Source organism: Ylistrum balloti, unplaced genomic scaffold, assembly GCF_031769215.1.
Source record: "Ylistrum balloti isolate Yb309-2 unplaced genomic scaffold, AGI_CSIRO_Ybal_v1 Utg369776, whole genome shotgun sequence".
In the NCBI taxonomy this organism is placed as follows: domain Eukaryota; kingdom Metazoa; phylum Mollusca; class Bivalvia; order Pectinida; family Pectinidae; genus Ylistrum; species Ylistrum balloti.
The window spans coordinates 71,576-202,500 of record NW_026781967.1 but is presented as its reverse complement, the minus strand read 5'-3'; the positions used below and the strand labels follow the sequence as shown (position 1 = coordinate 202,500).

Here is a 130,925-nt window from a genome sequence, read left to right as displayed (position 1 = left end):
CAAGTGGTAATTTGAATGAGCTATAAACATAACATTTTTGTACCCCCGGATCGAAAGATCGGAACATATTTTTTGAGCTGTTTGGTTGTCTGTTGTCAACTTGAACCTTGTCCGTTACAATTGCACTGTAAGAGATGGGGCTGTTATATTTGGCATGTGTGTTTCTTGTGACAAGACCTTTCTGGTGGTACCAAACTGTTTGACCACGTGGTTTTATCGTTGTTGCACCTGGGGCCTAGTGTTTCATAAACATGTGTAATTTTTCTCTCTTATATACTCTTTCGGAGCACCTGTTCTTATTCTCCTAATACTTTTTATGTCTCATTTGTTTAAGTGATGTTTATCTTCAATTTTGAGTTTACCTCAAATTAGAAATTTATTAAAATCATGAATTTTGGTTTTCTAAATATTTTGCCAACATAATTAATTTCAAAACGTCATTAAACATATATATATATATATATATTTATAACCCGAAGTTGTAAGTCTGATTGATTAGGATCCTTAACCACTCGTAAAGTTGATTTTCTAGTGTACCAAGAATGTGATAAATTTTGAAAAAAAATTACACATAAGTAGTATTCCCTCAGTAGGGTGTACTACGTTCAAACTTGGTATAAAATTTAAAGGAAGGTGTGACCCGCGGGGTTGTCATGTTTTTCCATCCATCAAATTGAGGTAAATTCTCATTATGCAAACACAATTTGATCACGTGACAGCGATGATCACGACGTAGGGTATAAAACGTGGCTGTGGTATTGACTATCACGCCAGTCCAAAGGGAACTTAATCTCGGTAGAAGGGGTATGTACATGTTGACACTATGGCTTAAAATGTTCATGATCTCATCCTATTTTCCTTGAATGTTTTCGAGGATCAGTTTGATTGGTATTTTTTTCTTGTTCATGTTTGTCCAGGCATAAAAATTCATATCAAAATTAGCTTTTTTGTTGATATGTAAGTATTCTCAATTCGTTTTCTTAAGAATTGTTTTTCATCGAATTTTCGAATTTGAAATTGAAACTAGTTCGAATGAAAATTCAAAAAAATAATTGCTGTTATTCACATCGATTTAAAAACGTTGAAAAAATATACTTGTAGGAAACAGAAAGAGTTCGTGAAAAAAAGTAGAAAAAAAATCTATATAGCAATAGTGAGATAAAATTGCCCCACAAGGCTTGATAATGTTTTTGTCAGCTCGTCTTATGGTATAACCATTTAATGAAGCGGATACTATAGAAGATGCAATTATAATACTTGATATAATAACCTTGTTTTTTACTTTCAGACACTTTAATTAATATCCCAATTAAAACATAAACAGCGTAAATATGGCGGGCTGATTATACTACGGGCATTTTTTTTAAAATCCAGTGTTAAGTGATTGTATGTTCATTTACTTTTGTCCTTTAATATTTCGCAATATGATCGCCAATTTTGAAGGTATCACGGCATACGCGAGTTAGACATATTCTGGGTTAACGAGTGTCAATACCATTCATAATCATATGTACTCGACGTTTTAATCAAATTATTAGATATAACGAAATTCCGAAATTTAATGAAATATGGGGCAAGTACACCTCCCCATTGAACTTTTCTTTCTTCTGTCGCCTCTAAGGTTTCAACATTTCGGTCCTTAGCATCACTGTCGAGTCCTAGAAGTAGGAGACAGCTGTATGATGTGGCATCACTGTCGAGTCCTAGAAGTAGGAGACAGCTGTATGATGTAGCCTCACTGTCGAGTCCTAGAAGTAGGAGACAGCTGTATGATGTGGCATCACTGTCGAGTCCTAGAAGTAGGAGACAGCTGTATGATGTGGCATCACTGTCGAGTCCTAGAAGTAGGAGACAGCTGTATGATGTGGCATCACTGTCGAGTCCTAGAAGTAGGAGACAGCTGTATGATGTAACATCACTGTCGAGTCCTAGAAGTAGGAGACAGCTGTATGATGTGGCATCACTGTCGAGTCCTAGAAGTAGGAGACAGCTGTATGATGTGGCATCACTGTCGAGTCCTAGAAGTAGGAGACAGCTGTATGATGTGGCATCACTGTCGAGTCCTAGAAGTAGGAGACAGCTGTATGATGTGGCATCACTGTCGAGTCCTAGAAGTAGGAGACAGCTGTAAGATGTGGCATCACTGTCGAGTCCTAGAAGTAGGAGACAGCTGTATGATGTGGCATCACTGTCGAGTCCTAGAAGTAGGAGACAGCTGTATGATGTAACATCACTGTCGAGTCCTAGAAGTAGGAGACAGCTGTATGATGTGGCATCACTGTCGAGTCCTAGAAGTAGGAGACAGCTGTATGATGTGGCATCACTGTCGAGTCCTAGAAGTAGGAGACAGCTGTATGATGTGGCATCACTGTCGAGTCCTAGAAGTAGGAGACAGCTGTATGATGTGGCATCACTGTCGAGTCCTAGAAGTAGGAGACAGCTGTATGATGCAGTTAAATTTATTGTTTAACTCTACTGTATCTTATCTTAAATTTGTTTAGAAAGGTGTAATTCTCTTGTGTCTCTTTGTACAATTTTTAAGAATAGTTAAATAGAAACTGATTTTACTGACACACAATGAAATGTTGAACACGTCACAACTGTAGAAAGTCTACATGCTGAGGAGATTTCTTGAGACTGTTTCTTGCTCCTTTACAGATTGACTTTTTGAGGATATCTTTATTGTATGATGTTATACGACGGATGTGTATCGAAGTCGACATAAAAAGAACGCGTTTATACAATTCGACATAACGGGAATGTTTTTTTACACAAGTCAACATGTTTTTGTGCATGTCAACACAGCGAGAATGCCGTTTTAGCCTGTGGTTATCTAATGATAAAGTAAGATAAAATTGCCACACAAAGCTTGATCATGTTTACTAACATTGCTAGAATTTTTTCATAGGTCGACATAATGAGTATATTTTCAGGTCGATAAAGCAATGAAGTTTCTTGGAACACTCGTCGTCAGCGTGTGCTTAGCAGCCACTATCTGCGGGCAGACTTTGAATGACCCAACAGCCACCGTGACCAATGCCGCCAACAATGCATTAACAAATGCTGCCGCAACCCAGTCGTCATGGAATATCCCTTCCGGTGTTTCAACTACTAGTTCATTTTGGAATGCTCCAGGGGCATCCACACAATTTGGCAACAATGGATTTTTTCAGAACCCACAAATAGGCAATCAACTTGGCACTCAACTTGGCACTCAACTTGGCACTCCACTTGGCACTCAATTCAACAGTCAACCATTTGCTACTTCCTTTGGAAATCCGGTTCCAGCAACTACATTATTAAGCAGCGCTGTTCCCCCTGTCGGATTCAACGGGTTTCCCCAAGTGTCAACAACCGGGGTTCAACAATTTGGAAATGGCTTGGGTACAAACACGTTTTCCAACATGGGAAGTGCCGGGTTATCCAGCGCCTTTAACAACGTACCTGTGTTTGGTAATTCTGCCGTAGCTCCGATGGCTCCTACTGCTTCACTACTGTCATTTAACAATGTAGGAACAGGAATGACCTCTGCTTCACTTTTAAACAACCCCCTTTATTCATCACCAATGTTCGAATCCGATGTTTCGTCTTTTCCATACCGTAAGTCTTCAGAATAACAGGTGTCTATACATGTAGGGGCATAGTTCTGTATTGTTACTTTCTTTAAAGAATAAAGTTGGCACCTCGATATTTAATGTGATCTCCATGTATAGCTTTCCAATTTTGTTTATATATTTTTGTCTTTTTTGTTGTTGATGTTTCTCATTTGTTTGATCGATTTTGAGTGAGATGTTTATATATCAGAATTATTGCTTTTTGTTCATTATCACGACCTATAATTGACACTCACATTAAAATCATGTCTTTTCACGGGTTACGATTTCCGTAGTATGTCGAGGATACATATGCCTCAATAAATCTACTTTTCAACATTACGTGAACATATGAATAGTTTTAAGGATATCTACGAAATCAACCAAATTAGAATCATCACAAATATTAATGATTCTACAGAATTTTTCTATTTCTTGTTGCAGCCGACTATAGTATGTCACCTGTCAGCCAAGTACCGGTCAATCTTTATAGTTCACCATCTCAGTCAGCAATGTTTGGATTGAATGCCCCTAACTTGGTCTATGATAGTGGTGCTATGGGTGCAATGCCGTCAAGTGGTAAAGCCTTCTGCATTCCCATTCGTGAGTATCTAAATTTAGTCATGTGTTGAATATTCATAATGTGAAGGTTAATGTCCAGTGTATCCCCTGTCCTACCATCTTTTCACAATACAACTTTTTTATGGTATGTTTTGGCATGTACTGTTTATGGTATGTTTTGGTAAGCCTTAATGTTACATGGTGTATTTGTATTGACTTTGCAGCAAATTTTGTTAATAGGAGAATGCCACGAAAGATAGACGGGTGTTCTGAGATTTTCTTCTCATAACATTATGTAGCGACGAGGGATTCCCTTGCCGCAGCAATTCTATGACGTCACATCAAAATAATTAAATTAGATTAAAATAATAAAACATAAGTATACAGCCAGAAGGATATCAGTTCTAGGGATTATTTTTTAAAAGCATTGCCACTTTTACATTTTGTTCTTGTGTTGTGACTTAAGTCGATTTTGTCCCTGTTGACGCCGTGGTAGATTTTGTCCCTGTTGACGCCGTAGTAAATTTTATTTTCTGGTTGACGCCGTGGTAGATTTTGTCCCTGTTGACGCCGTGGTAGATTTTGTCCCTGTTGACGCCGTGGTAGATTTTGTCCCTGTTGACGCCGTGGTAGATTTTGTCCCTGTTGACGCCGTGATAGATTTTGTCCCTGTTGACGCCGTGGTAGATTTTGTCCCTGTTGACGCCGTGGTAGATTTTGTCCCTGTTGACGCCGTGGTAGATTTTGTCCCTGTTGACGCCGTAGTAAATTTTATTTTCTGGTTGACGCCGTGGTAGATTTTGACCATGTTGACGCCGTAGTAAATTTTATTTTCTGGTTGACGCCGTGGTAGATTTTGACCATGTTGACGCCGTAGTAAATTTTATTTTCTGGTTGACGCCGTGGTAGATTTTGTCCCTGTTGACGCCGTGATAGATTTTGTCCCTGTTGACGCCGTGGTAGATTTTGTCCCTGTTGACGCCGTGATAGATTTTGTCCCTGTTGACGCCGTGGTAGATTTTGTCTATGGGTTGAGGTTATGGTACATTCTGTTCCAAAGTTGCCTTTGTGGTAGATTTTGTCCGGTAATTAACCGAATTTATTGGTAGATTTTACTTTCAGAAATTTTAAATAATATTTCTTGCTCTTTTTCTTCTTTAAACAGTAATTTTCACATTGTAATTTTCTGTGTCCCTCACAACAAAACTTGTCAAATTGTCATAAACTTTATATTTCACCTTTGTGTGACATATATCACATGTTGATATCGATAATAAATCATAATTATTGATTGTTTTAAATTTTGAAATGTAAATACTTATTATTATCACTGTTATCTGCTCTCTTCACCATTGAAAAAATGCAGTTTATATAACAAGTCATTTTTCTGAATTTTGAACTTTTCCACAGCGGACGGGGTTTACGGCGGAATATAAACTACTGGTACGTATAAACAAGATTAGGAAACAAAACAGAAAACGAAACAAAAATCATCGAATCTTTTTATTGCACGATTTTTTTTTCATTCAAGGAAACAAGACGATTTGGACTCGTTTATTGTTGACAAATTTTGTAAAAACACGGAAAGGAAAAACAGCAACACCTTTCAGTATGAATTTAGAGTTAGATACAGTAAAGTTAAAAACTGAATTAAGCTGCAATATTAAGATATTGGCATCAGTACTTCGTAACTTTCTAGACGAGTTTTCTACCCGAGATTCGTGTCAAATATCATCCATTACTTTATCTTATCTCAAACCCAGGAACCATACACATCAGACATGGACAAATATCACATATGTTTCGTATTTTTGCACATGTTTTTTTTTTCATATCACTGACATACAGAAAGGCTAAACACTCCATATTATATATATTTCACAAATAATGCATAGAAATGATGTTTATACTTACAGAACGCACGCTCCACCTGTTGGATTTACCTATGAACCTGTTGGATTGACCTTTGAAGCTGTTCTGGACCCCGAGATTATTTTCCTTACTTTATCGTTGCTCCCGTTGTTGGGATCGTGTCAGTCTGTTCATAAAATTTTCTAATCTTGATGTTGTTGGTTTTTTCAAGTTGTTTGTTGTTGTTGATAATGACCTCATGATACCTTCAGTTAAGCTATCATTTACTGTAAAATTAATTTTCGTGAATTTAAAACAAAATTTTTCATGGACGCTTGATTAAGTATATAAATATGCCATTAAAAAGGCTATTTATACTTATTCCATCATTTCGTAGACATACGAATTTATAGATCTAGAGTACCCAAAATATCAACGGAATTAAACAAAATCACGAAAATTAAATAATGTCACAGTATTTAATTAAATTCGAGTACTTGCCATACTTAACGTCATAATTGATTGCATCCTTATTGATGTTGAAATAGCACTTGCCAAAAGACCGATTGTCAGCCATTGTGATTTACATAGATGTGCTATCAATAGACAATGCACATTTAGGGACCGTGGGGAACCTTTGTATGGAATTTGGAGAAAATATGAACAAAAGAAAGATTTACACGGATGCTCCTGATAATGTACAAGGCGAATAAGGTCAAATGTTCCGGAAGAGTAAGCGACGACACCCGACATGTAAGACACGTTTTCAAATGAGAACAAGGTAAACGTTAGCGGCACGGCCAGGTGTACTAACGAACATAAAACACGTCCACCTGCATATCGCAGTTTTTGAGAATATTTCCTTGATAACAAACTTTAATATTTAAAATAACAAGAGGTCCAAGGGCCTTAACGGTCTTCTGGGTCACAACACTTTTTGTAACATGTCATAGAAACGATTTTGTGAATAAGTAATATGACTTCAACTTGATTGTACACATTATACAAATGTAAATTGTGTATACATTAACTGCTGTCCCATCTTAGGCTTCTAACCAAGTTTGAATAAAAAGAAATTACAGTAAAGATTGGAATGTTCCTAAAGAAAATCGTCCATCAAGTAAAGTTAGAACATCTTTGTAATTTCAGTCAATTTAACCCACTTTTGGAACCTCACATCAGCCCGTGGGAGTCAGTTAAGGTCAATGTGGATGGCATCAAACCGCCATTTTTGACCCCGCCAAACAGCCTCTGGGGGTCAGCCGAGGTCAATATGTGCATCTCATTAAACTGTCATCTTAAACTAATAATTCTAACCAGGTCTGAAACGATTTCCAATAGAAAATATACAAATAATGTTCAAAATTGTGATTTTCTTATATAAACTGCCCTGGAGGAAATGCGAGATTCTGGAGTCATGAAATTTACAATTTTGGTAAGGCATCTGAAGGCCTTTCCATCCACGAAGAGTTCTTGATTCTACCATAACTGGGATTTCAGTCAATTTGGCCCATTTTTTGTCAGGCCTAACACCCTTGAGGCCTGAAGGGTCATCTGACTATAAATACCTATATATGATAGAGACAAAATAGGCCTAAAATAACTAGCTCAACTACACTTCAGCTTAAATAGCAATCATTGGTTGGTTCATGCAAATGCCATTACTCCGGCCATATTGCTTGTTGAAAAATGGTACATGCACAATATCAAGACCTTTGGCCCTTTGGCTGTTTACCCGTAACATTCCCTTGTGGGTCAAGTTAATTCATTTTAACAAACTTCATCCCTTCATCCCAGCATGCTAACGGCCTAATACCAGTAATATGGACCTTTTGGTTATTGAGAAGATGTTGTTTATGATTTTGACATATTTGACACCTGTTGCTTTTAAAGTAGGTCAAGATCATTCATATTCAATAACCTCTTATCCCTAAGTAAGCCACAGGCGTAATATCAGCACCCTGAGCCATTTGGTTATTGAGGTGTCGTTTAAACATTTTAACACGTTTGACCCCGTGACTTGGAAAGTGGGCCAAGGACATTTATATTAACAAACTTCGTAGCACTTCATCCAAATATGCTACAGGCCCAATATTAGCACCCTGTACCTTAAGTTATTGAGAAGTCATCGAAATATATAAACACATTTGACACAGGTGACCTTGAAGAGGTCAAGGTCATTAATATTAACAAACTTGATAGCCCTTCATTTAGGCATGCTACAGGCCTAATATAATCATCCTTGGCCTTTTGGTTATTGAAAAGTAGTCATTGAAACATTTTAACATATTTGACCTCTGTGACCTTGAAAGCGGGTCAAGGTCATTTATGTTGACAAACTTGGTAGCCCTTCATCCTTTGCATACCTTAGGCCTAATATCAGCTCATTATGCCTTTTGGTTATTGAGAAGAAGTCATTGAAACATTTGAACATACATGTATTTGACCCAAGGTCATTCATTTTAAGAAACTTGGTAGCCCTTTATCCCCTCATACTATAGGCCCGACATAACCATATTTGGCCTATTGGTTTTGAGAAGGAGTCATTTAAATGGAAAGCTTATGCATGGCGATAGGGGATGGCAGACATCACATGGCTCCAAGATGAAGGATGAAACACAATGGATGAAACATGATGGCTATAAAATAGGAAAATGAAAAAGATAATTATAAAATAAGGGATTGTTAGAACCAACACAAAACGTTTGAAGTTTGAGAATGATCCATAAAAATGCAGTATAAAATTATTGTAATGTTTGATCTGTGCTAAAGATATACAATTGACCAGGTACCTAGGGGAAACCTGTTTGAAATTTAGGAAATAATAAACAATGATTATTGTGTTCGTACAGGGGGAAATTGGACTTCAAACCAAGACGAAAGGCAATTTGAACAGCCACAATATGATGATAACCAAATATCAACTAAACAAAGACTTGAATAAGTATGTGAAATGAAATTATAAGTGTCTTATGTAAACCTTGGCCAATCCAAGTAATGTCAGTGAAAGCGCCAAGCACAATACATTAAATAATGTGACATTGCTTAAATGGATTGACCATGGTTTATATGGTGGGTGTCGTTGGTGAAGCAGAAAATACTTACTCTTCCTGAACACCTGGTCTTATTCACCTTGTACTTTTTCAGGAATATACTGTAGATGTTTCTTTTGTACATTATTTGCCCTACTTTCATTATATTTGTGTTTGGTTTGACTGAAGACTTATGTTAGTACACTAGATTTGTTTTTTGTTTTTTGTTTTGCAGGATATAAAAACTAACAACAAGTTGTCTATATGGGTTATGCAGTTATCTTTATTGTTGTAAAATTATTTAAAACTAAGATATCATTAATGATATCATTGCACAATAAAACATTCGGTCCAGCTATCTATCAGGTAAGATCCATATGTAAGACAGTATAAAAAAATAAATTTAATTAAAATCAATAAATCTAAAGACAAAAACAATTCATACCATTAAAATTCACTCTTTTCAATGTATCATTGAAAAAAAATTAAATTTTAAAATATTTCTTGATGTTGGTAAAGATAAAAAAGAAATATACACCTGCCCAATTAAGAACTGGTAGTTGTTGGAACTGGTACCCTATCACACTAAAATCATTGCTCTAAAACTAGACTTTTGTGTCTATCCTTGTGCAGTGGTCCAGTCATTAAACTCCTCAAATATTGGAATAACAGTTCACATCAATGATACTAACATATATGAATGTATTATTCTTATATCCCCAACAGTCTTCAATATTTGGTTACATCAAATATAAAAGGAAATTCTCTTATGGTGTTACAGTGTTCTACCTCCTGTAACATTAAACATCAGTACAAGCACTGCATTTTTTTCAATTTGAAAAAAATTTGACATTGTATTTACAAACACCGTCGTTTTTTGTAAAAATATTGTTCACCTTTCTTTTCAAGCTTTTGTGAAAAATAAATTTCTAAACCCAGAAAATCCAGATCTCTAACTCATCAAGATTACTGTTTACACCTGTAAACAAAACTATACTAATGTTTACTAAGCAATTAGAGAGTCTAATTTAAATCTATCATCTCAATCATTTCATTTATCATCTATATATAAGATATTAATGCCCTTATTCCAATCCTAGAATCTGATCAGGTGTGGAACATGATGTTATGATACTATAGGGTAAGTGTGAACCAGAATCTGATCAGGTGTAGAACATCATGTTATGATACTATAGGGTAAGTGTGAACCAGAATCTGATCAGGTGTAGAACATGATGTTATGATACTACAGGGTAAGTGTGAACCAGAATCTGATCAGGTGTAGAACACAATGTTATGATACTACAGGGTAAGTGTGAACCAGAATCTGATCAGGTGTAGAACACGATGTTATGATACTATAGGGTAAGTGTGAACCAGAATCTGATCAGGTGTAGAACACTATGTTATGATACTATAGGGTAAGTGTGAATCTAATGAGGACATTGACTTAGTTCTGGATCAAGAGAAAAACAAGAGGGCCCAAGGGGCCTTCACGGTCACCTGAGGAATATATGTCAATAATCTGGGGATTTTAAAATGTTTCAAAAATGTAACAACACTTGTGCAGGACCATGTATAAAAACATCTGTACCAAGTTTGAACATGACCCACCCAATGGTTCTTGAGAGGAAGTCCATAATGTCTTAGCCAAACAGAGGCCAGGATGGCCATCTTGGATTTTGATTCGCCCCAAAAAATTAAAACACTTGCCAGGACCTTGTGTAGAACATTCGTATCAAGTTTCCCCTTTTCCCCCCTCCTGGGGCCCCTATTGGGGCCACGCCCTTTTTTCTTCACAAACTTGAAGCGGCTTCCCAAGCAGATGCTTTGTGCCAAGTTTGGTCAATATCCATCAACTGGTTCTTGAGAAGTAGTCATTTAATGAAGGTTTTTTTCATATGGCCCCTTTTACACCCCTTATGGGCCCCAAAGGGGACATTATCACTTTTTTCAACATAATTTCATATGTCCTTCACTAAGGGATACTGTCTACCAAATTTGGTTGAAATCGGTCAAAGTTGACTTTTAGACCCTTTTGAGCGTCCCCTATTGGGGCCGTTTTTGACCCGATTTTTTTTTTCATTCGCAAACTTTGTAGACCTTGCCATTAGGACCCTAAATATCAAATATAAATTTAATCTGACTGTCGGTTCATGAGAAGAAGATTTTTAAAGATTTACCTAATTTTATCCCCTTTTTCCCCTATTGGTGCCACGCCCTTTTTCTTCGCAAACTTGAAGCGGCTTCCAATGGGGATGCTTTGTGCCAAGTTTGGTCAAAATCCATTCAGTGGTTCTTGAGAAGAAGTGGAATATGTGAAAAGTTAACAACACACGACGCACGGCACACAACGACAGACAAATCATGATGGCAATAGGTCACCATGAGCGTTCTGCTCAGGCGACCTAATAAAAGATAAACAAACCCCATTTTTAGTCAACAAATTCTTCTTGTTGCATTGGCAACAGATACTACATGAAAACCCTAACTATGATCATCTTACATGATAAGGCATTATAAGGTTAAGCAAAGATTAACAGGTTCAGAGGTTAATATGACCTAAGGTCACCCTCGACATAAATACCTCTTCCTGCTTCTGGCAAGATCATTGTCAGCTGGCATTACTTGGGTTTTTTTAAATACGAAATACAAATTAAAGAGTTTTCATCATTGTTAACTTTGAAACAAAAGTTTAGCTTGAAATAGATAACTTATAAGTAAAGAGCTTGGACAATAACAGGCACCAAATAAGGAACATCTCAGGAATGTCAACAAAGGAATGGCTACCTAGGAAACCCCACAGAGACCAACAAAGGAATGGCTACCTAGGAAACCCCACAGAGACCAACAAAGGGATGGCTACCTCGGAAACCCCACAGAGACCAACAAAGGAATGGCTACCTAGGAAACCCCACAGAGACCAACAAAGGAATGGCTACCTAGGAAACCCCACAGAGACCAACAAAGGAATGGCTACCTAGGAAACCCCACAGAGACCAACAAAGGAATGGCTACCTAGGAAACCTCACAGAGACCAACAAAGGAATGGCTACCTAGGAAACCCCACAGAGACCAACAAAGGAATGGCTACCTAGGAAACCCCACAGAGACCAACAAAGGACCAACAAAGGAATGGCTATCTGGGAAACCCCACAGAGACCAACAAAGAAATGGCTACCTAGGAAACCCCACAGAGATCAACATAGGAATGGCTACCTAGGAAGCCCCACAACGACCAACAAAGGAATGGCTATTTAGGAAAGCCCACAGAGACCAACAAAGGAATGGCTACCTAGGAAACCCCACAGAGACCAACAAAGGAATGGCTATCTAGGAAACCCCACAGAGACCAACAAAGGAATGGCTACCTAGAAAACACCCACAAAAAAATGACAACCGAGGAAACCCCACAGAGACCAACTATGTAAGATCACAGTCTGGTAGGTACATTGTACACACACTGTGTTCCCACAGCTCAATCTGCCGACTATCCTCTTCTGTCCAGTTATGGGTCACCAGGTCATAGGTCTGAATTGTAAGTGCCTTCCTCATATAATCTCCATTGATCCAGCCACCAATCACATATAGGCGGCCTTCAAACATAGAGTAAGTTGCATACAGACGAGGATTGGGTACAACACCTATCGTCTCCCAACGATTCTCGTTTTCAATGAAGCGGTCAATATTTGCTGCCATGCGTCGCTGCTGATTGGTCAGATCTTCATACCACCCACCAATCACGTATATTTGACCATGATATAAAAAAAGTGTGTGATCAGCTCGTGGCATCAACATCGGAGGCAGAATTGTCCACACGTCAGACTTGGTGTCATACTTGTAGAAGTCAGAGAAGGTGTCTTCATCGATGTCTTGCAGTCCTCCGGAGACATAAACATTATCCCCAATGGTTATTCCAGCATGCTGGGATCGATTTTTTGGCATCGACGACATGGGAGTCCAGATGTTCTCCTCAGGATCAAACACCTCACAAGGGGCTGCAGCTTCCGCAAGTGGATTGCTTGCTGAAGGGTCACCACCAATTGCATAAAGTTTTCCTCTGGCTTCAGCTAGAAAAAACCGACAACGTTCTGTCCTCATTGGAGCAATGGAACTCCAGCTTTGTGTTGCAGGATCATATTTAAAACCATAATTATGGATTATTTCCTGCATGTTGTCATTGAAACAGCCACCGACAACATAGAGATTGTTCTTCATAACAACATGACCAAAGTTACACTGCTGAACATGGGGTATTTGTGTAAGGGTCTTCCATGTTCGTGAACCTACTATACAATATCTCAAGTCATTGGTCATACCACTTCTCGGACTAAATCCACCCACACATACAACAGCTTTCTTGTAGCCTCTTGTGTTTAGTAAACCTGAGTTTTGTAGGCATGAAACTTCATTGGCACATTCCCTAGAAAAAGCATGTTTCAAAGGTGTACTTAACTCCACCAGCTTCTCAAAGGTTTCATTTTGAGAGAGTCTGTCAATTTCCTTATTAGTAACATTCTCCCAATGAACACCGTTAAGGACAGGACTAACCTGGTTTAATCGTATGTCGGGTTGATGATAAACCCAGGTCAACACTGCCGAAAGTAAATCACCCTCTGAGCAATCTATTGGGTAGTTACAAAACAACACATTTTGTAAAAGAGATGCAGGAAATTGGAAAAACTCTGATGAACACGAGAGAGCTGAGAAGTTTCTACAAATGAATTTGAGTATGTGAATTTTGAGTTCTGTCAAAGAAAACAGATCGGCCCAGTTGGCCATGTTGGCACAGTTTTCTATACTGAGGTGGTCCTTTAGAAAATTGGAGCAGGCTTTGAGCACTGGTAACATCTGGATATGATTGGCTGATAGCAGGATGTCTTCAATGTTATCTAATTAAAACAGAGAGGAAAAAAGAACATGTGTTTAAAAATGGAAATTGAAAAGTAACAAAATCAACTGCATATATGAATATAAAATTGTTAATTTATATTTACAAATCTTATGTACCTATTTTGTTTTTGTACTATATCAACAGAAAACTTGTCTGTGGGAGTTTATTCCCCTTTACACATTCTCTTTGAAAAGGACAAGAAGAAATATTGAATACCAAAGTTCAGCAGGATCTTGGAAGTGTAGGCAAAGTCTATCAGATTGTGAATTCCTGTAGCAGTCACACCATTTAACTGTATCTCCATCTGTTGACATTCTTTCAAACCATCTGTGAACATCGCCCTGGGGAAGAGTAACAAAGAACAATTATATACAATGTAAACATAATATTACAGGAGATTATCTGACAATACAAGTTTGTTTTATCAGTACTTATCTTCTGAAATACAACCACCCTATATACCATTTATAATTAGATATATTGATAAATTGAATCTGATACCAATTACATCTTCTGTAGTAGGTGTTTCATACTCACTATCCTCAATACTCCAGGGGTTACAATCACTCTCGCTCTCTGCACCCCTGACACCATCCTCAATACTCCAGGGGTTACAATCACTCTCGCTCTCTGCACCCCTGACACCATCCTCAATACTCCAGGGGTTACAATCACTCTCGCTCTCTGCACCCCTGACACCATCCTCAATACTCCAGGGGTTACAATCACTTTCGCTCTCTGTACCCCTGACACCATCCTCAATACTCCAGGGGTTACAATCACTTTCGCTCTCTGTACCCCTGGAAACATCCTCAATACTCCAAGGGTTACAATCACTCTCGCTCTCTGTACCCCTGGAAACATCCTCAATACTCCAAGGGTTACAATCACTCTCGCTCTCTGTACCCCTGGAAACATCCTCAATACTCCAAGGGTTACAATCACTCTCGCTCTCTGTACCCCTGGAAACATCCTCAATACTCCAAGGGTTACAATCACTCTCGCTCTCTGTACCCCTGGAAACATCCTCAATACTCCAGGGGTTACAATCACTCTCGCTCTCTGTACCCCTGGAAACATCCTCAATACTCCAGGGGTTACAATCACTCTCGCTCTCTGCACCCCTGACACCATCCTCAATACTCCAAGGGTTACAATCACTCTCGCTCTCTGCACCCCTGACACCATCCTCAATACTCCAGGGGTTACAATCACTCTCGCTCTCTGTACCCCTGGAAACATCCTCAATACTCCAGGGGTTACAATCACTCTCGCTCTCTGTACCCCTGGAAACATCCTCAATACTCCAGGGGTTACAATCACTCTCGCTCTCTGTACCCCTGGAAACATCCTCAATACTCCAGGGGTTACAATCACTCTCGCTCTCTGCACCCCTGACACCATCCTCAATACTCCAAGGGTTACAATCACTCTCGCTCTCTGCACCCCTGACACCATCCTCAATACTCCAGGGGTTACAATCACTCTCGCTCTCTGCACCCCTGACACCATCCTCAATACTCCAGGGGTTACAATCACTCTCGCTCTCTGCACCCCTGACACCATCCTCAATACTCCAGGGGTTACAATCACTCTCGCTCTCTGCACCCCTGACACCATCCTCAATACTCCAGGGGTTACAATCACTTTCACTCTCTGTGCCCCAGGAACAATCCTCGATACTCCAGGGATTACAATCACTTTCGCTCTCTGTACCCCTGGAAACATCCTCAATACTCCAAGGGTTACAATCACTTTCACTCTTTGCACCCCTGGAACATGTCCTAGATAATCCAGGGGTTACAATCACTTTCGCTCTCTGTACCCCTAGAACCATCTTTGATACTCCAGGGTTAACGATCATTTTCGCTCTCTGCACCCCTGGAACCATCCTCGATACTCCAGGGGTTACAATCACTTTCGCTCTCTGTATCCCTGGAACCATCATCGATACTCCAGGGGTTACAATCACTTTCGCTCTCTGTACCCCTGGAACCATCCCTGATACTCCAGGGGTTACAATCACTTTCGCTCTCTGTACCCCTGGAACATGTCCTCGATACTCCATTGGTTACAATCACTGTTGCTCTCTGTACCCCTGGAACCATCCTTGATACTCCACGGGTTACAATCACTTTCGCTCTCTGTACCCCTGGAACCATCCTTGATACTCCAGGGTTTACAATCACTTTCGCTCTCTTCACCCCTGGAACATATCCTCGATACTCCAGGGGTTACAATCACGTTCGCTCTCTGTACCCCTGGAAACATCCTCAATACTCCAAGGGTTACAATCACTTTCACTCTTTGCACCCCTGGAACATGTCCTAGATAATCCAGGGGTTACAATCACTTTCGCTCTCTGCACCCCTGGAACCATCTTTGATACTCCAGGGTTAACGATCATTTTCGCTCTCTGCACCCCTGGAACCATCCTCGATACTCCAGGGGTTACAATCACTTTCGCTCTCTGTATCCCTGGAACCATCATCGATACTCCAGGGATTACAATCACTTTCGCTCTCTGTACCCCTGGAACCATCCCTGATACTCCAGGGGTTACAATCACTTTCGCTCTCTGTACCCCTGGAACATGTCCTCGATACTCCATTGGTTACAATCACTTTTGCTCTCTGTACCCCTGGAACCATCCTTGACACTCCAGGGGTTACAATCACTTTTGCTCTCTGTACCCCTGGAACCATCCTTGATACTCCAGGGGTTACAATCACGTTCACACTCTGCACCCCTGGAACATGTCCTCGATACTCCAGGGGTTACAATCACTTTCGCTCTCTGCACCCCTGGAACCATCCTTGATACTCCAGGGTTTACGATCACTTTCGCTCTCTTCACCCCTGGAACATATCCTCGATACTCCAGGGGTTACAATCACTTTCACACTCTGCACCCCTGGAACATGTCCTCGATACTCCAGGGGTTACAATCACTTTCGCTCTCTGCACCCCTGGAACCATCCTTGATACTCCAGGGGTTACAATCACTTTCGCTCTCTGCACCCCTGGACCATCTCCTCGATACTCCAGGGGTTACAATCACGTTCGCTCTCGGCACCCCTGGAACCATCCTCGATACTCCAGGGGTTACAATCACTTTCACTCTCTGCACCCCTGGAACCATCCTCGATACTCCAGGGGTTACAATCACTTTCACTCTCTGCACCCCTGGAACCATCCTCGATATTCCAGGGGTTACAATCACTTTTACTCTCTGCACCTCTGGAACCATCCTCGATACTCCAGGGGTTACAATCACTTTCGCTCTCTGTACCCCTGGAACCATCCTCGATACTCCAGGGGTTACAATCACTTTCGCTCTCTGCACCCCTGGAACCATCCTCAATCCTCCAGGGGTTACAATCACTTTTTGCTCTCGGCACCCCTGGAACCATCCTCGATACTCCAGGGGTTACAATCATTTTCACTCTCTGCACCCCTGGAACCATCCTCGATACTCCAGGGGTTACAATCACTTTCACTCTCTGCACCCCTGGAACCATCCTCGATACTCCAGGGGTTACAATCACTTTCACTCTCTGCACCCCTGGAACCATCCACGATATTCCAGGGGTTACAATCACTTTTACTCTCTGCACCTCTGGAACCATCCTCAATCCTCCAGGGGTTACAATCACTTTTACTCTCTGCACCCCTGGAACCATCCTCGATACTCCAGGGGTTACAATCACTTTCGCTCTCTGTACCCCTGGAACAATCCTCGATACTCCAGGGGTTACAATCACTTTCGCTCTCTGCACCCCTGGAACCATCCTCAATCCTCCTGGGGTTACAATCACTTTTTGCTCTCGGCACCCCTGGAACCATCCTCGATACTCCAGGGGTTACAATCATTTTCACTCTCTGCACCCCTGGAACCATCCTCGATACTCCAGGGGTTACAATCACTTTCACTCTCTGCATCCCTGGAACCATCCTCGATACTCCAGGGGTTACAATCACTTTCACTCTCTGCACCCCTGGAACCATCCTCGATATTCCAGGGGTTACAATCACTTTTACTCTCTGCACCTCTGGAACCATCCTCAATCCTCCAGGGGTTACAATCACTTTTACTCTCTGCACCCCTGGAACCATCCTCGATACTCCAGGGATTACAATCATTTTCGCTCTCTGCACCCCTGGAACCATCCTCGATACTCCAGGGATTACAATCATTTTCGCTCTCTGCACCCCTGAGATATGTTATAGCAAAATTAAAAGTTCCATTTGTGACAACATGTGGACAAGATGAAGACTCGACAATCTTGAATTTGCATAACAGTATATTGTAATGGCTGTGAAGTTGGATGTCATTCCTTTGTAATCTTCAAAAGGAGAGTATCAGCCTGTAATTGGTCAGGTATTTTCTTCTGAAACCAATCAAACTACTTTGCTTGTGCCATGACATGTTCCAGGTGGTGTAGAGAGCAAAAGTGATTCTAACTCCTGGAGTATTAAGGATGCAAGTTCATCTGACTCAAGTTCTCACTCCCCACACACATTATTCCCATCTTTTTAACAGTGATATACAAATACATGATAAAGCTATAACTTAAACAATATTTCAGGATTAATTTCCTAATTTGTTTAATTTATCACAGGATAACTACAACTGAACATGGGTAAACTGAATGTTTAAGAAACCATCTGAAACAAAGGGACACAATTACCAACTATCACAGTCACAGAGGTGTACTGTGAATAGTTGATATATTTCTGAACAGTATTTATGGGATTTGGATGTTATTCCAAGTCCCTATGGACCAGAAGAGGATCAATATGGATAATTAGAAATTTTACTAAAATATTCATATGTAAAAAATACTATCCAAATTATAACTGTCTTAATAATACCGAAAATATTGGCAACATGATGCCAACACAACTCTGTGCGCAGGAAATTTCTGGTTCTGAGCAGTCAAGATGACATCGAAAAGTTGTTGTTTGTCTCGAAGATGCTTGAGTCCGGCCAGGACACTGTCACCATGGTCAGTTGCCTCAAATTTCACTTGATCAGGCATGCTGTGACCCAAAGTATCTTGTAGTACCATTTCCTCTCTCTCCGTCAGTCACAACTATTCACCTGACAAAGAAAGAGAAATGAATACAGATTGACCAATAAAAACATATCATCACCACATTACAAAAATCAAAGATTAGCAATATTCTTGGTTTACAGCTGTCGTCTGCTTCTGCAGTCAACAATCTGTCTGGGGTTTGACTCCTGGACCGGACATGAAAAGGTAAGGGGTCACCTTCCCGACCACATGGGTTTTCCCCCGGGTACTTCAGTTTTCTCCTGCAGCAAGACCCCTCATGTGCTTACATCCGGGCCAACAAAAATGATGAGTATAAGTTAAAATAACTTGTTTCACAAATGTTGTAAAATAAATAAAGTATTTATTTAGTCAACAATACACAAATCTTTCACATATCTGCTACAATGAGATAGTGTATCAGTGTACTTCTGCACATTCTGATCTCTCAGAGTTACTGTCCTTTGTTTTACTCTGTCAGTGACGGTATAGCGATAAACTTGAAAGTGGATGGGGGCAGAGAATGACTTCTGCCAAACCATATGTATTTATTGTGTACTCAACTGGCTTCTCACCATGTTAAAACCCCTGTTCAAACATTAAGAGTTTTTTATACTAATTTTGACTTTTCTTTCAGTCACTTTAAATTTCCACAATTACGGCCCTTGACATCAAAAACAAGTCCTAGAAGGACGAAACAGCTGTACGATGTTGCATCAGTGACAGGTCCTAGAAGGACAAAACAGCTGTATGATGTAGCATCACTTCTGAGCCCTAGAAGAACGAAACAACTGCATGATGTAGCATCAGTGACGAGTCCTAGAAGGACGAAACTGCTGTATGATGTAGCATCACTGACGAGTCTTAGAAGGACGAAACAGCTGTATGATGTAGCATCACTGACGAGTCTTAGAAGGATGAAACAACTCTATGATGTAGCATCAGTGACGAGTCCTAAAAGGACAAAACAGCTGTATGATGTAGCATCACTGCCGAGTCCTAGAAGGATGAAACAGCTGTTTGATGTAGCATCACTGCCGAATCCTAGAAGGACGAAACAGCTGTATGATGCAGTTTAATTCATTGTAAGACTGTACTGTATCTAACTCTAAATTTGTACTAAAATGTATGATTCACTTGTGTGTCTTTTTCACAATATTCTCTGAAGTTAGTTAACATACTTTGCTTCATAAATGTCAGAAAATATGAATTTACAATAGTTTTCCTCATTATCATTTTCTAATGAATGTTATTAAGCAAGATTACAATGTATCCTGTTAATCAACATATTTATGTTAAAGATAAGTTGAAAATATATATCATATAAACATTATTTATATTACAACAATTGTGAAATATACCTTGAGCTGATTATTAATCACTCTTGTTGGTCCAGTTTAATACGTGTGAGAGGTCTTACAGTGCAAGGAAACAGTAGTACCTTGGGAAAACCCATGTGGTCAGACAGATGAGCCATACCTTTTCACGTCCATTCCGGGAATCCAACCCCATATGCCTAGGCGAAGGGGGGTAAATTACCACAGTGTCACCCATACGCCTAGCCGAAGGGGGGTAAATTACCACAGTGTCACCCATACGCCTAGGCGAAGGGGGGTAAATTACCACAGTGTCACCCATACGCCTAGGTGAAGGGGGGTAAATTACCACAGTGTCACCCATACGCCAAGGCGAAGGGGGTAAATTACCACAGTGTCACTCATACGCCTAGGCGAAGGGGGGTAAATTACCTAAATTACCACAGTGTCACCCATACGCCTAGGCGAAGGGGGGTAAATTACCACAGTGTCACCCATACGCCTAGGCCAAGGGGGGGTAAATTACCACAGTGTCACCCATACGCCTAGGCGAAGGGGGGTAAATTACCACAGTGTCACCCATACGCCTAGGCGAAGGGGGGTAAATTACCACAGTGTCACCCATACGCCTAGGCGAAGGGGGGTAAATTACCACAGTGTCTCCCATACGCCTAGGCGAAGGGGGGTAAATTACCACAGTGTCACCCATACGCCTAGGCGAAGGGGGGTAAATTACCACAGTGTCACCCATACGCTTTGGATATGTGGGGTAAATTACCACAGTGTCACCCATACGCCTAGGCGAAGGGGGGTAAATTACCACAGTGTCACCCATACGCCTAGGCGAAGGGGGGTAAATTACCACAGTGTCACCCATACGCCTAGGCGAAGGGGGGTAAATTACCACAGTGTCTCCCATACGCCTAGGCGAAGGGGGGTAAATTACCACAGTGTCACCCATACGCCTAGGCGAAGGGGGGTAAATTACCACAGTGTCACCCATACGCCTAGGCGAAGGGGGGTAAATTACCACAGTGTCACCCATACGCCTAGGCGAAGGGGGGTAAATTACCACAGTGTCACCCATACGCCTAGGCGAAGGGGGGTAAATTACCACAGTGTCACCCATACGCCTAGGCGAAGGGGGGTAAAAATTACCACAGTGTCACCCATACGCCTAGGCGAAGGGGGGTAAATTACCACAGTGTCACCCATACGCCTAGGCGAAGGGGGGTAAATTACCACAGTGTCACCCATACGCCTAGGCGAAGGGGGGTAAATTACCTAAATTACCACAGTGTCACCCATACGCCTAGGCGAAGGGGGGTAAATTACCACAGTGTCACCCATACGCCTAGGCAAAGGGGGGGTAAATTACCACAGTGTCACCCATACGCCTAGGCGAAGGGGGGTAAATTACCACAGTGTCACCCATACGCCTAGGCGAAGGGGGGTAAATTACCTAAATTACCACAGTGTCACCCATACGCCTAGGCGAAGGGGGGTAAATTACCACAGTGTCACCCATACGCCTAGGCAAAGGAGGGGTAAATTACCACAGTGTCACCCATACGCCTAGGCGAAGGGGGGTAAATTACCACAGTGTCACCCATACGCCTAGGCGAAGGGGGGTAAATTACCACAGTGTCACCCATACGCCTAGGCGAAGGGGGGTAAATTACCACAGTGTCTCCCATACGCCTAGGCGAAGGGGGGTAAATTACCACAGTGTCACCCTTATGCCTAGGCGAAGGGGGGTAAATTACCACAGTGTCACCCATACGCCTAGGCGAAGGGGGGAAAATTACCACAGTGTCACCCATACGCCTAGGTGAAGGGGGGTAAATTACCACAGTGTCACCCATACGCCTAGGCGAAGGGGGGTAAATTACCACAGTGTCACCCATAAATTCAAAATACAAAGAACAATAATCAAATCAGTTCTCTTTTGGGAAAGAATTGAGAAAAGATGAAGATTGTGACATCACAATAGGAAAGTCTCAGTGATTTTTTTTTAAACAAGGCTCAAATTTGGTAAATTAACATCAAAATGAAGAAGCAGTGCTTTATATAAGTTTGTGTATACATACTGTTGGCTATAAAAGTATCTGCTGCTTTATATAAGTTTGTGTATACATACTGTTGGCTATAAAAGTATCTGCTGCTTTATATAAGTTTGTGTATACATACTGTTGGCTATAAAAGTATCTGCTGACAACTATCAAATTGGATTTCTTTTTACTGGAAATGATATCTTGTGTTTTACTGGTATATACAGGCATTAAATGCCAGTCATTATGAATATAGATTAAAAGAAAAAACCCAGAAGATACAGAATTACACATACTAGTGTAGATATTGTTTAAACACAATTTCATACTAAGTTATAACAAAACAGGCAAAATACATTTATGCTGAGCATATCTATGTAATAACATCAAGTTTTTGTAATAAGCCCACCTGCTGTTAATCTTATTAAATTTTGAATATGCTTAGATATATTTTGCACAATCTAAACAAATAATAGTAATTACAGCAGCAAAAAACCACGAGGAGAATGAGACCAAACCCAGATTGAAATTCTGATCTCTGAACTCCAATTTGGTAAACAATCTTTAAAGATATTTATGATGATCTTGAATATTCTCTCAAGTGCAATATCAGATCAACAGAACTTCTTGTAACAGATCATCAAGCCAGCTGTAAGATAATAACTGACCACTCTGTAAACATTTACCACAAGAACAAAAAATATATGAAAACACTTTGAATTTAAAAGTTTTTTCAATCCTACCTCTCAACCATGACTTGAAAAAACAAGACAGCCATCATTTCTGTCCCATGGATAGAAATACCACTGGTACTCGTTATTCTGTACAGTTAAAATAATCACAGCCATGTAGAATTGTGAAATATCTAAGATTTTAAATCATGCTTTGTGGAGATATTTTTTTAAAATCCAAAATATTTCACAACCTTTAAGAATATGATCAGTTATAATACTTTACTGCACTGGTCATATATTGTGATAGTACTCAGCTGCGAACTGTATATGCGTACATGTTCAATCAACCCTACTCAGCATGAGTCACAGTTACATATGACATAGCAGTTTTGTTTATCAATTTTTCCACTGTATATGTTACATGCTTCAGTGAAATTTCTGGCCCACCCTTCACCACAGGATCATTTACACATGATAAATGACTATGGCTGTCTGATTGTACAGAACCTGTCAAATACTTTGTTGTTTTGACCAAGTGGACTTGGTACTTAATACTATATAGTCCCTTTATTATTCTTAATTAGTGACTTGGGTGTCAAGTTATATTCTTTTCACAAAAAAAGAAAAAAAAACTTTCTAGCCATATAGTATTTACACATCTTTTAAGATTTTTATATACTAGCAATCAGCTTGTTGTGACAGTATCAAAGCAATCTAATCCAATATGTTACATATACTCTGTCAGTAAATTCAAAATCTATGATTTTATCTGAACATGTACTCACTGACGTAAATATTAGGTAATATCTTTTATCCAACCTGACTGACAAAACGGATGTGCCACAGGGAAATATTACTCACAAATCGTCTTATCAACTCACAATAGTATCTGATCTACAGACTTCTGTCAAAAATGTCCTTTGTCTAGTTGAAAAAGCCAGGAGGTATAAACAGCAACACCTCTTGAACATTACCCACCTTAAAGTGATTTATCTATTCCATGATAAGCCACAGGGGCATTACCTTTGATTATAAAAGCATGTTTATATACTTAAACTAACAAAATTTAGATATAACTTGTTTGTAAAAATTTTAATGAATGGTAAGGTACATTATATATGTTATATAAGTATGATGAATAAGGTATGTTATATAAGTATGACAAATAAGGTATGTTATATAGGTATGATAAATAAGGTATATGTTATATAAGTATGATAAATAAGGTTTATGTTATATAAGTATGATAAATAAGGTATATGTTATATAGGTATGATAGATAAGGTATATGTTATATAGGTATGATAAATAAGGTATATGTTATATAGATATGATAAATAAGGTATATGTTAAATAGGTATGATAAATAAGGTATATGTTATATAGGTATGATAAATAAGGTATATGTTATATATGTATGATAGATAAGGTATGTTATAATAGGTATGATAAATAAGGTATGTTATAATAGGTATGATAAATAAGGTATATGTTATATAGGTATGATAAATAAGGTATATGTTATATAGGTATGATAAATAAGGTATATGTTATATAAGTATGATAAATAAGGAATATTCTATATAAGTATAATGTTTGAAAATATCTAAATCTTTGATTCATGTCAGCATGAACTGCCCTGTTTAATTTTTCAACAGGAGTCAGACCCTCTATCAATATGAAAATAAATAGAGCCTACATATTGTAACAGAAACACCTGGAATGAATTGGACCTACACTGTTACCAGCTTCCATATAAATAAGCACTGTAATATTGGTTATACCAATTATATTTGTTTTACAACAATACCAAGCTATCAGGTTACATTAATCACTCATTTTGGTCAGATGAAAACACATAATGGGTCTTATTGTTGGAGGAAAGCAAATTAGTACCCAGGGAAAAACCATGTGGTGTGGCAGGTGAACCTCATAACTTTTCAAATCTATTCGGGTATTTGAAATCCAGACATCTACCAACATAAGTGAAAGGCAGGTGGCATTTCCAAACCAGACCACTTTAAAATTGTGCTATCAATCTCATTGAAAATTAAACTATAAGAAATTATTTTCACAGGAATTAATACAAACCTACTGAGAACCACAGCCAATGAAATTATATCCCCAACCATTTGATAGTGATTGTTGATTTAAGACGTTTGCAATTAGCGTTTTAAACATAGGACCTATTTTCGAATGTGATTTTTAAAATTGTGGGAACTTTTTTATTTTTAATAAATGGTTTAAAACAGTAATTCAAGTACTGTAGAAGGCTTACTAAATGATGAATACCTAAATCTAAGTCTCTCAGTCAATAAAAGTCCACCATGCTGGAGATTCTAAGCTGATAAGAGATTTAGAATATCCCTATTAGAGCTGTTAACTCGGGATTGTTTACTAATTATGGCATGTAAATTAATATTACAGTTTTTATTAACTTTAGTTCACAAGTTATCGCTGTTAAGAAAAACACTATGGTTAAATATTTCTTAATCCGTAAAATGAAACAAAATGAAGTTTCACTCTGCACTACACATAATACTTGTATACTATACTGTTATACAAGTTTCCGACTGAAATCCACATTTGTCCATATAAACATGATCAACGGATAATTTATAAGCCAAATACATCGTCCTCAAGTTTCACAAGGCCAACTGGACATGGAGGTAGTACGACAACCGATGAAGTCCTTACCTTCATGATCCTGGCCTGAAATATTGTAGACGCTAGCGCTGGAACCTATTATCAACCATCTGTCATCACCTTTGTTTACCAGCTGTTGTGATCACTTCCTGTTGGGGTCAAAGGTTATATTTCTATACGGTGCAGTGTAAAACGCGGATAAAAATCCAGTCGGTGTACGACTGAAACGGCCTTACAGCAAAAACGACCGTAGTGAAAACGGCCCTAGTTAAAGCAAACAGCCTTACCTGTATATAGTGTCTGGGGAATTTGTAACTATTCTGATATAACACCACATTGAGATGTTTTTCATCAAAGATTTAAAGAGTTTATTTTTTTGTTTTCATTATAACAAAAGATTGTTATAAATTGATATAAAGCATAAATAGATAAATTGAACTTCGGTTATTGATCTTGAAAAAAAAATTTAAGTATAAGAAGGATTAAAACGTCAACTTCGATAAAAAAAATAATCGGAAATAGAACAAAGACAGTTGTTATTATATAAATAGCATTGTATATTTTTGTGTTAAAGGCGTTTGAGGGTGTTCATAGATTATGTGTTTTTGTGAGTATCTCAACATGGTGTGGCGTTTTACCCGATGCTATTTAATACAAACGTCGATTTACCCAACACTACCAAATATGAAGAAAAATTGACCCAATGCAAGTAACCAAACCCCACTTGGTACAATATGTTATTTTAACATTGTCATAGAAACAATCTCTCTCTCTCTCTCTCTCTCTCTCTCTCTCTCTCTCTCTCTCTCTCTCTCTCTCTCTCTCTCTTTAACATTGCTAAGCCTATCCCTAACACATAACTTTGCTTAGCGAAACCATAAGACATCACTTTGCCAGGCCTAACCCTAATACGTTACTTTGCTAAGCCCAACCCTAACACATATCTTTGCTAAGCCTTACCCTAACACGTAACTTTCGTAAAAGTTACAAAAAGACAAAGATCCGCAGGCATTGATATCAACAATCTTAACTCTTAATAAATCATCATTAAGTGAACGCAGATTTATAAAGACCAACGGAAACTTTGATTCATAAAAATCATATTACTTGTACCTTTATGAAATTGTTTGATCTCGATCTCTCTCCTATGTCTATCTTTTATCCACATTCTTTAAAATCTTTGTCACTTCTGGCCATTTTAAATAGAATGTTTAAACTGTATAAATTCCTCTGTCGAGAGGCAAGTTACTCCATAAATTGCAGACGTTGGGTGTAAAAGAACACAAAATAAGACTTAAGCGGTAGCCATATCCGATCACTTTGAGGGGGAGAAGAGGAATAATTTTCACCCTTGATATTAAAATAAGTAACTTTTCACTGAACATTCTTCGCTGTTAAAAGGATCTCCGATTAATTCTTTACTTAATCAATGATTTCTTTTTAAATTGGATGGCCTGTTACGTTTCTAGCGGATTCATACCGAATATTTTTTATTTCATTTTCAACACGGTAGATATATATTATGCTATCAGTAGGAGCTCTCCATCTAGCGCTCCCACAAATAAGCTTTTAAGAATCGACTTCTGAATATATTTTTGGTTAAAATAAAATTTTGTTTCATAATGTAGGGTCAAAAATGAGAGCAATCTAATTCAGTTATCATGGATTGAAAGCCATTAACCATTCACCAGACCGAGGCTGTAGTTGATTCACCAGACCGAGGCTGTAGTTGATTCACCAGACCGAGGCTTTAGTTGATTCACCAGACCGATGCTTTAGTTGTTCTTAATTAAAAGAGGTATGGCACTTTACCATGATGGACGTCTATTTCATTGAACACTGAGATGTCGTTTTATAATCCTAAAGATAGATTGAACATTGAGATGGCGTTTATACTCCTAAAGATACATTGAACACTGAGATGGCGTTTTATAATCCTAAAGATACATTGAACACTGCGATGGCATTTTATAATCCTGAAGATACATTGAACACTGAGATGGCATTTTATAATCCTAAAGATACATTGAACACTGAGATGGCGTTTATACTCCTAAAGATACATTGAACACTGAGATGGCATTTTATAATCCTAAAGATACGTTGAACACTGAGATGGCGTTTTATAATCCTAAAGATACGTTGAACACTGAGATGGCGTTTTATAATCCTAAAGATACGTTGAACACTGAGATGGCGTTTTATAATCCTAAAGATACATTGAACACTGAGATGGCGTTTATACTCCTAAAGATACATTGAACACTGAAATGGCATTTTATAATCCTAAAGATACGTTGAACACTGAGATGGCGTTTTATAATCCTAAAGATACGTTGAACACTGAGATGGCGTTTTATAATCCTAAAGATACGTTGAACACTGAGATGGCGTTTTATAATCCTAAAGATACGTTGAACACTGAAATGGCGTTTATACACCTAAAGACACATTGAACACTGAGATGACGTTTTATAATCCTAAAGATACGTTAAACACTGAAATGGCGTTTATACACCTAAAGACACGTTGAACACTGAGATGACGTTTTATAATCCTAAAGGAACATTGAAAACTGAGATATCGTTTATACTCCTAAAGATACGTTGAACACTGAGATGGCATTTATACTCCTAAAGACACATTGAACACTGAGATGGCGTTTTATAATCCTAAAGATACGTTGAACACTGAGATGGCGTTTTATAATCCTAAAGATACGTTGGCGTTTTATAATCCTAAAGATACGTTGAACACTGAAATGGCGTTTATACACCTAAAGACACATTGAACACTGAGATGACGTTTTATAATCCTAAAGATACGTTAAACACTGAAATGGCGTTTATACACCTAAAGACACGTTGAACACTGAGATGACGTTTTATAATTCTAAAGGAACATTGAAAACTGAGATATCGTTTATACTCCTAAAGATACGTTGAACACTGAGATGGCATTTATACTCCTAAAGACACATTGAACACTGAGATGGCATTTATACTCCCAAAGACACATTGAACACTGAGATGGCGTTTTACAATCCTGAAGATACATTGAACATTGAGATGGCATTTACACTCCTAAAGATACATTGAAAACTGAGATGGCGTTTTATAATCCTAAAGATACGTTGAACACTGAGATGGCGTTTACAATACTGAAGATACATTGAACACTGAGATGGCATTGATACTCCTTAGACACATTGAACACTGAGATGGCGTTTTACAATCTTGAATATACATTGAACACTGAGATGGCGTTTTATAATCATAAAGACACATTGAAAACTGAGAGATAGCGTTTTATAATCCTAAAGATATATTGAACACTGAGATGGCGTTTACAATACTAAAGACACATTGAACACTGAGATGGCGTTTTATAATCCTGAAAATACATTGAACACTGAGATGGCGTTTACAATACTAAAGATACATTGAGCATTGAGATGGCGTTTTATAATTCCTAAAATATATTGAAAACTGAGAGATGGCGTTTTATAATCCTAAAGATACATTGAACACTGAGATGGCGTTTATAATCCTAAAGACACATTGAACACTGAGATGGCGTTTTCTAATCCTAAAGGAACATTGAACACTGAGATGGCGTTTTATAATCCTGAAGATACATTGAACACTGAGATGGCATTTATAATCCTAAAGACACATTGAACACTGAGATGGCGTTTTATAATCCTGAAGATACATTGAACACTGAGACGGCGTTTTATAATCCTAAAGACACATTGAACACTGAGATGGCGTTTTATAATCATAAAGACACATTGAAAACTGAGAGATAGCGTTTTATAATCCTAAAGATACATTGAACAATGAGATGGCGTTTACAATACTAAAGACACATTGAACACTGAGATGGCGTTTTATAATCCTGGAAATACATTGAACACTGAGATGGCGTTTATAATTCTAAAGATACATTGAGCATTGAGATGGCGTTTTATAATTCCTAAAATATATTGAAAACTGAGAGATGGCGTTTTATAATCCTAAAGATACATTGAACACTGAGATGGCGTTTATAATCCTAAAGACACATTGAACACTGAGATGGCGTTTTCTAATCCTAAAGGAACATTGAACACTGAGATGGCGTTTTATAATCCTAAAGATACATTGAACACTGAGATGGCATTTATAATCCTAAAGACACATTGAGCACTGAGATGGCGTTTTATAATCCTACAGATACATTGAAAACTGAGATGTCGTTTTATAATCCTAAAGATATATTGAATACTGAGATGGCGTTTTATAATCCTGAAGATACATTGAACACTGAGATGGCATTTATAATCCTAAAGACACATTGAACACTGAGATGGCGTTTTATAATCCTGAAAATACATTGAACACTGAGACGGCGTTTTATAATCCTAAAGACACATTGAAAACTGAGATGGCGTTTTATAATCCTAAAGATACATTGAACACTGAGATGGCATTTATAATCCTAAAGACACATTGGACACTGAGATGGCGTTTTATAATCCTAAAGATACATTGAAAACTGAGATGTCGTTTTATAATCCTAAAGATATATTGAATACTGAGATGGCGTTTTATAATACTAAAGATATATTGAACACTGAGATGGCATTTACACTCCTAGAGATATATTGAACACGGAGATGGCTTTTAAACTTCTAAAGATACATTGAAAACTGAGATGGCGTTTTATAATCCTAAAGATACGTTGAACACTGAGATGTCGTTTATACTCCTAAAGACACATTGGACACTGAGATGGCGTTTTATAATCCTAAAGGAACATTGAACACTGAGATGGCGTTTTATAATCCTGAAAATACATTGAACACTGAGATGGCGTTTTATAATCCTAAGATATATTGAAAACTGAGATGGCGTTTATACTCTTTAAGGAACATTGAAAACTGAGATGGCGTTTTATAATCCTGAAAATACATTGAACACTGAGATGGCGTTTTATAATTCCTAAAATATATTGAAAACTGAGAGATAGCGTTTTATAATCCTAAAGATACATTGAACACTGAGATGGCGTTTACAACACTAAAGACACATTGAACACTGAGATGGCGTTTTATAATCCTAAAGGAACATTGAACACTGAGATGGCGTTTTATAATTCCTAAAATATATTGAAAACTGAGAGATGGCGTTTTATAATCCTAAAGATACATTGAACACTGAGATGGCGTTTATAATCCTAAAGACACATTGAACACTGAGATGGCGTTTTATAATCCTAAAGGAACATTGAAGACTGAGATGGCGTTTTATAATCCTAAAGATACATTGAACACTGAGATGGCATTTATAATCCTAAAGACACATTGAACACTGAGATGGCGTTTTATAATCCTAAAGATACATTGAAAACTGAGATGTCGTTTTATAATCCTAAAAATATATTGAATACTGAGATGGCGTTTACACTCCTAGAGATATATTGAACACGGAGATGGCTTTTCTACTTCTCAAGATACATTGAAAACTGAGATGGCGTTTTATAATCTTAAAGATACGTTGAACACTGAGATGTCGTTTATACTCCTAAAGACACATTGAACAATGAGATGGCGTTTTATAATCCTGAAAATACATTGAACACTGAGATGGCGTTAATAATTCTAAAGATACATTGAGCATTGAGATGGCGTTTTATAATTCCTAAAATATATTGAAAACTGAGAGGTGGCGTTTTATAATCCTACAGATACATTGAACACTGAGATGGCGTTTATAATCCTAAAGACACATTGAACACTGAGATGGCGTTTTATAATCCTAAAGGAACATTGAACATTGAGATGGCGTTTTATAATCCTGAAGATACATTGAACACTGAGACGGCGTTTTATAATCCTAAAGACACATTGAACACTGAGATGGCGTTTATAATCCTAAAGACACATTGAACACTGAGATGGCGTTTTATAATCCTAAAGATACATTGAAAACTGAGATGTCGTTTTATAATCCTAAAGATATATTGAATACTGAGATGGCGTTTTATAATCCTAAGATATATTGAAAACTGAGATGGCGTTTATACTCTTTAAGGAACATTGAAAACTGAGATGGCGTTTTATAATCCTGAAGATACATTGAACACTGAGACGGCGTTTTATAATCCTAAAGACACATTGAACACTGAGATGGCGTTTTATAATACTGAAGATACATTGAACACTGAGATGGCAATTATAATCCTCAAGACACATTGAACACTGAGATGGCGTTTTATAATCCTAAAGATACATTGAAAACTGAGATGTCGTTTTATAATCCTAAAGATATATTGAATACTGAGATGGCGTTTTATAATACTAAAGATATATTGAACACTGAGATGGCGTTTACACTCCTAAAGATATATTGAACACGGAGATGACGTTTATACTTCTAAAGATACATTGAAAACTGAGATGGCGTTTTATAATCCTAAAGATACGTTGAACACTGAGATGGCGTTTACACTCCTAAAGATACATTGAAAACTGAGATGGCGTTTTATAATCCTAAAGACACATTGAAAACTGAGATGGCGTTTTATAATCCTAAAGATATATTGAATACTGAGATGGCGTTTTATAATTCTAAAGACACATTGAACAATGAGATGGCGTTTTACCATGACCCTATCATGTAACTCATCGACCATATTTGTTATCACTTGACCAGTAATCACAGCAATGCATGCGAATTTGAATTATTAATTTGAATTATTATTTATATATGTGAGAAATAGTGATCCTAAAACTGGACCCCTTTTGACTTCAGCTGTTACATCTCTTTCAGGAGATGTAAAATTCACAACGACAGATTGCATCAGTCCCGAAAATGAAGTTGGTTTCATGTACTTTTTGTACATGTATAGTTTATTGCTGACGATATGAACAATAACTCTGTAATGAATAACAAGATGTCAGCTTTTGCTAATTACACTTGTAGTATCAGTTTATAGCGTATATTTCTCCGGAAAGTGTAGATCTTTCTAGTTTTAATATTATACACCTCGTAATACTTCCGGTTTTCATTTTCGGATGGTTAATGCGCGTTATAATAGAACAGTCGATCAGCTGACGAGTGAATATAGTGGCAAATGTGCGTCAAATTTCGCAAAAAGACATAACTCGGTGTTATGGAAAGAGTTTATACCTCTCAAACATTGCAGAAGATACTGCGCTCTTTTAAAAGACGAAACATTTGCGTGTCATTTGGCGGACAAACTTTAAGAGTTCGTGATGGCTTACGCAACTGCAGTCAGTCACAACTTAGTTATAAAGTAAGTAGCAGTGATCTCAATGATACCATCATTTCACCACATATTTCTCTTCGCTTAGATACAGATTAATGAAGTCTTGCCTTCTATAGGATAGAAAACTGGAAAATCCGGTTGATGTGTGAACGGAAGGACGTTTTAGCTAGTGCTTGCTTTTTGCAGTCAAGTTTTAGTCTATATATCCATGGCGCATTAGTTTCGGACCACCCCCTAAGAATTGTATCTCCCTGGCTACGCAATGTCGATGAATTTCAACAAATACTCAAATGAATTGAAATGTGCTCATACTATATATATAACAAATGTACAACTTCAAATTGTTCACCTGAAATGACAGAAATGTGTGTCAGACATATGACTGCACTTCCCTCTCTGATGACACCACTTGATCGAAGAAAGAGTACACATGTAGTACATGAAATCACGAAATGAACAGAAATGCCAGATTTGGGCCGATATTTGGCCTCATTCCAAATGCAAAATAGTATCTTTTTCCCAATTTAGACCCCAAGTTTTCCCAATTGTTAGGAAAACGCCATTATTTTTCCCAATTCTAAGGGCCCCGGGCCCCAGTACCAAAATGGGGTGTGAGAGCCCTGATATAAGTATTTATGTGTGCACCATTTAATTTATTTGTTTCATTCTTTTTTCTCAGTCTGCAACTCGCTGGATAATTCAAATCAGAAATGAGTCATTAAAAGTGATAATTGTCAAATCATTATCTATCAAAAGAAAAAGTACATGTTTGGACTTCCATAGTCAAAAAAATTCAAGGAGGTGTGGCCTTTTATTCATGTTCGATTTTTAGCTCACCATCTAATAGATGGTGGGTTATTCAAATCGCCCTGCGTCCATCCGTCCGTAAACAATTCTTGTTACCGCTATTTCTGGAAAAGTACTGGATGGATCTTTCTCAAATTTCATATGCAGTTTCCCCTTGGTCCCTAGTTGTGCATTGTACCTTTTTTGGACTGATTCGAATTCAAGATGGCCGACAGGCAGCCATCTTGGATTTTGGAAGTAAAAGTTTGTTACTGCTATTTCTTGGAAAGTACTGGATGGATCTTTCTCAAATTTCATATGCAGGTTCCCTTTGGTTCCAAGTTGTGCATTATACCTTGTTGGACTGATCCGAAATCAAGATGGCTGACAGGCAGCCATCTTGGATTTTGAGAGTAAAATCTTGTTACTGCTATATCAGAGGAAGTCCAGGATGGATCCTTCTGATATTTCATAGATATTGGTTTCCCTTGGTCCCTAGTTGTGCATTGTACCTTTTTTGGACTGATTTGAAATCAAGATGGCCCACAGGCAGCCATCTTGGATGTCGACAGTAATACAGCACAAGCATATTGTCCATTATCCACTTGTAACTGACTGCTATCTAATAATACTTTGGTATCTTTTTCAAATGATATTTGCTTATAGGTGCTTAATAAAGATATCTTGTGCCATCATTGAGTACATTCAATGAAGACCAGTTCATGACCATTTACAACACCTGTAACAAACAAACAAAAATAAACAAATCTTCAAGAACTGAAAACAGATCCTCAAATGGTGGGCGCCAAGATCCCTCTGGGATCTCTTGTTATTCACTTGACAGACTGCAACAAAATACTGGCATCTGAGGATGGGTTGATGAGTTATTTTATCATCACTGGGAGGATGTTTGACATGTAAAAATTATGCTTTAAGACAAAATATACAGAAATGCCAATGAAATATATGCTCATAATATTTTACGGTACATGGAATCGCAGATTTTTTTGGTTTCTGGATGGTTGACATGATACAGCAAAATTATACAGATGTGGTTCAACTCAACAAAATTGCAGGTCTGTAATACATTCTGCTAAATTTTGATAAAACCTAGCTCACATTCTCCCAATTTAGCTTTTGATTAACCTAGTTAGCTGTCAGTCTAATGTTTGTGTTTGATTAAACCTATCTACTTGTAGCTGTCATTCTCCTGTTAACTTCTTTATCTGTATATGTACAATGCAGGGTTCCTTACTCACATGTAATACATTTGGGGTATGGTGTTTTGCGAACTGATGCTGAAGGCCACTGATTGAAGCCTTGAAGGTCAGAATTGTGGCACCATTGATGGGTTTCTAGTCCAGTAGGGTCCAGGTGATAGCGGTGAAGGAGGAGAAGGAGTTCTTAAGATACTTCTGGTCTTGTGTCCGGAACTTTCGTAAGATACTTCTGGTCTTGTGTCTGGGACTTTCTTAAGATACTTCTGGTCTTGTGTCCGGAACTTTCGTAAGATACTTCTGGTCTTGTGTCTGGGACTTTCTTAAGATACTTCTGGTCTTGTGTCCGGAACTTTCTTAAGGTACTTCTGGTCTTGTGTCTGGGACTTTCTTAAGATACTTCTGGTCTTGTGTCTGGGACTTTCTTAAGATACTTCTGGTCTTGTGTCTGGGACTTTCTTAAGGTACTTCTGGTCTTGTGTCTGGGACTTTCTTAAGATACTTCTGGTCTTGTGTCTGGGACTTTCTTAAGATACTTCTGGTCTTGTGTCTGGGACTTTCTTAAGATACTTCTGGTCTTGTGTCTGGGACTTTTTATCTCCTATTGTTGTTATATGAATGTTTTTCTATGGTGTTCCTGTAGGAATAAACGCTGGAACATTTGGGTGTATTTTTCGTCATTGCAATTTAGGTGTCGGGATGTTTGATGGGACAATGATGATTATATCCCCCAACCTCTTTCAAGACTAGTATTAGACATAACACTTGCCAGCATGCAATCTAATGATGCAGTCATGCCAAGGTCCTTCAACATGTTTGTTATGCTACCCTCCTCTCTGCTTCTATAGTCACCAGTGATGAAGCATGCAGTCTTGTATGATATTGGTTGTATTGGTCTCAAATGACACAAGACAGAGGTAGGCTGACCATCAGCAGGAATTTGTGCAGTGTTTCAGGTTACATGTAAGTTAGCAGAGGGAACAATGGGTCTTTGTGACAGCCTTTGTAATAGCCTTTGTAATGTGTGAGGTCCACTTGAAGTTTTCATTGATGGGAACCCTAAGGTAGGGATACTCACTAGTTTGCTTGAGAATCTTAGAGGAGAAGTCAGGTTTCTTATTGTCATTGTAAATAACTGAAATTTCTCCTTGGGTTGAACATTATGCCCTAGTCTATTTTTCAACCTTCAATATGGTAGAGGTCATTCTGGAGTTGGTTTGTGTGTCTCACAGGTTTGATATCATCGGTAGATTAGGCAGGCATCTTCAAAGAGGAGGACATGTGATGTTTGTGCCAGGTTAGTCATTTATATAACAAAGAACCAATAAAGGTCTGAGGACACTTAGGGAACTCCAGATGGTACTGGTGAGAGGAATTAATGCACTCCAGCAACAACTACTTTCATGTCCTGATTACAGTGGAAGGAGCTAAGCTTCTTATAGACAGTTAATACCATAGTTTTGCAGTTTTTATAATTTATGCTTTTGATGAACATAGTTCTCATTCTATACCATTAGCTTTTGATTAAACCTAGCGCTCATTCAACTGGTAGCTTAATTTCCACCAATTGTAGTTTGGTACAAATGTACCTGTTCTCACAATTCTGTGACGTACATTTATGATTATTATAAGGACCTCTATTTTCTCGTGTACCACATGACATTTATACTGTTCATTAGTTCAAGGCCATGATTACCTGCAGCAATTTATCAGATTTCTATTGTTCTGATAGCATGGATATCATATATTGGACAAAATGAATATTTTAAACAAATTTTTTCATTGAGGAAAGTGTGTTATATATGTTATATTACAGTTTTTTTTCCAGACTTGTAATCCCAAACATGGACTACAGAATCCTTTCGTCCTTCATAAGCAGTGTCTCCTGAAGACTGTTTCTAGGACAGAGATTGGAGGTAAATCTTGATTTCTGATTAGATTTCTCACACAATCATTTGTAAAGTGACATCATTATTATATAACATCAGTATAATAGGATGTATATGGGGATTGTCTGTTGATATTGTTGTCTGTTTATCTACATTTTGGTTTCATCAGAATGCATGTACATTTCTCTTACCCTGGACAGGTGTGCTCACATTTTTACTGGGACGAGATCACCTTACCTTACCCTATGGAGAGACTATGGGATTGCCATCTTAGGACATTATTATGATGTATTATGGGTATAAACATTACTAACACAGACGTTTATTTAGAGAAAATCATTGGAGTGAGAAAAAGTGATCTTAGACCTTGCTGAATTTTGCAATTACCTGATGTATATCTCATATTGGTGAGGTCACATCACGAACTCAACCTATTCACCATGTAATGGACCAAAGATCCTTATCGTTTAGCTCACCTGGCCCAAAGGGCCAAGTGAGCTTATGCCATAGCGTAGCATCCGTCGTCCGTCCGTTGTCTGTCCGTCTTGTGTCTGTCAACTTTTCATTTAAACAACTTCTTCTGAAATACCAAAAGGCGTAGAGTTATCATATTTGGTTGGAAGGTTCCTGTGATGAAGCCCAACAAAGATTGCAAAAAGAAATGACCTTGACCCATAGTCAAGGTCACAGAGGTCAAATGTGTTAAAACATTTAAACAACTTCTTTCAAAATACTGGAAGGCATAGAATCATTACATATGGCTGGAATTTTCCTTTGATGAAGCCCAACAAAGTTTGTGAAAAAAAATAACCTTGACCCATATTCAAGGTCACAGAGGTCAAATGTGTTAAACCGTTGAAACGACTTCTTCCAAAATACTGAAAGGCCTAGAATCATTATATTTGGCTGGAAGGTTCCTTTGATGAATCTTTACAAATTTTGTGAAAAGAAATAACCTTGTCCCATATTCCAGGTCACAGATTTGAAATGTGTTAAAACTTTCAAACGACTTCTTGTAAAATACCGGAAGGCCTAAAATCATTATATTGGGCTAGAAGGTTGCTTTGATGAAGCTTCACAAAGTTTGTGAAAAGAATTGACTTTGACCCATATTCAAGGTCACAGAGGTCAAATGTGTTAAACCTTTAAACGACTTCACCCCTAATACCGGAAGGCCTAGAATCTTTAAATTAGGCTATGTTCCTCTTATGGTGTCCTACAAAATTTGCTAAAATAAATGGCCTTGACCAATCTTCAAGGTCACAGGTGTCAAATGTGTCAAAATGTGTAAACAATTTCTTCTGAAATATCGAAAAGCCTAGAATCATTACATTTGGCCAGTATGTTCCTTTTATGAAGTCCAAGAAAGTTTACAAAAAGAAATGACCTTGACCCATAGTCAAGGTCACAGAGGTCAAATGTGTTAAGCCTTTAGATGATATTTTCTGATTATCCAAAACATCTAGGATAGTGATATTATTCTAAAATAGGTTCTCAATGATGCCCGGTAATATTTGAGAACAGAAATAATCTTGACCCATATTTAAGGTCACATACAGAAGTCAAATGTGTTAAACCTTTGAACAACTTCTGCTTAACCTAAAGGCCAAGGATCATAATATTTGGCCAAAAGGTTCCCTTAATGGTGCACACATAGTGTGTGAAAAAATAGTCATACTGCTGTAAGCAACTACTGTGGAACATTTGCAGAGATATGGAACTGTTGGTCATAAAGATCCAGGTGAGTGATACAGGCCCTCTGGGCCTCTTGTTTGTATAATTAGTTGATTTATGTGCACAATACATACACTTTTAACACTATACATAAATATAAAAGAAGGGAAATAGCTTAAGATATTTTACCTTCTTCGGGTGTTCACAGGTAAAAAAACTGTTTACCTGTACATCTTGTAATAAACTGATCCCTTTTATACACTTTATGTACTGTTTTTGCACAAGGTGTTCTAATCTGGTATTTGTTGGCATCAATAGCCCTTCACCTCTGGACTCTGAGTTCAAGGCTATGTGGGGTAGTTGATCCTCATGTACCCAGTGCAAGTGGATGGTTTATCGCTAAGGACTCCATCTTTCTGCCACCAACCAAACCTGTAGCACCCTTAAACAACCCTGGCTGTTGGAGGAAAAATAACAGTAAAACTAAAAACAAAACAGTATTCAATCCTCAGTTACTATTTTTCTCTAAACCAATTTTGACTTTTTATTTCATTTTTTTTTCATGTTTTCTGTTTTCATTCTTTTAGCAAGACCAGCAGGACTTGATACCTAAGTCACTTCTCTAGTTATTTCTGAAGTTTGCTCAGAGTTCCTATGATATAAGAATTGATCTTAAGTGTTAAAATGACAAGAAAGCCATAAGTGGTTATAATATATTTATTATTCAGTGACAAGTGTTTGTAAAACTTTCGGGTATATAATGATGAAAGTTAACAGGATACAAACTCAAACAAGTATTGTTATTTTTATTTTTTGTGTTTTTTTTTATTATACCATTTAACATCTAAAAACGTATGTTCTCTACATACATCATTGAATGAGACAAATTACATTTGTATCAATGTTTTTGATGCTACAGCTTTACTTATCTACATATATACAAAGCCAGCACTTGATAGCATCTTGAATATATTTTCCCATTTCACACATCGTTCATGAATTATATACACTGACTTGAAGATGATGATTTGCACATGTGAAACAAGTGTGGTATACCTGTACTTTAAGTTAGATATATAATAAAAATTTGTATTCAAATTCATCAATACACTGTAACTAGGGTATATATAGTATCTATCAATACACTGTAACTAGGGATATATAGTATATCAAAATACATTTCTGTCAATACACTATAATTGGGATATATAGTATGTAACTATCAATACACTGTAACTAGGGATATATAGTATCTATCAATACACTGTAAACTAGGGATATATAGTATCTATCAATACACTGTAACTAGGGATATATAGTATATCAATACACTGTAACTAGGGATATATAGTATATCAATACATTGTAACTAGGGATATATGGTATATCAATACACTGTAACTAGGGATATATAGTATATCAATACACTGTAACAAGGGTTACATAGTATCTATCAATACACTGTAACTAGGGATATATAGTATCTATCAATACACTGTAACTAGGGATATATAGTATCTATCAATATAGTATCATCTGTAACTAGGGATATATAGTATCTATCAATACACTGTAACTAGGGATATATAGTATCTATCAATACACTGTAACTAGGGATATATAGTATATCAATACACTGTAACTAGGGATATATAGTATCTATCAATAACTATATAGTATCTATCAATACACTGTAACTAGGGATATATAGTATCTATCAATACACTGTAACTAGGGATATATAGTATCTATCAATACACTGTAACTAGGGTTACATAGTATCTATCAATACACTGTAACTGGGGATATATAGTAGCTATCAATACACTGTAACTAGGGATATATAGTATCTATCAATACACTGTAACTAGGGATATATATCTATCAATACACTGTATAGGGATATATAGTATCTATCAATACACTGTAACTAGGGATATCAATACACTGTAACTAGGGATATATTATATACTAACTAGGGATATATAGTCAATACACTGTATAGGGATATATAGTAGCTATCAATACACTGTAACTAGGGATATATAGTATCTATCAATACACTGTAACTAGGGATATATAGTATATCAATACACTGTAACTAGGGATATATAGTATATCAATACACTGTAACTAGGGATATATAGTATCTATCAATACACTGTAACTAGGGTTACATAGTATCTATCAATACACTGTAACTGGGGATATATAGTAGCTATCAATACAATGTAACTGTATCAATACACTGTAACTAGGGATATATAGTATCAATATCAATACACTGTAACTAGGGATATATAGTATCTATAATACACTATAGTATCTATCAATAACTAGGGATATATAGTATCTATCAATACACTGTAACTAGGGATATATAGTATCTATCAATACACTGTAACTAGGGATATATGGTATTTATCAATACACTGTAACTAGGGATATATAGTATATCAATACACTGTAACTAGGGATATATAGTATCTATCAATACACTGTAACTAGGGATAAATAGTATCTATCAATACACTGTAACTAGGGATATATAGTATCTATCAATACACTGTAACTAGGGATATATAGTATCTATCAATACACTGTAACTAGGGATATATAGTATCTATCAATACACTGTAACTAGGGATACATAGTATCTATCAATACACTGTAACTAGGGATATATAGTATCTATCAATACACTGTAACTAGGGATATATAGTATATCAATACACTGTAACTAGGGTTACATAGTATCTATCAATACACTGTAACTAGGGATATATAGTATATCAATCCACTGTAACTAGGGATATATAGTATCTATCAATACACTGTAACTAGGGATATATAGTATCTATCAATACACTGTAACTAGGGATATATAGTATATACACTGTATACATAGTATCTGTAACTGGGGATATATAGTAGCTATCAATACAATGTAACTAGGGATATAGTATCTATCAATACACTGTAACTAGGGATATATAGTATCTATCAATACACTGTAACTAGGGATATATAGTATCTATCAATACACTGTAACTAGGGATACATAGTATCTATCAATACACTGTAACTGGGGATATATATTAGCTATCAATACACTGTAACTAGGGATATATAGTATCTATCAATACACTGTAATATATAGTATATCTAGGGATATATAGTATCTATCAATACACTGTAACTAGGGATATATAGTATCTATCAATACACTGTAACTAGGGATATATAGTATCTATCAATACACTGTAACTAGGGATATATAGTATCTATCAATACACTGTAACTAGGGATATATAGTATCTATCAATACACTGTAACTAGGGATATATAGTATATCAATACACTGTAACTAGGGATATATAGTATCTATCAATATATATATCAATACACTGTATAGGGATATATAGTATACACTGTAACTAGGGATATATAGTATCTATCAATACACTGTAACTAGGGATATATAGTATCTATCAATACACTGTAACTAGGGATATATAGTATCTATCAATACACTGTAACTCAATATCTATCAATACACTGTAACTAGGGATATATAGTTCTATCAATACACTGTAACTAGGGATATATGGTATTTATCAATACACTGTAACTAGGGATATATAGTATATCAATACACTGTAACTAGGGATATATAGTATCTATCAATACACTGTAACTAGGGATACATAGTATCTATCAATACACTGTAACTAGGGATATATAGTATCTATCAATACACTGTAACTAGGGATATATAGTATCTATCAATACACTGTAACTAGGGATATATAGTATATCAATACACTGTAACTAGGGATATATAGTATCTATCAATACACTGTAACTAGGGATATATAGTATCTATCAATACACTGTAACTAGGGATATATAGTATATACACTGTAACTATATATAATACACTGTAACTAGGGATATATAGTATCTATCAATACACTGTAACTAGGGATATATAGTATATCAATACACTGTAACTAGGGATATATAGTATCTATCAATACACTGTAACTAGGGATATATAGTATCTATCAATACACTGTAACTAGGGATATATAGTATATCAATACACTGTAACTAGGGATATATAGTATATCAATCCACTGTAACTAGGGATATATAGTATCTATCAATACACTGTAACTAGGGATATATAGTATCTATCAATACACTGTAACTAGGGATATATAGTATCTATCAATACACTGTAACTAGGGATATATAGTATCATCAATACACTGTAACTTTAAACTGCATAGAAGTGATATTATGAATGACAATATGTTATTTTTTTTTTTTTTTTCCAGATCTTCTTTCCACTGCTGTTTTTTCTGGAGCTATATCAGTTGCTTCATTTTGTTTAGCAATTTACACCTATATTTCTGATCTGCCTGTATTAGAAACAGTAGAAGAAATAACGGACATCCTGATGAACAATGAGGTACATTCATGTTACTGTAATCACAGCATTCACTGACATATACTGACAATTCTTTAAAATAACTATAGTTTGTTATTGCTAATAGAAGTTGATGGTCCCTTACTTATGGTCAAATGTAAAATAATAGATTGGATCAAAATCAGAAAAGTGGTCTAGTATAAGCTGATTTAGATAACAATGCATTACATGTATATAGTTTGGGTGCTGTAATCAGGCCCTGACGGGGTAAGATCAGGAATTTTCTGAACATGAACTATGATTCTGTTCTTGTAAATGGAAATTTTGAGATACTTTATAATCTCTTTGATGTGAAATGTTGAGCAATTGTAAATTAAAGGATTGTAAGCAATTTTATTTGTTTTGCTTTTTTTTTTTTACTGAAGACCTGATACTTAAGTAAATAGCAGAAATCAGAAAATGATGTGATTTTCTATCTAATATTATTTCTGTAAGAACTTTTATCACTGAAATGTTCAACTTACAAGATCCACTTTGTTCTCAAAACTTCCAGTGAGCAAAATCTTGTTTTGAAAAGGGTACAATATGCATTGAACATTTAATGTGTCTCCCTGCAAAAAAATAAGATCATCAATGATTTTGTTTGAGATTGGCCCAACCTTGCTTCCCATCTTTTGAAAAGAATTTATATTATGAGTAATTTGTTTGTTTTTTGGCCAATGAAATAATGCATACATTATAGATTTTGTTGAATTTTCAGGTGAAAACTATCAATATTAGCAAGTATCACAGAACTGCAACTGCAAGATTTTTAAATTCGAATGGACAGGTATGTAAACCATATCATTTCTTCTTTTAAATTATAAAGTAAGAATTCATGGTTTTAAATTATAAAGCAAGAATTCATGGTTAAGGAACTTAACCAAAAACCAGGGTTTTTTTCAAGACAGTCACTTCTTGATACTAATCCAAATGAAGTGATGGGGAATTTTTTCTTCTTTATTAAATAATAAATATCCAAATCCTGCCAAGTTATTATTGTGTATACTGTAGCATTGGTCTGACTGGAAGTGACTGTTAGATATAAGATAAAATGATGTAAACTGGAATGTCTGAAATCTTACTTGACCAGTTGTAATATCTGACATATCAGCTTTCTGTACCTATTGAGGCAATCCTCCATTACGAACACACAGTCAAGCTAAAACCACATAAAATAATGGTGTCTTCTCACTGCATTAAGCTTTTCTATGCAGACGAGACTTAATGTTAAATATGAGGTCGTTATTTCAGGTGAGGTGAAAGTTCAGAAAAGTTTCTTTTACAAGTTACATTATACAATACATAAAGTAAATACATTTTCATATAATCATTTTATTTTCTCACATAACAAATTCAAGTCATAACATATTTTTTGTATCTAATGTCATAAATGTGAATGTTTCTGTTAATATTTTAGAAACTTTGTGTGAAAGTCATAAAATTAAGTGTAAAATATGCTGTTCATGCAAGGTGATATTAGGTAAATTTACAGACTAACTGAGAATGAACTGAAATGATCTGTAAAGCTAAAAGGTTACAGTTTTACATCGGATTTTATTTGCATCTAAATTACACGAGGCTACAGAGGAGTAATTGTAAGTTCAGAATAAATTGCACGAGGCTACAGAGGAGTAATTGTAAGTTCAGAATAAATTGCACGAGGCTACAGAGGAGTAATTGTAAGTTCAGAATAAATTGCACGAGGCTACAGAGGAGTAATTGTAAGTTCAGAATAAATTGCACGAGGCTACAGAGGAGTAATTGTAAGTTCAGAATAAATTGCACGAGGCTACAGAGGAGTAATTGTAAGTTCAGAATAAATTGCACGAGGCTACAGAGGAGTAATTGTAAGTTCAGAATAAATTACACGACGCTACAGAGGAGTAATTGTAAGTTCAGAATAAATTGCACGAGGCTACAGAGGAGTAATTGTAAGTTCAGAATAAATTGCACGAGGCTACAGAGGAGTAATTGTAAGTTCAGAATAAATTACACGACGCTACAGAGGAGTAATTATAAGTTCAGAATAAATTACATGAGGCTACAGAGGAGTAATTGTAATTTCAGAATAAATTACACGAGGCTACAGAGGAGTAATTGTAAGTTCAGAATGAATTACATACTGGAGGCCAAAACAAATGATACTTATAATCAAAAATATTTTGGAGAGATATGTGACTTCAATTGACTGGACAAATTTTTGTGTTTTTGTAAATAAACTGGATTTCTGTTCTGTCAAATTAAGAATAATACACATATATCCTGGTATTTATATAAGTTAATATTTGCTATGCATTTTCTTCTTGTTTTTCAACTCTGAAAAGTTCATTTGTAGAGTTGTGTGAATATGAAAATAATGCTATAGAATTTGAATAAAACCTAGAAGAATTCCTGAAATGTTTGATGCTATATTAACTCCATTAGATTTTTAAATGTCTTTGGCTGTGTGATCTTGATGTGGATGTGAACAGTTGTAAGCCAAAGTATTATCTTACTGATCAATTTACACCATAGTCTTCGCTAGTTATATTCTAATATAGTAAAGTTATTTCCTTTCAGGTTCAACGCTATCAGATAAAGAACATGAATGTCTTTCTACGAAATCTTCAGACAGTATATGAAAAATTGAATATTCATCCTTCAGAACGTTTGCAGCCAATAATGTCTGACATGAGATTGTAAGTGTCACGAGATATATGAATGTATATGAATTCATAGGATTTATATTTTTTTAATCTAAATGAATAACTTTTGGTGAGATTTACATTTCTTATAAAATAGAAGCTGTCATTGTTCTTTGGTTAGTCTCCGATCAGCGTTCTTCATTTATCAGAACTAGAAAACAAAGTTAACTTCATTTGAAGTGCAGTGTTATGTCATGTCCTTCTTTCGCAGATTTGCCTGTTCAATATTCCAGTGTAATCTTGGTGGAGAATTAGATGAAAAGAAGTCTATTGTACAGAATTCTCCTGGAACTTCTTTGTTTTGCTTCATGTATTACATGTAATTGTAATTATACAACAAAGACTTTGAGGGGAGGGTACACTGAAATCATCCTTTCTGGATGTTGTTAGTAAATCTTGTCCAGACAACTGCTCCTAAACATATGGATAAATTTCAATGAAACTGTATACAAAGTAGAAGAACATGTGTAGATATGTTTTCTTTTTTTTGTTGGGACATCCTATCTCTGTTGTAAACTTTTAGTTGTCTTGTGATCTCCTTCTATAACTGATTTGCTAAAAACTTAAAGGTTTTATCATGTTGTCCTGAGTGGCAGTTTGGCTATATCATGTTGTCCTGAGTGGCAGTTTGGCTATATCATGTTGTCCTGAGTGGCAGTTTGGCTATATCATGTTGTCCTGAGTGGCAGTTTGGCTATATCATGTTGTCCTGAGTGGCAGTTTGGCTATGTCATGTTGTCCTGAGAGGCAGTTTGGCTATATCATGTGGCAGTTTGGCTATATCATGTTGTCCTGAGTGGCAGTTTGACTATATCATGTTGTCCTGAGTGGCAGTTTGGCTATATCATGTTGTCCTGAGTGGCAGTTTGGCTATATTTGGAAGAGTTACTGCCCTTTGTTTTTTCATAATGTTCATCTTGTTCAGAGATCTCTTTTCTCAGTTTTGTACCAATTTCTTTCTAACTTTAAAGGCTTAACCATCATAACATGTAGTTGTGTTTTCCTGAACAGCAGTTTGATTGATTGTATTTGGAAGAGTTACTGCCCTTTGTTTTTTCATAATGTTAATCTTGTCTAAAGATCATCTCTCAGTTTTCAACCAATTTCTTTCAATCTTGGTAGGCTCTAATCACCATGACATGAAGTGATGTGTTCACACACTGTAGTTTCATTGAACAATTTTTAAAGGAATTATTGCCCTTTGTTTCTTTTTAGCATTTTGATTTTGTATGGCTTCATAACCATTACATCAAATGATGTTTTCCCATCTATTTTTATTCAACAATGTTTCTAAAAGGTATTGCTCTTTGGTATTTTCAGCTTTTTAATCTTTTCCAGAGAGATTTCTTTCAGTTTTCAACATGAAATACTTATTTTTGGTAAACTGGGTATTTTTAAAAAAAATTAACATCATATAACATTGAATCCTGAATATTTCTTTGACATGGGACAGGTGTATTTTGTTTTTCTGCGCTGTGATACTTTTGTTGCGTAATGACAACAACTAGCTTATCAGTTCTGTTTTTTGATTCTTTTTCATGAATGGTAAGACTATTAGAGCCCATTATTTGACATACCATGTGTTTCCCAAACCTTTACTGTGGAAACATAATGAAGGCTTCAGGACAATAGTTCTAGTTTAATGTTTTAAGGAAACTATACACGATACAAAGTTGTCAGTATGTTTGTCAAATTATTTATTGTTTTCTTTGAAGAATAATTGTTTTGTGTTTTAGTGTTGACGTTGGATTTCTAATGAGTGGTGTATTAATGATATATTCATTAACAAGGAGAAAAGGACCTGTTGTCTTACCAATTCAACGTAGAAATATTTCAAAAATGTCTTCTGATGCCAATCAAGGTAGAGACATACCAAAACAAGCCAAGGAAACACCACATGAACCTAAACAAGCCAAGGAAACACCGCGTGAACCAAAGAGGGAAAGCAAATCTATGATGGAAATGTTCCTGGGAGATCGGGTAAGATGTCTTTTTATAGAATTGGAATCAGAGCGAAGATTAAGAAAATATGACTTGCCCATCACAAGAAAATCCTAAGTATAATGCTGTCTATTCTATCATCACATTCCATGCTGTGATTTTAACTTAGGCCATGGCACAGCCTCTAACATGCTTTCATTTGGCATAAACTTATCCCTTTAAACAACTTATTATTGATCACCAAAAGGCAGTGATATTTGGCCTGTAGCATGCTGAACAGAATGAAGGGCTAGTAAGTGTACTCATATGAATGACCTTGATCCACTTTCACTTTTTGTTTTGAAATCTTAAAACAACTCTTCTAAATAAACAAAACTAAGGTTTGTGGAATTTTGTCTGTAAGATGTTGAGATAAAAAGCTATTGGTTTTATCTTAATGAATTACCTTGATCCACTTTCAAGGTCACAAGGTTCAAATGTCTTAAAATTCTTCAATAAAGTTCTCAGTAACCAAAAAATGCAGGTATTTAATATTAGACCTGTAGCATGCTGGAATTTAGGCTACAATTTTTTTTCCATTTTACATTAACCCTTTGGATGGTTAGCTGACAGATTTCCATTTTTACCACTTTTCCCTGTAAAGGGTATTGTCTCACTGATGAACATCAGTGTTCTGGTGATGTGACATTAACCCACTTTCAAAAGGTCTTGATAACTTCAAACAACTTCTTCTCATTAACTTATTTTCAAGGTCACAAAGTTAAAATTTGTCAATGGGCTTTTTAGTTTTGCAGAAATAGATTTAACAAACAGATAGCTGCAGAACGTATGACTGATTCAGGCCCACTGAGTGTCTTGTTTTAAAAATTGATTTTCTCTTTCATTAGGCAAATGCTGGCTACATTCGGGGAGACATTTTGTCTAAACAGGGAAATGGCGTGACCTTTAAAGAAGTGGCTGGATTAAGGGAGGCCAAGTGTGAAGTAATGGAGTTTGTTGACTACCTGAAAAGTTCGGAGACTGTGACGGTAAATAGAAGTAAACCCTGAAATCCTTTTACAACTTATGCTGATTCATTAAAAAAATCTGATGGTGTTTCCTATCACCAATTAGCTTATGTGCAAAACAATATAAAATGGTTTAACAATTTTCAAACAAAGCAAATTGAAAGATTGCATACAGAGAAAAGCATTATCCTTATTTAAATTTGAATATTCAATATTATTTAGAATCATGGTTTTATGCTCCCTGAAAATTTTGAGGGAGCATGTAGTCGCAGACCTTGTATGTACGTCCATCAGTCCATCTTTCAGTCTGTCCTTTTGTATCCGGAGCATGATTTTGCCTACATTTATGCAAGGATCATGAAACTTAGTGTAACATTGGCCATACTAAGGGAACGTGCAATAAACCAAATTCAGGGCCCTCAACCCCTTAATTACAGAGTTACTGCCCTTCATTAAAATTTCGTGTCACGAGCATAGCTTTGCTTGCACTACAACTAGGATCATGAAACTTAATGTAACATTGGCTATTAAGAGAATGTGCAATAAACTGAATCCAGGGCCCTCAATCCCTCAATACAGAGTTATTGCTCTGTGTTGAAATTTCAGGTCTGGATCATAACTTTGCTTGCATTTAAACTAGGACATACTAAGAAAATGTGCAATTTACCAAATTCAGGACCCTCAATTCCTAAATTGCAGAGTTACTGCCCTTTGTTGAAATTTTGTGTCTGGATCATTGCTTTGCCTGCATTACACCTATGATCATGAAACTTTGTATATAATTGGTTATACTTAGAGAATGTGCGGTGTACCAATGTTAGGGTCTGCAACCCATTAATTATATAAATATTGCCCTTTACTAAAATATTGTGTCCTGTAAGGTCAGTTTCACTGATACTCTTGTACTGTATGTAACCAGCAACAAGCCAGCAGGTGACCCGGGGCTAAAAGTTAGGGAGGATGAGGGGTTTGGCATCTTAAAACCCTGATTCATTGCCAATGGACAATAAAATTTAACTAGTGTTCAGGGCTTATAACCTACCAGACGCGGACTTCTTGCTGGGTATAATTTTACACATAAACACGCTCTTGATTGGTGATTGCATGTTTAAGATCAAATGTATTCTAAGGTGGCTAAAGGGGAATCTTCCAACAATTGTGCATGAATTAATGGAGAAATATTTGCATCTACACAGAAACTTGGAGGGAAACATCCTAGGGGCGTTCTGCTGCTTGGACCCCCGGGATGTGGAAAGACACTACTGGCTAAAGCTGTGGCTACTGAAGCAGGAGTCCCCTTCTTTGCTTTGGCAGGCTCACAATTTGTGGAAATGTTTGGAGGTAGGCAATAGCAGTCTTTTGGTGATTTAGCTTCACACACAATAAATTTTTCCTGGTAAGAGAAGGTTTGACTGCATTATTTTCACAAGGTAGCTCAGTGGGGCATGTGTATAGGTTTCCATGTTAGAAATTGATAGTAGAGATATGTAGGATTCAGGATACTGATTTCAACATAATATATAGGATCCAGGATACTGATTTCTCTCATAATATGTAGGATTAAGGATACTGATTTCAACATAATATTTAGGATCCAGGATACTGATTTCAATATAATATGTAGGATCCAGGATACTGATTTCAATATAATATGTAGGATCCAGGATACTAATTCCTCTCATGATATGTAGGATCCAGGATACTGATTTCAACATAATATGTAGGATCCAGGATACTGATTTCAACATAATATGTAGGATCCAGGATACTGATTTCAACATAATATTTAGGATCCAGGATACTGATTTCAACATAATATTTAGGATCCAGGATACTAATTCCTCTCATGATATGTAGGATCCAGGATACTGATTTCAACATAATATGTAGGATCCAGGATACTGATTTCAACATAATATGTAGGATCCAAGATACTGATTACAACATGATATGTAGGATCCAGGATACTGATTCCTCTCATAATATGTAGGATCCAGGATACTGATTTCAACATAATATGTAGGATCCAGGATACTGATTTCAACATAATATGTAGGATCCAGGATACTGATTTTAACATAATATGTAGGATCCAGGATACTGATTTCAACATAATATGTAGGATCCAGGATACTGATTCCTCTCCTAATATTTAGGATCCAGGATACTGATTTCAACATAATATTTAGGATCCAGGATACTGATTTCAACATAATATGTAGGATCCAGGATACTGATTTCAACATAATATGTAGGATCCAGGATACTGATTTCAACATAATATGTAGGATCCAAGATACTGATTTCAACATAATATGTAGGATCCAGGATACTGATTTCAACATAATATGTAGGATGCAAGATACTGATTTCAACATAATATGTAGGATCCAGGATACTGATTTCAACATAATATGTAGGATCCAGGATACTGATTTCAACATAATATGTAGGATCCAGGATACTGATTCCAACATAATTTGTCAGTACCATTCTTTGTCAAGGGTATAGAATTTGGTCAGAACCAAGGATTTGTTAGTGGTTTAGAATTAGGGTCAGAACCAAGACTTTGTTAGGGGTATAGAATTAGGGTCAGAACCAAGACTTTGTTAGGGGTATAGAATTAGGGTCAGAACCAAGACTTTGTTAGGGGTATAGAATTAAGGTCAGAACCAAGACTTTGTTAGGGGTATAGAATTAGGGTCAGAACCAAGACTTTGTTAGGGGTATAGAATTAGGGTCAGAACCAAGACTTTGTTAGGGGTATAGAATTAGGGTCAGAACAGAACCAAGACTTTGTTAGGGGTATAGAATTAGGGTCAGAACCAAGACTTTGTTAGGGGTATAGAATTAGGGTCAGAACCAAGACTTTGTTAGGGGTATAGAATTAGGGTCAGAACCAAGACTTTGTTAGGGGTATAGAATTAGGGTCAGAACCAAGACTTTGTTAGGGGTATAGAATTAGGGTCAGAACCAAGACTTTGTTAGGGGTATAGAATTAGGGTCAGAACCAAGACTTTGTTAGGGGTATAGAATTAGGGTCAGAACCAAGACTTTGTTAGGGGTATAGAATTAGGGTCAGAACCAAGACTTTGTTAGGGGTATAGAATTAGGGTCAGAACCAAGACTTTGTTAGGGGTATAGAATTAGGGTCAGAACCAAGACTTTGTTAGGGGTATAGAATTAGGGTCAGAACCAAGACTTTGTTAGGGGTATAGAATTAGGGTCAGAACCAAGACTTTGTTAGGGGTATAGAATTAGGGTCAGAACCAAGACTTTGTTAGGGGTATAGAATTAGGGTCAGAACCAAGACTTTGTTAGGGGTATAGAATTAGGGTCAGAACCAAGACTTTGTTAGGGGTATAGAATTAGGGTCAGAACCAAGACTTTGTTAGGGGTATAGAATTAGGGTCAGAACCAAGACTTTGTTAGGGGTATAGAATTAGGGTCAGAACCAAGACTTTGTGAAGGGTATAGAATTAGGGTCAGAACCAAGACTTTGTTAGGGGTATAGAATTAGGGTCAGAACCAAGACTTTGTTAGGGGTATAGAATTAGGGTCAGAACCAAGACTTTGTTAGGGGTATAGAATTAGGGTCAGAACCAAGACTTTGTTAGGGGTATAGAATTAGGGTCAGAACCAAGACTTTGTTAGGGATATAGAATTTGGGTCAGAACCAAGACTTTGTGAAGGGTATAGAGTTTGGGTCAGAACTGAGGCTTTGTGAAGGGTATATAGTTTGAGTCAGAACTGAGGCTTTGTGAAGGGTATAGAGTTTGGGTCAGAACCAAGACTTTGTTAGGGGTATAGAATTAGGGTCAGAACCAAGACTTTGTTAGGGGTATAGAATTAGGGTCAGAACCAAGACTTTGTGAAGGGTATAGAATTAGGGTCAGAACCAAGACTTTGTGAAGGGTATAGAGTTTGGGTCAGAACTGAGGCATTGTGAAGGGTATAGAGTTTGGGTCAGAACTGAGGCTTTGTGAAGGGTATAGAGTTTGGGTCAGAACTGAGGCTTTGTGAAGGGTATAGAGTTTGGGTCAGAACTGAGGCTTTGTGAAGGGTATAGAGTTTGAGTCAGAACTGAGGCTTTGTGAAGGGTATAGAGTTTGGGTCAGAACTGAGGCTTTGTGAAGGGTATAGAGTTTGGGTCAGAACTGAGGCTTTGTGAAGGGTATAGAGTTTGGGTCAGAACTGAGGCTTTGTGAAGGGTATAGAGTTTGGGTCAGAACTGAGGCTTTGTGAAGGGTATAGAGTTTGAGTCAGAACTGAGGCTTTGTGAAGGGTATAGAGTTTGGGTCAGAACTGAGGCTTTGTGAAGGGTATAGAGTTTGGGTCAGAACTGAGGCTTTGTGAAGGGTATAGAGTTTGGGTCAGAACTGAGGCTTTGTGAAGGGTATAGAGTTTGGGTCAGAACTGAGGCTTTGTGAAGGGTATAGAGTTTGGGTCAGAACTGAGGCTTTGTGAAGGGTATAGAGTTTGGGTCAGAACTGAGGCTTTGTGAAGGGTATAGAGTTTGCGTCAGAACTGAGGCTTTGTGAAGGGTATAGAGTTTGGGTCAGAACTGAGGCTTTGTGAAGGGTATAGAGTTTGGGTCAGAACTGAGGCTTTGTGAAGGGTATAGAGTTTGGGTCAGAACTGAGGCTTTGTGAAGGGTATAGAGTTTGGGTCAGAACTGAGGCTTTGTGAAGGGTATAGAGTTTGGGTCAGAACTGAGGCTTTGTTAATAGACTTTTGTTAGGGGTATAGAATTAGGGTCAGAACCAAGACTTTGTTAGGGGTATAGAATTAGGGTCAGAACCAAGACTTTGTTAGGGGTATAGAATTAGGGTCAGAACCAAGACTTTGTTAGGGGTATAGAATTAGGGTCAGAACCAAGACTTTGTTAGGGGTATAGAATTAGGGTCAGAACCAAGACTTTGTTAGGGGTATAGAATTAGGGTCAGAACCAAGACTTTGTTAGGGGTATAGAATTAGGGTCAGAACCAAGACTTTGTTAGGGGTATAGAATTAGGGTCAGAACCAAGACTTTGTTAGGGGTATAGAATTAGGGTCAGAACCAAGACTTTGTTAGGGGTATAGAATTATAGAATTAGGTCAGAACCAAGACTTTGTTAGGGGTATAGAATTAGGGTCAGAACCAAGACTTTGTGAAGGGTATAGAATTAGGGTCAGAACCAAGACTTTGTTAGGGGTATAGAATTTGGGTCAGAACCAAGACTTTGTTAGGGATATAGAATTTGGGTCAGAACCAAGACTTTGTGAAGGGTATAGAGTTTGGGTCAGAACTGAGGCTTTGTGAAGGGTATAGAGTTTGAGTCAGAACTGAGGCTTTGTGAAGGGTATAGAGTTTGGGTCAGAACTGAGGCTTTGTGAAGGGTATAGAGTTTGAGTCAGAACTGAGGCTTTGTGAAGGGTATAGAGTTTGGGTCAGAACTGAGGCTTTGTGAAGGGTATAGAGTTTGGGTCAGAACTGAGGCTTTGTGAAGGGTATAGAGTTTGGGTCAGAACTGAGGCTTTGTGAAGGGTATAGAGTTTGGGTCAGAACTGAGGCTTTGTGAAGGGTATAGAGTTTGGGTCAGAACTGAGGCTTTGTGAAGGGTATAGAGTTTGGGTCAGAACTGAGGCTTTGTGAAGGGTATAGAGTTTGGGTCAGAACTGAGGCTTTGTGAAGGGTATAGAGTTTGGGTCAGAACTGAGGCTTTGTGAAGGGTATAGAGTTTGGGTCAGAACTGAGGCTTTGTGAAGGGTATAGAGTTTGGGTCAGAACTGAGGCTTTGTGAAGGGTATAGAGTTTGGGTCAGAACTGAGGCTTTGTGAAGGGTATAGAGTTTGAGTCAGAACTGAGGCTTTGTGAAGGGTATAGAGTTTGGGTCAGAACTGAGGCTTTGTGAAGGGTATAGAGTTTGGGTCAGAACTGAGGCTTTGTGAAGGGTATAGAGTTTGGGTCAGAACTGAGGCTTTGTGAAGGGTATATAGTTTGAGTCAGAACTGAGGCTTTGTGAAGGGTATAGAGTTTTGGTCAGAACTGAGGCTTTGTGAAGGGTATAGAGTTTGGGTCAGAACTGAGGCTTTGGGAAGGGTAAAGATCAAGGATGATCAAGCAACAGCTTTGCTGAAAAAAGCCTTATGTCTGGATGAAGTATATAATTATAAATATATAAATAAGTAATTTAGTGACAGTCATTGCTGTTGGTAAGATAAAAAGGCAAACAATCTACATCTCATCTCATCGTATGTCAATGCTGAAGATATGTTACTTAGACTGGAATTATCAAGTTAAATGTAAGATTTGTATGTTTGACATGGTTCCTACAGGTATTGAAAGTCACAGAATTTCAGCCTTCTCCTGTAAAATTCATGCCTGTGAAGACTTGGGATTTGGCATTGAGGCTTTGAAAAGTTTTTTTTGTCTCCATTGTAAAAATACAAAATATAAAAATTTTCAGAATCTCTCAAAGAAATGTACAATATTACTGTAGTTAGTAACCATAACTCAGGAACTGAACAAGTGAAATAGAGATAGTTCTGAAACTTATTGAAAGTCCCATAAAGGTCTTGGAATTTGATGTCGCAAATTCTATACTTACCATGTTAGATTTAATTTGATAAAACTTTTAAAGATTTTGTGGGATGTTGTATGGTAATAGTAGATTTCATTCAAAGCTTTAATTCTCATGTAGTTTTCATTCATTATTTCGTTCATCCTTTTATATTCACCCCATATTAAATTGGTCCTGCAGTAAGAAAATTGTGTGTGTATATATGTATAAGCTTAAAACTCAGATTTCAAATCACCTTTCATGTTTCCCATTTTGACAAAATGGGGAACAGGAGATGAGATATTAACTTTGACAAAGGTCCAGACCTAGCAATAATGTTTCTTATATATTTTAGGACTTGGTGCCTCCAGAATGAGAAATCTTTTCAAAGATGCACGTCAACAATCTCCTTGTATTATCTATATTGATGAAATAGACGCCATAGGTAAAAAAAGAAATGGGTACGTTATCCTTACTTTTCATATGACTTTCTGAGTAAGTATTTTGACAGTATTGTGCTGGTAGCCAACACCTTATCAATGCTGCACTTCCTATCATTTCTTGAAAATTTCTCCATTTCTTAAATGTAAAAAGCTGTCGGATAATTTCCATACATTAGATGCTATCTTCATTTTCAAAGAAATCTACAGTGTTACCTTTTAATATCTGTCTTGTTGCCTTGATAATTTGTTACCTTTTAATATCTGTCTTGTTGCCTTGATAATTTGTATAATCCTGGTTCATTGCTTTTACTCTAGCAAGTCATTTCTATAGAATTTTCATGAAATTTTATGCATGATATCATATCGTAATTACATTGGTTAATTATTGTCAAACCTCGTTAGCTGAATTTTTATGGGGTGACTTCAAGTTTTCCGAGAATTCAAGGGAATGCGAATGTTTGGTATAAAACTAGGCAGGGATCAATGAATCACTACAAATTCAACGGGGTCTTAGAGTTATATCACTTTGAGATGAAGAGGTCCACCTGTATTTGTTTTGACTGATCAGGAGAATTTTTTTTACAAAAACTGATTTTATTTGTTGTTTTGATTCCTTGTACACTTTTTCGCTTTCCATTTATCGGATATCTCACTCAACGTTCTTTTTTTTTTTTTTTTCTAATTTTTTATTTTCCGACGAAATTTTTCACCTAATACATAACAAATATTGACACACAGAGCATTCACACCCGTCATTCTCTCATAATATACATACATTATGTCATCTGAAATTTTTACAATTATTATTCGTAGATATCATTCACTATTATCATCTTCATGTTACACTCACTATTACATCATCATCATCACCATCATCATCATCATCATCATCATCATCATCATCATCATCATCATCATCATCATCATCATCATCATCAACATCATCATCAACATTCTTAGGTATAGAGATCTTTTATGAGTATTTATCTTATATGAGACAAGACTTAAAAGTTTTTATTTTTGTGAACTAGAAATGAAAACAAATTTAAGATACCTTCTATCACAGAAGTTTTAGTATGAAAATATGGATGACAAAATCAAACAACAGCGGCTATCTTGTTGCTCCATTTTCAATGTATCACGTAAATACTATATGACAGTTAATTATCTAGTGATGCACCAATTGAAAAATGCTCTAGTGACATATACCCAAATACAATAACAATCCTCCACCCCTCCACGATCAGGTCAAGATCAAATTTTGTATCTTGAGCTGGTAAAGTACCAAAGTGATTTGATTTAAAATAGAAAAAAAAACGGTTTTAATGAAATCATAAGTTAATTCACCAAAGATCAAAGGTCATTAGGTCAAAAGTCATGCTTTCCATCTCATCTCTAGGAAATATTTTGGAAATAATGGAATATTTAACTCAAGGTCAAGGTCATCAGTTTGAAGGTCAAGATAAAATTTTCATTCATTCAACATCATTAAATCCTGTGGTTTGGTGTTTATATTTTGTGATGTCCTGTTTTGTTAAAGATCTGAGCATGGCTCTGAAGAAGAACATACACTTAACCAGCTCTTAGTGGAACTTGATGGTATGGAGACAACAGAGGGTATTATCATGATTGCCTCCACTAACCGCTCAGATGTTCTAGACAAGGTAGGGTCATCACTCACATTCAAACTTGCCAAACTTACACAAAAAAGAAAAAACATCTTTAAAAAATTGCTTCATTATGTCCCATGGTAATCATTGTGATCACTTTTTAGCCCACCATCTATTCAAATAGATGGTGGGTTATTCAAATCGCCCTGCGTCCGTGTTCCGTGGTCCGTCCGTCCGTCCGTAAACAATTCTTGTTACCGCTATTTCTGGAAAAGTACTGGATGGATCTTTCTCAAATTTCATATGCAGTTTCCCCTTGGTCCCTAGTTGTGCATTGTACCTTTTTTGGACTGATTCGAATTCAAGATGGCAGACAGGTGGCCATCTTGGATTTTGAATGTAAAAGTTTGTTACTGCTATTTCTTGGAAAGTACTGGATGGATCTTTCTCAAATTTCATATGCAGGTTCCCTTTGGTTCCAAGTTGTGCATTATACCTTTTTGGACTGATCCGAAATCAAGATGGCTGACAGGCAGCTATCTTGGATTTTGAGAGTAAAATCTTGTTACTGCTATATCTGAGGAAGTACTAGATGGATACTTCTGATATTTCATAGATATTGGTTTCCCTTGGTCCCTAGTTGTGCATTGTACCTTTTTTGGACTGATTTGAAATCAAGGTGGCCCACAGGTAGCCTTCTTGGATGTCGATAGTAATACAGCACAAGCATATTGTCCATTATCCACATGTAACTGACTGCTATCTAATAATACTTTGGGATCTTTTTCAAATGATATTTGCTAATAGGTGCTTAATAAAAATATCTTGTGCCATCATTGAGTACATTCAATGAAGACCAGTTCATGAACATTTACAACACCTGTAACAAACAAAAAAAAATCTTCAAGAACTGAAAACAGATCCTCAAATGGTGGGCGCCAAGATCCCTCATGGATCTCTTGTTGTTTGGTGTTTTGGGTCATTAATATTTTCAACTCCCAAACAGATTTCAATGAAATTTTGCATGGAAAAAGGTGCTCCTAAATTGAAAATTATTCAATCCTACCCCCACGGACCTGAATGGCAGGGCCAAAAATAGTTAAATTGAGTGGGACTTCAAAGATTTTCTTTTCAATTTGCACTCAAAGTAGAGCCAAATACTCTTCATGGATGGGAGTGCTGTAGGATGTTTATCCAAAATTGCAAATTTCATGACCTCAGGAGGAAAAAAATTCCTATAGTTCATACAGGACAATTACATTGTTAGCTCACCTGGCCCAAAGGGCCAAGTGAGCTTATGCCATAGCTTGGCGTCCATCGTCCATCTGTCTATCCGTCGTCCGTCCATCTGGCATCCGTGAACTTTTTATTTAAACAACTTCTTCTGAAATACTGAAAGGCATAGAGGTATCATATTCGGCTGGAAGGTTCCTTTGATGAAGCCAAACAAAGTTTGCAAAAAGAAATGACCTTGACCCATATTAAAGGTCACAGAGGTCAAACATATTAAATCCTTTAAACAACTTCTTCCAAAAGACCAGAAGGCCTAGAATCATTATATTTGGCTGGAAGGTTCCTTTGATAAAGCTCAAAGTTTGCAAAAAAAAAACAAAACCTTGACCCGTATTCAAGGTCACAGAGGTCAAACATGTTAAAACATTGAAGCGACTTCTTTCAAAATACCGGAAGGCCTAGAATCATTATATAAGGCTACTATATGGTGTCCTACAAAGTTTGCTAAAAGAAATGACCTTGACCAATCTTCAAGGTCACAGGAGTCAAATGTGTTAAAATGTTTAAACAGTTTCTTCTGAAATATCAAAAGCCTAGAATCATTATATTTGGCCAGTATGTTCCTTTTATGAAGTCTAAGAAAGTAAAAGAAATGACCTTGACCCATAGTCAAGGTCACAGGGGTCAAATGTTTTAAACGTGGAACATATGCACAGATATAGTAATGTTGGTTATGAAGATCCAGGTGAGCGATACAGACCCTCTGGGCCTCTTGTTGAGCATAATTCTGTGTGGAAAGAGTTCAAACTTGGTTATAAGTAGAAGATGTCAATATGACAATATCTACCTATTAATCCCGACTGACCTCAGGGGCTGATCGATGGAGCCAAAATAAGGTAAAAATGATTGAAATTTTAAAAATCTTCTCAATACACAGAGAAGATAGAACCAAATATTCTTTTTTGATGAAAGCATCTTTAGGAGCTTCACCGAACTGTTAATTTCATAACCTCAAGTTCTCACATGTCCCCCTGTGGAGATAGTTAATTGTATTATAATTTAAGTTGAAAAATTAGATTATTTATCATAATTTGTTTATTGTCTATTGGAAACAGTTAAAATTTGGGCAATTGTTTAGTTTTAGAAGACTGTTTAATGATATGCTCATATTTATCATGTCTGGTCCCTAGGGGCTGATGAGCTGAGTTAAAAGAGGTGAAATTGACTCAAATTTCAAAGGTCGTTTCAAAACCTAGATATGATAAAATCTGTCAAATACTGTAGGAAATTCCTTTTTTGGGTGTAATTTGTTTTTAATTCAAACTTGGTTAGAAGCCTTAGCATAGGACAGCAGTTATTGTATACACAGTCTACATTTACATTATGTGTACAATGTAGTTAAAGTTATCTGACTTTTTTGACAAAATGACATGTTACAAGAAGATTTGTAACTCGACAGGTGACCATTACAGCCCTTGGGCCTCTTGTTTTACTTACTATATCTGAGATTCCAATAAACTAATTTTACATGGATATAGGATTCTACTTTTGGTGACAGCTTTTCTCTCTCCTTGAGTTTTCCGTTTTGTTAGACATCCTTCCAGTGTTTGGTGTCATGTAGCTGGGGTTATATGTCACTTAAAACCTTTCCTAAAAAATTGGAAAGTAAAAGATGAAGACAAGTACAGTAAAACTTTGATGTATCGAAGTTCAAGGGACCGTCAAGAAAACTTCGATACATCGGGACTTTGACTCATGAATGGTGACCATCCAACCACAAAAAATACACCTGTAAAAGATGTGTATTGTGTCCGTTTGTGATATATGCAGAGTCCTTTATCAATTTCTCGTGTTGATCGCTTCGATAATCTATCAAATGTCTGTTCGAACGCAACTTTGTCACAGAATATCGGAGGAAGGAAAAGAATTCATATGAATTTTAACATGTTTATTATAAGGACAAGAGACATCAAATAACAACGAATAACAATGCAACATACCACTTTCATCGAGTCATTCATACACAGGGCAGCATGGTTGTATCGGAGATGAGAGCTTGGTTCACTTGCGGTATGTGTATCTTACTGATTTCGTAAAGGACGTAACAACATCCATACGTAACACACATGTAAGAATGCAAGCACAATATACATTACATATTTTAGCACTACATCGCAATGCAATATTTTCTTCAAATCCAAATTAAACAAAGAATGAACAACAAATTATATCTTACGCACTAATAGTGTCCGGTAGTGAAATGAAACGATGTCCTGAAAAAACCCCACTAATCTCAACCAGGGACGTCCCTGTCTCAACACAGGAATCAGTCATGTTGCTCCGCCGAGAAAAAATCCTCCATTGTGTAGACAATCAGACATGGTCAGTGATTATTGTCACTTTGTGTCTTAGCCTTGGCCTGGCCATTGTTCACGCTTCCGCCGAGGTGTGAAAACTGCCATGGGACATTCAAGTTTTCTCGTACAGGTAAATTTTTTGACTTTGATTCATGTGTTGTGATTTCTAATGGTTTCTTAACCATGGGACAGTGAAAAAAGTTCGAAACAGTGAGAACTTGGATTCATAAAAGTTCAAGTCATAAATGTGAAATTATATAGTATTACCGTAAAAACCCATGTAATGTCCGCACTTTTTTTCACCGAAAATCAATCCAAAAAAGGGGGTGCGGACATTACAGAGATATAGAGGAAATGACACTTTTTTCCTTCCGACAATTCATATCATATCTCCTTGAATTGTGTTCTTAAAAGCCAAGCATACCTGATATTATCGTTCTATGGTTTTTTCTATGATGTTTCCTCAACCAAACATGATTATTTATGATTATTTATTATAGTTTCCATGGTTAATTCCTTCCAATTTCTCGTTACAGGTTCGTATTGTGTCGTCCTTCGTAATAGGAAGCCATTTTGTTTGACTTTGTCACATGAATAAAGTTAGAGTTATTCCCCTTTCCCCATTGAAAAAACATACCCATGAGCATATACAAAATAACACAACATTTTCATTCTACATTTTATTTACAAAATAACAATAAATAACATGTACAAGAATATTACATAAAATAAATAATCAGACGTTTTATTGATTATGGATCGTTTATCAGAAAGTCTTAATACATAGCAGGCCGGTTTAATAGCGTTTCTCGAAACCCCAGAAGTCGTCGTCGTCACTGTGGAAGAACTCCTCGGCGTTGAAGTTGTCTTCCTCTGTCTGGTCGTTGTAATAAATGGCGTTCTCGTCGTCTGATGGTGTGTCAGTAGGGTCAGTGGCGCCGTGGGTCATGGGCGGGTCATGTTACTGTATAGTTATCGTTAATTGGCTAATCACACGCTGTCACTCACTCACACTCGAGGTGAGGAGACGACCCAAGCTGTTTATAACACTGCTGGGCTAACCCTTAACAAAACACCAATTATCGAAATGAGGACTTGTCATACTGGTAAGCTTACTGTACCATTATGGAGAATAACTGTTGTTATAAACAATTAAGTGAATTCTTGAATGGTACCTGTAAGTTATACACAATGCGACATGCTCTCAGCCATTACGACATTAGCGTACGTGAAATGAAATCGGCAGCTTCAATTTGCATTTTTTACCCGCGGACATTACATGGAAGGTGGGTTTTTTCCCCAGATTTTTGTGTCAAAAAAGGGGTGCGGACATTACACAGATGCGGACATTACGTGGGTTTTTACGGTATATTATATAGGGGAAAAAATCGGGACTTGGCAAAAAATTCGAAACATGGAGAAATTTGAATCATCAAAGTTCGACTCATCAAAGTTTTACTGTATATATTGAAAATGACATGCAGGAACTTGGAAGCCTCGTCTGATCTCTGAATTAATTACTACAGGAAAACACATGAATATATTCATAAATTGGGATTAAACTAACAACATTTACAAGACAAGCATGTCTTACTAATACTATTTTTTTAGGTCGCTTGAGCTGAAGGCTCATGGTGAACTATTGCCATCATGATTTGTCTGTCGTAGTGCATCATGCGTTGTGCGCCGTGCGTTGTGCGTCGTTAACTTTTCACATATTCAACTTCTTCTCAAGAACCACTGCATGGATTTTGAGCAAACTTGGCACAAAGCATTGGGTCGAAAATTCAACTTTGATTGATTTCAACCAAATTTGGTAGACAGCATCCCTTAGTGAAGGACATATGAAATTATGTTGAAAAAAGTGATAATGTCCCCCTTGGGGCCCATAAGGGGTGTAAAAAGGGCCATATGTAAAAACCTTCATTAAATGACTACTTCTCAAGAACCAGTAGATGGATTTTGGCCAAACTTGGCACAAAGCATCCCCATGGGAAGCCGCTTCAAGTTTGTGAAGAAAAAGGGCGTGGCCCAAAAAGGAGCCGCAGGAGGGGTAAAAAGGGAAACTTGATACGAATGTTCTACACATGGCGATTCAAATTCTAAGATGGCCACCCTGGCCTCTGTTTGGCTAAGACATTATGGACTTCCTCTCAAGAACCATTGGGTGGGTCATGTTCAAACTTGGTACAAATGTTTTACACATGGTCCTGCACAAGTGTTGTTACATTTTTGCAACATTTTAAAATCCCCAGATTATTGACATATATTCCTCAGGTGACTGTTAAGGCCCCTTGGGCCTCTTGTTTTAATAATCCTTACAGTTTTATAGATAAAAATTTGAGTTCAACAGAGCTTAATGTCCATTTATGCAATGTCAGCTTTCCTCTTGAAACATTCTTGTAGTATACTGTGGGAAGAACTGTCAGGTTTGTTCAAATGAATGACCTTCCATTTCTCCTTTACTAGGGTTGAAATGTGTGAAACCCTTTTAAAATTTTCATTGATATTAAAGAGATGTCCAGGCTCATGTTATGGTGCTAGTGCTTGGATGAATTCAATTTATAAAAATAGATGACTTTTAAGGTCAAGTTTATTACCTGATTTAGCCTGTAGCATGCTAGGATGAATTATTACTTCAGCTGTAACTTTGATGCACTAAATAACTTTGACCCACTTAAAGGCCACAAGGGTCTGATGTGGTTTCCTTCCCGGTAATCTATATCTGAAAAGTGATACAGGTCCACTGGACCTCTTTTTACATACCAGTGATCATTGATCATTAATTAGATTAGTGGTGCAGAGGAGCAGATTGGCAAATCCTTTATTTCAAAATTTAAAAAAACTTATAGTAAGGTATTAAAGTAAGGTATTTTTTGATCAAGCAAAGAAAGGAACAACCTTAAGTCCTTGAAATTTTCTTTCTACAGACTGAAAGTAGGGAAACAAATGCTAAATGAATGTTGATAATTACTTTTTTAGTAGATCTGAAGGGAAATTAACCTGAATGGGGATGAAACATCCCTTTGGAAATGGTATAATCAAAAGAGATTGAGGAATACAGTACCAAATAGTCTCTTTTGATGTTACCAGGAATGGGTTGACAGATTGGTTTTTCTTTAGGCTTTGCTGAGACCAGGACGGTTTGACAGACAGATACAAATTGACTTTCCTACTGTTGAGGAGAGAGAGGAAATTTTCCATGTTTATATGAAGAAGTTAAAGTTGTTGGTGGATTACAAGGAGGTTGCCCCTCGCCTGGCCCAATTAACTACAGGCATGAGTGGTAAGTCATTACACATATACTCACTTACTCCACATTAGTCTCTCACTCTCTCCATCTGTTCTTCAATTTGCACTGAACAACCAAATATATATATATATAGTTATTGCCCTTTGTTTAAATTATTATTCAGAAATTTCTTGGGAGATATGGAACATCATTGGTTATTTTCAGAGAAATATGCCTGTTTGTGTGTATATGAAGTGAACAACATAGTTAGAAGTAGCGTTTTAATACAAACTTTGTAGTTATTGCACTTAACTAAATAACAAGGTTGTGATGGTGCAAACAGATAAAGCATTTAGCCATGTAATCTCAGTTGAAGATCACAGATGTTTAATGATTTCTACCTGTTGAGATGTGTGTTTCCCAGGAAGAAATAGACAGGTCTGCACTGACATGATTGTGCCCTAGGACAAGATACTTTACTCTAATTACTCTGGATGTGATGGGGCACCCAAATGTTATTCAGTCAGGAAGCTACTTCAAGATGGTTGGGCCTCGAAATTAGCCAAGTAGACATATAAACAAATAGATATTTTATATTTGCAGGAGCGGACATTGCCAATATTTGTAATGAAGCTGCTCTCCATGCTGCTCGACATGCTAATGATGGCATAACTATGGGAGATTTCTACTTTGCTATTGAGAGAATTGTTGCAGGTCTCTATCATTTTCAAAATACTGTAGAATAATATTTTCTTAGGGTTTAATTATCATGATTTCTAAAAAATCATTATTTCATGGACATTTGATAGGTAAATATAGCTGTATAAATACCATTATACTCATTCTACTATTATTGTTGTTAGCTTTCTTGTTGAAGTCATTATAATCACATATAAAACATTACAAAAGATACTGTGTCAATGATCAATTCTTCATGAAAATTTATTGATTTGGTAATGAAATATCTTTGATTAAAGGTGCTGAGAAAAAGAGAAGTGTGATCACCAAGGAGGACCGGAAGGTCGTGGCTTACCATGAAGCTGGCCATGCATTAGTTGGCTGGCTCCTTAAGCATACAGATGCTTTACTCCAGGTATGTTCATAGTGGGTTGGCTACAGGAACCTACAGACACATTGAATAAGGGGTCTGGTCATTGGCTGTCTTGGTGGGGATCTGTTCAACAGCTGTATTTGTGGGTGATCTCGTCAACAGCTGTATTGGAGGGTGATCTGGTCAACAGCTGTATTGGTGAGTGATCTGGTCAACAGCTGTATTGGTGGGAGATCTGGTCAACAGCTGTATTGGTGGGTGATCTGGTCAACAGCTGTATTGGTGGGTGATCTGGTCAACAGCTGTATTGATGGGGATCTGGTCAATAGCTTTATTGGTGGGTGATCTGGTCAGCAGCTGTATTGGTGGGGGATCTGGTCAACAGCTGTATTGGTGGGGGACCTGGTCATGGGTTCTCTTGGTGGGGGATCTGGTCATGGGTTCTCTTGGTGGGGGATCTGGTCAACAGTTGTATCGGTGGGTCATCTGGTGAACAACTATATTGGTGGGGGATCTGTTCAACAGCTGTATTGGTGGGGACCTGGTCATTGGCTCTCTTGGTGCGGGAACTGGTCATGGGTTCTCTTGGTGGGGGATCTGGTCACAGCTGTATTGGTGGGGGACCTGGTCAACAGCTGTATTGCTGGGTGATCTGGTCAACAGCTGTATTGGTAGGGGATCTAGTCAACAGCTGTATTGATAGGGGACCTGGTCAACAGCTGTATTGGTGGGTGATCTGATCAACATCTGTATTGGTAGGGGATCTAGTCATTGACAGTCTTGGTGGGGACCTGGTCAACAGCTGTATTAGTGGGTGATCTGGTTAACAGCTGTATTGGTGGGTGATCTGGTCATTGACAGTCTTGGTGGGGATCTGGTCAACAGCTGTATTGGTGGGTGATCTGGTCAACAGCTTTATTGGTGGGTGATCTAGTCATTGACAATCTTGGTGGGGATTTGGTCAACAACTGTCTTGGTGGGGATCTGGTCATTGACAGTTTTGGTGGGGATCTGGTCAACAGCTGTATTGGTGGGTGATCTGGTCAACAGCTGTATTGGTGGGGTTCTGGTCATTGACAGTCTTGGTGGTTGATCTGGTCAACAGCTGTATTGATGGGTTATCTGGTCAACAGCTATATTGGTGGGTGATATGGTCAACAGCTGTATTGGTGGGGGATCTGGTCAACAGCTGTATTGGTGGGTGATCTGGTCAACAGCTGTATTGGTGGGGTTCTGGTCATTGACAGTTTTGGTGGGGATCTGGTCAACAGCTGTATTGATGGGTTATCTGGTCAACAGCTATATTGGTGGGTGATATGGTCAACAGCTGTATTGGTGGGGGATCTGGTCAACAGCTGTATTGGTGGGTGATCTGGTCAACAGCTGTATTGTTGGGTGATCTTGTCAACAGCTGTATTGGTGGGGATCTGGTCAACAGCTGTATTGGTTGGGATCTGGTCAACAGCTGTATTGATGGGTGATCTGGTCAACAGCGGTATTGTTGGGTGATCTCGTCAACAGCTGTATTGGTGGGGGATCTGGTCAACAGCTGTATTGGTGGATGATCTGGTCAACAGCTGTATTGGTGGGGGATCTGGTCAACAGCTGTATTGGTGGATGATCTGGTCAACAGCTGTATTGATGGGTGATCTGGTCAACAGCGGTATTGTTGGGTGATCTGGTCAACAGCTGTATTGGTGGGGGATCTGGTCAACAGCTGTATTGGTGGGTGATCTGGTCAACAGCTGTATTGGTGGGTGATCTGGTCAACAGCTGTATTGGTGAGGGATCTGGTCAACAGCTGTATTGGTGGGTGATCTGGTCAACAGCTGTATTGGTGGGGATCTGGTCAACAGCTGTATTGGTGGGTGATCTGGTCAACAGCTGTATTGGTGGGGGATCTGGTCAACAGTAGTATTGGTGGGTGATCTGGTCAACAGCTTTATTGATGGGTGATCTGGTCAACAGCAGTATTGGTGGGGATCTGGTCAACAGCTGTATTGGTTGGGATCTGGTCAACAGCTGTATTGGTAGGTGATCTGGTCAACAGCTGTATTGGTAGGTGATCTGGTCAACAGCTGTATTGGTGGGTGATCTAGTCGTTGACAGTCTTGGTGGGGATCTGGTCAACAGCTGTCTTGGTGGGGATCTGGTCATTGACAGTCTTGGTGGAGATCTGGTTGACAGCTGTCTTGGTGTTGATCTGGTCATTGACAGTCTTGGTGGGGATCTGGTCAACAGCTGTATTGGTGGGTGATCTGGTCAACAGCTGTATTGGTGGGGATCTGGTCAACAGCTGTATTGGTGGGTGATCTGGTCAACAGCTGTATTGGTGGGTGATCTGGTCAACAGCTGTATTGGTGGGGGATCTGGTCAACAGCTGTATTGGTGGGTGATCTGGTCAACAGCTGTATTGGTGGGGGATCTGGTCAACAGCTGTATTGATGGGTGATCTGGTCAATAGCTCTCTTAGTGTGTCTTTTCCTATATAAAATCTCTATTGGGAGATATTCATACCTTTCCTGTGGATTAAGGATTTGCATATATCAATTTTATAGCCTTAATCAAACTTGATTTAATATTTTACAGATTCTGTTCCTTTGTTATTAGGTTTCCATTGTACCTAGGACAAACAATGCCCTTGGATTTGCACAGTTGGCCCCACAGGAAAACTACCTCTACTCCAACCAACAGGTAATCTATACCTGGTTATTTTCTCTTGTCAAAAGTTTCGCCATTTTCTTTTAAAACAAGCAGATTGTTTTTAAACAGATGAAAATTTTGTTATCTGGATGTAAAAGGATAAACATGTGTTTCATTATTTTATGGATTTCGTCGTCCATCTGTCGGTCCGTCATCCATCCGTCAACTTTTCATTTAAATGACTTCTTCCAAAATACCGGAAGGCCTAGAATCATTATATTTGGCTGGAAGGTTCCTTTGATATAGCCCAACAAAGTTTACTAAAAGAAATGCCTTGACCCATATTCAAGGTCACAGAGGTCAAATGTGTAAATTCATTAAACGACTTCTCACCAAATACCGGACGGCCTAGAATCATTATATTTGGCTACTATGTTCCTCTTATGGTGTCTTACAAAGTATGCTAAAAGAAATGACTTTGACCAATCTTCAAGGTAACATGGGTCAAATGTGTTAAAACTTTTAAACAATTTCTTCTAAAAATATCGAAAAAGCCTAGAATCATTATATTTGACCAGTATGTTCCAATGACCTTGACCCATATTCAAGGTCACAGGGGTCAAATATGTTAAACCTTTAAACAACATTTTCTGATTATCCAAAACATCAAGGATAGTGATATTATTCTAAAATAGGTTCTCAATGATGCCCGGTAATATTTGAGAACAGAAATGACCTTGACCCATGTTTGAACAACTTCTGATTAACCTAAAGGCCCAGGATCATAATATTTGGCCAAAAGGTTCCCTTAATGGTGCCCACATAGTGTGTGAAAAAATAGCTTGACCCATAATGATATTTAAGGTCATTGGGGTTAGATTTGGTCAAATAGTTAATCAACTTCTTCTGATTAACCAAAAACCCATCATATTTGGCCATTAAAGGCTTATATACAAATGACTTTATGAATGGGACATATTTAGCTGGGAGTTTTCTTGGCATAATTTGGAATAGATTATAAAAACCTTTCACAGTGATGTCACACTGTTCCAAAAAATAGATTAGGCCAAGCCCTCTTGAGGTCTGAGGGGCTTGAGCTAAGTAATGTGAAAAACCACATGTTAGCCAATTACTTATGTTCTATTCACAGCATTACAATACAGAAAACATGATCAGAAGAGAATTGCAAGAGTTTCATTTTGATTTAAGATTCTTCATAATTATAGCATAAATAAATAAGATATTCTAAGTTGACCCCATTTGCTATGCAGTGTTTATAGGCATACAGTAAACTGTTATCAGTATATCTCCAGTAACTGGGGCTTAACTGACCATGGTGACATCACTAATGATATGCATGAAACGTTTTATTATTGGTTTTGAGTTAGGATTGTGGTTTATAATTACAAGTAGCTTAATTTTTCCTGTCTTTATATTTAATTGTTGCTATATATTGTTGACTTGTACAAGTCTCAAATATGTTGTATCTGTGTTTGTAAACAATGATCTATAGGGCAAGTAAGCTTCTGCTGTCCTGGGTCTTCCGTCCAGCTATAACTAAGAGTTTTTCTGCTATATTGTTTGACCATCTTCTTTCCTTGATTTAAAAGAAAGCTATCAATTATATTTAACTGGAAACATCATAAGAAAGTCTCAATTCAACATCTACTGTAGAACGTATGCACAGATATAGTACTGTTGGTCATAAAGATCCAGGTGAGCGATACAGGCCCTCTGGGCCTCTTGTTGTAATCATGCAATGTACTGCAAATAGCAAAAATATCATAAATTGTTATGATAATCTCACCTGCTCAAAGGGTATGTGAATTTAACTCTTTGTCATTCTAATATCAAGATTGTCATAAAAAACTTCTGAATAAGCAGAAGCCCAGGGTCATGTTGCTGTGTCTGAAGCATGCTGGAATGAATAGCTTTTAAGTTTGTTCCATTGAATGACCTTGACCCACTTTAAGGGCCAATCGGTCAAATATATTGAAATGTTTTGAACAACCTTTGAATTTTCACCAGGTAAAAAGTCATACTTTTGACAGAAACATTTGCAAGGGTGATAAGTTACCAAGCTCATTCAAATGAATGACTTTGAATCGCTTTGAAATATTTAGATGTTAAACTTAACTTCAAACTTTATTACTTAATGTTTTCTCATTTCCACTATGCATCAAAGAGAAAATAGAAGATATTACAGAAAGAAACTGAAAAACTTCTCAAATCTGTAAAACAATTGATGGAGTATGAAGTAATATGATATTTCATATCAAACTTAGTCAATCAGGCAGATTAAGATACCTAGAATTAAGATATTTAATGTCTTACAGACATTTTCTAGTTTTTATCAAAGTTCATTAGGTGTAAGAACAACATTCAGAAGGTAATAGAGGATTGTAAATAAACACAAAAGAACAAATATTAATCAGCCAATAACTTTCATTTCAGCTGTTTGACAGAATGTGTATGATGCTTGGTGGACGGGCTGCAGAAAACATCACCTTCAACCACGTTACCTCAGGTAAACAACAAAGCTTTCACCCAAGTCACCTACAGGTATACAACAAAGCTTTCACCAAAGTCACTTACAGGTATACAACAAAGCTTTCACCCAAGTCACCTACAGGTATACAACAAAGCTTTCACCAAAGTCACTTACAGGTATACAACAAAGCTTTCACCCAAGTCACCTACAGGTATACAACAAAGCTTTCACCCAAGTCACCTACAGGTATACAACAAAGCTTTCACCCAAGTCACCTACAGGTATACAACAAAACTTTCACCGTTATCACCACAGGTAAACAACAAAGCTTTCACCGTTATCACTGCAGGTTAAAAAAACAAAGCTTTCACTCAAGTCACCCACAGGAATACAACAAAGCTTTCACCCAAGTCACCTACAGGTAACCAACAAAGCTTTCACCTTTTTCACCTCAGTTAAACAACAAAGCTTTCACCCAAGTCACCTACAGGTATACAACAAAGCTTTCACCCAAGTCACCTACAGGTAAACAACAAAGCTTTCACCCAAGTCACCTCAAGTAAACAACAAAGCCTTCACCCTTGTCACCTCAGGTAAACAACAAAGCTTTCACCCAAGTCACCTACAGGTATACAACAAAGCTTTCTCCGTTATCACCGCAGGTAAACAACAAAGCTTTCACCCAAGTCACCTGTGGTATACAACAAAGCTTTCACCAAAGTCACTTACAGGTATACAACAAAGCTTTCACCCAAGTCACCTACAGGTATACAACAAAGCTTTCACCCAAGTCACCTACAGGTATACAACAAAGCTTTCACCCAAGTCACCTACAGGTATACAACAAAGCTTTCACCCAAGTCACCTACAGGTATACAACAAAGCTTTCACCCAAGTCACCTACAGGTATACAACAAAGCTTTCACCCAAGTCACCTACAGGTATACAACAAACCTACAGGTATACAACAAAACTTTCACCCAAGTCACTTACAGGTATACAACAAAGCTTTCACCCAAGTCACCTGCAGGTATACAACAAAACTTTCACCCAAGTCACCTTAGGTAAACAACAAAGCTTTCACCAAGTCACCTACAGGTATACAACAAAGCTTTCACCCAAGTCACCTACAGGTAACCAAAAAACATTCACCCAAGTCACCTACAGGTATACAACAAAGCTTTCACCCAAGTCACCTACAGGTATACAACAAAGCTTTCACCCAAGTCACCTACAGGTATACAACAAAGCTTTCACCCAAGTCACCTACAGGTATACAACAAAGCTTTCACCCAAGTCACCTGCAGGTATACAACAAAACTTTCACCCAAGTCACCTCAGGTAAACAACAAAGCTTTCACCAAGTCACCTACAGGTATACAACAAAGCTTTCACCCAAGTCACCTGCTGGTATACAACAAAACTTTCACCCAAGTCACCTACAGGTATACAACAAAGCTTTCACCCAAGTCACCTGCTGGTATACAACAAAACTTTCACCCAAGTCACCTCAGGTAAACAACAAAGCTTTCACCCAAGTCACCTACAGGTATACAACAAAGCTTTCACCCAAGTCACCTACAGGTATACAACAAAACTTTCACCCAAGTCACCTACAGGTATACAACAAAGCTTTCACCGTTATCACCGCAGGTAAACAACAAAGCTTTCACCCAAGTCACCTACAGGTATACAACAAAGCTTTCAGCTTTTTCACCTCAGGTAAACAACAAAGCTTTCACCAAAGTCACTTACAGGTATAAAACAAAGCTTTCACTGTTATCACCACAGGTAAACAACAAAGCTCCCACCGTTATCATTGCAGGTTAAAAAAACAAAGCTTTCACTCAAGTCACCTACAGGAATACAACAAAGCTTTCACCCAAGTCACCTACAGGTATACAACAAAGCTTTCACCCAAGTCACCTACAGGTAACCAAAAAAACATTCACCCAAGTCACCTACAGGTATACAACAAAGCTTTCACCCAAGTCACCTACAGGTATACAACAAAGCTTTCACCCAAGTCACCTACAGGTATACAACAAAGTTTTCACCGTTATCACCGCAGGTAAACAACAAAGCTTTCACCTTTGTCACCTACAGGTATACAACAAAGCTTTCACCTTTTTCACCTCAGGTAAACAACAAAGCTTTCACCCAAGTCACCTACAGGTATACAACAAAGCTTTCACCCAAGTCACCTACAGGTATACAACAAAGCTTTCACCCAAGTCACCTACAGGTATACAACAAAGTTTTCACCGTTATCACCGCAGGTAAACAACAAAGCTTTCACCTTTGTCACCTACAGGTATACAACAAAGCTTTCACCAAAGTCACTTACAGGTATACAACAAAGCTTTCACCTTTTTCACCTCAGGTAAACAACAAAGCTTTCACCCAAGTCACCTACAGGTATACAACAAAGCTTTCACCCAAGTCACCTACAGGTATACAACAAAGCTTTCACGCAAGTCACCTCAAGTAAACAACAAAGCTTTCACCCTTGTCACCTCAGGTAAACAGCAGAACTTGTTGGAACACAAAAATTTAACAATTCACCTTCAGTATACAACAAAGCTTTCACCCACTAAAAACCAGTAAGACAGGGTGTTGTCTGTTTTCTAGTGTGACATCAGACTATAAACCAGTAAGACAGGGTGTTGTTTGTATTCTAGTGTGACATCAGACTATAAACCAGTAAGACAGGGCGTTGTTTGTATTCTAGTGTGACATCAGACTATAAACCAGTAAGACAGGGCGTTGTTTGTATTCTAGTGTGACATCAGACTATAAACCAGTAAGACAGGGTGTTGTTTGTATTCTAGTGTGACATCAGACTATAAACCAGTAAGACAGGGCGTTGTTTGTATTCTAGTGTGACATCAGACTATAAACCAGTAAGACAGGGTGTTGTTTGTATTCTAGTGTGACATCAGACTATAAACCAGTAAGACAGGGCGTTGTTTGTATTCTAGTGTGACATCAGACTATAAACCAGTAAGACAGGGTGTTGTTTGTATTCTAGTGTGACATCAGACTATAAACCAGTAAGACAGGGCGTTGTTTGTATTCTAGTGTGACATCAGACTATAAACCAGTAAGACAGGGCATTGTTTGTATTCTTATTTATTTTTTATATGCTTATATGATTTATTTTTGACAAGGTGCCCAGGATGACCTTCAGAAGGTCACAAAGCAAGCGTATACACAGATTCGTAGCTGGGGTATGAACGACAGAGTTGGATGTGTGTCATATGATTACTCAGAAGAAACGCCTTTGTTGCCATACAGCAAATCTCTAGCTAATGTTATGGATGAAGTGAGTAGACGTTTTTTGTGGCTTCTTATCAATATCCATTCTGCAAGGCCCTTGTCATTTAGGAATAGAATAGAGAAAGTATGAAAGAAAGAAAAAAAGGAAAACATTTGCTTTCTCCTGAAGGTCCAGTTCCACCACTGTCTTGTTGTTATAATATGCTATCCATATAATTCGGACTTTTGTTGTGCAAGTTGAAACCAACATTTAACTGAAAATCAGTATTTCAGCCAATTATTCATAAAAGATCCTTCCTATCCAGTAAAATGATAAAAATTTTCCTTCTCATGGCTTACCATTGAATGTTTCTAAAAATTTAAAGGAGAAAATAATCATTGTTTTAACAGGAGGTTAACAGGCTGGTGGCAAAGGCATATATGGCAACACAAAATCTGCTTTTAGAAAACAAAGTGACACTTGACTTGGTAAGTTAACATGAATGGTGACACAAACCTTCTTATGGAAAAAAAACAAGGGGTTTTGGACATATCTCCCCACCCACGTCATTTCTGTCAAGTTCCTGGTTTGATATCCTCACCCTGGTCCTTTCTGTCAAGTTCCTGGACTGATCTCCTCACCTAGGTCATTTCTGTCAAGTTTTCGGACTGATCTCCCCACCCAGGTTCATCCTGTCAAGTACCTGGATTGATCTCCCTACCTAGGTCCTTTCTGTCAAGTTCCTGGATTGATCTCCTGACCCAGGTCCTTTTTGTCAAGTTCCTTCTCTGATCTCCTCACCAAACAGGTCCTTTCTGTCAAGTTCCTGGGCTGATCTCTTCACCTAGGTCCTTTCTGTCAAGTTCCTGGACTGATCTCCTCACCAATGTCCTTTCTGTCATGTTCCTGAACTGATATCCTCACCCAGGTCCTTTCTGTCAAGTTCCTGGACTGATCTCCTCACCCAGGACCTTTCTGTCAAGTTCCTTGACTGATCTCCCACCCAGGTCCTTTCTGTCAAGTTCCTGGTTTGATCTCCCCACCGAGGTCCTTTCATTCAAGTTCCTGTTTTGATCTCCTCACCCAGGTCCTTTCTGTCAAGTTCCTGGACTGATCTCCCCACCCAGGTCCTTTATGTCAAGTTCCTGGTTTGATCTCCTCACCCAGGTCCTTTCTGTCAAGTTCCTTGACTGATATCCCCACCCAGGTCCTTTCTGTCAAGTTCCTTGTTTGATCTCTCCACCCTGGTCCTTTATGTCAAGTTCCTGGTTTGATCTCCTCACCCAGGTCCTTTCTGTCAAGTTCCTTGACTGATATCCCCACCCAGGTCCTTTCTGTCAAGTTCCTTGACTGATCTCCTCACCCAGATCCTTTCTGTCAAGTTCCTGGACTGATCTCCTCACCCAGGACCTTTCTGTCAAGTTCCTTGACTGATCTCCCCACCCAGGTCCTTTCTGTCAAGTTCCTTGACTGATCTCCTGACCCAGGTCCTTTCTGTCAAGTTCCTTGACTGATCTCCTGACCCAGGTCCTTTCTGTCAAGTTCCTTGACTGATCTCCCCACCCAGGTCATTTCTGTCAAGTTCCTTGACTGATCTCCTCACCCAGATCCTTTCTGTCAAGTTCCTTGACTGATCTCCTGACCCAGGTCCTTTCTGTCAAGTTCCTTGACTGATCTCCTGACCCAGGTCCTTTCTGTCAAGTTCCTTGACTGATCTCCCCACCCAGGTCATTTCTGTCAAGTTCCTTGACTGATCTCCTCACCCAGATCCTTTCTGTCAAGTTCCTTGACTGATCTCCCCACCCAGGGGCTTTTTTGGTTAATAATTTACACCCACTTAATCCACTCCTCATCCATACTCATGTCAATATTCAACTGTTTATTGTTTTATGGACATACCAATTCAAAATGATTTAAAGTATCAAAAAACTGCCCTCAGAATATGTTGTGTTGGCAGAGACGTATATAACACAGAGACGTATATAACACAGAGATGTATATAACACAGAGACGCATATAACACAGAGATGTATATAACACAGAGACGCATATAACACAGAGACGCATATAACACAGAGGCGTAACACAGAGTATATAACACAGAGACGTATATAACACAGAGACGCATATAACACAGAGACATATATAACACAGAGACGCATATAACACAGAGACGTATATAACACAGAGACGTAACACAGAGTATATAACACAGAGACGTATATAACACAGAGACGCATATAACACAGAGACGTATATAACACAGACGTAACACAGAGTATATAACACAGAGACGTATATATAACACAGAGACGTAACACAGAGACGTATATAACACAGAGATGTAACACAGAGACGTAACACAGAGACGTATATAACACAGAGATGTAACACAGAGACGTAACACAGAGACGTATATAACACAGAGACGTAACACAGAGACGTAACACAGAGACGTATATAACACAGAGACGTAACACAGAGTATATAACACAGAGACGTATATAACACAGACGTTATACAGAGTATATAACACAGAGACGTAACACAGAGACGTATATAACACAGAGATGTAACACAGAGACGTAACACAGAGACGTATATAACACAGAGACGTAACACAGAGTATATAACACAGAGACGTATATAACACAGAGACGTAACATAGAGACCTATATAACACAGAGATGTAACACAGAGACGTAACACAGAGACATATATAACACAGAGAATCTCTTGATCTCACCATTGATCACACATAGTTACTGTTCATAAAACATTGTGTATACACATTTGTAGCATGATGTATCTAAAAGACTGTGGCATATTGGATATATGTTTCACTTCAAGCCGTTTTGTATGTGACATTTCGGACAGAATTATAACGTAGATATGCAAAGTGTCCTAGAAAGTGAACGCTTATTGTAATATATAATGTTTATTCTATAACATGTTTGTGATGACTCATCATTTGTACAGATTAATTCTCTGAAAATACATTAAATTCCTACATGTCCAATGTTGGTTTTATGTGTGGCTGGCATACTGGTGAACCTTTTTGTCACAAAATACATAAAACTCCTCTTTCATTATTTGGTTTGAATTTGGTTTTCATATATTGATTCTAATATAATACTTTTATCATCCTTATTGACAATGTTGTGATACATCTTTAATGATATTCAGCAACTAAGAAGAGAAAAGTTGGCATTTCACAACAAAGTTGTATTTAACATTGTGGCTGTCTACTAGTGCTGTCTTTAGGCTGCAGATTGATACAAGCTTAGTGTCTTTTATTTGTTATTCTGTTTAAGATGATTTCTGAATTTTAAAAGCAAGATTATAATTTGACTCAAAATACCAATAGCAATGTAACATGTCGCAGATGAAGTTTGATAACATAACTGTGAAACGTTGGTAATTTCAAAACAAACTTTTCTTACATGGCCACTGGCAGTGTGATCTGTGCCATTCTCGGTTTTAGGGTAATATAAGGTCTTTCTGCTGCTTGGTGTAAAAATGATTTTCATGTTTTGATATCATGATATATTAATCACTTGTCTCAAATCTCAATATCGCCATGATAAGTTCCTGGTAAATTCAATAATTGAAGCTGTGAAAAGGTCAGTATTTTTCACACCCCTAAACACTACCAAATCTCATGCTCAATACATTTCCTTAACGAAGAAAATACAATTATGCGTAATCTTACGAGAACTGCAGTAGTTGCAAATCTCTGTGTTTTATATGTCTCTGTTATATGGACAGTCTGTCAGACTAATGTAAAATAATTCTAGGAGAGATGTTCTTGTTTGTAAGGTGTTTCATTTGATTTCAGTTGGCTAACACTCTCTTGGAGAAGGAGTCCCTAACATATGACCAAGTTCGTGAACTAATTGGGCCACCCCCTCACGGAGACAAAATCAAATTAGAAACAATGAAGATCATGTCTGATGCAGCACAACAAGCAAGATCACAATCAAAACCCACAGAGCAATAAATCAGCATTGTGCTTTATTTAAGTCGAAATCTGTATTGTAACAAAGGATCGGTTTCAAAAATAAATCTCATAGTCAACAGAGGCCTGGACTTTAGATCTACATAAAGGACAAAATGGAAAAGTGTGTCATGGAATTGGTTTTTTTTTTTGTAAGCCTTGTATTAGAGTAAATAACAGAGAAAGTCTGCATCTTTTCCTGGGAGCAAAAGTTTTGTTTTAGATTGAACCCACTAACAAGACTCATGTGCTTCATGTACACACAGAATTGTACATGTGGAAAGCTTTGACAACACTAAACAGAGCATTGTTCAAGTATTATCATGGAAAATGTTTTGATTTATTAAGTGTTTTGATCATTTGTTATCAAAGTGGTTATGAGTGTAGTATGTTTGTTGTCTAGCCTTTCCTGTTTTATCCGCTGACAACATGTATAAGTTTGTGTCATTAGACTTTGTGTTATATATCAATACAGCAAAATATTTTTGTTGGAAACATTGTAGTTTTATGGACAATAAAATCCAACAGTTCCTTTAATTAAGAAATATGGTTTAGAGCCCTTGAGCACTTCCAAATTATGTTTGGCTGAGAGCCTTTTAGCACTTACCAATCAGCCGAGAACCTTGAGTTCATATGAATTGAGTATTTCCAAATCATACTGAATGGAGAGCCTTTTTATTCATAATCTGTCAAGAGTACTTGAGCACTTACGAATGATGATTGATCTAAAGCATTTCAGCCCTTGACTGTACAAATTCTGACTGACCATGTATGACTAATGAATCATGATAGGTAATACATTCATGAGAATTGGATACCTGTGCTAAAATTGATTTTGACAGAAATGGAAAAATTGATGAATATTAATAGATCACAAACTCCTCTTATGCCTCACAATGAATACCCTTTTTAATAGTTTGAAAACAAAATGTTATTGAAACAGTGAGATTTAATGAAAGAAAATGTACAAAATATTTTTGTTAGAAAATTACTTCAAACAAAATTTGAGGAACACAAACTACAATCTCTTCATGGTCTTAAACATTTACTGTGTGATATATACATATATATTTGTTTTATTTCTTGTCCTTTTTAATTCAACAATGTGCTCCTAATCATTAGATACAACTGAGGTTATTGGTTTGTGTGACCTTGTCATGGATTGTGTTCCTTACAGCCACAGAATTACATACATGTAGATAAAGTGTACCTCACAATATGAAGAGCTCCTTAAAAGGGAGATAAACAGCAGAGTGCGGGATGGTCTGTCAATCATTGAAATTCTTTATGACATACTACAGGTACAGATATTTGACAGACATATTTTATGGGTAAACAAGATGTGTGCAGAAGAATTGATATTATTGAAAACAAAATTTCTAAGCTATCACTTCAAATTAATAAATAGTGTGTAAAATTTTAACATTGGTTTGTTTTCCTGCACAATGGAGTTGAAATGAATTGTGAAAATTTATTATGTAAATAAATTTGTAAATACTTTTCATCAAGTGTTGACATATTTTGATATTGTTGTTAATAACCAAACTGTTCAATGTTCACTGTACAAATATGTTTCTACAAATAATACTTGGTTAGTAAGTCTTGAAGTGAGGTATAGGTGTTACTTTAGCTGCTAGGTGGGGCAACTGCAATGGTGTTAACATTTTTAAATTCAATTTTTTTATAATGATTATGTATTAGCCAAGTACATCTTACTACATATATTCAATGAAAATATAAGACATATTTCACAGTTAATTGGGCCTTGTTAATTAACACAGTTAATCTTTCTTAGTGCATAAGTTTTCATTATGAAATATATTTGTATCTATAGAACCATCACATTTCCAATTCAGATATTCACTTAAAGTTTACAGCTAATGGAACTTTGTTAATTAATTTAGGGAGATGTTTTCTGTTTAGCTCGGTGTTGAGCTTTGTTACTCACAAAGTGTTTAAACTGTCAGAACAAAACCTGGAATATATATATGATCATTCTGACACACATTTCATATCTTCACCTACAGTTTAGTTTCTCTCTACTAATATAATTGTTTAATCCTTAAGATATAGATGGATAAAAGGGCACAAGACAAATACTCAAATATATTACTTACTGGTAGTTTCTATTTGACAAAAACACATCTACACATTGTAAATATATATTTGCCAAGTTCCATGTTTAGATCTAAGGGTTTTAATTTTGATTAAATATTTGACTTTTGAGGTCTGATGGGTTTACTTTGCTAAAATCTTATACCAGCTTCTTCTGTAGAACCAGGAAGGCCAAGGGACATACTATTTAGTTAGTAGTATGATTGGATCAAATGTCAATTATCTGCATTCTGACATCACCAAAGGTTGTTATATTGTGAGAGAGTGTTGGCAATCTATATATTGAAGTAGTAACATGTTATTTTCACAAATCTTTGTTCATGTTATCCAATCCTAATGCACTTCCTAACAAAATATATTTATGAATAGAATCAAAAATTCAAAATTAGATTTAATAAGGCAAAACATAAAAAAGAAAGATTCACACAGAGACTCGTGAAAAAGTACATGTAGAACAAGACCAGGTGTTCCAGAAGAGTAAGTGTCTTCTGCTTCATCCAAGACATCATACACATAAACCTTGGTAAATCCATGTAAGTAATGTCAAATTCTTAAATGAGAACAAGCTATTCAACGCCCGAATCAATAGAGAAACAAAGAACATGAAACATGCCCAGCTTCATATGCACAAAGAAATAGAATATATTTTAATGAGGTCACCATGACGACTGTAAAACTTCCCAATTACCTTTTTCAACCTGCATCTATCGAAATCCTGCATTATGAGTTTGTCAATTAGTTGACGACTTCTTGCAAGAAAATCGTGGTAACGGGAACAGGTATGTAAATACCATACGATGGGGATACAGGGGTATTGCTATCCAGAAATGGAAAATTCACAATCATCACATTTATCATACAGCTTGGTGAAAAACTGTCCATGTTTGTTTTGTTGCAGGAAAAGATCGAGATAAGCAGCTGATATAGGAGAATATGTCGTGTGCTTGGTATTCTGGTGGGCATACATGATGGACATGGTCAGTTTGTGAGCTGTTTTGATTCCTTTTTTATATATACATTTTAAACAAGTCGTCCGAGAGAGGGGCACAGTTTGTTCTGATAAGTATGCCAATAGTCTGTTGACAGATCTTGTCAACAAACATGACGAAGATGTCAACCAGAAACTCGATTAATTTTAGGATTTCGCCCTCCGTACATTTCTTCTTTGATTTGGACGTATTTTTCACGGAATATGCTTCAATATACTTCACAGCCATTTATTTATACCACCGTTCACATTTCTTGGAAAAAAAAAGCTCTCATGCCAAAAGATCGAAGGCATTTAGATTAGATTTAGATTACAATGGGGATATGGTGATGTACAAAGTGGAAAATATTGCCTTAACATAGAAACGGGAGTTGTTTAACTTATATAAAGCACTTTCCCCGCAATAAAACATTTATATATTAACAATAATAAGATACATCATAATTTATACAGGTACAATATTATGAGACATTATAATTTATATACGTACAATATTAAGATACATTATAATGTATAATGTACAATATTAAGATACATTATAATTTATATATGTACAATATAAGAAACATAATTTATATACGTACAATATTAAGATACATTATAATTTACATACGTACAATATTAAGATACATTATAATTTACATACGTACAATATTAAGATACATTATAATTTACATACGTACAATATTAAGATACATTATAATTTACATACGTACAATATTAAGAGACATTATAATTTACATACGTACAATATTAAGAGACATTATAATTTACATACGTACAATATTAAGAGACATTATAATTTATATACGTACAATAGAAATAATGTAAATAATCGTTTCCGTCACCGATGATAGGAGTCTTTGCTGACCATTACTCCAAGCTCTCTATTTACACAAATATTCGTCACATCTCGTACCTTTGTTTGATCCATCCTGGTCATTCCTGTCCCTCCTTGAAATCTATCTCATTCAAATGACAAGCTCTTCGATGCTTTTAAATTGTTTTTTACGTAATGAAAATCAATTTAAATCTCATTTTAATGTAAATTTCTTTGAATTAATTTCTGCGTTCACTTTATACTTCCTCCCCACGAGCCAGGTTTTATCGACATGTATATACACGGGATCAAATCAGACTCCTGATTCTGAACTGCTAGAGTTACTTCCATTCGTTCATTTAATGAGTTTGTTTTGCAAGAAGCTCGACAGCCGATGGAGGACCGAGAATGATATATCCTATCTGACTTTTATGATATCTCAAACATTATCCCGTTTATCACATTTTAAAAAAAATTCTTACCATAGCGAACTACCTACAATAAAATACACCGTATCATTCATGTTTGTGTCCTGGTGTGTATGACACTTATGAGTTACTACAAAGAGACATAGCTTTTTTGAATAAGTTACTAGAATTGGTATCCGAATCCATTTCCCTGTGTATTACTGTGAACTAGATACATAGTTCAGTTTTGGTAATGAAAAAGGTTATTATTGATAACACAGTTAAATCTATAGAAAAGAGTTCATATAAAAAGTGTGTGTTAAATGTTAATATATAAAATAAAATGTTGTTTAAATAAAAATGTTTACTTTCTTTTTTTAACAGCAAAGTGTCTAATTTCTTATCTCCAGCAGAGTTAAAACTTAAGTCTGTTTTGCAATATTTTTTCTAGAGTATAATATTACGATTGCAGTAAACGGACGTCACGATAAAATTGCGTGGGAACGGGATTATTGTTGCTTAGAAACGGAACCATCCTTCAAGGTTGACGATCACTTTCGCTCTCTGTACAGAGCGATAGTGCGTGTAACCTCTGAAGTATCGATGATGGTTCCAGGAGTACAGAGAGGGATAGTGATCGTAACCCCTGAGTATCGAGGATGGTTCCAGGTGTACAGAGAGGGATAGTGATCGTAACCCCTGAAGTATCGAGGATGGTTCCAGAAGTACAGAGAGGGATAGTAAACGTAACCCTTGAGTATCGAGGATGGTTCCAGGTGTACAGAGAGGGATAGTGATCGTAACCCCTGAAGTATCGATGATGGTTCCAGAAGTACAGAGAGGGCTAGTGATCGTAACCCCTGAGTATCGAGGATGGTTCCAGGTGTACAGAGAGGGATAGTGATCGTAACCCCTGAAGTATCGATGATGGTTCCAGAAGTACAGAGAGGGATAGTAAACGTAACCCTTGAGTATCGAGGATGGTTCCAGGGGTACAGAGAGGGATAGTGACCATAACCCCTGGAGTATCGAGGATTGTTCCAGGGGTACAGAGAGTGATAGTGAATGTAACGCTTTGGGTTTCGAACAAATTTTTTATAAACTGCCAATGGTTCTCTTCAGATAAGAAATACAGACATCAAGACTTCATCAAGGAGAGCTTCCTTTTCCCGCGTTGATAAAGAGCTTATCGTCAAAAGTTTAACGTCCAGTGGTTCTATGTCAAGAAGATTCTACAATGTCGACGTCTAGTGTGATTGATACAGGGTAAGCTCATTCGATTAGTACGCTAGACTAAGATCCGAGGTGCGGAGTTCGACACTACCTTACCACGGCGTTTGTGTTTTTCAGGAAGTTCATCAACAGATTGGACTGTGATAACGTGTGTCCTTGGGGAAGACACGTGACAACCCAACCCCTTCATCCGCTTTACCATTGGTGTTCTGGATCAACGATCCTCCGGTATATTGTTCAGCGAGGTAGCCACCAGCTACTACATGGAGACTCCACCTCAAGGGTAACTATCTATTACCAACATGTTCTCTTGCTTCTGTTTCTTCAAAGTATTCAAATATGGGACACACGTTTCTTTTACTGAAAGCCCGACTTCAATTAGCTTTATTATCAATTGAACTTGTTACCAGGAAAAATAATGTCGAACTAGTCGATTGTCATCACAACAGTCATCACAATAGACATCACAATAGTCATCTCAATAGACATCACAATAGTCATCACAATAGACATCACAATAGTCATCACAATAGACATCACAATAGACATCACAATAGTCATCACAATAGACATCACAATAGTCATCACAATAGATATCACAATAGTCATTACAATAGATATCACAATATCACAATAGACATCACAACCGATCCGTTCGTTCGTCGTCCGTTTGTCGGTTATAATTTTCTATGGAGAATATCACAAACGCTTTAAGAGGTATCAACATGAAATTTCAATTGTAGATAGATCATAATAAGGAGAAATGTCGTGTCTACATGGTGTTTACATTGGTCATACTAAGTGAATTCAGGGCCTGCAACTTCTTAATTACAGAATTATTGCTCTTTGATTAAATTCTGTGTCCAATAAAGTTGTTTTCATGGAGCATTCATCTGTTTCACTGATATTCTTGTCTTGTATAGGTACGCATATACGTGGATTTTGTTTCTATTCATGAAAAGGTATTCCGGTTTCCTGTCGCAATAGGACCCAGCTATTCTATCCTATCAATACAGATTGTTGTAATATAAGACGAATTGTTGTAAACTGGATATCGTTTATACTGCTGGTCTTTACTTTTTCCAATTTTAAATCTAAAGTGTTTTATCATTACGTGGTTATTCATACCTCATAGTCCTGATCATAATTTAGTTTCTAAATAAAGTGTAAAATTTAAATCACCACATAAAATATACATATGTAGCAATCTGCAAATACATGAATGATCACCATTTGTAATCATAAATAATGAATTATGAATGATTAATTTACTGAAAAACATATTAGCCTACTTACATGTCAAGCATCAGTGAGTAATTTTATCAATTAACTTTGACTTCTCTGCATAATATTAATATCACTCCAATTGTTAATTGTTGCTATTTAAGACAACTTTCCGCAGAACGTACATTAGATAACTGTATTTATGAAACTTGTGAACAGTGTGTAATCTGTCTTGAGAATGACATAGTACAGCTTTTTAGCAAATGTAATGAGTTTATAAATTGCACTAAAACGTTTAATTATTAATTTTCTTATGCAGATTATTCCACGAAAATTTGTTGTTCATATAATGACAACCAAAAGGCGACATAATTCTGTCCTGTTGTGACCATAATGGACACGAGTCATGTCCCCCTAATTACGAACGGAAGTTACATGTAAGCAAATCCGTTTTCTTTGACATATATGACACGTGTCATGGTGACCGGAAGGCGACACAATTCTGTTTTGTTGAAAGCAATAAGGGATCACGTTTGGTTTGTGAAATCGGAAGGCAACGTAATTCTTTTTGGACATCAGTTGGGATCTAAATCAACGATGATCGGAAGTCTACTGAGAGTTACCGTTCCTTAAATTTGCTTGTTTTTCTGTCTGGTTTATCGCCACATTAACCCCCCCCCCCCCCCCCCCCCCACCCCCAAAAAAAAAAAAAAAAAAATTGGCAAGCTTGAGGAACTTGCGTTTTCACTATATTCGGCTAAATGATATGAGAGTTATTCCCCTTGACTCGTAAATAGATTCTGTAAGTATGATACGGTCGCTTAATACGTACATTTTTGTTTGCCGTTTTGAAAGTCGGGATTTATGTATCAGACATAATTGTAATCAAACTGTTTCGTTAATTTGTCTAGTTAATCTAGGAGCCGAAGTGTGGATATGTAGGAGGGAGTTATTACAATTAAAATACGAACCAAGTGTAACCTTTATGAACTTCTAGCCGCAATATACGTTCACCGCTTCTATTTATCTCGGTCGGTGTAGCGTCAGACTAGTAAACCAGAAGCCAAGGGTTCGAATCCTAGCGGATGTGTTGAAGTATTTATATGAGTTGAGATGAACTGGTTCGGATTTCGTGTAGAGTGCTGAGCCCTTAACAGAAAAAAAATAAGTAAAATAAAAAGGACCAGAATATACACGTCCTCTCTGTTCATACCACACCTGGTACCACTGGCCTAATTCCATCCCAAGTACAAAGGGATCTTGAATATCCATCAATATTTCCCCTCGTCAATATTCCTTTCCAAACAACAGCTCCCATTCTTGTGGTAAAAGGGATATGCTTACAAAAACAGTGATTTATCCTACTACCTCCAGTATGTAATGATGAGATCAGTCATACTAATGTCATTTTCATTACACCAGTTTCCATTAACTGCAACCTTGTATCAGCTGTAGGATTGATCTAATACCACAACTAGCCATATCCTCCTGCCTCCGTAAGTAGTCTCTCTCTCTCTCTCTGTCTCTCTCTCTCTCTCTCTCTCTCTCTCTCTCTCTCTGTCTGTCTGTCTGTCTGTCTCTCTCTCTCTCTCTGTCTGTCTGTCTGTCTGTCTGTCTCTCTCTCTCTCTCTCTCTCTCTCTCTCTCTCTCTCTCTCTCTCTCTCTCTCTCTCTCTGTCTGTCTGTCTCTCTCTCTCTCTCTCTCTCTCTGTCTCTCTCTCTCTCTGTCTCTCTCTCTCTCTCTCTCTCTCTCTCTCTCTCTCTCTCTCTCTCTCTCTCTCTCTCTCTCTCTCTCTCTCTCTCTCTCTCTCTCTCTCTCTCTCTCTCTCTCTCTCTCTCTCTCTCTCTCTCTCTCTCTCTCTCTCTCTCTCTGTCTCTCTCTCTCTCTCTCTCTCTCTCTCTCTCTCTCTCTCTCTCTCTCTCTCTCTCTCTCTGTCTGTCTGTCTCTCTCTCTCTCTGTCTGTCTGTCTCTCTCTCTCTCTCTCTCTCTCTTTGAGTGTAATTTTTTTATTGTTCTCTGTTTCTTTTTTACTTTTTTTGTGTCTTGATTTTTGATTTTTTAGGTCTGCTTTCATGTTGTATATATTTTAACATTTAATATGTTGTACCGAATGCTTTGATGATGATGATGATGATGATGATGATGATGATGATGATGATGATGATGATTGAGGCGGAGAAGGACGACGACGATAATTGTGGAAGAAGAGGGAGGAAGAGGAGGATGACGACGACAACGATAATTATAATGTAACACATCGGTAAATGTTTTAAAATCTACCAAACACGATTCAGTAAAGCAAGAAATCGGTCAGTTCAAAATTACATACACGTGGTATCAATATTTCTACATCACCTTGATCGAATTTATCTCGCTTTCAGGCAGTGCCTTGTTTTATTACGTCACGATCACGCCATAACTTTCCTCCAGGCGATATGAACCGCAGCTTTGTACACATAAATTGCTTACGTCATCAAAAGGTATACATGTTGAGACACCGACAGGAAATAATGACGCAATATATAGCCAATTAAACACCATTTTAGCAGAATGTGATAACCTAGTGTCAATAAAGATGATAAAGGAACATCAACGTGTCATATTGAAAAATGACATTGTTAAACTCCTTTTTGATTTGTTTACCAGTATTGATCAAGTCGATTAACCTGCAGCATATTAAGACAAATAAAGCACATCTACATTGTAGGGGCATTGTAAGACACAATCAATGTAAACATTGTTCCAAATAGGACAAGGACTGTACTACAGACACAGTTGTAAGATAGTACCTTTCAATCATAGATTCAGAAAAGTTACAATAGAACCGAATTTTGAATTAAAGGTATATGAAGGACGTTTTTGACTGAAAGTAGAATATGTGATATGCTATTCACTATAAGACTAGCTAACGTAATAGCCGAGGCATTTGAGTTTTTATATTCTTTGTTTTCTACCGTTATCTATAATTGTTCTTATAATGAAATTAGAGTGCTTAATATGGCGTTTTGACGTATATATCGAGATTGTTTTATTTATAATTTTACTAATGAAGTCTTGGGTAGATTAAAATACATTTTCCCAATAATTATCACCACAAAGAACCGGTTTATAATACCGTGTAGTCTGTTATTTTCGCGGGGAAAACATTTTCACTATATCACGGTACAGTAACGTGATCGCTATGCGGTATGTGAATTCTGACTTGGTGGATCACTTTCTGAGAAAATCATATTCTAACCGTAAATATATCAGTATGATTCGATAAAAAGGGTCATAGGAAGAAAATTGTAAAAAAAGATATGGTTTTGCGAGTCCCTCTTTTTAACGTTGCTTTGCCAAATTGAACATAAAAATATAGTATTTTTTGCAATGCATAATTACATTTTAGTAAAAGAAGTGAAATTCGTCAGAAAAAATACCGCCCGAAGATAAAGAAAGATTTTTATTCACGATATATCTAAGAATAAGTAGTGGGGAACGAGTATTCAACATCTTCTGACGCCTGTAGTGGAAACATCAGCAACATGTAATTTGAGCTATTGAATTACTCTCTTACATCTAAAGTTTCAACATAACATTACCAGAATTAAAGCTTTAGAAATTGTGATCTTCATGCTTGAAATAACATCAGCATACAGCTGTTTATCTAGGACTGGTCATTGACGCTTATAAACACATGAAATGTTGAAACCTATGAAGCACATCAAGTGGTCGAAAGAGAAGTCAGAATGTGAATAGGGTGCGCGTTAGTTCCATGATTCAATCAATTCCATAATTTTCAACGACGGGATTATTTGGAAAAAAGAATGACAAGTACATCTGTATATCCTGAACCAAGGATATGGTTACTTCGCTTTTCTATCGCGACGCTATATATTGCAGGGTTTTATTGGGTTAGTGATGCAAACGTGACTTTGTGGTAATGTTACTTGAGCTTATCTTGTGACGTTAAGATAAAGATACTGGGAGTTTATACTGTGACGCTATGATAAAGATACTGGGAGTTTATACTGTAAAGTTATGATACAGATACCGGGGGTTTATACTGTGACGCTATGATAAAGATACTGGGAGTTTATACTGTAAAGTTATGATACAGATACCGGGGGTTTATACTGTGACGCTATGATAAAGATACTGGGAGTTTATACTGTGACGCTATGGTAAAGATACTGGGAGTTTATACTGTGACGCTATGATAAAGATACTGGGAGTTTATACTGTAAAGTTATGATACAGATACCGGGGGTTTATACTGTGACGCTATGATAAAGATACCGGGAGTTTATACTGTGACGCTATGATAAAGATACTGGGAGTTTATGCTGTAAAGTTATGATACAGATACCGGGGGTTTATACTGTGAAGCTATGATAAAGATACTGGGAGTTTATACTGTGACGCTATGATAAAGATACTGGGAGTTTATACTGTGACGCTATGATAAAGATACTGGGAGTTTATACTGTGACGCTATGATAAAGATACTGGGGGTTTATACTGTGACGCTATGTTAAAGATACTGGGAGTTTATACTGTGACGCTATGATAAAGATACTATGGGTTTATACTGTGACGCTATGATAAAGATACTAGGGGTTTATACTGTGACGCTATGATAAAGATACTGGGGGTTTATACTGTGACGCTATGATAAAGATACCGGGAGTTTATACTGTGATGCTATGATAAAGATACTGGGAGTTTATACTGTGACGCTATGATAAACATACTAGGACTTTTATCCTTTGACGCTATGATAAAGATACCGGGAGTTTATACTGTGACGCTATGATAAAGATACTGGGAGTTTATACTGTGACGCTATGATAAAGATACTGGGGGTTTATACTGTGACGCTATGATAAAGATTCTGGGAGTTTATACTGTAAAGTTATGATACAGATACCGGGGGTTTATACTGTGACGCTATGATAAAGATACCGGGAGTTTATACTGTGACGCTATGATAAAGATACTGGGAGTCTATACTGTGACGCTATGATAAAGATACTGGGAGTTTATACTGTGACGCTATGTTAAAGATACTGGGAGTTTATACTGTGACGCTATGTTAAAGATACTGGGAGTTTATACTGTGACGCTATGTTAAAGATACTGGGAGTTTATACTGTGACGCTATGATAAAGATACTGGGAGTTTATACTGTGACGCTATGATAAAGATACTGGGGGTTTATACTTTGACGCTATGATAAAGATACTGGGAGTTTATACTGTGACGCTATGATAAAGATACTGGGGGTTTATACTGTGACGCTATGTTAAAGATACTGGGAGTTTATACTGTGACGCTATGTTAAAGATACTGGGAGTTTATACTGTGACGCTATGATAAAGATACTGGGAGTTTATACTGTGACGCTATGATAAAGATACTGGGGGTTTATACTTTGACGCTATGATAAAGATACTGGGAGTTTATACTGTAAAGTTATGATACAGATACCGGGGATTTATACTGTGACGCTATGATAAAGATACCGGGAGTTTATACTGTAAAGTTATGATACAGATACTGGGGGTTTATACTGTGACTCTATGATAAAGATACTGGGGGTTTATACTGTGACGCTATGATAAAGATACTGGGAGTTTATACTGTAAAGTTATGATACACATACTGGGGGTTTATACTGTGACGCTATGATAAAGATACCGGGAGTTTATACTGTAAAGTTATGATACAGATACCGGGGGTTTATACTGTGACGCTATGATAAAGATACCGGGAGTTTATACTGTAAAGTTATGATACAGATACTGGGGGTTTATACTGTGACTCTATGATAAAGATACTGGGAGTTTATACTGTGACGCTATGATAAAGATACTGGGGGTTTATACTGTGACGCTATGATAAAGATACTGGGAGTTTATACTGTGACGCTATGATAAAGATATTGGGAGTTTATACAGTGACGCTATGGTATTTTCCTGACTCGATGTTGTGTCAGTAATATAAATTAACATGGAGTTGATAAGGTTACCTTGTAAGGTGTCTTGCAGTAATGAAGGAGTGTGGAAATTTCCGTGACCCTGTCACACGTATATCTGAGGTCTATAATAACTGTCCCTTCACACCTTCATGTCATGCGGTGTGTCACGATCCTTGGGGCCTCGTCTCACTGACCTACTGCTGGTATTCATTGTCTAGTGTGTTGTCTGCTGTAAGTTTGAGTAAAACTGTATTCATTATCTACATAATTGAATAATGTTGGACATTTTATATCAGAACGAGCAGGCGCTTATGTGCTATTTCGTAATCAATTAATTTTGCATTACGTTTTATATGTGTAGCCTTTACATATCAAACTATTGGCACAAGCTGACAAGGTTTGCTGAGTTTAACCTGTCAATTCTATCATATGTTACTGAGCTAGTGATTGGCGGGTTCACCACCCTATAATTGTTACCAAGCATGTGATTGGCGGGTTCACCACCCTACACTCTACTAATTTACATACTAGATAGAGAAGAGGAATTCATTCTGTAATTCAAAGCCATTATCATGGAATCAGGTAAATACAAAGGGCGAGGCCATGCCATGAACTCGTTAATCCCGAATGCACGAATGGCCAGGTCTCCATTCTTCTCGTACACGTCAGTTTGGATAGAGACAAAGACACGAGCCTAGACATTTCGTAATACATTTTAACTTTCTATATTATATAAGATATTCCAACCCTGATATATAGGAAACTGAATGGAAACATGATTAATATTTTGAGTATAATCAACGATAAATATTAACAAAATACACCATGTGGATTTTCTAGCCTGATATATCAAAACTAAAACAGAGAAAATTAGAAGAAACATTGTAAACAGATGGAATTTGGAACAGTTTCCCCGAATACATGGATAGGTTCTCTGTCGCCAACAATTAATCTTTGTAACCGATCTTTTTGTTCATTTTGGAAAATCATGAAACAAGCATTTGACAGGTTCTGTGACCGGGAATGACGATTAATTCTATGTTATTTCTGAAGTTAGATACGGAACATTCATATTGTTATATCATGCCTGTTATGGCGGCCATGTGGGATGGTTAATTTGAATAAACAGCACTGAGGTTTGCGGAGAAGAAGAAGAAGCAGGAGGAGGGGGAAGAATGAAGGAGAGGAGAAGAAGAAAAAGAAGAAGGAGGAGGGGAGGGGATAAAATGGAGGAGGGGAAGAAGAAAAAGGAGTAGGAGGAGGGGAGGGGATAAAATGGGGGAGGGGAAGAAGAAAAAGGAGTAGGAGGAGAGGGAGGAGGGGAGGAGGAGGAGGAGGAGGGGGGGAAGAAAGAGGAAGAGGGGAAGAAGAGAGAAGAAAAAGAAAAAGGAGGAGGGAAAAGAATGAGGAAGAGGGGAAGAAGAGAGAAGAAAAAGAAAAAGGAGGAGGGAAAAGAATGAGGAAGAGGGGAAGAAGAGAGAAGAAAAAGAAAAAGGAGGAGGGAAAAGAATGAGGAAGAGGGGAAGAAGAGAGAAGAAAAAGAAAAAGGAGGAGGGAAAAGAATGAGGAAGAGGGGAAGAAGAAAAAGGAGGAGGAGGGGAGGGGATAAAATGGGGGAGGGGAAGAAGAAAGAGGAGGAGGAGGTGGGGGAGGAAGAGGAGGAGGAGGGGAAGAATGAGGAAGAGGGGAGGAAGAAAAAGGAAGGAGAAGGAGGGGAGGCGAAAAAGAGGAAGGGAAGGCAAACAGGAGGAGGAGGAGAAGGAGGAGAAGGAGGAGGAGGAGGAGGGAAGAATGAGGAAGAGAAGAAGAAGAAAAAAGTAGAAGGAGGAGGGGGAAGAATGAGGAAGAGGGGAAGAAGAAAAAGGAGGAAGAGGGGGAATAGGAGTATACGAATATTTGTAAATAATTTTATTTTGACAAGAACTTATCAATTTGCAGACGATTTAATCAGAAGCCATAAAAAGAGTTTGTTTATTTCTTTACTTATTTATTTTGAGTATGCGACTAAGCACTTTATTTGTTTATTTATTTATTTATTTACTTTGAGTATGCGACTAAGCACTTTATTTGTTTATTTATCTATTTATTTACTTTGAGTATGCGACTAAGCACTTTATTTGTTTATTTATTTATTTATTTACTTTGAGTATGCGACTAAGCACTTTATTTGTTTATTTATTTATTTATTTACTTTGAGTATGCGACTAAGCACTTTATTTGTTTATTTATTTATTTACATGTACTTTGAGTATGCGACTAAGCACTTTATTTGTTTATTTATTTATTTATTTACTTTGAGTATGCGACTAAGCACTTTATTTATTTATTTATTTATTTACTTTGAGTATGCGACTAAGCACTTTATTTGTTTATTTATTTACATGTACTTTGAGTATGCGACTAAGCACTTTATTTGTTTATTTATTTATTTATTTACTTTGAGTATGCGACTAAGCACTTTATTTATTTATTTATTTATTTATTTATTTACTTTGAGTATGCGACTAAGCACTTTATTTGTTTATTTATTTACATGTACTTTGAGTATGCGACTAAGCACTTTATTTATTTATTTATTTACTTTGAGTATGCGACTAAGCACTTTATTTGTTTATTTATTTACTTTGGGTATGCGACTAAGCACTTTATTTGTTTATTTATTTATTTACATGTACTTTGAGTATGCGACTAAGCACTTTATTTGTTTATTTTTTTATTTATTTACTTTGAGTATGCGACTAAGCACTTTATTTATTTATTTGTTTATTTACTTTGAGTATGCGACTAAGCACTTTATTTGTTTATTTATTTATTCATTTACTTTGAGTATGCGACTAAGCACTTTATTAGTTTATTTATTTACTTTGAGTATGCGACTAAGCACTTTATTTGTTTATTTATTTACTTTGAGTATGCGACTAAGCACTTTATTTGCATTGTTATTACAAATTACAACGGTAAGAAACCGAGAGGTCACGGTCGGTTACTCATGGTTAACATCAGAAGGGTTTAGCCCACTGTTTCCTGTGTTAAACCCCCACTAAAGTACATCGCCGCAAGTTATAGAGAAATGGCTGCGTCAGACATATATAGTTTACATTGACTAGAACATACAGGTGAGATAGAGGATTACCTAGCATCTTACTGTCAAACATCAACGAAAACCTTCATGTCTTGTTTTCATTTATTTACATTTAGGAACGGGGAGTTTAAGGCTTATGCTACTTTATAGCGTGTTTTTCTTTTGTCGGAATCCTCTAGCTCATCGCTAGAATATTTTTTGTTGTAAGAAGGTATGGAAGTGTTACATTTTACCACCGTCTAAATTTTGATGATAATTGATTATCTTCACGCAAGTAACATGCCCCCTTAACAAGCTAGATGACATCCAAATTCATGTTTTATTAGAACATGTTTATAATTCATAGCAAAGTACATCATCATCATCATCATCATCATCATCATCATCATCATCAACAACAACAACAACATCAACATCATCATCAACAACAATAACAACCTTTATTCCCCAAAATTGAGAGTGTGTAAAAACAAAAGTATTCAAAACAACTGCGAAACCTTTTTTTACCACTTATCTTGCGCACGAGGTGTCTTATTGTGGGAGGAAACCGGCGTACACAGGGAAAACCCATGTGGTCAGACAGGTGACTCCATACCTTTTCAAGTCTGTTCCGGGAATCGAATCCCGGTGAAAGAAGAGTGCATTTCCACTGCGCCATCCGAAAACCCAATATGTAACAATGATCATTTTTTGATATTCTGTTGGTGTTAACTAAGTGGTATATTACGTGTTAACTAAGTGGTATATTACGTGTTAACTAAGTGGTATATTACGTGTTAACTAAGTGGTATATTACGTGTTAACTAAGTGGTATATTACGTGTTAACTAAGTGGTATATTACGTGTTAACTAAGTGGTATATTACGTGTTAACTAAGTGGTATATTACGTGTTAACTAAGTGGTGTATTACGTGTTAACTAAGTGGTATATTACGTGTTAACTAAGTGGTATATTACGTGTTAACTAAGTGGTATATAACGTGTTAACTAAGTGGTATATTACGTGTTAACTAAGTGGTGTATTACGTGTTAACTAAGTGGTATATTACGTGTTAACTAAGTGGTATATAACGTGTTAACTAAGTGGTGTATTACGTGTTAACTAAGTGGTATATAACGTGTTAACTAAGTGGTGTATTACGTGTTAACTAAGTGGTATATTACGTGTTAACTAAGTGGTATATAACGTGTTAACTAAGTGGTGTATTACGTGTTAACTAAGTGGTGTATTACGTGTTAACTAAGTGGTATATTACGTGTTAACTAAGTGGTATATTACGTTTCTGTTTCCTTGTGCAACTAGTGCGCTGTCATCATTTCACGTCAGCTTTAGAATAAGGATAAAGGCTTCTTCATCAAACCTGTTGACAATAACTTCATTGCACTTGGTGCCAAGTTTATGAGTACATGTAATGTGCCTACGAGTCCTTCATTATCTCTATCAGATACCGATGTTGGATTTGTTTCCAGCTAAAATAATATAGGTCACGGACGTAAAAAAACATAATCAAATATCTTGCATTCCTAATCAAAATGTTAATTACATTCTTTCACTACTAACACATATTTCAGCGCTTGTAGTATTTCCTGTTGTTCTCGATGTCATTAGCACCCTAACATAACATGTAGAATTATCATAGCCAGGAAATGTCGCGGACTAACTGGACTCCCGGTAATGTGTCACGCGATTTGAATACATTTTTACTAATTAAGGTTAATAATTTGACGATTCAAATGATGTCTACTGCCCACATGTTACGTGTATTGTATACGAACAGCACCGACTGCCCCAGCCTGTAGCGGCGTCACGATAAATACATTAACGCTGACATTATCCTATAGCTTTGAACTTTTCAAAAATGACTTCCACATGTTCGTCTCCTTGTACAGCATGAAAGGTATTTCCAACACTAGAATTTCACCTTGAAAAAATTTAAAAAGAGAAGAAAATCCTTCACATTTCGATATCTTCATGTCAGTTTATATACCTCCCGATCCACCTGAGACATAGATGATGATTAATAAACAATGTTGTATTTCACATAATATCTACTTTTGTTTTCAAAGATACTGATTTCGCTTTACTATTTAATACTATAAAGATTTTTAACCGTTTGTAGCGCCATTTTTCTGGTCGCCTTGACAACGACATTATAAGCGGAAGTCCGATATGATAGAATTGGTATTTAACTGCACGCGGGGACAGTACTTAACCCCACACATGCTAAATCTTCTTCCAATCAAAAATTTGATTTTTATGACAGCCAGACAATAAAATCGTTTCTGGCATGACATATCCTTGTCAAGTGACAACAGGTTATTAAAACACTGTAATGCTTTCTTTCAGACCCAGTAAAAGGTTACTGCAAATGTCGTTATAAAACCTTGGACAAAAGAACAGAAATTCTTACAACACAGCCAGTAGAAGATTTAAGTTTCGATGACTAAACGATCACTTTCATCAGACAAATGAGCAGTGTGGGGAGCGTACAAGTAGCTACTTAGCACTGACGTACGTAGCGTACGAGGTGGTAAGGAATTGACCAATTTTTGCGGCTGTAAAATAATCCTGTGTAAATTAAGGTAAAAATAGAATGACGAGATAGTAAAACGAATAGAGAAAAAAGTGCACAATGTGGTAACAATGTACTGTAGTCAATTAGGCTTTGTTTAACACATAGACGTATCGATAGCATTGTTTCTTTATAAAGCAAGACATTTACTGATAACGGTGATGCCACGCAATAATACCATTGTGAATTTTCCATTTCTAGACAGTAACATCAATTGTTCCCGCTGATTCGGAAGTCAAAAGTTTGTTTATACGTTACGGTATCCACGATAAACTAATAAACATTTCACGCTTTCTAGAGATGAAGATTATATGAAAATTAATGTAAATAACAACCATTCTAATATTGCTGAGAATACATCACTGTAAATACAGAAACGGCACATTTACTAAATTCGATAGAAATTTTACACGTCAGATGTCGCCAAAGAACCAGTCAGATGTCGCCAAAGAATCAGTCAGATGTCGTCATAGAACCAGTCATATGTCGTCATAGAATCAGTCAGTTCTCGTCATAGAATCAGTCAGATGTCGTCATAGAACCAGTCAGATGTCGTCATAGAATCAGTCAGTTGTCGTCATAGAATAAGTCAGATGTCGTCATAGAATCAGTCAGATGTCGTCATAGAATCAGTCAGATGTCGTCATAGAACCAGTCAGATGTCGTCATAGAATAAGTCAGATGTCGTCATAGAATCAGTCAGATGTCGTCATAGAATAAGTCAGATGTCGTCATAGAATCAGTAAGACGTCGTCATAGAATCAGTAAGATGTCGTCATAGAATCAGTCAGATGTCGTCATAGAACCAGTCAGATGTCGTCATAGAATAAGTCAGATGTCGTCATAGAATCAGTAAGATGTCGTCATAGAATCAGTAAGATGTCGTCATAGAATCAGTAAGATGTCGTCATAGAATCAGTCAGATGTCGTCATAGAATAAGTCAGATGTCGTCATAGAATCAGTAAGATGTCGTCATAGAATCAGTAAGATGTCGTCATAGAATCAGTCAGATGTCGTCATAGAATAAGTCAGATGTCGTCATAGAATCAGTAAGATGTCGTCATAGAATCAGTCAGATGTCGTCATAGAACCAGTCAGATGTCGTCATAGAATAAGTCAGATGTCGTCATAGAATCAGTAAGATGTCGTCATAGAATCAGTCAGATGTCGTCATAGAACCAGTCATATGTCGTCATAGAATCAGTCAGATGTCGTATAGAACCAGTCAGATGTCGTCATAGAAACATGCTAACTTTTTGGCCTCCTTGTATTTTTAAGGGTTTTCATGAAAGAAATTCTATCACGATTCGCTCAATAATGATGTTTAATATTAAAAGTACGGATTTGTTTACGTTTGTATTCTCTCTATGGGGTTGTCTGATTATCTGACCGGAGCACCAGGAAAGATAGCAAAACAAAAAGAAGACGGAAACCGGAAAGACCAAAACCTAAGGAAAACAGGAAACGGTTATAACAAAGGAAAGGTTAGAAACAGGAACCGGAAACACAGGAACAAAATGAAAATAGCATTTGTCCTTGTAACAACGGGGATGGAATTGGGGATTCATTGTCATGTTATCATAACGACGGGGAAAGAATTAGGGGTTCATTGTCATGTTATCATAACTACGGGGAAGGAATTAGGGGTTCATTGTCATGTCATCATAACGACGGGGAAGGAATTAGGGGTTCATTGTCATGTCATCATAACGACGGGGAAGGAATTAGGGATTCATTGTCATGTCATCATAACGACGGGGAAGGAATTAGGGGTTCATTGTCATGTTATCATAACGACGGGGAAGGAATTAGGGGTTCATTGTCATGTCATCATAACAACGGGGAAGGAATTAGGGATTCATTGTCATGTCATCATAACGACGGGGAAGGAATTAGGGGTTCATTGTCATGTCATCATAACAACGGGGAAGGAATTAGGGATTCATTGTCATGTCATCATAACAACGGGGAAGGAATTAGGGGTTCATTGTCATGTCATCATAACGACGGGGAAGGAATTAGGGATTCATTGTCATGTCATCATAACGACGGGGAAGGAATTAGGGATTCATTGTCATGTCATCATAACGACGGGGAAGGAATTAGGGATTCATTGTCATGTCATCATAACGACGGGGAAGGAATTAGGGGTTCATTGTCATGTCATCTAATGATAAAAAGAAGTTGACATTCGCCTCTTTTATACCATTCATGGTCTGTTTACAGATCTTTACACGACATGTAGACGTATTATTGGAATAATGACACAAACGATGCGTCGCGTTTAGAACGGATGACAGCTGTTTGTAAAGATAACTTTCTCGGACATATTAATGTGTTCTGTGATCAGGAAACACGGTCCGGATATGTTTTGTGATGTACAATACGTCTGAAAGCGAAATAACCTGTAAAACTGGAATGACAGTTAAGTTCTGTCGTAATAATCACGACAGCGATTACATCAGCATTTTAAAAACATTTATCACTAACACCTGTTTAAATCACACCGAATGCGATTTTCAAATTAAAAAGGAAAAACAAGTTTTATAAAGTTTGGAACAGGATCGTGCACTTTTATGTTAAAGATCTGTTGTATCCATGGGTGTATCAGAACCTCTAACCTCTAGCAATGGAAATCAAAGCTGAAATTAGCCTTCAATTGTTGGGATGATCAAGACTGCAGCTAACAGTCGAGACGACTTGGTCCTTGTTCCTAAAATTGCCTGACGTGCAGACTTTAAGAGTTTGGTATTCAATATTGTTTTTTTGGGTTGTAATAAACTAATTAATGTAACCCCTCTCAAACAACCAGTAAAATCCAAACTTTATCTCCACCTAGACAAATAGAAAAACTGCAAACTTTACCTCCTCTCAAACAACCATCAAAGAACCAAACTTTACCTCCTCTCAAACAACCATCAAAGATTCAAACTTTACCTCATTCCAAACAACCATCAAAGATCCAAACTTTGACTCATCTCAAACAGCCATCAAAGATCCAAATCTTACCTCCTTCCAAACAGCCATCAAAGATCCAAATCTTACCACCTTCTAAACAGCCATCAAAGATCCAAATCTTACCTCCTTCCAAACAGCCATCAAAGATCCAAATCTTACCTCCTTCCAAACAACCATCAAAGATCCAAATCTTACCTCCTTCCAAACAGCCATCAAAGATCCAAATCATACCTCCTTCCAAACAGCCATCAAAGATCCAAATCTTACCTCCTTCCAAACAACCATCAAAGATCCAATTTTTAACTCCTTCCAAACAGCCATCAAAGATCCAAATCTTACCTCCTTCCAAACAGCCATCAAAGATCCAAATCTTACCTCCTTCCAAACAACCATCAAAGATCCAAATCTTACCTCCTTCCAAACAACCATCAAAGATCCAAATTTTACCTCCTTCCAAACAACCATCAAAGATCCAAATTTTACCTCCTTCCAAACAACCATCAAAGATCCAAATTTTACCTCCTTCCAAACAACCATTAAAGATCCAAACTTTACCTTCTCTCAAACAATTAGTTAAAATCCAAAAAAATGAAAACTCTACAAATTTCTCGTAACATAGCCCTTGTCCAACATTATAACCGCGACACTTCAGCACAAGTGTGTAAAACTTTTACTTCTGTCTATGAAGACAACCAGCTTTTTCTTGGTGATATCCCAATTAACATACTTTCCGTTTGACCAGACATTTAATTTCCATTACATCAATAATTAATTAAATGAAATCCTTTTTGGCTGCTATTATCGTCAGTATCCACATAAACCTAGTATTTCGAAACAAAACGTTCAGGTATACCGTAAATATGAAAAGACAGGGGATTCATTAACTAAATACTTTAACTATTTGCAAACCTTTTTAAAATTAATATTTAAAAAAGTAAATGGTGTTTTCACGAATAAGGCAAGACATTATGAAATCAAATACCGATCTCACGTGGAAAAAAGAGTTTTCGTGTCGTTGTAAATATTAGTGTTATGATAATTTTTCTTGTGCATTTGCTGTTGTTTAATTTTGTATTCTGTCTCCACTGTTTCGTTTGCAATGCTTTTCTTTATTCTTAGTTTCTGTGGTGTGTTATTGACTCGTCAGAGACTATTGTGTTTTAGTGTCTCATCAGATACTGTTGTGTGTTACCTTTCGTCAGATACTGTTGTGTGTTACTGTCTCGTCAGATACTGTTGTGTTTTAGTGTCTCGTCAGATACTGTTGTGTTTTATTGTCTCGTCAGATACTGTTGTGTGTTACTGTCTTGTCAGAGACTGTTGTGTTTTAGTGTCTCGTCAGATACTGTTGTGTTTTAGTGTCTCGTCAGTTGCCTGTGTTGTGTGTTATTGTCTCGTCAGTTGTCTGTATTGTGTTTTAGTGTCTCGTCAGTTGCCTGTGTTGTATGTTATTGTCTCGTCATTTGTCTGTGTTGTGTGTTAGTGTCTCATCAGTTTTCTGTGTTGTGGTTTATTGTCTTGTCAGTTGTTTCTGTTGTGTTTTAGTGTCTCGTCAGTTGCCTGTGTTGTGTGTTAGTGTCTAGTCTGTTTTCTGTATTGTGTTTTAGTGTCTCGTCAGAGACTGTTGTGTTTTAGTGTCTCGTCAGATATTGTAGTGTGTTACTGTCTCGTCTGTTGTCTGTATTGTGTTTTATTGTCTCGTCAGTTGCCTGTGTTGTGTGTTAGTGTGTCGTCTGTTGTCTGTATTGTGTTTCAGTGTCTCGTCAGTTTCCTGTGTTGTGTTTTAGTGTCTCGTCAGTTTCCTGTTTTGGGTGTTATTATCTCGTCAGTTGTCTATGTTGTGTTTTAGTGTTTCATCAGTTGTCTGTATTGTGTTTTACTGTCTCGTCAGTTGCCTGTGTTGTGTGTTAGTGTGTCGTCTGTTGTCTGTATTGTGTTTCAGTGTCTCGTCAGTTTCCTGTGTTGTGTTTTAGTGTCTCGTCAGTTTCCTGTGTTGTGTTTTAGTGTCTCGTCAGTTTCCTGTTTTGGGTGTTATTATCTCGTCAGTTGTCTATGTTGTGTTTTAGTGTTTCATCAGTTGTCTATGTTGTGTTTTAGTATCTCGTCAGTTGTCTGTGTTGTGTGTTAGTGTCTCATCAGTTTTCTGTGTTGTGGTTTATTGTCTTGTCAGTTGTTTCTGTTGTGTTTTATTGTCTCGTCAGTTGTCTGTGTTGTGTATTAGTATCTCGTCAGTGTCCTGTGTTGGGTGTTAGTGTCTCGTTAGTTTCCTGTATTGTGTTTCAGTGTCTCGTCAGAGACTCTTGTGTTTTAGTGTCTCGTCAGATACTGTTGTGTGTTGCTGTCTCGTCAGAAACTGTTGTGTTTTAGTGTCTCATCAGATACTCTTGTGTGTAACTGTCTCGTCAGATACTGTTGTGTGATGTTGTCTCGCTAGATACTGTTGTGTTTTAGTGTCTCGTCAGTTGCCTGTGTTGCGTGTCATTGTGTCTTCTATTTGCTGTGTTGTGTCTTAGTGTGTCGTCAGTTGTCTGTGGTGTGTGTTAGTGTCTAGTCAGTTGCCTGTTTTGGGTATAAGTGTCTCGTCAGTTGCCTGTGGTGTGTGTTATTATCTCGCCAGTTGTCTGTGTTGGGTTTAAATGTCTCGTCAGTTGGCTGTGTTTGGTAAGTTAGTATCTCGTCAGTTGCCTGTGTTGGGTTATATTGTCTCGTAAGTTGTCTGTGTTGTGTTTTACTGTCTCGTCAGTTGCCGTTGTTGTGTTTAGATGTCTTGTAGTTACCGTTGCGTTCTAGTATCTCATCAGTTGCAGTATCTTGTATCTAAGTGTCTGGTCAGTTGGAGTTTTTGTGTTTTAACGTCACATAAGGGGACAGGGCAGGGGAGGAAGAGGAGGGCAGGCAGGGGAAGATAGGCGGGGGAGGAAGGAGAGAACATGCAGGGAAAAAGAGGCAGGGGAGGAAGAGGAGGGCAGGCAGGCAGGAACGGAAAGGCAGGGGAGGCAGAGGAGGGAAGGCATGGAAAGAGAGGAAGGGGAGGGAAGGCAGGGAAAGAGAGGCAGGGAAGGAAAAGGAGGGCAGGCAGGCAGCCAGGAAAAGAGAGGCATGGGAGAAAGAGGAAGGCAGGCAGGGAAAGAGAGGCAGAAGAGGAGGGGAGGACAGGCAGGAAAAGAGAGGCAGGGGAGGAAGAGGAGGGAAGGCATGGAAAGAAAGGAAGGGGATGGAAGGGCAGTCAGGCATGGAAAGAGAGGCAGGGGAAGGAATGGGATGGCATACAGGGAAAGATAGGAAGGGGAGGGCAGGCAGGCAGGGAAGGAGAGGCAGGGGAGGAAGAGGAGGGAAGGCATGGAAAGAAAGGAAGGGGATGGAAGGGCAGTCAGGCATGGAAAGAGAGGCAGGGGAAGGAATGGGATGGCATACAGGGAAAGATAGGAAGGGGAGGGCAGGCAGGCAGGGAAGGAGAGGCAGGGGAGGAAGAGGAGGGCAGGGCAGGCAGGGAAAGAGAGGCATTGGAGGAAGGGGAGGAGAGGGATGGCAGGGAAAGAGAGGCATGGGAGGAAGGGGAGGGCAGGCTTGGAAAGAGAGGAAGGGGAGGGCAGGGAGGTTAGAGAGGAAGGGAAGGAAAGGGAGGGCAGGCAGACAGGCAGGCAGGAAAGGAGAGGCAGAGGAGGAATAGGAGGGGGCAGGCAGGGAAAGAGAGGCATGGGAGGAAGAGGAGGGGGAAGGCAGGGAAAGAGAGGCAGGGGAGGAAGGAGAGGGCAGGCAGAGAAAGAGAGGCAGGGGAGGAAGAGGAAGGCATGCAGGGAAAGAGAGGCAGGGAAGGAAAAGGAGGGCAGGCAGGCAGGCAGGAAAAGAGAGGCAGAGGAGGAATGGGAGGACACGCAGGGAAAGAGAGGCAGAGGAGGAAGGGGAGGCAGGCAGGGAAAGAGAGGCAGGGAAGGAAAAGTAGGGCAGGCAGGCAGGAAAAGAGAGGCAGAGGAGGAAGGGGAGGACACGCAGGGAAAGAGAGACATGGGAGGAAGAGGAGGGGGCAGGCAGGGAAAGAGAGGCATGGGAGGAAGGGGAGGGCAGGCAGAGAAAGAGAGACAGAGGAGGAAGGGGAGGACACGCAGGGAAAGAGAGACATGGGAGGAAGAGGAGGGGGCAGGCAGAGAAAGAGAAGCATGGGAGGAAGAGGAGGGAAGGCATGGAAAGAAAGGAAGGGGATGGAAGGGCAGTCAGGCACGGAAAGAGAGGCAGGGGAAGGAATGGGATGGCATACAGGGAAAGATAGGAAGGGGAGGGCAGGCAGGCAGGGAAGGAGAGGCAGGGGAGGAAGATGAGGGGAGGGCAGACAGGGAAAGAGAGGCATGGGAGGAAGGGGAGGGGAGGGCAGGCAGGGAAAGAGAGGCATTGGAGGAAGGGGAGGGCTGGTAGGGAAAGAGAGGCATGGGAGGAAGGGGAGGGCAGGCATGGAAAGAGTGGCAGGGGATGGAAGGGCAGGCAGACAGGGAAGGAAAGAGAATCAGGGAGGAAGGGGATGGCAGGCAGGGAAAGAAAGGAAGTGGAGGGCAGGGAGGTTAGAGAGGAAGAGAAGGAAAGTGAGGGCAGGCTGACAGGCAGGCAGGAAAGGAGAGGCAGGGGAGGAATAGGAGGGGGAAGGCAGGGAAAGAGAGGCATGGGAGAAAGGGGAGTGGAGGGAAGGCAGGGAAAGACAGGCAGTGAAGGCAGGGGAGGGCATGCATAGAACGAGAGGCAGGTGGGAAAGAGGAGGGCAGACAGGGAAAGAGAGGCATGGGAGGAAGGGGAGGGCAGACAGGGAAAGAGAGGCAGGGGAGGAAGGGAAGGGCAGGCAGAGAAATAGAGGCAGAGGAGGAAGGGGAGGCAGGCAGGGAAAGAGAGGCAGGGGAGGAAGAGGAAGGCATGCAGGGAAAGAGAGGCGGGGAAGGAAAAGGAGGGCAGGCAGGCAGGCAGGAAAAGAGAGGCAGAGGAGGAAGGGGAGGACACGCAGGAAAAGAGAGGCAGAGGAGGAAGGGGAGGCAGGCAGGGAAAGAGAGGCAGGGAAGGAAAAGGAGGGCAGGCAGGCAGGAAAAGAGAGGCAGAGGAAGAAGAGGAGGGCAGGAAGGGAAAGAGAGATATGGGAGGAAGAGGAGGGGCCAGGCAGAGAAAGAGAGGCATGGGAGGAAGAGGAGGGAAGGCATGGAAAGAGAGACATGGGAGGAAGAGGAGGGGGCAGGCAGAGAAAGAGAGGCATGGGAGGAAGGGGAGGGCAGAGCAGGCAGGGAAAAAGAGGCAGGGGAGGAAGGGGAGGACAGGCAGAGAAAGAGAGACAGAGGAGGAAGGGGAGGCAGGCAGGGAAAGAGAGGCATGGGAGGACGGGGAGGGCAGGCAGGAAAAGAGAAGCAGGAGAGGAAGAGGAGGGAAGGCAGAGAAAGAAAGACAGAGGAGGAAGGGGAGGCAGGCAGAAAGAGAGAGGGGAGGACGGGGAGGGCAGGCAGGAGAGGAAGAGGAGGGCAGGCAGAGAAAGAAAGACAGAGGAGGAAGGGGAGGGCAGGCAGGGAAAGAGAGGCATGGGAGGAAGAGGAGGGGGCAGGCAGGGAAAGAGAGGCAGGGGAGGAAGGGGAGGGAAGGCAGAGAAAGAGAGGCAGAGGAGGAAGAGGGGGGCAGGAAGGGAAAGAGAGACATGGGAGGAAGAGGAGGGGGCAGGCAGAGAAAGAGAGGCATGGGAGGAAGGGGAGGGCAGGGCAGGCAGGGAAAGAGAGGCAGGGAGGGGAGGGCAGGCAGAGAAAGAGAGACAGAGGAGGAAGTGGAGGCAGGCAGGGAAAGAGAGGCATGGGAGGACGGGGAGGGCAGGCAGGAAAAGAGAGGCAGGGGAGGAAGAGGAGGGAAGGCATGGAAAGAAAGGAAGGGGATGGAAGGGCTGTCAGGCAGGGAAAGAGAGGCAGGGGAGGAATGGGATGGCATACAGGGAACGATAGGAAGGGGAGGGCAGGGAGGTAAGAGAGGCAGTGAAGGAAAGGGAGGGCAGGCAGGCAGGGAAGGAGAGGCATGGGAGGAAGAGGAGGGGGCAGGCAGGGAAAGAGAGGCAGGGGAGGAAGGGGAGGGCAGGCAGAGAAAGAGAGGCAGAGGAGGAAGAGGAGGGCAGGCAGGGAAAGAGAGACATGGGAGGAAGAGGAGGGGGCAGGCAGAGAAAGAGAGGCATGGGAGGAAGGGGAGGGCAGGGCAGGCAGGGAAAGAGAGGCAGGGGAGGAAGGGGAGGGCAGGCAGGGAAAGAGAGACAGAGGAGGAAGGGGAGGCAGGCAGGGAAAGAGAGGCATGGGAGGACGGGGAGGTCAGGCCGGAAAACAGAGGCAGGGGAGGAAGAGGAGGGAAGGCATGGAAAGAAAGGAAGGGGATGGAAGGGCTGTCAGGCAGAGGAGGAAGGGAGGCAGGGAGAGAGGCAGGGGAGGAATGGGATGGCAGGCAGGGAACGAGGGAGGAAGGGGAGGGCAGGGAGGTAAGAGAGGCAGTGAAGGAAAGGGAGGGCAGGCAGACAGGGAAGGAGAGGCATGGGAGGAAGAGGAGGGGGCAGGCAGGGAAAGAGAGGCAGGGGAGGAAGGGGAGGGCAGGCAGAGAAAGAGAGGCAGAGGAGGAAGAGGAGGGCAGGCAGGGAAAGAGAGACATGGGAGGAAGAGGAGGGGGCAGGCAGAGAAAGAGAGGCATGGGAGGAAGGGGAGGGCAGGGGCAGGGAAAGAGAGGCAGGGAGGAAGGGGAGGCAGGCAGGGAAAGAGAGGCATGGGAGGAGGGGGGCAGGCAGGAGAGGCAGGGAGGAAGAGAGGCATGGAAAGAGGAGGAAGGGGAGGAGGGCTGAGAGGCAGGGAAAGAGAGGCAGGGAGAGGAGGAGGGGAGGCAGGAGAGAGAAGAGGAGGAAGGGGAGGGCAGGCAGAGGTAAGAGAGGCAGAGGAGGGAGGGAGGGAGGGCAGGGAAGGAGAGGCATGGGAGGAAGAGGAGGGGGCAGGCAGGGAAAGAGAGGCAGGGGAGGAGGGGGAGGGTAGGGCAGACAGTGAAAGAGAGGCATTGGAGGAAAGGGAGGGGAGGGCAGACAGGGAAAGAGAGGCATTGGAGGAAGGGGAGGAGGGCAGGCAGGGAAAGAGAGGCATGGGAGGAAGGGGAGGGCAGGCAGGGAAAGAGAGGTAGGGGATGAAGGGGAGGGCAGGCAGAGAAAGAAAGACAGAGGAGGAAGGGGAGGGCAGGCAGGGAAAGAGAGGCATGGGAGGAGGGGAGGGGAGGGCAGAGAGGAGGGAAGGGAGAGAGAGGAGAGGAGGAAGGGAGGGCAGGCAGAGGGCAGGCAGGGGAGAGGCAGGGAAAGAGAGGCAGGCAGGGAAAGAGAGGCAAGGGGGGAGGGCAGGCAGGGAAAGAGAGGCAGAGAGGCATGGGAGAGAGGCAGGTGAGAAAGAGGGCAGGCAGCAGGAGGGGAAAAGAGGCAGGGAGAGAAGGAGGGGGAGGGCAGAGAGAGGCAGGGAGGGGAGGGCAGGCAGAGAAAGAGAGACAGAGGAGGAGGGCAGGCAGGGCAGGGAAAGAGAGGCAGGGAGGAAGGGGAGGGCAGGCAGGGAAAGAGAGGCAGGGAGGAAGGGAGGGCAGGCAGGAAAGAGAGGCAGGGGAGGAAGAGAGGGCAGGGAAAGAGAGAGGGAGGAAGGGAGGGGCAGGCAGGGAAAGAGAGGCAGGGGAGGAAGGGGAGGGCAGGCAGAGAAAGAGAGACAGAGGAGGAAGGGGAGGCAGGCAGGGAAAGAGAGGCATGGGAGGACGGGGAGGGCAGGCAGGAAAAGAGAGGCAGGGGAGGAAGAGGAGGGAAGGCAGGGAAAGAAAGGAAGGGGATGGAAAGAGAGGAGAGGCAGGGGAGGAATGGGATGGCATACAGGGAACGATAGGAAGGGGAGGGCAGGGAGGTAAGAGAGGCAGTGAAGGAAAGGGAGGGCAGGCAGGCAGGGAAGGAGAGGCATGGGAGGAAGGGGAGGGCAGGCAGAGAAAGAGAGGCAGAGGAGGAAGAGGAGGGAAGGCAGGGAAAGAGAGACATGGGAGGAAGAGGAGGGGGCATGCAGAGAAAGAGAGCCATGGGAGGAAGGGGAGGGCAGGGATGGCAGGGAAAGAGAGGCAGGGGAGGAAGGGGAGGGCAGGCAGAGAAAGAGAGACAGAGGAGGAAGGGGAGGCAGGCAGGGAAAGAGAGGCATGGGAGGACGGGGAGGGCAGGCAGTAAAAGATAGACAGAGGAGGAAGGGGAGGCAGGCAGGGAAAGAGAGGCATGGGAGGAGGGGGAGGGGAGGGCAGGCAGGGAAAGAGAGGCATTGGAGGAAGGGGAGGGAGGGCAGGCAGGGGAAGAGAGGCATTGGAGGAAGGGGAGGAGGGCAGGCAGGGAAAGAGAGGCATGGGAGGAGTGGGAGGGGAGGGCAGGTAGGGAAAGAGAGGCATTGGAGGAAGGGGAGGGCAGGCAGGGAAAGAGAGGCATTGGATGAAGGGGAGGAGAGGGATGGTAGGGAAAGAGAGGCATGGGAAGAAGGGGAGGGTAGGCTTGGAAAGAGAGGCAGGGGAGGAAGAGAAAGGCATGCAGGGAAAGAGAGGCAGGAAAGGAAAAGGAGGGCAGACAGGCAGGCAGGAAAGGAGAGGCAGAGGAGGAATAGGAGGGGGCAGGCAGGGAAAGAGAGGCATAGGAGAAAGGGGAGTGGAGGGAAGGCAGGGAAAGAGAGGCAATGAAGGAAGGGGAGGGCATGCAAGGAACGAGAAGCAGGGGAGAAAGAGGAGGGGTGTGGTGGAGGATGGGTAGGTGTCAAGGGTGTGATGGGGGATGGGTAGGTGTCAGGGGTGTGGTAGGGGATGGGTAGGTGATGGGTAGGTGTCAGGGGTGTGATGGGGGATGGGTAGGTGTCAGGGGTGTGGTTGGGGTTAGGTAGGTGTCAGGGGTGTAGTGGGAGATGGGTAGGTGTCAGGGGTGTGGTTTGGGTTAGGTAGGTGTCAGGGGTGTAGTGGGAGATGGGTAGGTGTCAGGGGTGTGGTGGGGGATGGGTAGGAGTCAAGAATGTGATGGGGGATGGGTAGGTGTCAGGGGTGTGGTTGGGGTTAGGTAGGTGTCAGGGGTGTGGTGGAGGATGGGTAGGTTTCAGGGGTGTGGTGGGGGTAAGGTAGGTGTCAGGGGTGTAGCGGGGGATGGGTGGGTGTCAAGGGTGTGATGGGGGATCGGTAGGTGTCAGGGGTGTGGTGGGGGATAGGTAGGTGTCAGGGGTGTGGTGAAGGATGGGTAGGCGTGATGGGTGTGATGGGGGATGGGTAGGTGTCAGGAGTGTAGTGGGGGATGGGTAGGTGTCAGGGGTGTGGTGAAGGATGGGTAGGCGTGATGGTAGTGATGGGGGATGGGTAGGTGTCAGGGGTGTGATGGGGGATGGGTAGGTGTCAGGGGTGTGGTGAAGGATGGGTAGGCGTGATGGTAGTGATGGGGGATGGGTAGGTGTCAGGGGTGTGATGGGGGATGGGTAGGTGTCAGGGGTGTGGTGAAGGATGGGTAGGCGTGATGGTAGTGATGGGGGATGGGTAGGTGTCAGGGGTGTGATGGGGGATGGGTAGGTGTCAGGGGTGTGGTGAAGGATGGGTAGGCGTGATGGTAGTGATGGGGGATGGGTAGGTGTCAGGGGTGTGATGGGGGATGGGTAGGTGTCAGGGATTTGATGGGGGATGGGTAGGTGTCAGGGGTGTGGTAGGGTGATTGGGGAATGAGAGTGACGAAGGAATATAGACGATGACTTACACACTATTGACAATATATACACAGTTTTGAAAATATGCTAAATTTATGCAAAGATATGAAAATTTCCATATGCTAACTAACCTAGTTTTGACTAAAAACAGATTTCTGAAAGTATAAATATTAAATGTCTCCTAAAATTCTGTCATGAAGACAAAACACATATTGTACATCTCTTAAACTGGTATTGAAGACGGCACATTTTTATGTCTATGCTGCTGTCGTTCGCGTGTTACACCTTCCTATAAATCATCTATAGAGACCGTTAGTTGTAGACCTAGTGACATTTCTCAAGGTAAAAACGACATGTCTCCGACCCATCACTACAGGTAAATGCACAGGTAAACCACACGCTCCCTGGTCTTTCAGCCTAGCGGTCCACACGGGAAGGCGTACAAACTAGAGAGAGGGCCAAAGACATGTCGGACACAGGATAATTTTATACAACTCGCACAACACAAAGGACAAAAAACGGTTGTTCCAGTTTTTCTAGGAAACTTTCAAAATTTGGGAGGCTTTTCCGGAGGATTGTACGTAATCTAACCACACTAAGGTAGGTGATGCTTTACTATAGAACGGTTGTATGCTTTGTAATGAGTCAGAAATTCCGAGACTTCTAATGAATTGCTTAGATGGGAATTTATTAATCTAAATATAAAAATGTAATATTAAGTCGTTTTGCATTGTGTCAAAGGTATGCTACTGTAAATTGGCGGTATGGGTTGTTTAACTCACTAATTCTGGCGTCATATACTGATTTGACGAGTCTCTCAATAGCCCTATTGTGTCAAACTCATCATAAATATTGTGTATGAATTATAATATAAACAGATTTTGACACATTGAATATTACTTTAGAATATTTTATACATTGTGTTTTTGGTGTTCAGATATGAAAGTTAAGTTCAAAGTATCGAACAGTCGACAGTACTTAAAAATATCACATATTTTGTGCCATTTTGGACAACTCCCCGGGGGCCGATCACTTCACCACAATGACCGTCAGTTTTAGCCTATACTAATGGTGATAAAAAGGACATTTCTTGATTTGCCCTTACAAATTATTTACAAGATTCATGGTTAGAAATCTATCGGTGTTTATAATGGATATGTAAAATATCTATTTCCATTGTTGCAAAGTAAATATATAAATACGATTTAAATCCTATTCGATCTCCCTCTGTCCAGCCGCTATTTTGGTATGCTAGGAGCACAACTCTTTCTAGATTTAGTTGCTAAATCTGATAATTTATAAATAGGTACCGAAATATTCATTCTAAAAATAGCACATTAAACGAAATGGTTTAAATATAATTGTACATGTATAAAAACTCGATTCCATCACCTTCCGATATAAATTTGTAATGTTGATTAAAAGTTCAAATATTGAATATCATTATACAAGCCTGTGATAAAACGTGTTTTCTTCCATTTTGACACTTCCATACAAAAAAGTATACATACGTGGTTAAATACCTGTACACTTTAAATAGTGTCGCTTGAAGCAAATCTTGGTTAATTGGATTCGTGTGGTATATCAAGAATGTTCAAATATATTGAGATGTTTATAATATTACAACAATTGAATTACAAGATCTTTGGTATGTCGTTGTCTGTACGGTGTCGTAGTTAATATGTGTGTGATTTTATTCATTCATCTTTTAACAATATGTCAGACATTTTGATTGTACTGGTTTAGTCTTTCATATATCACATCAGTATTGTTGTTAAAGACAGCGTTATCAAACAGACGTTAGCAAACAAATTCTAGTTAGAACAAAAAGTAAAATGTATTTGAAACAATTATTTATTTATTTGATTGTTTGTCTTTTATTTTCTTTTTGTGCTTTTTCTTTATTATTATTATTTTTTTGTTTTTTGTTTTGTTTTTTTTTTCTCTTCTCTTTTTTTGTTTGTTTTCGTCGCTTATTTGGATATAAAAAGTTCAAATCATGCTACTACGATGAGTCAGTGAAATTTTTTGGAATGAAAGACGGAAATCGATGATGTAAGTCCATCTACTGTATATATATAGAGAGTTCTCGTGTTCTTTGTCATCTCGTGTGACAGCGGAGACCGTCAATAAAGTGCCCGAGGGGTTCCAAGTGTACAACACCAACACCTGTGACCCTTGTAATCGGAACACCTCTGTTCATTATATTCAAATGAAAAACATGACATTTGACATTGTCACAAATGAGCTTCCTGTAACTTAAATCAAATGTCAGGTACAGGTTAATGTTAACTTATGTATAAAGTCGGCGATAAATTGTGTATGTAGTCAGTGTTAACTTGTGTATATAGTCAGTGTTAACTTGTGTATGTAGTCAGTGTTAACTTGTGTATGTAGTCAGTGTTAACTTGGGTATGTAGTCAGTGTTAACTTTTATATGTAGTCAGTGTTAACTTGTGTATGTAGTCAGCATTAACTTGTGTATGTAGTCAGTGTTAACTTGTGTATGTAGTCAGTGTTAACCTATATATGTAGTCAGTGTTAACTTGTGTTTGTAGTCAGTGTTAACTTGTGTATGTAGTCAGTGTTAACTTGGGTATGTAGTCAGTGTTAACTTGTGTATATAGTCAGTGTTAACTTGTGTATATAGTCAGTGTTAATTTGGGTATGTAGTCAGTGTTAACTTGTGTATGTAGTCAGCGTTAACTTGGGTATGTAGTCAGTGTTAACTTGGGTATGTAGTCAGTGTTAACTTGTGTATGTAGTCAGTGTTAACCTGTATATGTAGTCAGCGTTAACTTGTGTATGTAGTCAGTGTTAACTTGTGTTTGTAGTCAGCATTAACTTGTGTAAGTAGTCAGTGTTAACTTGTGTATGTAGTCAGTGTTAACTTGTGTATATAGTCAGTGTTAACTTGTGTATGTAGTCAGTGTTAACTTGTGTATGTAGTCAGTGTTAACCTGTATATGTAGTCAGCGTTAACTTGTGTATGTAGTCAGTGTTAACTTGTGTATGTAGTCAGTGTTAACTTGGGTATGTAGTCAGTGTTAACTTTTATATGTAGTCAGTGTTAACTTGTGTATGTAGTCAGCATTAACTTGTGTATGTAGTCAGTGTTAACTTGTGTATGTAGTCAGTGTTAACCTATATATGTAGTCAGTGTTAACTTGTGTATGTAGTCAGTGTTAACTTGTGTATGTACTATATGTAGTCAGTGTTAACTTTTATATGTAGCCAGTGTTAACTTGTGTATGTAGTCAGTGTTAACTTGTGTATGTAGTCAGTGTTAACCTGTATATGTAGTCAGCGTTAACTTGTGTATGTAGTCAGTGTTAACTTGTGTATGTAGTCAGTGTTAACTTGTGTATGTAGTCAGTGTTAACTTGTGTATGTAGTCACTGTTAACTTGTGTATGTAGTCAGTGTTAACTTGTGTATGTAGTCAGTGTTAACTTGTGTATATAGTCAGCGTTAACTTGTGTATGTAGTCAGTGTTAACTTGTGTATGTAGTCAGTGTTAACTTGTGTATGTAGTCAGTGTTAACTTGTGTATGTAGTCAGTATTAATTTGTGTATATGTAGTCAGTGTTAACTTTTATATGTAGTCAGTGTTAACTTGTGTTTGTAGTCAGCATTAACTTGTGTAAGTAGTCAGTGTTAACTTGTGTATGTAGTCAGTGTTAACTTGTGTATGTAGTCAGTGTTAACTTGTGTATGTAGTCAGTATTAACTTGTGTATATATAGTCAGTGTTAACTTTTATATGTAGTCAGTGTTAACTTGTGTTTGTAGTCAGCATTAACTTGTGTAAGTAGTCAGTGTTAACTTGTGTATGTAGTCAGTGTTAACTTGTGTATGTAGTCAGTGTTAACTTGTGTATATAGTCAGCGTTAACTTGTGTATGTAGTCAGTGTTAACTTGTGTATGTAGTCAGTGTTAACTTGTGTATGTAGTCAGTGTTAACTTGTGTATGTAGTCAGTATTAACTTGTGTATATGTAGTCAGTGTTAACCTGTATATGTAGTCAGTGTTAACTTGTGTATGTAGTCAGTGTTAACTTGTGTTTGTAGTCAGCATTAACTTGTGTATGTAGTCAGTTTATTCGTCACTACATAGGGGATACTATTGTTTCCATGAATTTATTACTTTGTTGGCTGAATTGGTTTTATATTTATACGAGACTTAATGGATTGAAGAGCTTATTAAAACAGTTCACATAGACCCTACAAAGTCGTTTAATTTCACCTTCAGATATATCAATGACGTCTTGTTTTTAGATAACAATAAATTGGTTGACTACTTCCATTGTATATATCTAACAGAAATGAAAATCAAAGATACGACAGACGCTTCTACATCAGCTTCTTATCTCGATAATTCACAACGAATCCAACATGGACAGCTATCCATCGAGCTGTATGATAAACTTGATGGTTTCAATTTCCCTATTATGAATTTTCCCTTTCTTGATAGCAATATCCCTGTATCTCTCCAACCTATGGTATTTGCATGTCACAGTTAACTGGATATTCAAGGGCCATCTGTTCCAATCATCACGATTTTCGTGCAAGAAGTCGTCAATTGACGGACAAACTCGAAACATAGGGGTTCAAATGATGCAGGTTGACGAAAATTATGGGAAGTTTTATGGTCGCCATAGTTATCTCATTTCTTTTTGCGACATGTATCCGTGACTACCAAAAGGAATGTATTGTATCCATAACTACCCAAAGGAATGTATTGTATCGATGACTACACAGAGGAATGTATTGTATCCATGACTACACAGACGAATGTATTGTACCCATGACTACAAAGAGGAATGTATTGTACCCATGACTACACAGAAGAATGTATTGTACCCATGACTACACAGAAGAATGTATTGTATCCATGACTACACAGAGGAATGTATTGTATCCATGACTACACAGAGGAATGTATTGTATCCATGACTACACAGAGGAATGTATTGTATCCATGACTACACAGAGGAATGTATTGTATCCATGACTACACAGAGGAATGTATTGTATCCATGACTACACAGAGGAATGTATTGTATCCATAACTACCCAAAGGAATGTGTTTTATCCATGACTACACAGACGAATGTATTGTATCCATAACTACCCAAAGGAATGTATTTTAACCATGACTACACAGACGAATGTATTGTATCTATGACTACACAGAGGAATGTATTGTATCCATAACTACCCAAAGGAATATATTTTAACCATGACTACACAGACGAATGTATTGTATCCATAACTACACAGAAGAATGTATTGTATCCATGACTACACAGAGGAATGTATTGTATCCATGACTACACAGAGGAATGTATTGTATCCATGACTACACAGAGGAATGTATTGTATCCATGACTACACAGAGGAATGTATTGTATCCATGACTACACAGAGGAATGTATTGTATCCATGACTACACAGAGGAATGTATTGTATCCATGACTACACAGAGGAATGTATTGTATCCATGACTACACACACAGAGGAATGTATTGTATCCATGACTACACAGAGGAATGTATTGTATCCATGACTACACAGAGGAATGTATTGTATCCATGACTACACAGAGGAATGTATTGTATCCATGACTACACACACAGAGGAATGTATTGTATCCATGACTACACAGAGGTATTGTATCCATGACTACACAGAGGAATGTATTGTATCCATTGTATCCATGACTACACAGAGGAATGTATTGTATCCATGACTACACAGAGGAATGTATTGTATCCATGACTACACAGAGGAATGTATTGTATCCATGACTACACAGAGGAATGTATTGTATCCATGACTACACAGAGGAATGTATTGTATCCATGACTACACAGAGGAATGTATTTTATCCATGACTACACAGAGGAATGTATTGTATCCATGACTACACAGAGGAATGTATTGTATCCATGACTACACAGAGGAATGTATTGTATCCATGACTACACAGAGGAATGTATTGTATCCATGACTACACAGAGGAATGTATTGTATCCATGACTACACAGAGGAATGTATTGTATCCATGACTACACAGAGGAATGTATTGTATCCATGACTACACAGAGGAATGTATTGTATCCATGACTACACAGAGGAATGTATTGTATCCATGACTACACAGAGGAATGTATTGTATCCATGACTACACAGAGGAATGTATTGTATCCATGACTACACAGAGGAATGTATTGTATCCATGACTACACAAAGGAATGTATTGTATCCATGACTACACAGAGGAATGTATTGTATCTATGACTACACAGAGGAATGTATTGTATCCATGACTAGACAGAGGAATGTATTTTATCCATGGCTACAGAGAACAATGCGATGTATCCAATCATTTTATTGTTTTCTATCTCGGAAAGAAGCAGTTCTTTTGATAATAAACCTCTAGATATTTATTCAGCAAACACCAAGGGTAATAATTATAGTACAATTCCTCTGATGTATATCTTTGGATTACAAAGTCTCGAAGCGACGCTTACTTTTGAAACGTCATCAGCAGCCATGTTGCCGTCTAAAACGTTTTGCTGCCTATTATAGAAATGTAGACTGTTACCTGTGACGTCACTGGTGTATTATGATTTTATTCCAAAATAAGGTAACAAATGTATTGTAAACTGAGGTTTTGTCATGTATATATTGTATTGTATCTACGGCTACAGAATGGAAGGTCTTGTCTCCGTGGTTCTGTTTTAAGGAATAATTCATTAATTTTCTTTCTTATCCGTTTGATTTTTCATACATTTAAAGAACAAGAGATGTTCCGATTGCTTTGTGTATTTACTTAACGATACAATCAATCCTAGTTCGTGTTCTCATCGCTTGTCAGGTGACGTAGGTAAACGTCACCTGAATGTCACGTGATAAACAGTTTTCAGATGACGAGTATCATTTATCACTGACCACTCTCACAACCTTTACATATGTAAGGTGTAAAAGAGGTCACATGACCTGACAAATCAAACAATGAAGACATACACCTGTGGAAACCCTTCTCACTTTTGTATTAATTTTTGTAGTTCAAACAGAAATCGTTTTTGAATCTTAATTCAAATATTGTATTAAACACTTTTCACAAAATGTAAACCCATTTTATTCCTCCCTTCGTTTTAATTTTCCTCAAGATTTTCCTCCAGATGTGACCAACTTGACTTAGTCGATCGCTGACTCAATCGCTCATGTATCGTTTAGGACGTTCGAATCCTAGTTCCGAGGGTGGAATTTTTTCTATTCAAATGTGAAATGATCCAGTGGGAAACCGGGGGTCTGGTTCATTTTTTCCATATATCGATACAGAGCTTCAATTCATCTACCACTAAACTGTTTATTGGAAGAGATCCGATACCGATAAAAAACAAAAGATTCCTTGACTGAGCAATTTGTATGTATACCTGTTTGTTATATACCTGTTTGTATGTATACCTGTTTGTTATATACCTGTTTGTATGTATACCTGTTTGTTATATACCTGTTTGTATGTATACCTGTTTGTTATATACCTGTTTGTTATATACCTGTTTGTATGTATACCTGTTTGTTATATACCTGTTTGTTATATACCTGTTTGTATGTATACCTGTTTGTTATATACCTGTTTGTTATATACCTGTTTGTATGTATACCTGTTTGTTATATACCTGTTTGTTATATACCTGTTTGTATGTATACCTGTTTGTTATATACCTGTTTGTATGTATACCTGTTGTTATATACCTGTTTGTTATATACCTGTTTGTATGTATACCTGTTTGTTATATACCTGTTTGTTATATACCTGTTTGTATGTATACCTGTTTGTTATATACCTGTTTGTATGTATACCTGTTTGTATGTATACCTGTTTGTTATATACCTGTTTGTATGTATACCTGTTTGTTATATACCTGTTTGTATGTATACCTGTTTGTATGTATACCTGTTTGTTATATACCTGTTTGTATGTATTTTGTATGTATACCTGTTTGTATGTATACCTGTTTGTTATATACCTGTTTGTTATATACCTGTTTGTATGTATACCTGTTTGTATGTATACCTGTTTGTATATATACCTGTTTGTTATATACCTGTTTGTTATATACCCTTATTTATCTATATATAAAATGATAACATGGTTGGGTCCCTTATTTATCTATATATAATGATATCATGGTTGGGACCCTTATTTATCTATATATAAAATGATATCGTGGTTGGGTCCCTTATTTATCTATATATAATGATATCATGGTTGGGACCCTTATTTATCTATATATAAAATGATATCGTGGTTGGGTCCCTTATTTATCTATATATAATGATATCATGGTTGGGACCCTTATTTATCTATATATAAAATGATATCGTGGTTGGGTCCCTTATTTATCTACATATAATGATATCATGGTTGGGACCCTTATTTATCTATATATAAAATGATATCGTGGTTGGGACCCTTATTTATCTATATATAATGATATCGTGGTTGGGTCCCTTATCTATCTATATATAATGATATCGTGGTTGGGAACCTTATTTATCTATATATAATGATATCGTGGTTGGGTCCCTTATTTATCTATATATAATGATATCATGGTTGGGACCCTTATTTATCTATATATAAAATGATATCGTGGTTGGGTCCCTTATTTATCTATATATAATGATATCATGGTTGGGACCCTTATTTATCTATATATAAAATGATGTCGTGGTTGGGTCCCTTATTTATCTATATATAAAATGATATCGTGGTTGGGACCCTTATTTATCTATATATATAATGGTATCGTTTATCTATATATATAATGATATCATGGTTGGGACCCTTATTTATCTATATATAAAATGATATCGTGGTAGGGTCCCTTATTTATCTATATATATAATGATATCGTGTTTGGGACCCTTATTTATCTATATATAATGATATCGTGGTTGGGTCCCTTATTTATCTATATATAAAATGATATCGTGGTTGGGAACCTTATTTATCTATATATAAAATGATATCGTGGTTGGGAACCTTATTTATCTATATATATAATGATATCGTGGTAGGGTCCCTTATTTATCTATATATAAAATGATATCGTGGTTGGGAACCTTATTTATCTATATATATAATGATATCGTGGTAGGGTCCCTTATTTATCTATATATATAATGATATCGTGTTTGGGACCCTTTTTTATCTATATATAATGATATTGTGGTTGGGACCCTTATTTATCTATATATATAATGATATCGTGGTTGGGACCCTTATTTATCTATATATAATGATATCGTGTTTGGGACCCTTATTTATCTATATATATAATGATATCGTGGTAGGGTCCCTTATTTATCTATATATATAATGATATCGTGTTTGGGACCCTTTTTTATCTATATATAATGATATTGTGGTTGGGACCCTTATTTATCTATATATATAATGATATCGTGGTTGGGACCCTTATTTATCTATATATAATGATATCGTGTTTGGGACCCTTATTTATCTATATATAATGATATCGTGTTTGGGACCCTTATTTATCTATATATATAATGATATCGTGGTTGGGACCCTTATTTATCTATATATATAATGATATCGTGGTTGGGACCCTTATTTATCTATATATAATGATATCGTGTTTGGGACCCTTATTTATCTATATATAATGATATCGTGTTTTGGACCCTTATTTATCTATATATAATGATATCGTGTTTTGGACCCTTATTTATCTATATATAATGATATCGTGTTTGGGACCCTTATTTATCTATATATAAAATGATATCGTGGTTGGGACCCTTATTTATCTATATATAAAATGATATCGTGGTTGGGTCCCTTATTTATCTATATATAATGATATCGTGGTTGGGACCCTTATTTATCTATATATAATGATATCGTGTTTGGGACCCTTATTTATCTATATATAATGATATCGTGGTAGGGTCCCTTATTTATCTATATATAATGATATCATGGTTGGGACCCTTATTTATCTATATGTAATGATATCGTGGTTGGGACCCTTATTTATCTATATATAATGATATCGTGGTTGGGAACCTTATTTATCTATATATAAAATGATATTGTGGTTGGGAACCTTATTTATCTATATATAAAATGATATCGTGGTAGGGTCCCTTATTTATCTATATATAAAATGATATCGTGGTTGGGAACCTTATTTATCTATATATAGAATGATATCGTGGTTGGGAACCTTATTTATCTATATATATAATGATATCGTGGTAGGGTCCCTTATTTATCTATATATATAATGATATCGTGTTTGGGACCCTTTTTTATCTATATATAATGATATTGTGGTTGGGACCCTTATTTATCTATATATATAATGATATCGTGGTTGGGACCCTTATTTATCTATATATAATGATATCGTGTTTAGGACCCTTATTTATCTATATATAATGATATCGTGTTTGGGACCCTTATTTATCTATATATATAATGATATCGTGGTTGGGACCCTTATTTATCTATATATATAATGATATCGTGGTTGGGACCCTTATTTATCTATATATAATGATATCGTGTTTGGGACCCTTATTTATCTATATATAATGATATCGTGGTTGGGACCCTTATTTATCTATATATATATTGATGCTTTGGTAGGGATTTCTATGTATCTATAAATGCAGTTATGCCATCGTTGGGACGTTTATATATATAATACACATTAATGTCTCTGCCTCCTTTCTCTCCCTGACACAGCGTTTCTTCTAGACGCCTCATATACACATACACACGTTTAATTATAAATAGATGACTTGAGAAGAAACGTGAAAATATGCAGAACGTTTTGTTTATGTCTTTTTTAAGAAAATGAATTTTTTTATGAATGACATAGATATATTTAACATTTTGCTGTTCCGAGTGTAAATACAGCTAAAGATATTTGTATTGCATCCTTGAAATTTCGGATTTCCACGTTTCACATGTAAACGCGGTCCATAAGAGATAAGGGTCGCTTTTAAATTTCAAATGCTTATACCTACAATAACTAATTTCATTAAGGAGACATAAATATCAAATTATTTCATCGCACGTCTCAATTAAATTATTATCGGATGGAATATGTTTGACATATTGCAGTGTAAAGTGTAACGTACATTGTGCCTTGAACCCATAAGTCACACTAATATATGAATAATACATGGGTCTCTATGTCAAGCGCCATGTTACCTCGCGCGGCGAAAATTGGCGTAATTTATTCTGGAGCAAAATGGAACGAGACATTACATACAACATTTCAGATGATCACATCGAGTTGACAGCTGTATTATTTATGTTGCCATATTACGTGACATAATTAGTAGATGATTTACATGAATAACAATTATTAAAAATAAATGTATGCATTTGTCGAAAAGGAATATAATTTTTATGCATTCGGAATATATACACATACCGGAAGTGAGGAGTAGTTTTTACTCAATTTTGTTTTTCTGTGAAACGGCTTAATTAAGATGTATACGCTATGCTTGTGATTGGTATCAGAGTTAAGGTTGTATGCTACCTTACACATTATACCTTGACATTTGTATCAGAGTTAAGGTTGTATGCTACCTTTCACATTATACCTGTAATTGGTATCAGAGTTAAGGTTGTATGCTACCTTACACATTATACCTGTAATTGGTATCAGAGTTAAGGTTGTATGCTACCTTTCACATTATACCTGTAATTGGTATCAGAGTTAAGGTTGTATGCTACCTTACACATTATACCTGTAATTGGTATCAGAGTTAAGGTTGTATGCTACCTTACACATTATACCTGTAATTGGTATCAGAGTTAAGGTTGTATGCTACCTTTCACATTATACCTGTAATTGGTATCAGAGTTAAGGTTGTATGCTACCTTTCACATTATACCTGTAATTGGTATCAGAGTTAAGGTTGTATGCTACCTTACACATTATACCTGTAATTGGTATCAGAGTTAAGGTTGTATGCTACCTTTCACATTATACCTGTAATTGGTATTAGAGTTAAGGTTGTATGCTACCTTTCACATTATACCTGTAATTGGTATCAGAGTTAAGGTTGTATGCTACCTTACACATTATACCTGTAATTGGTATCAGAGTTAATGTTGTATGCTACCTTTCACATTATACCTGTAATTGGTATCAGAGTTAATGTTGTATGCTACCTTTCACATTATACCTGTAATTGGTATCAGAGTTAAGGTTGTATGCTACCTTTCACATTATACCTGTAATTGGTATCAGAGTTAAGGTTGTATGCTACCTTACACATTATACATGTGGATTGTATCAGAGTTAATGTTGTATGCTACCTTACACATTATACCTGTAATTGGTATCAGAGTTAAGGTTGTATGCTACCTTACACATTATACCTGTAATTGGTATCAGAGTTAATGTTGTATGCTACCTTACATATTATACATGTGGATTGTATCAGAGTTAATGTTGTATGCTACCTTACACATTATACCTGTAATTGGTATCAGAGTTAAGGTTGTATGCTACCTTACACATTATACATGTAATTGGTATCAGAGTTAAGGTTGTATGCTACCTTACACATTATACCTGTAATTGGTATCAGAGTTAATGTTGTATGCTACCTTACATATTATACATGTAATTGGTATCAGAGTTAAGGTTGTATGCTACCTTACACATTATACCTGTAATTGGTATCAGAGTTAAGGTTGTATGCTACCTTACACATTATACCTGTGATTGGTATCAGAGTTAAGGTTGTATGCTACCTTACACATTATACCTGTAATTGGTATCAGAGTTAAGGTTGTATGCTACCTTACACATTATACCTGTAATTGGTATCAGAGTTAAGGTTGTATGCTACCTTACACATTATACCTGTAATTGGTATCAGAGTTAAGGTTGTATGCTACCTTACACATTATACCTGTAATTGGTATCAGAGTTAAGGTTGTATGCTACCTTTCACGTTATACCTTGACATTTGTATCAGAGTTAATGTTGTATGCTACCTTTCACGTTATACCTTGACATTTGTATCAGAGTTAATGTTGTATCCTACCTTACACATTATACCTTGACATTTGTATCAGAGTTAATGTTGTATCCTACCTTACACATTATACCTGTGATTGGTATCAGAGTTAAGGTTGTATGCTACCTTACACATTATACCTGTGATTGGTATCAGAGTTAATGTTGTATGCTGCCTTACACATTATACCTGTGCTTAGTGTTAGAGTAAGGGTTATATGCTGCCTTACACATTATATCTGTGCTTAGTGTTAGAGTTAGGGTTATATGCTATCTTACACATTATACCTGTGCTTAGTGTTAGAGTTAGGGTTATATGCTATCTTACACATTATACCTGTGATTAGTGTTAGAGTTAGGGTTATATGCTATCTTACACATTATACCTGTGCTTAGTGTTAGAGTTAGGGTTATATGCTATCTTACACATTATACCTGTGCTTAGTGTTAGAGTTAGGGTTATATGCTATCTTACACATTATACCTGTGATTAGTGTTAGAGTTAGGGTTATATGCTATCTTACACATTATACCTGTGATTAGTGTTATAGTTCAGGCTGTATGCTTCCTTGCACATCATTCATGATATATATGCATGTATCTCATTTAACTATGACATTTCAATTATGTCGTCACACCAATGTCGCGGTAGTATGTTCGCTTAGATTAAATTCAACTGTTTGACTGAGAAAGTGTTTAAACGTGATTTATAAAATTTTCTTTATTAATGTCCATGTCATATTGAAATGAACGAGTTCAATAATTAAACATGATTACAAACAACTAAAGTATGGAAACATTGGTATGATAAATATCTATTCTTTATTTGTGTATTTCGCAAGATTTTTCTTATAAATCTACATTATATTTCCATAATTCTATCAATAGATCAGAATATTTTAATAGAAGATATGACTAATCTTGCCTGAGATTGATTATTTCATTATTATGCTGTTGATGTGGACAGCAATCAGTTTCTGTCCACGAAGTCTGTTGAGTTTTAACATAGGTATATACTAGACATCTGTATTGGATAAACATCGAAAAGTCAACTTTGCTCTTGGTCAAGAAGACATGGGTTTAGTACGATCACTTTTTACTCTAAATCTGTATTAAAAGTATTGAAAGGTACTTTTCTCTTGAGTATCCTTTGCAGTATCCTCTTTAATCAATTAAGGTATATATCAATTAATATCCGAGCCAACAAGAGTGATTAATATAAGTTGGAAAAACTTGCTTCGCAATAGTTATAAAATAAATAAAGTTTATCATTATAATTAATATCTATTGATAAAATTGTGATTGATTGATTAATCAATTTACCAGATTTAACGTCCGTTCAACCTTTCAACAGGCGAGAAAAGAGAAAGTTAGTAGACAAGGTAAAGCAATGAGAAAAGTAGGTAGTTGGAGAAGGAAAATGTGTTTTTTTTTAACCCGATACTGATCGAAATCCTTAAAACGTTTTGTTCGTATGTCTCACGCTATTGTACGAAGCGTGATGTGAAGCACTAAAATGACACTGATCCAATTACAATATCTGGTTCCATACAAGAGTGTTGTGACAGGGACGTATAGTAAGAATATGGATGTGAAATAGAGTAATTACAAGGATAGTTTATGCAGTATTTGTCAGATTTATGTAGCTGATATCTATCGAACAATTTATTTATAAAATCGCAGACAGCCGTTGGTGAATCGTTCAAACTTAGACTGGTTTTATCGACAGATTTGTATTGGTGTTCAACTGACATTCCTATAACGACACTAACGAACAAATACACTGTAGAAATTTGGATAGTCCTCAGGCCGTGCGCCACAAAATGTACTTCAAGTCACAAAAGTCGATGGCTTATTGTAACGTAGCAGGTAATATACATATGTGACATGACGTTTTACGACATGGCTCCGGTCAAAATTTTTTATAGCCATATCTAGCGTTCTAGTAGCGCGTTGAGCTTCTAGGCGGCTTACCTCTATAAATGTATTCGTATGTCTTATCCTTCGTTATAATAGAGACGTCCTTATTGTTGGTGTTGTTACCGTTGTTGTTGTAATTGTTGTTGTTGTTATCATTGATGATGATGTTGTTGTTACTGCTGCTACTACTGTGTTCGCAAAACAGTGGAAGAGTATGACAAATGGAAACTTTGAAACACACGAAAACTCCCGCATTCCTTACTACTTAAAGATTTTTTGCTTTCTTCTTTAAAAGTTAGCCATTTGACTAAAACTTAAATTTCATACGAGAATTTCGTTTAATTGATTTATTACATTTTCAGATTTTTAATGATCCTCTAATTTTTTACACGAATAGATTTAATGCAATTATGATCTTGATTTTATACGGTAAAAATCTAGTTTATTTCTTTCCCTCTGATTGTTTAGATCAACTTTCTTTGGGGTTTACAAGTACAACTCAGTCATTGTTACATGGAGTGTGACATTAATAAATGATTGATATTTTAAAACTTGAACATTTTATTTTAAAGACTTGTGATTTTGATCGGGAACTTTGAAGGGATTATTGAAAATTTTCTATTCTTTTTAACACCAGTAGTTAAATTAAATTACAGGTTTTTTAAATTTTTATTTAATGTTGATGTATGTATGATATCTACTGATAAGCTTGCTATCTATATTCGATTATTCTTGTGATTGATTTTCATAATAATGTCATATTACGTCATCAGAGTTACTTTATATGTAATTATGAAAATTCGGATACAAACAAAAGCAAGCACGCTCTACTAACAATGATACAAATATTTTTCGTTATGTGTCAAATCTTTTACATACATATATTATATACATATACATATATACAGGTAATGAATACCAATTACACAGTTTTAAAGTAGAGTAATGATATTTGATTATACAACTCTACAGAAGTTAAAGCATTTTGAACAATTATCTCAAGAGTTTGGTATTATATAGTAAGTTTTACGTGCCAGTTATAATACACAAGGCGTCAATATTACAACATTAAACTCACGAGGTTGTGAGGAGTCTTGTTTTTATCTGCAGTTGTTTATAGATGACAGTTCAGACATCTATGAATCAAGAATTGTAAGGACGTCGATCTAAACCGTGTTGTGTGTATATGGATCCGCTCATACAAAGAGTTCTTGTGACCAAGATTGTGAATCGCAGACGACTGTAGAATCTTGAAGAAAATTCGTCTGCGTAATTCTGATTAAACTCGTCGAGATACAATCAATACAAAGGTAATAATAATAAACTGTTTAATGGTGAACTTCTGTGGTTTATATAGTAGTACACCTAACATTATCTGAAGACAATAAATTCAGGTGAAACGTCTTTTTGTAAAAAGTAAATTAACTGAGCCAAACTTGCTTTGCTTCTTGTTAAAATGTAGATTTCAGAAATTTTAAAGTGTATTCGACGATGTTAACCTTGAATTCTTAAATGACAATGCATGCATTCTGGAATCAATAATTTCATAACATGTAATGGTGGTGAAATTAGCCAACAGATACAATGAACTTATTTCAAATGAGGGAGGGTTTTTTAATTACCATATAAGTAACCAATGAGACTAAATAAACATAAAATTAACCTGCCTTTGACTCAAAACCGTATGTGTCGTGTGCTCGATACGCCAAGCAGGTGTTCTTGAAAGGCGTGAGATAATACTTCCGAAATATATTAAACACGGCCATGCATAGATACATTCCCCTAGGGAAACTTTAAGACTGTAAACATCATGAGTTTTTTTTAATTCTTTGCCTGAAAATATGTTTTCCTTCGTGATATACTTTTTCTCTGCCTGAGAAAACCGGTAGGTTTTCCTACCTTTGCCGATGTATTACGTCATCCATGCAGGCTGGACAGGTTTACAGATGGTTATGACCAGCTTCAATGTTTGACCTAGGTCACGGCATCACATAATCAATATCAAACAGAACACAGCATAAATTACTTAATGAATATGTCAGGTTGTACTCAAAGAAACGTTTGTAAGAGGAAATGGTCAGATCAATATTAAGGTTGTAGGCGGTCTTTATGATGACGTCAAAACCTCTTTCACGAAAACAATTAATAGACAAATAAATTAGACTTCTGACAAACGACGAGCAGACGATGAAATATGATGTCACTTGCGGTCGTTTGTGTACAGATATGTTGCGTTTTGATTAGTCACAGTACTGTAAGTAAATTTAATTCTGAGATAAAGGAAATGTATATCTGTAAACAGAGTAATGAAAAGGAACATTTGAAGCTCTTAGTTTAAACAATGATTTTACTCAATCATTCATCTATATTAAACATGGTAATGGAAGACAAACTTAGCGCTTATATTTAACTACTTTTCTCAAAATCATATACGTACGAATAACAATGAATCTATTGTTTTGTCGATGATGTGTCATTTTCCGCAATAGCAATGCGTCAGAAATCAATTTATTGTTTTTATGCAAACGTTAACCTGTAAAGTTAAGCAATTTCTAGCTGTTAATCACTTCTTTGAAAGATGTCAAACTTGCTACGGCACAAATAAAGACAACGACGGGCTTTTTTCGTCAGCATATTCAACTTTAATAAGTAAGAATTTAATAAAGCGAAAAAATGACAGAAATTTAGCCATGTTGTAAAATTGTTAACCATTTAAGGTGTATGACCCATGGTCAAATCTAGGAGTGGAAGTGACCCAAATCCTTTTTGGACAGGGGTCAGTTTCAGTTATATCTTATTGTCCAATGCGATAAAGCCCACTATTGTAGTGTTGCATATTTAGCTGTCTGGTGTCCGTCCTGCTGTCATGCCGATGGCCGGCGGCTGAGTCCAAACCATCATAAAAACCAGCGCTCAGACATGAACACATGCATGGACTGGTACTATATATTCACATCGGCAGGTTTAAAACAGAAGTAGTGAGTAGTTCCGCGTAGTTATACAGCAAAACCTTTACAAAAAACTATAAGAAAATACCAACATGTCAACATAATTATAAGCCGAACTTAAATTCCATAAAACTAGGGCAAAATATGAACAAAAGAAAGATTCACACGGAGACTAGTGAAAAAGTACCAGAGAATTACAGCAGGTGTCTTAAACATCTCGGTTTTTCTACCATACATTTTATTCACGACTGTTATCATGTACCTTTATTTATAGTGAATTCGTATGCATATAGAACCTTTCTACAGTAAAATCAGATATTTTCGTCGGACTCGAATTTCGTGGTTTTACAAAAATATGCATGTTCTTGGTATCCTAGATCAATCTCGCTCTCGAAATCTCCAAGTTCTATAATCTACGTCATTTTACATATTTATCATTTCGTTTACATATAAATTCGTGGATTGTGAGTAACAACGAATTAAAAGAAAACGCCAACGAAAATCAATGATTTCACAGTATTCAACTGTTTTTGCTCTGAGTGCCAGAGAACGACGGAAGAGTATAGAATGAGTGGGAGGGAAGGAACGAGCGGGCACGGATTAATGGAAGAGTATAGAATGAGTGGGAGGGAAGGAACGAGCGGGCACGGATTAAAGGAAGAGTATAGAATGAGTGGGAGGGAAGGAACGAGCGGGCACGGATTAATGGAAGAGTATAGAATGAGTGAGAGGGAAGGAACGAGCGGGCACGGATTAATGGAAGAGTATAGAATGAGTGGGAGGGAAGGAACGAGCGGGCACGGATTAATGGAAGAGTATAGAATGAGTGGGAGGGAAGGAACGAGCGGGCACGGATTAATGGAAGAGTATAGAATGAGTGGGAGGGAAGGAACGAGCGGGCACGGATTAATGGAAGAGTATAGAATGAGTGAGAGGGAAGGAACGAGCGGGCACGGATTAATGGAAGAGTATAGAATGAGTGAGAGGGAAGGAACGAGCGGGCACGGATTAATGGAAGAGTATAGAATGAGTGGGAGGGAAGGAACGAGCGGGCACGGATTAATGGAAGAGTATAGAATGAGTGGGAGGGAAGGAACGAGCCGGCATGGATTAAAGGAAGAGTAGAAAACGAGTATATAAAAGTTATGAAATACTATGAAATACGAACAGAAAATGTACTAAGTTTAGTATACGTATGGTCAATATCTAGCGATAGACGAAATTGAACTTTAACCGTTTTGGCGTGCGCATTAGAGATCTGAATATCAACTATTATCTTTTATACAAGAACAATGCTGTTCGAATCTGTTAACCTCATTCTTGACCCTGTTGGTCAGGTAATTAATTGTCTTCTTTCTCCTATAAACTCGCAAGTCACTGTGGTCGGAGCTGTCAGCCGTCAAGTTTTGCTGAAACGTTACATGCTCTTGGTAGAAAAACATACATCATTGATTGGAATATGAGAAGACATTTTGTTCAGGTAATAAGTTAAAACAAATAACTTGTACATTTGTTACATAACTAGTGTAAACATTTAGTGGCACTTGTCATATCGATGAAGGGACCGTCGTACTGCTTTCTGTGATCAAACGAGAACCATTTCCTGGTGTTATATCATACAGGTTTTCGTCCGACCTTATGATGATATTTTATTCTGTAAATTCTCCCTGTATATCTATCAAAAGTAACCTTGTTTGTAATCTAAATCCATCATTCTTTTAAGTTTTGTTTCGGCAGTACTCGTGCTTTCTAGTGTCACCATAGCGATAGACCGAAGACCCTCGTGACATTTTTCCACTGCTAACGACTTTTATGCCTGACTACTAATATCATTACGACAATGTTTAGGATCTGCGGGTTATGATCCGGAGAATGATAAACTCATAAACCATGTAAGAACAACGACGTGTTCAAAGAAAACCTTTACAAAACCAAGCATGATAAGAAAAGGTACAAGCATCAGATGTGATTTGCTTCATCGACCATCTGCCTGGTAAATCGTTGTCTAGGCGACGTCCGTTATAACCAGCGAAATGATAACAGTTCACCGACTGTTAGTACATACTACATTCTACCGGGCCTCATTTTTACTGATTGATTGCGATACAAATCCATGACATTGAAATTAAAGTTGCTAATTCTCCAATTGGGCTGGTATAAGTTACCGGAATCTACCTAACTTTGTACGACTTGGCGACATTGTCAATCTATGGTTTTATATTTTCCTATATTGACTTAGACTGAACGTAGCCTTCTGAGAAGTTCCGAGGTGCATGGTTCGATACACCCTACAAACTGCGGGGTTTTTTTTCCGAGTCAGGAATCTGATAAATGGATCGGCATGTGCTGTCATGGTTGTGTCTTTCCACAAGGCACTTAACCATCTGCTCTGGAAGGCATGCCACGGAGGGCCTCCAGTATTTTTTTCAGTGAGGTAGTCAAAGTTACTACCACGAGTCCCTTTCCCAAAATTACCCTTCCTGTTAACAAACACACAAACAAATAAACAAACAATCAAACATATAAAAACCTTTATCATATTTGTTGTATTATATCGGCTATGAACGCCATCCTTGATCACATGAATAGCCTTCAGTTTTGTTGTCGATGAGGATATTTTTCGAGATTTTGTTTACATCCTGGAAAGCGTTCTTTTGTAATGGTGTTGTAAAATGTCTCCCCGGATGTCATACAGATGTGTTACAATACATTAAATTTTTGTACATGAACACATTAGTGTTGAAAACATTTCCCTTCATGTATAAACTTGTTTTTCGAAGTGTTATTTCGTTTCAATTTGTTGAAAATTCGTATGATCGTTACACATACTAATTGGTGTATTTTCTGGTTGACAGAGGGTGATGATCTCCACTTAAAAATCACAACAGCTATTTCCTCCAAATTACATCTCGTTAGGTGACGTTTGATTCGTTGCCTTGTATTTGGAGAAGAATCTGTGATGGTGTTTTGTTGGTCACCAGATCAGAAGACAACGAACACAGGATGTTTATCTGCAGTTAATGGTCTTTGGCTACTGTTCTGTTTCTCACTCACATTTGTTACATTTTTGCAATGTAAATGGCACTTTTTATTTATTGTCTAGTTCTGAAAGTCAGCATTGTCAGAATGAACTATGTGGAGATTGACAGATTTTCTATAACTACTTTTAAAATTTTCAAATGTTGGAATGTGCTATAGAGTTTCAGTTTACAAACTGTTTGCCTTTAAATTCAGTTGTAAGATGAACGTCCTTATCCATTGTCCCTGATTGCATTATTTAGTTCTGCTCATCAAAACTGTCGACTAAAAACACTAATTAGGTAGACTTTCCATTATGATAAAACATCATAAAGGCGAGAGGATAAACATAACTATACATGATTTGGGTATTAAAAAATCCAGTTATAAGTGATAAAACGCCACACATGTTTTGTCCAGGAAAGCGAGTGTCGGAGTTAATGAGATTGTATGGTGGGCCGTGATAAACATGTACGTGGAATGTGTACGGTGTATATCCAGACTACAAATATCAATCTACTGGGCAATACTGATCTTTGTTGTCAATTTGGTGCACAGTAAATGTGATTTACCTGATTATATTTCTATTGATCCTTATCAGTTTACAATTAACGTTTTTGTTGTTCATTTAGTAGAACAACTTGTCTGTATATTTAACAAAAACAATTATTTTTCACCTCTTTATAATCTTCGTATTTATTCTCTGTTTTTATATCAATTCCGGCCGTGTGTGATTTTCCCTATTCTCCTCCTAGTTTTCAGCAAGGTAGGCCTTTATCATCAATGACAAGTCCTACAAAGACGGAAACGCTGTAGGCCTACATCTGAATCTAAACTTGTATTGAAAAATGCCATTCACTAGAGCGTATTTCGTACAACCTTGATGGGTAGCACACATTTACTTGGGGTTATCACTGAACTGATGTACTTGGGGTTATCACTGTACTGATGTACTTGGGGTTATCACTGTACTTGGGGTTATCATTGAACTAATGTACTTGGGGTTATCACTGTACTGATGTACTTGGGGTTATCACTGTACTTGGGGTTATCATTGAACTAATTTACTTGGGGTTAACACTGTACTGATGTACTTGGGGTTATCACTGTACTGATGTACTTGGGGTTATCACTGAACTGATGTACTTGGGGTTAACACTGTACTGATGTACTTGGGGTCATCACTGTACTGATGTACTTGAGGTTATCACTGTACTTGGGGTTATCACTGAACTGATGTACTTGGGGTTATTACTGTACTGATGTACTTGGGGTTATTACTGTACTGATGTAATTGCGGTAATCACGTAACTGATTTATTTGGGGTTATCACTGTACTTGGGGTTATCACTGTACTTGGGGTTATTACTGTACTGATGTACTTGGAGTTATCACTGTACTGATGTACTTG

At 37.9% G+C, this 130,925-nt stretch overlaps 6 protein-coding genes across 6 annotated transcripts; 5 read left to right on the top strand and 1 right to left on the bottom strand.

Annotated features, from left to right (window-relative positions):
* Window positions 1–9,309: 9,309 nt before the first annotated feature.
* Window positions 9,310–25,784, bottom strand: LOC132544016 (kelch-like protein 26). Its single transcript, XM_060207575.1, has 4 exons — window positions 25,726–25,784; window positions 18,806–19,034; window positions 14,148–14,272; window positions 9,310–13,929 (listed from the first exon to the last, which is right to left on the bottom strand). Exons 2-4 carry the CDS (start codon window positions 19,000–19,002, stop codon window positions 12,461–12,463), a joined length of 1,791 nt encoding a protein of 596 aa, XP_060063558.1. The 5' UTR covers window positions 19,003–19,034; window positions 25,726–25,784; the 3' UTR covers window positions 9,310–12,460.
* A 13,080-nt stretch (window positions 25,785–38,864) lies between these two features.
* LOC132544022 (paraplegin-like) lies at window positions 38,865–78,984 on the top strand. Its single transcript, XM_060207580.1, has 17 exons — window positions 38,865–38,871; window positions 42,859–42,992; window positions 43,711–43,779; window positions 45,552–45,670; window positions 47,413–47,656; window positions 48,505–48,645; window positions 49,821–49,965; window positions 55,522–55,627; window positions 57,150–57,273; window positions 63,933–64,095; window positions 64,645–64,755; window positions 65,019–65,134; window positions 67,703–67,786; window positions 70,190–70,262; window positions 73,397–73,551; window positions 73,896–73,973; window positions 77,324–78,984. The coding sequence occupies exons 1-17, from the start codon at window positions 38,865–38,867 to the stop codon at window positions 77,483–77,485; spliced, it is 2,031 nt and encodes a 676-aa protein (XP_060063563.1). The 3' UTR covers window positions 77,486–78,984.
* Window positions 78,985–101,772: 22,788 nt separating this feature from the next.
* LOC132544021 (antho-RFamide neuropeptides-like) lies at window positions 101,773–102,444 on the top strand. Its single transcript, XM_060207579.1, has one exon. The coding sequence runs from the start codon at window positions 101,773–101,775 to the stop codon at window positions 102,442–102,444; it is 672 nt and encodes a 223-aa protein (XP_060063562.1).
* Window positions 102,445–102,538: 94 nt separating this feature from the next.
* On the top strand, window positions 102,539–103,252 carry LOC132544020 (octapeptide-repeat protein T2-like). Its single transcript, XM_060207578.1, has one exon. The coding sequence runs from the start codon at window positions 102,539–102,541 to the stop codon at window positions 103,250–103,252; it is 714 nt and encodes a 237-aa protein (XP_060063561.1).
* A 1,611-nt stretch (window positions 103,253–104,863) lies between these two features.
* Window positions 104,864–105,991, top strand: LOC132544018 (spidroin-1-like). Its single transcript, XM_060207577.1, has one exon. It carries the CDS (start codon window positions 104,864–104,866, stop codon window positions 105,989–105,991), a length of 1,128 nt encoding a protein of 375 aa, XP_060063560.1.
* A 235-nt stretch (window positions 105,992–106,226) lies between these two features.
* On the top strand, window positions 106,227–107,048 carry LOC132544017 (octapeptide-repeat protein T2-like). The gene has a single exon (XM_060207576.1). It carries the CDS (start codon window positions 106,227–106,229, stop codon window positions 107,046–107,048), a length of 822 nt encoding a protein of 273 aa, XP_060063559.1.
* Window positions 107,049–130,925: the final 23,877 nt, after the last annotated feature.

Excerpts from the sequence above, each read along its gene's own strand:
- LOC132544016 (XM_060207575.1), bottom strand. The coding sequence starts at position 19,002 with ATGGTACTACAAGATACTTTGGGTCACAGCATGCCTGATCAAGTGAAA. Across the intron at positions 14,273-18,805 it reads TCATGTTGCCAATATTTTCG|GGCGATGTTCACAGATGGTT; the intron begins GTATTATTAAGA and ends ACTCTTCCCCAG. Across the intron at positions 13,930-14,147 it reads CAAGATCCTGCTGAACTTTG|ATAACATTGAAGACATCCTG; the intron begins GTATTCAATATT and ends TGTTTTAATTAG.
- LOC132544022 (XM_060207580.1), top strand. Across the intron at positions 55,628-57,149 it reads ATAGGTAAAAAAAGAAATGG|ATCTGAGCATGGCTCTGAAG; the intron begins GTACGTTATCCT and ends GTTTTGTTAAAG. Across the intron at positions 65,135-67,702 it reads ATACAGATGCTTTACTCCAG|GTTTCCATTGTACCTAGGAC; the intron begins GTATGTTCATAG and ends CTTTGTTATTAG.
- LOC132544021 (XM_060207579.1), top strand. The coding sequence starts at position 101,773 with ATGCAGGGAAAAAGAGGCAGGGGAGGAAGAGGAGGGCAGGCAGGCAGG.
- LOC132544020 (XM_060207578.1), top strand. The coding sequence starts at position 102,539 with ATGGGAGGAAGAGGAGGGGGAAGGCAGGGAAAGAGAGGCAGGGGAGGA.
- LOC132544018 (XM_060207577.1), top strand. The coding sequence starts at position 104,864 with ATGGGAGGAAGAGGAGGGGGCAGGCAGGGAAAGAGAGGCAGGGGAGGA.
- LOC132544017 (XM_060207576.1), top strand. The coding sequence starts at position 106,227 with ATGGGAGAGAGGCAGGTGAGAAAGAGGGCAGGCAGCAGGAGGGGAAAA.